The 137549-nt window shown below is 48.0% G+C and overlaps 8 protein-coding genes across 37 annotated transcripts in view; 4 read left to right on the forward strand and 4 right to left on the reverse strand.

Moving 5' to 3' along the window:
* Positions 1-2096: 2096 nt before the first annotated feature.
* Positions 2097-16249, forward strand: Plxnb3 (plexin B3). Of its 8 annotated transcripts, XM_013125899.3 has the most exons (35): positions 2110-2341; positions 3522-4553; positions 4959-5138; positions 5852-5980; positions 6071-6171; positions 6859-6988; positions 7164-7320; positions 7411-7519; positions 7603-7717; positions 7910-8035; positions 8122-8238; positions 8490-8583; positions 8669-8838; positions 9048-9199; positions 9385-9490; positions 9903-10033; positions 10223-10399; positions 10493-10688; positions 10803-11042; positions 11149-11310; positions 11379-11530; positions 11627-11727; positions 11804-12027; positions 12183-12361; positions 12526-12592; positions 12976-13303; positions 13420-13523; positions 13622-13718; positions 14045-14223; positions 14364-14524; positions 14851-14998; positions 15167-15231; positions 15299-15374; positions 15503-15577; positions 15905-16249. In XM_013125899.3, exons 2-35 carry the CDS (start codon positions 3531-3533, stop codon positions 16007-16009), a joined length of 5676 nt encoding a protein of 1891 aa, XP_012981353.1. In that variant the 5' UTR covers positions 2110-2341; positions 3522-3530; the 3' UTR covers positions 16010-16249. The 8 variants fall into 8 exon arrangements, 6 of the variants coding, with proteins under 6 accessions (XP_040600700.1, XP_012981355.1, XP_040600699.1 ...); XM_040744765.1 differs by having other exon boundaries at positions 2106-2341; positions 10493-11042; positions 15503-15564; XM_040744764.1 differs by having other exon boundaries at positions 2108-2341; positions 10493-11042; positions 11385-11530.
* Positions 16250-18303: 2054 nt separating this feature from the next.
* Positions 18304-22951, forward strand: Srpk3 (SRSF protein kinase 3). Its single transcript, XM_005086946.4, has 15 exons — positions 18304-18488; positions 18566-18696; positions 18877-18985; positions 19086-19173; positions 19454-19541; positions 20002-20108; positions 20179-20344; positions 20442-20467; positions 20948-21077; positions 21166-21405; positions 21490-21590; positions 21954-22061; positions 22135-22204; positions 22285-22377; positions 22509-22951. The coding sequence occupies exons 1-15, from the start codon at positions 18361-18363 to the stop codon at positions 22691-22693; spliced, it is 1770 nt and encodes a 589-aa protein (XP_005087003.2). The 5' UTR covers positions 18304-18360; the 3' UTR covers positions 22694-22951.
* A 37-nt stretch (positions 22952-22988) lies between these two features.
* On the reverse strand, positions 22989-31381 carry Idh3g (isocitrate dehydrogenase (NAD(+)) 3 non-catalytic subunit gamma). 2 transcript variants are annotated; one of them, XM_005086944.4, is made up of 13 exons: positions 31226-31381; positions 28075-28116; positions 27743-27754; positions 27423-27520; positions 26908-27020; positions 25159-25219; positions 24905-25037; positions 24576-24709; positions 24165-24267; positions 23933-24079; positions 23568-23662; positions 23420-23480; positions 22989-23196 (listed from the first exon to the last, which is right to left on the reverse strand). In XM_005086944.4, exons 1-13 carry the CDS (start codon positions 31304-31306, stop codon positions 23095-23097), a joined length of 1182 nt encoding a protein of 393 aa, XP_005087001.1. In that variant the 5' UTR covers positions 31307-31381; the 3' UTR covers positions 22989-23094. The 2 variants fall into 2 exon arrangements, with proteins under 2 accessions (XP_005087001.1, XP_021079161.1); XM_021223502.2 differs by lacking the exon at positions 27743-27754.
* A 41-nt stretch (positions 31382-31422) lies between these two features.
* On the forward strand, positions 31423-35231 carry Ssr4 (signal sequence receptor subunit 4). Of its 5 annotated transcripts, none has more exons than XM_040744769.1 (7): positions 31423-31564; positions 31675-31751; positions 33366-33484; positions 34321-34395; positions 34553-34642; positions 34818-34883; positions 35069-35231. In XM_040744769.1, exons 2-7 carry the CDS (start codon positions 31685-31687, stop codon positions 35171-35173), a joined length of 522 nt encoding a protein of 173 aa, XP_040600703.1. In that variant the 5' UTR covers positions 31423-31564; positions 31675-31684; the 3' UTR covers positions 35174-35231. The 5 variants fall into 5 exon arrangements, with proteins under 5 accessions (XP_040600703.1, XP_040600705.1, XP_040600706.1 ...); XM_040744771.1 differs by having other exon boundaries at positions 33369-33484; XM_040744772.1 differs by lacking the exon at positions 31423-31564 and having other exon boundaries at positions 31592-31751; positions 34804-34883.
* Positions 35232-37303: 2072 nt separating this feature from the next.
* Positions 37304-72739, reverse strand: Pdzd4 (PDZ domain containing 4). Of its 7 annotated transcripts, none has more exons than XM_013125894.3 (9): positions 72065-72739; positions 62877-62903; positions 44069-44304; positions 42818-42908; positions 42263-42361; positions 40978-41040; positions 40411-40512; positions 40135-40245; positions 37304-39945 (listed from the first exon to the last, which is right to left on the reverse strand). In XM_013125894.3, the coding sequence occupies exons 1-9, from the start codon at positions 72122-72124 to the stop codon at positions 38416-38418; spliced, it is 2319 nt and encodes a 772-aa protein (XP_012981348.1). In that variant the 5' UTR covers positions 72125-72739; the 3' UTR covers positions 37304-38415. The 7 variants fall into 7 exon arrangements, with proteins under 7 accessions (XP_012981348.1, XP_012981347.1, XP_012981350.1 ...); XM_013125893.3 differs by having other exon boundaries at positions 44051-44304; XM_013125896.3 differs by lacking the exon at positions 40978-41040 and having other exon boundaries at positions 44051-44304.
* A 20665-nt stretch (positions 72740-93404) lies between these two features.
* Positions 93405-119635, reverse strand: L1cam (L1 cell adhesion molecule). Of its 8 annotated transcripts, none has more exons than XM_013125877.3 (29): positions 119455-119634; positions 108908-109040; positions 106052-106066; positions 105233-105338; positions 104803-105002; positions 103528-103650; positions 103251-103421; positions 102567-102678; positions 102263-102447; positions 101979-102110; positions 101706-101849; positions 101027-101138; positions 100752-100918; positions 100494-100650; positions 100161-100285; positions 99884-99994; positions 99503-99700; positions 99198-99268; positions 98815-99037; positions 97596-97711; positions 97208-97409; positions 96995-97117; positions 96736-96909; positions 96470-96589; positions 96197-96358; positions 95756-95881; positions 95356-95428; positions 95248-95259; positions 93405-94886 (listed from the first exon to the last, which is right to left on the reverse strand). In XM_013125877.3, exons 2-29 carry the CDS (start codon positions 108981-108983, stop codon positions 94655-94657), a joined length of 3768 nt encoding a protein of 1255 aa, XP_012981331.1. In that variant the 5' UTR covers positions 108984-109040; positions 119455-119634; the 3' UTR covers positions 93405-94654. The 8 variants fall into 8 exon arrangements, with proteins under 8 accessions (XP_012981331.1, XP_005086992.1, XP_040600707.1 ...); XM_005086935.4 differs by having other exon boundaries at positions 95744-95881; positions 119455-119632; XM_040744773.1 differs by lacking the exon at positions 95248-95259 and having other exon boundaries at positions 119455-119635.
* A 13006-nt stretch (positions 119636-132641) lies between these two features.
* Avpr2 (arginine vasopressin receptor 2) lies at positions 132642-135677 on the forward strand. 5 transcript variants are annotated; one of them, XM_021223512.2, is made up of 4 exons: positions 132642-132854; positions 133538-133717; positions 134055-134836; positions 135121-135677. In XM_021223512.2, the coding sequence occupies exons 2-4, from the start codon at positions 133693-133695 to the stop codon at positions 135304-135306; spliced, it is 993 nt and encodes a 330-aa protein (XP_021079171.1). In that variant the 5' UTR covers positions 132642-132854; positions 133538-133692; the 3' UTR covers positions 135307-135677. The 5 variants fall into 5 exon arrangements, with proteins under 5 accessions (XP_021079171.1, XP_021079169.1, XP_021079168.1 ...); XM_021223510.2 differs by having other exon boundaries at positions 132645-132854; positions 134055-134851; XM_021223509.2 differs by having other exon boundaries at positions 132658-132854; positions 134055-134939.
* Positions 135678-135983: 306 nt separating this feature from the next.
* Arhgap4 (Rho GTPase activating protein 4) overlaps positions 135984-137549 on the reverse strand; it is a 16871-nt gene continuing 15305 nt past the window's right edge. Inside the window, exons 20-21 of the mRNA XM_013125905.3 lie at positions 137347-137446; positions 135984-136413 (exon numbers count right to left, since the gene is read on the reverse strand). Coding sequence (XP_012981359.1) covers positions 136192-136413; positions 137347-137446 — 322 coding nt within the window. The 3' untranslated portion in view covers positions 135984-136191. The remainder of the gene's footprint in view (positions 136414-137346; positions 137447-137549) is intronic.

A 137549-nucleotide genomic window follows, 5' to 3' on the forward strand; every position in this document is an offset into this window, starting at 1 on the left:
TTAGTCATGTTTCCCTGCTTGTGGACTCCTCCATCTTTCTTATGTCTACACACCCTTTCTCTGATGATCAGGCTGTAGAGAAAGGACATTTCAGGGTAGAGTTCCTGAATTCTCCTATCTTTGCCACATGTACCTATTCAGTACCACCAGGCTTTCAAGATCCTATGTCTATACCACCAAACACATTTGCAATGTATTTGTTTCTTTCCATGGTTATAGCATCCTTGATCCAGACCTCCCCACATTCTCCATCCTAGGGCTCTAGGTTTGCATTGACCAATTGCAAAGCTGTTGAGAAAGCATGGGAAGGCAAGCTCAAGTTCTGGAGCTTAGAATATGTGACCATGATTTACTGACCTTAGCACCCTTGCAGTCACCTCCACCAATCTCATGCTTTAGTCAGGAAACAAAGACTACTTGTTTCCTCAACAGAACAGGGGCATGTCAGCCATTTCCTTTGTTGCTTTATGCCTACCAAGATTTACGGTTCAAGACCACATGACCAGATGGATATAGGTGGGAACCCTGCAGGTAACTCTTGTTCTTGCCACTTAGTAGCCATGAAACTTCCCTTGCCTTTGTTTCCCCATCTGTTGCCTGGAGGAAATGACCAAAGCTCTTTCTGGAATCATTGGAAGGACAAAATGATATTAACATTTTCTTTTTCTCTAGATGGTCAATGGTCACTTTGAGTGAGGCTAGGAAATGCCCACCTTGGGCAGTAGCCTGTTCTAAGCAGCTCCAGTCAGGTACTTATGGCCAGTCCTCTACTACACCTGCTGAAGTCAGCAAAGGGGAACAAAAGCCTGCCTTCTGCTGTTAGACAAAGGGGCAGGCCAGGATGGGTTGGGCTCCCAACCTGGGCTTGCTGGGATGTGTTGGGCTGGGCACAATTACGTTGTGGGACAGGTGACTGGAGATCCACTGGGACCGCTCCTCGCTAACCAGCTGCTCCTCAGACCATTGGTTGGCCCACCAGGTAGGTAAGAGCTGAGCTGGTTTGGATACCATGTGCAGGGACCACTGGGCCTAGAGACACTGTTTCTGGGCTGCTAAGGTCAGGGAGAAGCTCGGGGCTAGAGTTAAGCAAAGGCTTCAGACACTAATCTGGCTCCACAGTGACACCTGTGTGATACCTGCAGGCATGGTGTCCCCTAGGGGGGATTGGCTAGAAGAGTGAGAACCGGGACTTCTGACCCAAAATGAGAGAGCTGGCACAAGCCTGGAATGGGGTGCAATGTAAGGAGGCTGCCTGCTTGACTCCCCACCCCCACAGCCAACCAACCAGCTCAGCCAGATGGCAACAGCTACCTGCCACTCCACCCTGGAGCTTGCTGCTACTGTGAACTATAGAAGTAGGAAAAACCCTGAGCAGACAAAACATGTCCCTGTACTGTGGGCCTTAAGGTTACGTGACCCCAAAGTTGCCTTAAGAGAGCAGCAGGGGAGCCAGCTGCTACTGCCACTCCCTTCTCTCCTATGGTGGAAGGATCCAGGCCCACCCTGAGGGTCCTTCCTATCCCATGTCTGAAGCTGAAGCCCAGGGCTCAATTCTGGCAAAGTCCCCTGTGGTCTTTCTGCTGGCTTTCCCCACTACCACACTGTAACTGGCACAACTTTGCCAGTCTTGGGGGTAGGGCTGGGTGGGGACAATCTTCTTTCAGGCCAGGAAGTGGGGGAGAAGGTCTTCTTCATGGGCTGTCTTTGTCAGCGCCTTCTCTGCCTTAGCCTGAACAAAGGCAGGCATTGACAGCTGGGATTGGCACTTTAGCCAGGACTAAGGCTACTGAGGCCAAGGCTGGCATTTCAGAGGCTCAGCGCCTTTGGCCCTGTGATGGGGGCTTAAGGGTTATCCTGTGCTCTTTACAGGGACCCAGGGAAACTCAGGGAGGGAGCACTGTGCATTTGGACTAGAGTTGTGGGCCACATGGGGAGAATTGGCTCAATAAAACCCTGTCCCTTTGTTTCTACATCCCAGTGGGTGTCTCCTTGGGGAGTGGCAGGGAACCCCCTAGCTAGAACAGCCCTGATGGGCGTAAGAGCACCAGATAGCGGGTCCCTGGCCTGGGCCTCTGGACAGAGGGGACATTGTTGGGGTGGAGGCAGGGCTGCCTTGGCCAGGCCACTATTGACAAAGCTGCCAGCTGTGGTGGAGCCTGGTCGCCAGGCCCTTGCCCCCTCCTCTGTCTCCTTTCTCCCCCAGGGCCAGCATGAATGGGCTGAGCCTCCACTGTCTCCCTCCCACTCAGAACAATACCCCCCCACAGCCATTTTGTGCCCGTCGCCACTGCCCTGAGGCAGCTGATGCGAGGAGATCCCATTTCTGCCCTCCGTAGTGGTGGTAAGTGTCTGGGCCCTATGTCCCCAAAGATGTCACTGAGAGATGCAGAGAGGGATAAATTTGCCCAGGCTAGGCAAAAGGCAACCTTTCAGGGAGCTTCTATATTCTCTGCCTTTTTGAGCAACAACCTCATCTCCCCCATTACACACATGCAACTCGTCACAGAGACACATGGCAGTAGAGGAAATTGTCTTTCCTGTCTGTGTTCTCAAGATAAGGGAATCTGGGGTCTTTATGAGTGGCAGGCAGTAGGTGGCTTCTGGCTGGCACACACCCGCATGACTAGCTGTACAGATCCCAGTTCAGCTCAGGATCTGTCACCAGCTCCTTTCCTCTTTCTCTTTCTAGAGCTCTATTCCCTGTCCCCTGCTTCAATCAAGCTCCCTCTGACCTTTCTCTCATGTCTCTCTTCATCAGGACCCTTCTGGAGCTAGGGCTCCACAGGCTCTACTTGCTGGGCTCCATCATTCTGGCACCCTGAGCTGTCTCCTGGTGCCCCGGAGTTCCCCAGCACCTTACAGGCTAGCTTGAAGCTCTCCTGCCACCCCTATGCTGGCTACCCAGTGGTGGACTAAGGCCCTGGCCACCTGTTCATTACTGTTTTGGGGGTCAGTGTGCCTGTGTATGGTTGCATCTTGGCCAGAAGCCAAAGCTTTCTTTGGCTGTCTCATTGAGGTAGTGAAGGTTCCTCTATGCAGCTGGCTTTGACACATTGTGGCCTGGCTCCTCTTTTACCCTCTGTTGTCTTTCTTTGTCTGGGTGACCATACTCAGTTGCCCTGTAGATATAGCTTTCTACTCTCATGTCTGTCCCCTCTCCTGCCCCTCTGTCACTCAGAGTCCCTCTGTTATGCCCATGTGGCTTCTCAGGATCTGTCCTCTTTATAGTTCACATGTATATAAGGCAGAAGACAAAAGAATTCTTTCGTTGTGTGTACCGTCATCCCCATCCTGTCTCTTTCTCGAGATCTAGGACACTTTCTTTGTCTTCTCTGTTCTCTCCCTAACTGCTTCCCTCTGAGTCCCCTCTATATCGTACCCCTCAACTTTTTGGCCTTCCTCTCGTCCTGTCTCTTTGCTAGTTTCGTTCTCAATCTCTCCCTCACCCGTTTCTGCCTATTGGGGAATGGAGTACCTTCCGCATTCTCCCACCAGGTCTCATACTGACTCACTTCCTTTAGGTTCCTGTGATGGCTCCCTGGCCTCTCTTCAGCCTCCACCTTCTGCTGCTGTTCTTGATGCTGCCCTTGACCAGAACTCATCGCTTCTCTGTACCCAACACCAGCTTCAACCACCTGGTACTGGCACCAGACCAGGGTACACTCTACGTGGGTGCAGTTAATCACCTCTTCCAGCTCAGCCCTGAGTTGAAGATGGAAGCTGTGGCGGTTACTGGGCCTGTCATCGACAGTCCTGACTGTGTGCCTTTCCATGACTTGGCTGAGTGCCCACAAGCCCAACTCACTGATAATGCCAACCAGCTCTTGCTGGTGAGCAGTAGGGCTCAGGAGCTGGTGGCTTGTGGGCAAGTGAGGCAGGGTGTGTGTGAGAAGCGGAGCCTTGGGGATGTGGCTCAGGTGCTGTACCAGGCCGAGGACCCTGGCGATGGACAGTTTGTGGCTGCTAATACCCCAGGAGTAACCACAGTGGGCCTAGTGGTACCCTTGCCAGGCCGAGACCTCCTGTTAGTGGCCAGAGGCCTGGCAGGCAAGCTGTCAGCAGGGGTACCGCCCCTAACTGTGCGCCAGCTGACTGGACCACAGCCTTTCTCCAGTGAAGGTTTGGGACGACTTGTGGTGGGAGACTTCTCAGACTATAACAATAGTTATGTGGGGGCTTTTGCTGATGCTCACTCTGCCTACTTTGTCTTCCGTCGCCGTGGAGCCCAGGCCCAGGCTGAGTATCGCTCCTACGTAGCTCGTGTCTGCCTTGGAGATGTCAACCTTTACTCCTATGTGGAAGTGCCCCTTGCCTGCCATGGCCAGGGCCTTATTCAAGCTGCCTTCCTTGCTCCGGATACATTGTTAGGCGCATTTGCAGCAGGCACAAGTCAGGCCCAGGCAGCCCTATGTGCCTTTCCCTTAGAAGACCTGGACAAGAGTATGGAACAAGCCAGACGACTTTGCTATACTACTGGTGGTCAGGGTTCCAGTGGCATGGAAGAAGCCACTGTGGAGTATGGTGTCACATCCCGTTGCGTCACCCTGCCTCCTGTGAGTGATGAGAGCCTGGCTCCCAAATTTTGACCAAGGGTTCTGTCTTCACTTTCTGTGCCTTGCCCTGCCCTGCCAGCCTTCTCTCTGTAATATGGAACAGGGTATTCTCGAGGAATAGCTACTAGTTAACCCCTTGGCTAGGTATATCAATAGGTAGCAGATGGCTCTGTCTCCGAGCTTTGACCTGCTCTCAGTCTGTTTCCTGCTATCTCTCTTCCTCTCTGGGACAAGTTGTGATGTTGTAAGGCTTGGGAAACAGCCTTCCAGACCCTCCTGGCCAGCATGCTCTGATTCCTGATTCCTCCCAACTCCTTTCTCACTGGCTGTGGGGTATCCTCTGCTCTCAGGGGAGGCCCTGCTCACCCCTCCTAGGTATTGATTCTCTACACCTTGTCTATCTAGGACTCTCCTGAGTCATATCCCTGTGGTGATGAACACACCCCCAGCCCCATCGCAGGCCGCCAACCTCTGGAGGCCCAGCCTCTGCTGCAGCTGGGACAGTCCATCAGTGCAGTGGCTGCTCTCCAGGCAGATGGGCACACGATAGCCTTCCTGGGAGACACCCTGGGCCAGCTACACAAGGTGAGACCCTGACCAATGAGGGTGTTCTTGAATGCCCTCCACACTTTCAGGCTGGGCCTGGTTTTGCTGCTTGTCCAGGTGGCCCTGCCACCTGTGGCTCAGGAAAACCTCAGGACACTCCACCTCTCAGCTGTGACCCACTGGTGAGTCAGAAGGCTTCATTGCACCTGGACATCTGGTAGGATTCACCTTCTGCTCTAGTCCCCAAATGAGATATTACCCAGGAACCTCTGGAGGCATCTGTGCCATCTCTAACTATTGGGGGTGGTGGTGAAGGTCGGTGGGGATGTTATGTAGACAGGCCCAGAGGATCTGATGTCAGAAGTAGCCTGGACTCAGGATTCTCTCTAAAAACAAACCCTGACTTGCAGTGAACTTTTGGTTTCTATGGCTGCCTTTCTTCTCATGTGGCAGAAAGGCCTGATATTCAAGAGCCTCATCCAGAGTGCTTCTGCTGTGTCAGCCTTGTTCCTTCCTGGGGAGTGGTTTAATCTTGAGGGTCCTGCATGAGAGAAAGTGGTTTGTCTCTATTTTGGTGATCTAATAGGAAAGGCATCTGACTCTGGGGAAGAAGGCTGCTTCCTGAGAGTCTTTATGTTCCTGTAAAGGAGCCAAGAAATAATGTCCTTCAATGGCCAATATTAAGGCATCAAGAGAGCTGGCCTTGGCTTGACAGAATGGCCCAGGCCTATCTTTGTGTTCCTCCTGTCCAGGTCTTCCTAAACAGCTCCCAAGGCCAGATATACCATTCCCAGCAAGTGGGGCCGCCAGGCTCAGCCATCATCCCAGACCTGCTGATAGACAGTAGTGGGGACCATGTCTATGTTCTCACTGCCCAGCAGGTAAGGCCTATCTCTGGGACTGGGCGGAATGTGTCTAAGTGACATGAGTCTTTGTAACCCGCCTTTATCTCTACATCACTGCTCATCCAGGTAGACCGGATTCTCGTGGCAGCCTGTCCTCAGTTCCCCAACTGCACCACCTGCCTCCAGGCAAGGGACCCACTGTGTGGCTGGTGCATCCTTCAGGGCAGGTGAGCGTGGGCCCAGGCTTGAACCAACAGACACTGGGGGCCAGGAAGCTGTCCACAGAAGCAACTGTAGCTGTGCCAAGAGGCCAACTTGGCTCAGTGTTGCTGACCTCCTTAATCCCATCTCAGCTCATTGGGTCACCTCTCATTCCAGTAATCCCTACTTCAAGTCAGGCCTCTGACACCTCTCACAGGACCCATGACTTGCTGCTTGTGTTCCTTGATTCATTCTAGTTTTCTTCCATCCGGGGCTGTCAGCCCAGGACTCATTTATGTATGAAATGAGGGCTAGGAATGTAGATCAGTTATTGGACTGCTTGCCTAGCATGCACAAAACTCTGGGTTCAATTCATAGTACATATAAGCTAGGCATGGTGGTACATACCTATAATCCCAGCACTTGGGAGGTAGAGGCAGGAAGATTAGAATTTCAAGATCATCTTCAGCTATACAGTATAGTTTGAGAACAGCCTGGGAGACATGGGCTCTTGTTTGATAAGAGGTAAAGAGGGAGAAAGTAAGGAAGAGTTCCTCTTAGTCATAGTTAAGGTTAAAACCTGCACGCTGGCCATGAAGCCCTATGTTCCCTTCACTCCTCTTCCTTACTGAGCTTCAGCCAGGCAATCCTCCTAACCCCATGCCAGGAAGCCTGAGACTCACATGGTGAATCAATGGGCTCCTGCCTGGCAGGTGTACTCGGAGGGGCGAGTGTGAACGGGCAGCCCAGCCAAACCAGTGGCTGTGGAGCTATGAAGACAACTACTGCCTTCACATCCAGAGCCTGCTACCAGCCCAGCATCCCCGCCAGGAACAGGGCCAGGTGAGGCACTGACACTGCTGGTCTTTCAGGCAGTGTGGCCATTGTCTGTATGAACACAGTCTTAGCCAGCTTCCTGTCCATTTCTTCCCTAGCTGCCTCTGCCCACAGCCCCTGCATGACCCTTACAACACTCTGCTATAAATCCATCTCCCTGTTTCCGTTTCATGTGTCATAGATCACGCTGTCTGTTCCCTGGCTGCCCACCCTGGCCATGGATGAATACTTTCATTGTGCTTTTGGGGACTATGACACTTTGGCTCAGGTGGAAGGACCCCATGTGGTCTGTGTCACCCCTCCTGGAGATCAGGTACCACCTAACCCTCCAGGCTCAGGTGAGTGGACCTTTGAGTAGGGATCCTGAGGTGGAACTGGAGTGGGCCAGGAGCTACAAGAGCTTCTCTGCCACCACTGCTCCCTTCCAGATCATGTCACCTTGCCCCTGGCCCTGATGTTTGAGGATGTGGTCATGGCTGCCACTACATTCTCCTTCTATGACTGCAGTGCTGTCCAGGCCTTGGAAGTGGCTGCCCCGTGAGTTCCTGGACCTGGCTCCTGATGCGTAAGGGCGGGAATCTCACATGGTACCCAGCCTGAGAACACCTCTGCCCCTCCAGGTGTCGCACTTGTGTGGGCAGCCTGTGGCGGTGCCACTGGTGTCCTCAGAGTAGCCATTGCGTGTATGGAGAGCACTGCCCAGAGGGTGAGAAGACTGTCTACAGTGCCCAGGAGGTGGGTATGACCAATATACAAACTCCTTGCACCTGATCAACCCAGAAGGTCACCCCAGCAGAATAGGACCAGACGCACCCAGGAGCAGTCACATGCAAATTTAAAGGATAAATTTACTGCCCCCAGCCTGCTCTCCAATGAGATCATGTAGCTTCCTTATCGAACAAAGCAGCAGTCTTATCCTTTCCCTAGGTGGACATCCAGGTTCGTGGCCCAGGGGCTTGTCCCCAGGTTGAGGGCCTAGCAAGTCCCCAATTGGTGCCTGTGGGTTGGGAAAGTCGTTTGACCCTGCACATTCAGAACCTTCACTATTTCCAAGTAAGTAGTCAGGTGGATGGGGGAATGCATGAGGGGAGAGGAGACAGTGTCCATAAGACTGACATTATGGCATCTGCACCTTCCAGGGTCTGCCTGCTTTATACTACTGCTGGCTAGAGCTGCCTGGAAAACTGCAGAAGCTACCTGCTTCCCTAGAGGAAACATCCAGGGACTCTGGTCTCATTCACTGTCAGGCCCAGCAGGTGAAAGGCTGCCTGGTGTCTTAAGTAGCACCAGTCCACTCAAATACACACACACACACACACACACACACACACACACCCTATGCAGAGCTCACTGGGCATATATCAGGAGCAAGGTGCCTGTAACCTCTGTCCCTCTGCTTAGAGATACAGAGGACAATCACACCCATTCTAAGGAGGTGTTCTTGAGGAAGTACGAGGAAGAATTGTCCCAAGTGGGGGTCACGCCTGACCCTACCCTCTGCCCACAGTTCCGCCCCTCTATGTCCCAGCGGGAGCTCCCAGTGCCCATCTATGTAACCAGAGGTGACATCCAGCGGCTGGACAATGCCCATGATCTTCACGGTGAGCCCTTAGATGACAAGGCAGGTGGGGGGCAGGATATGTGACTCATGGGCAGTGGCTCAACATGTTGCCCCACCTTCCTCAGTGACTCTATATGACTGTGCCATGGGTCATCCTGACTGCAGCCATTGCCAGGCAGCCAATGGAAACCTGAGCTGTCTGTGGTGTGGCGATGGACAGCCTTCTTGCCGCTATGGGCCATTGTGCCCATCAGATGCTGTGGAACAGCTATGCCCTACACCCACCATTGATATGGTGAGGACTCTTCCCCTGTAGCACCCGGCTTCCCCACTCCCCAAGGTTCCTGCCTCCACTACCAATACTTCCCCCAGATGCTTGTCTTAGACTCTCAGTCTGGAGAAGTTTGGTCCAGGCATTTTCTAGTGGTTGGCTGACTGGGCACCACTACTGCAGAGTGGGCTGGGGTTTTGGGGGACACTATCTGCCCTCCTTCTCTGCTGCAGATTGAACCCCTGACTGGTCCCCCAGAAGGTGGCTTGGCTGTCACCATCCTGGGTTCCAACCTGGGCCAGGCCTTTAATGATGTGCAAAATGCTGTGACTGTGGCGGGTCGGCCCTGCAACCCTGACCCTTCTCTCTACCGCATCTCTGCTCGGTGAGGCACCTCAGCAGGCTGGGGAGGGTAGGGATACTATCCAAAGTAGACCTTCAGAGGGGAGGCTTGCAGCCAAGAATTGTGAGGTCTTGAGTCAGGGAAACAAAAGGGAAACAAGTAACCGAGGAGGAGCAGGCTCCAGGCTCCCCCAGGGCTTGAGCAGCTACTGAACCTTGATTCACCAGGATTGTGTGTTTGACATCTCCTGCTCCCAATGGCACTGCTGGGCCTGTCCAAGTGGCCATTAAGAGTCGTCCTCCCAGCATTTCAATTCAGCACTTCATCTACCAGGTCAGTAACCCCCCTAAGGTGGTCCTAATGCAGGGTATGGTGGGAAGAAGGACAATGTAAAGATGTCAAACGATCCAAGAGCAGCAGGAAAGACTGCTGCTTTGTTCGATAAGGAAGCTACATGATCTCATTGGAGAGCAGGCTGGGGGCAGTATTGTGATAACAAGGACACTGTCGCTGGCAGCCGTCCAGGAGGCAGGCAAGCAGGGCAGAAGCAAGAACAGCAGACAGCTAGGGTTAAGCGCATACAAAACTTGTAGCTCTGGCAGAAAAGGTGGAAGAAAGGCATGACACTTCAAGAAGTAGAGTGTAGTTGACTGAAGCCCCTGACTCAAGAAACCAGTAAGTAAGTGGTCCTTCCCCTCAAAGCTGGAGGGGCCCTATGTCTACTCCAGCCTACTCTGTTCCCTAGGACCCTGTCTTACTGAGCCTGAGTCCTCAGTGGGGCCCCCAGTCAGGGGGCACCCAGCTCACCATCCATGGGCAACACCTCCAGACGGGAGGCAACGTCACTGCCTTTGTGGGTGACCAACCTTGCCTCATGTAAGTATCCAGCTCAGCTCACCTACTCCAGGCCTGTCCACTGTCAATGGGGCAGTGGATTCAAGGCTTCCTTGAAATTCTAAAAGAAGTGGTACTATGCCTGTTCCTAATAACTTCTGCCTCTGCTGAGGGAAGGACTGAGCTAGGTCTAGGGCTGAACCCAAAATGAGAATATCCTTTCCCCTGCAGCCAGGAGCCTGTGTGTCCTGAAGCCATCATATGCCACACCATGCCCCAAGCAGAGCCAGGAGAAGCTGTGGTCTTTTTACTCTTTGGCCATGTTGAGCGCAAACTGCTCACCACCCCATTTCGATATACTGCCAATCCCCAGCTGGTGGCAGCAGAGCCTAGTGTCAGCTTCCGGGGGTGAGTACTTGGCCAGCCCCTAGTGAACCACTGGAAAGATAGGGTTGAGCTACCCAAGATCATCTCAATTCTCTGACTTCCATCCTGGCACAGGGGTGGACGACTGATTCGAGTCAGGGGTATAGGCCTAGATGTCGTGTGGCAGCCCTTGCTGTCTGTGTGGCTGGAGGATGAGGATCAGGTAAAGGCTTTGGGAGTCCAAGGCCAGGTTGTGAACCCAAGGAGGAGCTGCAGTGCCCCTGCTGCAGATCCCCAGGCTTGTATCCAGCTTGAGAGTGGCTTGCTACAGGTGAGTCCCCTACCACCACTAGCAGAGAATAGGGTCATTCCCAGAGAATGCTTAGTGAGGGGTCAGGGAGGGTCACCAAGACCACTCACTGATCTGCATCCCTGCCCCCTCCAGTGCTCCACCTTGTGCTCTGTCAACTCATCTAGCCTTCTCCTGTGCCACAGTCCAGCGGTGCCGGATGGGGCCCTCCCAAAGCGGGTTTTCTTTGCCCTAGACAACATGCAAGTAGACTTTGCCAGCGCTAGTGGGGGCCAGGGATTTCTGTATCAGCCTAATCCTCGCCTGGTTCCACTGAGTCATGAAGGACTTGCTCACCCCTACCGCCTCAAGCCAGGGCACGTCCTGGATGTGGAGGTAGGTGTGCCACCAATGTGTCACTGCTCGGGCACTCAACCATCCTGAGGAGGATGACGGTGGGGATGAGGGTTCCACAAGCTCAGGCTTCTACTATGTGTCCCAGGGCGAGGGCCTCAACCTGGGGATCAGTAAGGAGGAGGTGCGGGTGCACATTGGGGATGGAGAGTGCCTGGTGAAGACGCTGACGCTTACTCACTTGTATTGCGAGCCACCCCTACAAGCCCCTCAGCCAGCCAATGGTTCAGGCACCCTGCTGCAGTTCGTGGTGAGTGTGCGTCCCTGGGGGACGGGCTGCGTGCTGCAGTCCCATGCTCAGGAGCCATGCTCCCCTAGGTGCAGATGGGCAATGTGCGCCTGGCTCTGGGACCTGTTCAGTACGAAGCAGAGGCCATGATGTCCACCTTTCCAGTGGAGGCCCAAGTGGGCCTGGGCCTGGGTGCTACTGTGCTGATTGCTGCGGTGCTCCTCCTTACCCTCATGTACAGGTGAGGATGCTCCCTCTTCAGCACACATGGGCAAATTTCCCACGGCAGGGCCATCCTAGTCTGGGCCTGTGGTTGATGCCTGGCCTCTGGCTCCAGGCACAAGAGCAAGCAGGCACTGAGAGACTATCAGAAGGTGCTGGTGCAACTGGAGAACCTGGAGACTGGTGTGGGTGACCAGTGTCGTAAGGAGTTCACAGGTGTGTGGGGGTACAGGAGGGAGGACAGGGCATTCACCAGGCCTGAACCCACATCTTGGTGGGTTCTGGCCTGCAGACCTGATGACTGAGATGACAGACCTCTCCAGTGACCTAGAGGCCAGTGGTATACCCTTCCTGGATTACCGAACATACGCTGAGCGTGCCTTCTTCCCTGGCCATGGTGGCTGCCCACTGAAGCCAGGGCTTGAAGGGCCTGGGGAAGAGGGTCACCGTGCCACTGTGTGCCAGGGCCTCACACAACTCTCCAATTTGCTCAACAGCAAGCTCTTCCTTCTCACAGTGAGAGCCACATGGATGGTGGGGACAGGCAGGGCAGGGGAATCTCAGCTGGTAGGGAGGTGGGGCTGTGGACTGGCCAGACCCTTGTAGAAACATGGCCACAGAAATATGGAGGGGATGGGGCTTTGTGGAGTAAATGCCAACTCCCTGTCTAGCTCATTCACACTCTCGAAGAGCAGCCAAGCTTCTCTCAGAGGGACCGTTGCCATGTGGCTTCACTGCTTTCCCTGGCTCTGCACAGCAAGCTTGAGTACTTGACTGACATCATGAGAACTCTGCTTGGTGACCTAGCAGCCCATTATGTACACAAGAACCCCAAACTCATGTTACGAAGGTTGGCCTTGACCTGGGTGTGGGGGCAGGGGCAGGGGCTCACCTCTGACCAATATATACTGAGTGAGATCTAGCCCTGAGATCTGGAGTCAGGAACTTGGGGAATGGGGCCACAGAGAATTGTAGGATTATCTTCACCAGGGCCCTGGGGCTTCCTTCACACAGGACAGAGACCATGGTAGAGAAGCTGCTTACCAACTGGCTGTCCATTTGTCTCTATGCCTTCTTAAAGGTGAGGGCACTTTCTAACATGCCTCCCTAGCACTTAGGAACTTCTGCCTGCTTGTGGTATCCATAACTGCTACCCAAATCCCCCAGGACCCCTGGCTGAGCTTAGGGTGGGCCATCAAACGAAGGTCATGAGTGGATCCATGAGAGGCCCAGGACAAGAGTGCTGGATAAGGGAAGGCATTGTGCTCCTTCTCCAGCTGACTGTTAAGCAGGGACAAAAAGGGTTTGAGGCCCAGCACAGGGGCCTGTGTTAGCTGACTGGCCTTTGCTCATCCTTGTTGTAGGCTGCTAACTGCCCCCTCCCAGTCCCACTATGCACTCTGCTGAGCTTTGTTGGGTCCACTAGCCCCGTGGTCAATGGCTGACACATCTTAATGGTTGTAGGAAGTAGCTGGTGAGCCACTGTACATGCTCTTCCGGGCCATCAAGTACCAGGTGGACAAGGGCCCTGTGGATGCTGTGACAGGCAAAGCAAAACGAACTCTGAATGATAGCCACCTGCTGCGAGAAGATGTGGAGTTCCGGCCCTTGACCTTGATGACACTAGTGGGACCTGGGACTTGTGGGGCAACAGAGAGCACTGAGGTGCAGCGAATGCCAGTCCGGGTGCTTGACACAGACACCATCACCCAAGTCAAGGAGAAGGTGTTAGATCAAGTCTACAAGGGAACTCCCTTCTCCCAGAGGCCTTCAGTGCACTCCCTAGACCTTGGTGAGAAAGCCAGCCTTACTCCCTGCTCAGCCCACTGGTCCTCCCACATCTACAGTTGCTAATGAGGAAATCAGAAAGCAGGCTGTGGGCTTATGGACTTCTCTGAGTCCCTCTAGAGTGGCGCTCAGGCCTAGCTGGTCACCTAACCCTGTCAGATGAGGACTTGACCTCCGTGACTCAAAACCACTGGAAGAGACTCAACACCCTGCAACACTACAAGGTGCTAGTGGGCAGCAATAGGACAAGGTGGATGGGCAGGGGCTGCCTCCAGAATTAACATGTGAAGGATGCCCCTTTGCTCTCATTACTCACCTGCAGGTCCCAGATGGAGCTACAGTGGTGCTCATTCCTCAACTGCACAATGGTGGCACTGTCTCCCAGAGACTGGGCCAGACTGGCTGCCCCTCTGGAGAGAGTGAGTCCCTTGGTTCAGACATGCCAGCAGTGGTGTGGTGGCGCAGAGTTAGATTCACTAGAACCCCAGGCTAGGCCAGCAGAAGTCCTGTCCATGCTATCTACCTCATCTGAGTTTCCCACCCCTCCTTGCCAGTGGGATAGCCACATCTCTAGGTTGAACCAAGGTGTGGTAATTCTTGATGTATGGGATGAGCAAGTTCCTGAGCCACCTTTCCCTTGTGTCCCACCTTCTCACTCTTCCCCAAGAGAAGTACAGGCTACATATCTTAGGTTGCATGTTGAGGGCAGGAGTATGGGACTGAGGCTAAGCTTCTGTGGTCTTAGACACCCCCATGCTGGAAGATGGTGAGGAGGGTGGATTTCGGTTTTGGCACCTGGTGAAGGCCACTGAGGAGCCAGAAGGGGCCAAAGTTCGTCGCAGTAGCCTCCGGGAGCGAGAACGAGAGCGGGCACGAGCCAAGGCTATTCCTGAAATTTATCTTACCCGTTTACTTTCAATGAAGGTTGGTGCTGCCAGGGGAGCCAGGAATGGAGCAGGGTTGTCAAGGAATTGTGAGTGAGTTGAGGAGGTGTGGTTCTGATGAAGCAGGGGTTAGCCCCCTTCACACCTTGCCTTCACATGATCTTCATGACCTGCCTGCAGGGAACCTTGCAGAAGTTTGTGGATGACACCTTCCAGGCCATTCTTAGTGTGAATCGGCCTGTGCCTATTGCTGTTAAGTACCTATTTGACTTCCTGGATGAGCTAGCAGAGAAACATGGCATAGAGGATCCAGAGACCCTGCACATTTGGAAGACAAACAGGTATCTTTCCTGTTGACCCCTCTCCTTCCCACTTTGTCTACTGAATTTCAGAGAAATATGTCCGAGATAGGAAGTAAGACTTTACAACATTATCCTGAGTTTCTGCCCTCACTCCCAAGCCTAGACTAATAATAGGAGGGTCCAAGCTCAGGTCACTTGGGCCATGAGGATAGCTCCCCATGAAAAATGAAGCCTGAGTTCCCTGCTGCCTAGGTCCCCAAATCCAGGACAGACATCTATGTGGAGGAGTGGGGAGATGAAGTACAAGGCGAGGAAGCCACAATGGCAGGCCAGGCCTCATCTCCATACCTGACCTGTACCTCCAGCCTACTTCTGCGATTCTGGGTGAATGCCTTGAAGAACCCACAGCTCATTTTTGATGTGCGGGTATCAGACAACGAGGATGCCATCTTGGCTGTCATTGCACAAACCTTCATCGACTCCTGTGTGATCTCGGAGCATAAAGTGGGCCGGGTGAGGGCATGAGCAGGGCACCAGAGGCAAACAGAAGAAAAGTTTGTGGGGAAACCCAGTGCAGAGCCCGGATGCTGAGAGGGATGGCATCATGGAGGTATAAGATGGTGGTGTAGGTGGTTCTCCTACCTCCCCGTTTACACCTCTCACTTCCTCTACCCGGAGCAGGATTCCCCCGTGAACAAACTGCTCTACGCCCGGGAGATCCCTTGCTACAAGCAGATGGTGGAGAAGTAGGTATCAGAGCCTTTGGGCCTGGGGATAAGGGATATAGGCTTTTAACCCTGCTGACTTTTCCAGGTATTATTCGGACATTCACCAGAGCTTTCCAGCGAGCTATCAGGAGATGAACTCGACTCTGGCTGAACTCTCTGGGGTGAGGCCTGGCCCAGGGGACCCAGTCCTCCACATTTAGGGGGAGAATAACTAGCAGAGTAAGAATGGAGAGCCTTGGGTCTTGAGATCTGGGATAAGAGACTCACTGTCTCCACATGCTACCTATAGAACTACACCTCTGCTCCCCACTGTCTGGAGGCTCTTCAAGACCTTTACAAACACATCCACAGGTATTATGACCAGGTGAGGCCATAGCACTCTTGAGGGGAGAGGGCAGGCACTTAGAGTAATTGTAGCTAAAACAATGACCCACAGAACCTCCCTGATGGGAGGATAGGGTTGAGGGGGGCCCAATCTAGATAAAGGGAATGAAGGAAGGGAGCCAACTTGTGTTGGAAGGGCCCAAACTAGGAAGTGGTCTTAATCACCAGGGCCAACCTGGGCAGGTCTCCAGAAGAGTTCCTACTCTCCACCCCATGCCCTTGTTGAGATGGAGAAAGGACTGGATGGCCCTGGGCTGATGGGCAGAGGAGTGGGATTTCAGGTAGGTACACTCTACTTCCCTGACAGATTATCAGTGCCCTGGAGGAGGACCCCGTGGCCCAGAAGATGCAGCTGGCTTGCCGCCTGCAGCAGATCGCTGCCCTGGTGGAGAACAAAGTGACTGATTTGTGAATGAGAGCCAGAGTGGTCACCTGAGACCTGCCAGATTGTAGAACAGTGAGCAGGACCCAAAGTGCTGTATGACCCTGACCAAGCAGTGACTGAGGAGGGGTCAGCAAGACCGTCTACCGACACCCACCTGGCTTGTTTTTAATTTATAATGATCCCTACCCTCTTTATCACTGTATTTATTTGCTTGCTGGAAAATCACATCTGGAAATAAAGTAGAAACACATCTTTTAAAAAAAAACAGTCCCAATCCACCATCCCTGCCTTTCCCTGCCAAGTGTGAGTTCTCAGTACTCCATAGGACTGAGGTGAGAAGCATGAGTGAGGGTTGAGGGGGAACCACGTGCATCCCCACCTTCTAGATCTAGGATGCCACTTTTCCCAGTACCACAGTTTACTCCCCAGACATACCCAGGCTCTACACAGGGCTTCTCTACAAGGCTTTCTTTCATTCACCTTTGCCCTTGATCCAATGGCTAAAATCTGCCATCCTTGGGGAAAGAAATATTAAGCCTTCCACACTTTGCCCTGTCCCTTCTTTCCTGACCTCTCAGGCCCTGCAGAGAGGCTGTCCTCTCCATCTATGCCAGCCCCACCCATACCAGTTCTTTCTTATCATGGGACACTAGGCAAAGTGTCTCCTACCTTGGGATAAGTACTGTCACTGCCAAGCCCCCTCCACTTCCTTCACAAGTTCCTGGCTGGCCTCCTGGTTCCACTTTTGCCCCCTTTATTCTCATCTAGACGCCATTAGAGTGGGTTCTCTCCCTTTTGCACTCTTTTTTTTTGTAATTTTAGTGTTATGTATATAGATGCTTTGCCTGTATATGTCTGTGCCTCCCTTGTATGCATGGTGTCCAGGAAGGCCAGAAGAGGGTGTCAGATCCTCTGAGAGCTGGAGTTACACACATGTTAGCTATCATGTGGATACTGGGAATTGAACTTGGACAATAGTAGCCAGTATTCTTTTTTTTTTTCTTTTTGGTTTTTCGAGACAGGGTTTCTCTGTATTGTTTTGGAGGCTATCCTGGAACTAGCTCTTGTAGACCAGGCTGGCCTCGAACTCACAGAGATCCACCTGCCTCTGCCTCCCCGAGTGCTGGGATTAAAGGCATGCGCCACCAACGCCTGGTTAGTAGCCAGTATTCTTAACCACTAAGCCATCTCTCCAATCCATTTTTGTTTTTAAAGATAAGGTCTCATGCATCCCAGGCTGGCCTTAAACTTGCTATGTGTCTAGGGATGACTTTGAATTTCTGATCCTCCCGAGTATTGAGATCACAGGCACATTCCACCACAACTGGTTTATGAAGGGATGGGGATCAATACATGTGGTTTAATACATACTGGGCACCACTCTACCAACTGAATAGATTCTTCCAAGTTCCAGAGTGAGGTTTCTAAAGAGCAAAAGTACTTGTCCACTTTGCTGGAACCCCCAGTGTCACCCATAGACTCCAGATGAGATTCTCAGTTGTTTCCGCAGATCCTAGCCTTGTGTAGCATGCCAGTATATGACAGTCTCCAGTATGCTCTGGGGACTTATTGCTCCCTGGTCTCTCAGGATACACAGGATCCCTCAGTTACCACCCAGTTTATGGTCAACAACTGTAGGGCTTCTGTTCTGGCCCACAGCAGGTACCTGCAAATGTTGGTGGAGACAGTCATCAAGGTAGAGGTGACCAGCTCCGGAGCTAGGTGTAGGAGACTATACAAGCCAATAGTGATCTCAAGGGCCTGTTGCTTCTGATGGGATGAATGAGCTGCCTTAAGCTCTTGACCTTGATTCCCCTTGCTCAGCCACATTTAGGGAAAATCTGGGCTCCCAGCTGTATGGGGAGGGGTCCTGTGAATTACAAAAAAAGCTGGAAGCCGGCCTCATAATAAGCAAAGAATGGGATTCAGATGGATTTGGAAGGGGTCACCTCCAGAAGGATACTCACATGGGTTAAGTGGGAAGTTCAAAAATACATCAAGTGACAGGCAGCATTTGGAGAGCGCTCAGCCTAAGGATCTGGTCACCATGTCAACTACATTCTTTCATAGGAGCCTCCTCTCCCCACAGTCCTAGGGTGTAGGAGCTCCAGACTGCTCCATCTCCACATAGATGTCTTCCTTGGTTGGTCTTGGACTGTGGCGAATCGATCTAGAGGCTGAGTCACTACTATAACCCCAGCTTGTGATCCCCTCTGTCTCTAGAGAGTGGGTGAAACAGAGGGGTTCAGCCTAGGGGCTGGGCTCTTCCGGGCTGCCATCATTGCACTGCCCCCTCCCTATGCTGCATACCTTGCCCACAGCTGAGCAGCTGGGAGGCTATTTATAAAGACGGGTGAGATCAGCGGCAGAGGCTATAAATGTACTGGCCACAGCTAGGCCCCACAGGAACAGTAGTCCAGTGCACCAGAGCCTTGGGCTGCGACACCAGGATGAGTGCCAGTGCTGGTGGTAGTGGTGGTGTGGACTGTGGTGGCAGTAGCACCAGGTATGACCAGGCTGGGGAGACTGAGGTCCCTTGCACCTTGTGAGCTCACTGCCTGCACCTTCCCTCTTCATCCACAGCTCTCAGACTTCCTGTGGACCCGAGTCCTCAGGCTCTGAATTAGCTCCAGCCACACCAGCACCTCGGTTGCTGCAGGGGTTCCTGGGCTCTGATGAGGAGGAACAGGAAGACCCCAAGGACTATTGCAGGGGTAAGGCCTGACCTTGGCTGCCTGTGGTCCACCAGATTGACACAGGGGTTCAGGACAGCCTGGGAGGAAGAAGGTGCCCAGAGACTAGGCCCCTCATGGAACAGATGATCAGAAGGACTGGGCTATCTTGAGGAATAACAGAAAGATGTCCTACTCTTATCTATTGACTCCCTTCTGCAGGTGGCTACTACCCAGTGAAGATAGGTGATTTGTTCAACGGACGGTACCATGTGGTGCGCAAGCTAGGCTGGGGCCACTTCTCTACAGTCTGGCTCTGCTGGGATATTCAGTGAGTAGCTGGGATCTGTCTGTGGGTTTGGTTGAGGCCACCACCATGACCATGTGAGTCTGGCAAAGACTGGCAGCCTATAAGGGTCTCCAAATTACAGGCGCAAGCGCTTCGTGGCCCTGAAAGTGGTGAAGAGTGCAGGACATTACACAGAGACAGCTGTGGATGAGATCAAGCTCCTGAAATGTGTGAGGCGCCTCCCCTACTGTTCCCAGCTTCTCAAACTGCTTTGGGCCTGGCAATGTGGGCGCAGGGCCTGCTGGGGCCCTGCAGAGTGGGGCGGGGCATCTCCAGCTGGTTCTGTCAAGTAAGAGGACCTGGAGGGCAGAGATCTGAAAAAGGCAGCTGCCTCTCTTTAACTGGGCCCCAGCTGGACTGGGAAAGGGGGCCAGAAGTGCTTAAGAGGAACCGAGCAGCTGGTGAGGAACAGGTTGGAGCCATCTGTGGCTCCTTGCCTTTTTGTTTCAGGTCCGGGACAGTGACCCTAGTGACCCCAAAAGAGAGACCATTGTTCAGCTCATTGATGACTTCAGGATCTCAGGAGTTAATGGAGTCCGTATCCTTCAAAGGATGCGCAATATGACAAAGGACCCTAGACTTCTGGTCTGCACCATGGGACTCAGCCCTTGCAGGGACATCCCATGAAGCAACCCCACAATGCCCTTTGAGCATTTGTGTTTCTGAGTAGGGTGTACACAGGGGGGACACTACTGAATGACCTCCAAATATGAAAGGCTGCTTTTGAGGCCTTTTGAACAATTGGGGAGACAGAAGAGTAAGGCTGGTCTGAGAGGCATCTCTAAGATGATAAAAGGTACCATCCCAACTGGCACTTCTTTGCTGGTGACAGAAACACTATAAATAAACTGAGACAGTGGTGGCCACCAAGATGGTCCAGGGAAAGTCCTGCTTTCCTAACCCTCTGCACCAACGGAGCCTAGGCAGTCCTCTGTGGTGGGCGGTAGGTAAGCCTGTGCATTAGCTGTGTTGCTGGCTGCCCTTCACTCCAAGTCCAGATGTGTGCATGGTGCTAGAGGTCTTGGGCCACCAGCTCCTCAAGTGGATCATCAAGTCCAACTACCAGGGCCTGCCTGTACCCTGTGTTAAGAGCATTGTTAGGCAGGTAGGTGCTGCTTCAGACTGCCCAGCTTGGCTGGGTGTGGCTGCTGGGGTTCAGCTATAGCTTTCACCAGGTGCTACATGGTTTGGATTACCTCCATACTAAGTGCAAGATCATCCATACGGACATCAAGCCTGAGAACATCCTACTGTGTGTTGGAGATGCCTACATCAGGCGCCTGGCTGCTGAAGCCACAGAGTGGCAGCAGTCAGGGGCCCAGCCCCCATCCCGCTCCACAGGTACCAAGAGCATATGTGGGGACTGACACCAGGACTCAGGCCACAATCTCTACCTGAATTACTATTCTTTTTCTCTCCCTAACCATACCCCCCCCAGTCAGCACTGCCCCGCAGGAGGTCTTGGTAAGTTGTGGCACCCCCTCTTTCCCTGTTTCCTTTTCCAATCCAAGCCAGAGCTTGGCTCCTCAGTCACACCTGTTCCACCTTTTGAACTTCTGCAGAGGCACCTCTAAAAAGCTGGGACATGAGAAAAGAATGATTACACAAGAGTGGGCTATGTGCTTCAAACTGCCTCTGGTGACTACTGGGCTCACTATCACTTCAACGGAAGGATACTGTGCCTTCCCCAAATGGCTACTTCAGGCCGCTTCATCTAAGCTAGGAGTGGACAAGGAGCAATTTAGGGCGGGCCCACTAGGTTCTCCCCAAATGACAAAGCTTTAGGGAGTAAGAAGATAGGAGAGGCAGAGAAATGGATGAGGGGCTGGGACTAAGGATGAGACAAAAGGTAGTAGTACCATTTTTCTGACACCCATAGGAGTTAGTTCTGGGGTCCAGGGCTAGGCAGGGAAACTAGGGAGGTGACCCTGTCTCTGGTGGCAGACTGGTAAGCTGTCCAAAAACAAGAGGAAGAAGATGAGGCGTAAAAGGAAGCAACAGAAGCGGTTGCTGGAGGAGCGGCTGCGGGACTTGCAGAGGCTGGAGGCCATGGAAGCCGCAGTACAGGCTGAGGGTGAGGGACCAGAGAGGGCACTGGGCTACTAAGCATGCACATGGAATGCAGGTCTCTGCTCATGTGCCCTTCTGCCTCTTCTCCCCAGACTCCGGCTCAAGATTAGAGCGGGGCAGCGGCTCCACCTCTTCTTCAGGCTGCCACCCAGAGGGCACCAGGGCTGGCCCCTCTCCAGCCTCTTCTTCCCCTGCACCTATGGGTGACCGCAGCTTTAGTCCCAGCTCACAGACTTCAGGTTTCTCGGGGTCTCTATTATCCACGGCTTCCTGCTCCATGCTCTCAGGTTCATCTAATCAGCGTGAGACTGGGGGTCTTCTGTCTCCTAGCAGTAAGTTTGGGGAACAGTGGGTAGTGGATAGGCAGGACCAAGAAGAGCAGGGCCAGATCATCTCTCTTCCTCTTCTTTCCCCAGCACCATTTGGTGCTTCCAACCTCCTGGTGAATCCCCTGGAGCCCCAAAATGCAGACAAGATCAAGATCAAGATTGCAGACCTGGGCAACGCCTGCTGGGTGGTATGCTGACCATTTTGGGATAACAGGGTGCTTCATCTTGGGGAGCCCTACCCTAGGCCTCTGGCATGGCCTAGACTCATGGAGCCAGCAGTCTCCTTGAGTATAGCTGAGAGAGCTACTTCTTGCTGCTCAAGCAGAAGAGACCTGTCAGGCCAGAACTATGCCCATGGCAAGGGATAGGAACCACTAGGAAGGGACTACCCCCAGGTCACCTAGATAATCCCTCCTGTAACATCTGAGGATTTCTAAAAATCACAGCGAGCTCCATGGAACTCAGGTGATTGGACCACAGGCAGGAGTGGGCTGTGGGGGCAGGCTAGCCTGGGCCCAGGCTCCTGTTCCCAGGGTTCCCTTTTCCTCCAGCACAAACACTTCACCGAGGACATTCAGACTCGGCAGTACAGGGCAGTGGAGGTGCTGATTGGTGCTGAGTATGGCCCCCCAGCTGACATCTGGAGCACAGCATGCATGGTATGATAGTCCAGCTGTTTCCATGCCTAGGACCAGCCATCTGCCATAGCCTCACTTCTCCCTTCCCTTCCAGGCCTTCGAGCTTGCCACTGGTGACTACCTGTTTGAGCCTCACTCTGGAGAAGATTACAGTCGTGATGAGGGTAGGGGAGGCAAACCCTGGCCTTGGCTTTAGGATCTACAGCTGCCCCACCCTGACTCCCAACCTTCTTTTGGCCTACAGACCACATTGCTCATATTGTGGAACTTCTGGGAGACATCCCGCCAGCTTTTGCCCTCTCAGGCCGCTATTCACGGGAGTTCTTCAACCGCAGAGGTAGGGACCTAGTAGGTACACTTAGGCCACAGGGCTAGAGCACAGAGGAGGTCAGGGACCTTGATTCTGACAGAGAGAACACTAGGTGCCAGCCTACCTGGGGACACAGCCTAATGTTGTTCACCCTCCAGGTCAGCTGCGGCACATCCACAACCTTAAGCATTGGGGCCTATATGAGGTACTCATGGAGAAGTATGAGTGGCCCCTGGAGCAAGCCACACAGTTCAGCGCCTTCCTGTTGCCTATGATGGAGTACATCCCTGAGAAGCGGGCCAGTGCTGCTGACTGTCTCCAGCACCCCTGGCTTAATCCCTAGATCTTGCTGAAGCTGTGGTCAGCAGGGGCTGTGCTGGCTTTGCCCTAGCTCTCAGTGCTTTGAGGGAAAGCAGGCAACTTCTACCACCCTGTGGGAACTGCTCTCCCATCCTGCTGGGTGCTATTGTGCTCATTCCTGCCCCATGACAGGACAGAAATGCTGGGGCAAGTTCCACATCTCAGCCTGTCTACTTGTGATCCTCCCAGAGGGTCCTGAGTGGGAAAGACTGCCTGTTTCTTAATAAAGTGGGAACCCAAACACTAGTGTCTTGGCATGAGGGAAGCACGTGGCCAAGTTCTGGGGCAGAAGTGGCTTTATTCTGGAGCTTGTCCACCAAGCTAGCTGGAGTGCTAGAGTGAGAAGGGGGTCCTATGGACAGGTTGAGATAACTGTAAGGATAGTTAAACTTCCACAGCCCGGCCGTTAATGATGCGAATGTGACGAATGATGTCCTGGATGGCTTCGGATGTGGTACCTTGGCCTCCAATGTCTGGAGTATGCATCTAGAAGAAAACAGGAAGCTTGAACATATCAGGTCAAAGTCTGCCACAACTCCTGTTTCCAATAGTTGGATTGGCAAGGAGGTGGCACCAAGAGGCCAGTACCACCCTTGACAGCCAGTGCTGGTCACTGGCTGAAGCATATAGGACTGGTTAGACCAGTATAACATGGGCTAGAGGAGAGGAAACTAGAGGTGGGACAAAGAGGAGACAAGAAGAGCCTTACATTTTCATTGTCCATGGATGCTAAGACAGCTTTGCGGATGGAGGTGGCATAGGAGTGGAGCCTAGGAGATGAAGAGAACAAGCTTTTGGTTCTCAGGGTCTAGAGGCTGGCCACAGGACTCATGACCAGACATTAAGAAGCCACTTACTTGAGGTGGTCTAGCATCATGCAACTTGCTAGCAGTGTGGCAGTGGGGTTAGCAATGTTCTTATTGGCAATACTTTTGCCTGTGTTCCTTGTAGCCTAGAAAAGGAAAGAAGAAGGGGGTAGGTGGGAAAATGTAAGAATACACAGCAGATGATTCTACTTGTATAGAGGCATATCCTAGACACAGAAAATGAAGGCATATCAGGGCTTGGGAGAGGGAAAGGGGATGCTCATGGGTCTGTTTCCTTTAAAAACCTTTAGTCTTAAGCAGTACCAATGGCTGCATACCATTGTGGGATACCAACTATGATACAAGGCCACTATAAGAGAAAGAGAAAGATGACAGAGTTGTGCCTGGCTACTCACTGTCTCAAATACTGCATACACATGGCCATAGTTGGCCCCAGCCACAAGGCCTGGGCCTCCAACTAGCCCTGCGCAGACATTGTTGACGATGTTACCATAGAGATTAGGCATTACCATGACATCAAACTGCTGAGGTCTGGATACCAGCTGTGGGCAAAGAAGTGAGTTGAGTTGTATAAGCCATGAGAACCAAGGGTGGGCAGAAGGCTATGGAGCCAGCTGGGCTGATTACCTGCATTGTTGTGTTGTCCACAATCATGCTGTCAAAGGTGATCTGCGGGTAGCGTGCTGCCACCTCCCTGCAGCACTGGAGGAAGAGCCCATCACCCAGTTTCCTAGATGATAGGAGGGGGGTGGGAATACAAGACACCAGCTTGGCCTCTCAAAAACAGTCAGCTGGAGAGTCAGGGTATACAGAGAACCAAGGAACTCTGAGGATTAACTTGTAACCTGTCCTCCATATGGAAAAATAAGCATAATCCCATCTATCTCACTATAGTAAGGACACAGAGCCTTAGAAACAACACGATACAGTCCTAAGTGTGGTCCCTGATACCCTAGATCCTGCAGGTGGAACTGAGCAGGTTCTTCCAGCTACTTTGGAGCTGTTCAAAGTAGGCAGAAAGGTATGAAGTAGACATACATAATGTTGGCCTTGTGCACAGCCGTCACTTTCTTACGCCCACTCTCCTGGGCCAGCTTGAAAGCATATTCAGCAATGCGCAGGGACTTGGCCTTGGTAATAATCTTCAAGCTCTCCACCACTCCTGCTACGCTCTGAGAAGAGACCAGGGAATAACAAAGGGTTTAATGGGAGCACAACATGATGCATCCAGCCTTATCACTGAGTATATCTGGCTTTTCCAACCCCTTGCGTGGGGGCACCTTTTCCTTGTTTCTGAAGCTCTATCAACTCTGACCCTGGCCATAATCACTACTACCTACCAAAGAGGATCAAATAGCTTTGCCTACCTCATGCTCCAGGCTGCTGTACTCTCCCTCTGTGTTTTCCCGAACAATGAGGATGTCTATGTCTTTGTGCCGGGTCACCACTCCTGGCAGGCTCTTACAGTGGATAACATTGGCATAGAGGTCTAGGCTGGTACTGGGAGGGTGACAGGGAGAAAGTCAAACCAGGCCCAACTAGCAACTAGCCAAGATCATGAATGCCAGCACAGCCCACCCTGGCCTTCACTGAGCCACTGCTCTGTGTACATGGCTCTCACCGAAGGATGTTGTTTCGGGATTTGTGGGATGGTGGCAGGTTATGATTTGTTTCGATGTTTCCTACAAGACATAAGCAAACAAGATAGGCAAGCTAGAGAGGGATCTTCTTGGCTCAGCTGCATTACCATAGCCCCCCTACGTGGCCCAGGGAATGTTCACCAAAGGTTGATCAAACTGAAGATCATTTTCAGCAGCAAAATACTTCCTCAAACTGTAGGATGTAGCTGCTATTGTGAGCTCCATGAGGTTCAAAGGTGTGTGTGTGTGAGAGAGAGAGGAGAGAGAGAGAGAGAGAGAGAGAGAGAGAGAGAGAGAGAGAGAGAGAGAGAGAGAGAGAGAGAGAGAGAGAGAGAGAGAGAGAGAGAGAGAGAGAGAGAGAGAGAGAGAGAGAGGCAGGCAGACAGAGAGAGACAGAGAGAGGGAAACCCACCCATGAGGACCATGATGAGTTTCAAGAATTTTGAAAAGCACCTGGTACATAGTAGGCACTCAATAAATATTCACTAAATAAATTAACAAATATGCTTGATATCTAGCCAGGACACCCTGCCACTTACTACCCAGGCTTGTTTATGAATAACCTGTCTGGCCATGCTGGGGTGAACAATGTGACCTTGGTCTGGGTCACTGCTAGGCCCCAAACTGAGGTGTTATCCATGCCCAGCTCAGAGGCATAGCATGCCTGGACCAGAGTGGCCCAGATATCTACAGGAAGGAAAACAGAGGCTGAGTGAGGCCAGTGAGGTAGTATCTGCTAGAAGGTGATTAGACAGTGCCAAGTAGAAAAGCTTTTTTTGGCAGCCAACCAGGATCACTTCTCCCACCCCACACTTCCAAGCTGTTCTCTGCCCAGACTGACTTGACTCAAAGAGCTTATGGTATCCTGTGGTTCATATAAGGCCTATTAAATGCTAACATATTCTTCACAAAGAACAGTGGATGGGTTAACCTTCATAGAATGATTAATTAAAGGCTGTGCCCCCAACCAAGGGAAACCCCAGGAAAGGTTGTTAGAATCCTTATGTATAATGTCTTAACTATGCCACTTGGAGCCAAGGCAGTAGGCTGATAGAATATAAGGGTAGAGTACTGAATCTACTCTGAAAAGAAAAAAAAAGGGGGGATATAGAGAAATGTGACCTCTTTATACTCTAAGAAATAAAGCTTGCCTGAAGATCGGAGGGCAGAGCTAGCCACCAGCTAACCATAGAAGTCTGGAGGTCTGTAAAGACAGATAGGAAGTGAGATGGCAGGGTGAAGAGAGGAAGTGATTAGGCAGGAGGAGACAGGAGCTTGGTCTCTTTCCAGTCTGAGGATTTTGTAGAGGTAAGAGCTCTAATGGCTTGGCTTCTCTGCTTCTATGATCTTTCAGCTTTCACTTCCCAATATCTGACTCCAGTTTTTTACTATTAAGACCAAATAGAACTCATGCTATAGCAGGCAGGAAGGCAAACTACATATCTGATATTTAGTTTGTGAAGAAAAGCTATGGGTCACAGCAGATCCCAGCAGAAGCATGCCTCAGTGATGGAAGAGGTGGGAGGAAGGCACTGAGCAAGCTCACATAGGCCATTGAAATAACAGAACCATGCTGTCAACAAGCCCACAGAAGCCTCTATCCAGATGCCAGGAATAAGTCATCAGTAACCACAAAAATCCCTGAAATTGGAACCATGAGGACACACAAAAGTCAGTAATATAGGCAAAAGGAATTATGTATAGCACCCCAACATGACCCCTGAGCTCACCCTTCAGGGCCACACGGTTCCGGCGGATGGCCATGATGGCATTTCGGATATCCTCCTCATCAGCGTTGGAGCTCACATGTACCTCTTCAAAGTCCACTGGCACACATGCATGCCTGCAGTAAAGCCATGCTAAAGAGGCTGACCTTTCACACCCCTTCCTGAAGCCTATATCAGTGTTTCTCCTGCTGGCTTCCCACATTGACCTGGCTCCAGCTAAGAGGGAACTGGACCCACCCATGCCAAACATGAGGGGGGTCACAGTGGACTTCCACAGGATTGGTGTCACTTTCCTTGTGCCCAGGTCAGCTTAGCAGGATGAGAAACATTGGGAAACAAGGCCTGGGTTTACAGGCTGGCTTTTATGCCACCACCCCAATAGGTTCTTGGGTAAAGCTGGTGGGCTTCTGAGTTCCCTGTGCATCTTGACACAAGGTCCTTGAGGGCTTCCAGCTTGGCCTAGAGTACAACCCTCCCTGGGAGAGAAGTTAAGGGAGAAAGATCCAGGCCCTCCATACCTGAATACTGATTTAACATGCAACATGAGCTCCGGACCAATGCCATCCCCTGGGATCATAGTCACTGTATGTCGCCCACCATACTTAGCAGATGGAGGCTAGAAGAAGGGAGAGGGCGAAAGTGAGCCCTTGGGTACACCAATGTGCACCCTGACTTGAGTTCCCTCCTTCCCGCCAGTACCAATCCCACAGGCCAGCCAAGGCAAGCTTGCTGTTCTGGGGCTCCTGATCAGCAACTACCACAACCCCAAGCCCACCTGGACTTGGAATAACCCCAAAGCAACTAAAAGCCCCTCAAATCTAATATAGAGAATACTCACAATTGTTTGTTGCTAGAAGGAAGACAGAAAAGAAGAAGACACGGATCAGCTAAGGTTGTAGGAACAAGGGTGTGGCCAGGGAACTGGGTTCTTTTCACTGGGGATTCTGTCTAGCACAACTCAGAGGCAAGGTGTGAGTGAGTGACCTCTAGAGACTATGCCTCAGGGGGAGGGCCAGGGAGCAACATATAGTCATGTGTGCATGGGCACATATACACATAGTACACACAGTCTCATACACATTATGTGCCCACACGGAAATACATGAGCACAGTTCTCCCCCTCACATGTATATGTGCATGTGCAAACACACATCCAAGACAGGTACTTACTGAGGAAATGCTCCTCCAGGGAGTCTCATTGGCACCTAGAACCTGTCAAAGAGAACCCATATGCCAATGTTAGCTATTCAATCCCAAAAGTCAAGTTCAAAAGAGCTAACTTAAGCTCTTGGCAGAGAGGAAACGATAACCAGTAAACAACAGTTCATCATATGCCTAGGCCATTCCAAAGCCTCCATTCCCAACAACTGTTCCACAAATGGAACAGGGGCTCTGAGCAATAATTTCATTATGTCTTTCCTTATTAGAAAGCCAGTACATAGTCACTATAATAAACACAAATAGGGAGGTAAGCAGGATATAGCACTCCACTGCCCTGGGATAGCACTGTCACCCTAGGGAATGACCCTTCAAAACAGATAAAAAAAATGCCTAGAAAAACACAGCCATTTCTGGAGGACTGATAACAGATAGAAATTTCTAGGATGACTTTCACAAGGGACTGCAAGCTGCTTTGTGGTGTATCCTGGATGGATGATAAATGTTCCCAATCCCATGACTGGGAAGCAGTCATGTTTGGCCATGCTGGTGACACTTTGACAGTTTCAGATAAAAAGTTATTTGGGACAAATGGGCTAGGTGCTAAGAAGTAATCCACTGTCCTCAGCTCTATAGGAAAGCTTTCCTCCCCTTCCTGCAATGCCCCACTCACTTAGGAATACCAGAGGAGGCACTGGCACAACACAGCTAAGTTCTTCCTTGTAACTTAGAGATTCTCTGCCATTCACCCACCAGTTGGAATATTCTATTCAATAATAGAGACACCACAACCATTTTCTAAAAGACCCTGTCTTCTTTATGTCTTCGTTACAGAAGACCAGAAGGTTGATCTTTTCTCTCTGGGTTCATCTAGCCCACAGTTACAAGAGACCCAGTTACCCTGGCACTAGCAATGCAGGAATGCCACTCAATGGCCCAAGCCGAAAACTAGGAAGGCTGACTACTAGGACCAGAGCCCCAAGGGTCCCTTACTACATATGTACATGCATACTTGGAATTTCTTTTTCTTTTTAGTACTTGCCAACATCAGATTCATCTTATCTGCATGGTTTCCATACCTTATATCACAAGGTAGCATAGATAGCCCTTCCTCCTGGCAGCCTTCCTTGAACTGTTAAATTCTACTTATACCGTACCCCTACCCATCTAAGAGACATAACTCTACCTGATTATCACCTCTCTGCTCTCTTCCTAGCCTGAGAACAGAACACACGTATGTCTCACTCCCCACTGTCACTCCAAGACCAAGCACAGTGCCTGGCCCAGTGCTGGAAACATAAGGAACATTTCCTAAGTGAATAATAAGCACATTAGAAACCAAAGAAACAGATGGAGTCCTAGGATATTTGAGTCCAAATTCACCATCTGCTACTCTTGAAATGGCTTTGTGTCTACATCAAAATCCATGGAATAGAAGCCCGGCATGACAGCATACATTTGTAGTCCTAGCACCTAGGAGGATCAAAAATTCAAGATCATCCTCATCTACATAGCAATTTCAAGGCTAGCCTGGGCTACATGAAACTCTGCTTGAAAAAAAAACAAGGAGGGGGGGATAATTAGTCAATCCATGGAATGAAGGCACCAACTTCATTTAACTACTGGAAAGCTTAATCATGCAAGTTGTTCACAAGCCCCAGCAGGATGGAGCTGAGCTAAAGTATACCACCTCTCACTCTACCAGCTTCTCAGAGATGTCAGTTCAAAGCTAGTGTCCTTGAGAGATGCAAGGCTGACCCCTGTAACTCCCAGCAGTTAATTCTTCCTGAACTTCAGCTGTGACAATGTGCCAGCCTTCTAAGGGCTTGCACCAGGTGTGGCTCACAATCTATGCAACCCTGCTCACAGAAGGCAACATCACTGCCAGGGCTGAACCTGTCCTACAGATTCCTCCTGTGCCAGATGTTACAATGGACTCTGACCTAGTCTCAGAAAACTCCCCAAACACAGACCCCTCATCTTGCTCTATACAAATGTGGGTTGTTTCTTTTAGAGGGTTACAAAGCTCTCCCTCATGAACCCAGGTTGTCCAATCAAAGAAGCCCAGTATGTGGCAGGTTGAGGAGTTGAAGTCCATATTTTAAATAGAATTTCATAAAGCATATGCAGCTCCCTCCCCCAGAGAACAGAGGAGAGAAACATAGTAAGTAGAAAAGGCTGTAGGCAACATGGAGTTCTAGAAGGTCAGAGTTGGCAAATGTTTTGAGAACATGAAATCCTCTCTCCTCACTGGACAGAGGGAAACTGGAGCCTAGAGAGAGAGAGAAGAGAATTGGCCTAACGCCATGTTCTGGGTCAGTGGGAGAGAAAAGCCTGGAGGTCATAGCTCTTATTCCCTAGAGCTAGTTGTTGGCTTGCTGGTGCTAAGTCGTGCTAACCAGGACCCCAAAAAGAAAACCGAAAAAGCAAAGCCCCAGTGGCTTCTAGTCGCAGAACCCTTGTTAAGTCTCATTACAGGGCGTTTAGGCTTGTTTGTTGGCTTTTTGGCTAGAATCAGGTGTCAAGCCGCTTGGGAGGTAGGGGATCTGGAGCTGTAAGAATGTAAGAGAGGGATCAAGAGTCACTGAAGCCGGGCGTTGGTGGCACACATGTTTAATCCCAGCACTCAGGAGGCAGAGGCAGGTGGATCTCTGTGAGTTTGAGGCCAGCCTGATCTACAGAGCGAGTTCCAGGACAGCCTCCAAAACAATACGAAAACATTGGTAAAGGCTGATTCTCCACCTCCACTAGGCCAGGTGACAAAGCAGGAACTGAGTCTGGGAACCAGACACCAACCTAGGTGGGAAGGGCAAGACAGGCCAGGACACGTGACCTCTTCAAAAGGGCTTTCACAAGGACGCCAGGAAGAGGACACCCAGCCACTGCGGTCCACCTTTTCAGTTCTTCCAGAGCCCCTGTCACCAGTCGCAGACCCCCTCCCCCTTCGTAGAGCCAGAGCAGAGTCAACTTCAGCCAACCTCAATGACAACAAAAGCAACCAATGAACCCCAGAGTGCAGCCCTCTCCCCGCCCCTCCTAAGGCCCGTACAGCCAATTGAACTCCAGGTTGCTCAAAGAGCAATTACCCCACTCCGGGTCTCAATGGGGGTGTGAAGTCCCCCAGAGACCCCTGCAGCTATCCCACCGCCCATTCACCGCTCACCTCCCAAGGACGGCAGAGGAGAGCTGGCCTGAACACTGCCTTTGCAGCACCTCCAGCTGCTATCGCCACCTTCAGCGCCATGACGAAAAGTGAGAACCTCTACAGGTCAAAACGTTAAGACACCGGTCTCGCGAGAATTCGGCACAGCGAGAGGTCCGGGATACAGAGTAAGAAAAGGGAGCACTACGCACGCGCAAGGTTTCACGGGTTCCTACGCCCCCTTCCGGTGCTTTGAGCACTGTTGCCGCCATCTTGTTGGAGAAAGAAGGAGGGAAGTACGACCAGTTGGGACCGTGGCTGGGGAAGCGGACACGTCAGTGCCTCCAGCGACGTCACCAGGTTCGGCCCAGCCCGCCGGCGCACGATTGGGTGCTGAGGCCGCTTACGCGTCGCGCTTCCTCGTCTGCTCCGCATGTTCAGGGCGGCTTGCTCTCTTTTCCTTTCGGCAGAGAAGAGGCGATGGCGGCGATGGCATCTTTCGGCGCCCTGGCACTACTCCTGCTGTTCGGCCTATCTTGCTGCTCAGGTAGCGGCCTGGCCGTAGATTTTTTCGGGCGAGCCTCTGTCCCATGGCAGGTGGTGCTGGGGGAGGAAGGGTGCGCGCGAGTCGGGGGTCTGGCCCTTCCCGGGGATCGTCGCTACTGGGATCTTCCTCCGCTGGGTGGCGTGGCGTGGCGACCGAAGCACTACATACACGTTTATCCGGCAGCCAGACTGCTGGAAGAAACAGCCAAATCCTTCCTTGCCTGCTTTTGGGAGAGCCCCAAAGCCGCACCATGCTAGGGGCATCAGATCCAGGCGGGGTTCCTGTGTCAGAAGGTAGTCGCACAAGAGCAGTGTTTATCAGCACCTGGCAGTCCCTGTGTGAGAAATAGTGTTGCCAGAGAGTAACCAATGCTGCATAGGCCAGGTTTCCTCAAAAGAAAGCTAAGAGGAAGCATGGACTCTCCAGACAGAGAAGCACAGTAAGCGCCTGAGGCAAGTTAGACAGGAGGCCAAAGAAGCCAACAAGGGCTTTCACTGCCCAGAACCTTTATTTTCCATGAGGCCCTGATATATCTATCCTAAGGTTTATAGTAGAATTGAGCTGTGCACAGATCCATTGATATTTGTGAGCCGTTTGTAACACCTGGTGATTGGGTTGAGCTCCATCTGGAGTCCAGACGTTTGTTTTGGAAGTTTTTAGAGTGCCTGAGACCTGAGAGCCGAGATTGAGTAGGACTTGGCTTCTATACATACAAGGTAGCCTTCCTCTATCCTTCCTACTCATATCTCAGGGAGTCACCCAGTCTTGCTAACAATACCTTAAAAGACACACCTGGCTGTAAAACCTATTTAGAGGTTCCACAGGAAAAAGGCCCAGCCTAGCAGGGCACAGAAGGGTTCGAACACATCACATTTAGAAAATAGTTGGATGAGGACTTTGTCATTTAGTGTTTACTTAATACTCTGTGACCATGTTTCCTCAGAGGTGCTTAGTATACAGGGGCAGTTTGGTTGTTGGGGTCCAGAGTTAACTTCTCTCATGAAACACTAGGACCTTTTTTCTTTCTTTTTTTTTTGGTTTTTCGAGACAGGGTTTCTCTGTGTAGCTTTGGAGGCTGTCCTGGAACTAGCTCTGTAGACTAGGCTGGTCTTGAACTCACAGAGATCCGCCTGTCTCTGCCTCCCAAGTGCTGGGATTAAAGGCATACGCCACCAATGCCTGGCAGGACCATTCTTGATATTGGCAGCTGGCTGGGTCTAAAGACCCTTATTTTGAAAGCCTTGTGTGTTGTCAGCACCCCACTTAGTGGCTGAAGAATGTTTTCATTAAGCTATTGAGGCAGTACATGTCTCTGAATTGGGTGTCTTGGTCCACTGCACTTCTGCAGTGCTCCAGGCCCCTTCAGTCCTCATGTTTTTGCTTCAAGGTTCACCTCTGCACAACCTTCCCTATCCCACCTTGGCCTGTCTCAACATCACTGGCCTCTTCCATTATACTAGAGACTGAGTACTAGGATCCACCTCCCAGACCCCACCTGTCAGGACCAGAAGGACTTGTGTGTCCTCAGCTCACCAAATCTGAGAGGCAGATCCTGGGTAAGCCCTTTTGCTTTTTCCCTGGAACACACAAATTGGCTTTGCCTCCTCCCCACAGCAGAGACCTGCCTGGAGCCCCAGATCAACCCTTCTTACTATACAACCTCAGATGCCGTCATTTCTACAGAGACTGTATTCATCGTGGAGATCTCACTGACTTGCAAGAACAGGGTTCAGGTGAGACAGTAGGGACTAAGCAGAGAGGGTGTAGGGGAATAGCTGAGGGTGGTAGTGCTCTTCACTGGCACTTGACAGTGACCTGAGGATCCTATCAACAGGGACAATAAGGATTCCAATTCACAGGGTGAAGGGGAGATGAGGGCACAGTGAGGCCAGATCCTACCAAGTACTTCAAGAGCATTTTCCTGACCTGCTTGGTATTCTCTGCCTCTGTGCAGTAATGTGGGTAGATACCCCACTATTTCTTGGATGAATGTCTGGAACCGGAGAAAGAACTAGGGTCAGGCCCCATGCTCCTCCACCTTCTTTCTGGTTGCAATTTACCTGAGTGTGTGTCTGTATGAATGTTCTGTAAATTTAAAATTGAGAATTCCAAACTCAACCCCTGACCTGCTCTTCCACAAATCTAAAAGAAATTGGACCTTTTGAGGGACAATACTGCTAGGGTTAAACACCTCATTTGGCACCTCTCAATCAAAATTCAAGAAAAAAAAACAAGGCCGTTTTTATCATCCTACCCCTGTGTACAGCTAATGGACTTGCTATGTGTTACGTTAAGCTGGTCATAGGGGAGATCTAGCTCTAGTCACATCTACAGAAACAGTTGAAGGAAGATTGTGACAGTATCCATGGGTGTGGCCTGTCATGGCTCTGGGCAGTGGCAGGCCTTTTTTCTTGGGTCTTCCATAGCAACCCCTACCAAAAAATATAGCCCTCAACTGGCCTACTCTTCCTAGTCATGATACTGCTTTGGGCAACAATAGGGGTTCTGTGTATGCCTAGTGAAGGGAGGAAAATGTTACTCTTGATTTGTTGTCCTCACCCCCATCCAGAACATGGCTCTTTATGCTGACGTTGGTGGCAAACAGTTTCCTGTAACCAGGGGCCAGGATGTGGGCCGATATCAGGTAAGGGATACTGAATCCAGCGTTGTTGGGGAAATGGCTCAAAGCAGGGTCATAGACCAAACACTCAGGCACTGCTCATAGTAGTGCTGTGCCAGCAGTAGCACAGTAGTCCCTCATGTGTCTTGTTAAGCTCACCCTTTACCAAATACCCAACCAGGTTTCATGGAGCCTGGAGCACAAGAGCGCCCACGCAGGCACCTATGAGGTCAGATTCTTTGATGAAGAGTCCTATAGCCTCCTAAGGAAGGCAAGTATCATCTGGGAACTCTGAGGCCCCCAAGGAGGGAGGGCACTCTAGGGGCCTAGTTTAGATGGAGCAGGAGTGGGTGCCTTCTTGCCCCTCCTTCATTTGTCTCTTGCTTATTTCTGCCTTATCTGGACAACCTATCCAGCACCTTTTGACCCCAGCACCTCCCTTACAGGCTCAGAGAAATAATGAGGACGTTTCTGTCATTACACCCCTGTTTACGGTCAGTGTGGACCATCGGGTAAGTGGCCTTGTCTTAGGAGCAGAGAACATAGGGCACACCTCATCTTTTTGGACTAGGTCTAAGGGAAAGCTCTCATTCTCTGCAGACCAACTTTTGGGCTATCACTGATCTCTGTCCTGAGGACAAGTAATTAAGATTGTCTGGTCTATTCTCCTGAGCTGTCTTTTGGTCTTTTCTTGTAGGGCACCTGGAATGGGCCTTGGGTCTCCACGGAAGTGCTGGCTGCAATAATCGGCATAGTGATCTACTACCTAGCCTTCAATGCAAAGAGCCACATCCAGGCCTGAGGGCAGCATCCTCAGAGCTCTATTGCTTCTTTCAATAAACAGTTGCTATTTGCCATGAGTAGATTTAAGACATGGGGTCCTATGTCCATAGGGAGAGCTGGGGATCCAACTACCCTTATCCACCTGGACAGTAGAGATGCTGAGTGGAGAACTGTACTTTCCCCAGTGTTCTGTTTTCTGTCATTACCCTGATTGCCAAAATGGCTTGGACTTTGGCCTTATCTTTTCTAGTGTTTGACCTCTTTGTAAAAGAACATCTTTTTAACAAGACAGTGGTGATACACACCTTTAATCCTAGCACTTAGGAGATAAAGGCAGGTGGATCTCTGAATTTGAGGCCAGCCTGTTCTATAGTGAGTTCCAGGACAGCGAGAGCCATACAGAGAAGCCCTGTCAAAAACAAAGAAAAGAACAAAAGACTCTTCCTTGTCCTCACCAGTTCCCCAGAGCAAAGCTGGGTCTCCATCTGGCTCCTTGTCAGGAAGTCTTCCCATGGCTAGCCTAGGGTAAGCAGGACCCTGTTATTCTTTAGGACTACTTTGGGCTGGAGGCCTCCTTTACTACACCTGTGGTTGGGAATGGCATCTTTCCATAGAGAGAAGGCAGGGGCCTTTGCTAGTCCTCTCCCCCAAGTTCATCAGTCAGAACCATCAAAACCAGCCTTATCTTTGTGGTGGGGACAGTCATAAGCTACATGCAAATGCTTTTGTGCTTTGCTTGCTTAGCACTGATGCCCTGTCTTGCTGATGCAGTTGAAGTCGTCACATGTACCAGCTGCCCTAAACATCAGGAACACTCCTGGACTCCTAACACTAACTACCCCATGTTGCTTCCTGTCCCGCTGCTGCTCACAACATCTAGTTTAGTGCTGGATCTTTGAAGATCAGCCTCCCAGACCTCCAGGATTATGTTCCTTCCCTAGTGAGGTCTCTGCTATGAGCGTGTAAGGGCCTGTCAGGAAGCCTTGCTTGTACTCTGCTCAGGTTTTAGCACAAGCTGGGCACCAGCCACTTGAATAGTGCTTAGTACTGTGGAAGACTAGTTGGGGGAAAGAGGCTGGATGCCAAGTCCCAAGTAAACCCATCTCACTGTATGCTTAATGTCATGTTTCTAATGCTATCTAGTCTCCAGGATAGAACATTAGAACAGCTGGCCACACGCTAGTACCTAGGCTTAGGAAGTATTAGAGGCTCCTTAACTTCTGTGGCAAACAGTGGAAGGGTTGTGTGTTGACTGGGGATGTTGGAGGTGTCATAGAGCACATAAAAGCAGCTTATATGACCCAGGTTCATTCAAGCAAGGGGTCTGCCATCTCCAATTCTTGGGATGAATCTGGGATGCACTATAGAGTGGTGCTGAGGGTCTGAGAATTGGATAACTGGAGAGCTGCAAATTCAGGTAAGGCCAGAGATGGGAAGAGTAGCTCCTCTCCTTACCTGCTGAAGTACAAATGACTGTTCTGACATGAGCCTTTATAGTCAGCCAGACAACAGCTATTGGCCAACCAGTTGCTCTTTCTGGTTCTGGCACCACCTGGCCAGATAGAAATGATAGCTAAATGTGAAGTTGGTATTCCAGGGTTATCAGTAACTCAGTGCTGCCAGCCCTCGTTGATGCCACCTCTCCCAGAGCCAGTCAAGGCAGCATAAGCTTCAGAACAGTATCAGCCTATATCCTGGTCCTGAGACCCTGCCACCATACAACAATGGGATTACTCCAGAGCTCTCAGTAGCTGGAGGAATACTTGGCCTTGGTCTCCTTCACTGGGAAGGGGTAGGGAACTGGAGATGTCCCTACAAGCATCTGGAGCCAGTACCTAGCCCTCTGCTCTCCTCTTACCACCACTCCCTACAAGTCTCTTTCCCCTCCCTATTCACCAGCAGGGCTACAATGTGCATTTCCACCCAGAGCTATTTGAGTGGCAGGGAGATGAGACAGTGTCCTTGTGACCCAGCCTTCCCAGCAACAGGACTCAAGCTTCTGGGAATGGGCCCCGAATTTCCGACTCACATCCATCTTGGCATCTTGCCCACCACCAACTTGCTCAGAAATCTGGGCATTTAGGAACTAATGAATTGCCGTCTCCCAGCACAAGCAGCATGATGGCAATGAACACGGAGTCCAACAGAGTAAAAAGGCAGCTTGCTTTATTCTTGGGGTGTAGGTGGGGAACAGGGGTATCCAGTAGCCTCCAATACAAATTTCACCAAGCTTGAGAGGCACCCAACAAGTGGCACATTGGAAAGTTGCATCACTGAAAGAGGTTCTAGGCTTCTCTCATTCAGCCCACTTTCCTTTCACTGGGTCCAGGCCTCCCAACTCCTACCAGATCTTCTCTAGGCTAGGTGAGGTCTTCTGTGGTGCCCATTAGGTTTAGCTTCTTAAACCCCTGGACATCTAAGCTCCTTGGCTCAGGCCACTAAGAGTGGCTCTGCTCTAGATGGCATAGGCCAGGGGTCAGCAAATTCTTTTTGGGTGGATATTGTACCCACAATCCCTGTGATTTTCATTTTCTTACAGTCACTAGGGAAGGAGGTGGGTCCCATGGGTGTGCCTTGAGAGCCAACTCAGATGCTCCCTGCCACCCCTCAGAGTAGAGACCACCAGAACAGCTGCTTCCTATTCTTCCCCAACCCCTTCCTTTCCCTCCCACCCAACCCTCCCTCCTTTCCTCCCCCCCAACCTCCTTCCCAGCCAGCATTCAGTGGGATCCACCTTTGTCAGGCTGCCTGAAGGATCTGCCAACCCCCAAAGCAGGTCCACAAAACATAAAACTATTGGCAAGCACAGAAAAGGGGAAAAAACATAAAATTCAGGGTTGCCTTTGTCTACAAATAACTGCGGCTTCCAGGGGGGTGGGGAGAGGCCATGCTCAGCAAGAAGCTGGTCATTCTCTTGTGCTTAGGATAGTCCACCTCACCTCTCTCTGTACTGACTTCCCTGTCTCCAAGAACAAACCAAGAGCACTGTGTGCACACACAAACATGCATGCACACACAGGCGCCCTTTATGGGTCTACCCTCTATGCTGGCTGTTGGCATAGCCTCTTGGGGAGAAGGAAATAGGTGGTGAGAGAGAAGCATCCCTTTTAGGGGCTTCCTATTACCAAAGTCCTGTGCACAAATACAGATACATGAGTGTGCATGAGCACAGCGTGCAAGCACACACAGACACACACTAGATTCTAAGGGAGGGTGAAGGTCAGGCTCTCTAGGCCTGGGCTGGGCTCCTGCTGGGGCAGCTCAGACAGTGGTAACAGAGAGCAGAGGGTTGTAGATCCTTTTTCCATCAGCCGAGCGGGCACCGTGGGCCAGCATCTCTTGGATGGTGATCCAGTTGTCCAGGATCTTCTTGTTGCGCTTCTTCATGGTCTTACGGTGACTCAGTGCAATGATGTTGAGCTCAGGCTTGCTGTCACCGTTCTGCTGCTCCCTTAGACACTCCAGGCGGCTCTGCATCATGAACTCACGCCGCTTCCTTTGCTCCCGTGCTCGGATCAGGTGTTGCTTTCTCTCTTCCTTGCTCCAATAGCGACCCATCTTCATCTCACTTACTGCATCATCATCAGTGGTCATGCCGCTGCGTTCCTCACGGATCTTCAGGGCCCTAGCCTTCAGCAACCGATCTCGCACAGGCCGCTTTGCCACGTATCGGGTTCCATCACTTCGCACCTTCACCTTCCATTCCATGCGGGGTGCTTCGACAGCTGCAGCCACCACCCCACTCACCCGAGGACCACTAGCCAAGCTCAAGGAGCCATGGCCCAGATCCTCCAGTGTGCGTGGTGGGGCCAACTGCACACAACTGTGGTAGTGCTCACTCTCCTGGGCATGATGACGCCTGGAGAGGTAAGGGCTGCCTTCAGGGCCTACACGCTCCAGTGTAACCCCTGTCTTGGCACTGCGGCGGACACGCTCCTCCGTGTGCGGTCTCCGGCCCACCTCAGGATCCCGAGAGAGTGATCGGAACTTGGCTGGTGAAGGAACCCCCTTAGGGTGGGTGGTGACAGGAGGGCCAGAAGGGGTTCGGTTCAAGTTGCAATTGCCAGCAGTAGATCGCTTCAGGGGGCTCTCAGGCAGAGGCTCCATAAGCAGTGGAGTGCTACGGCAGCTCTCCCCAGTGTTGTAGGCGCTGGTGCTATCTTTGTCTGATTTCTCTGGCAGTTCCGAGATATCAGACAGCTCGTGCTTTTTGGGCTCACTGGCTGCCAGGTCATAGAGGCTCTCCTCCTCCAGCAGCCAGGCCTTCATACAGCGCTCCCGCAACTGCTGCATCTTCTGTGCCCGCAAGATGTTGCGGCACTTGAACTCTAGGTGCCGAAGCTCCTCCTCCAGCATAGCCATCTCATGGCCTAGGCTCTCATTGCGGTTGACATCCAGGGCACTGTTCCCACTGGAAGCCCGGGAGAAGAAGATGCCTAGCTGGTTGCCATTCTCTAGGTGGCACTTGATCTCCAGCAGTTCCCGGTAGCGTTCATACTCCTCATCAGTGAGCCCAGGCAGGTCAGCCCCTCCCAGTCCTGCCCCCTCAGCCAGCAGAGAGTCCATGCTGAAATGGAAGTCCCTGCTTTGCAGGGCATCCCCTTGCAGGCCAAACTTGCGTAGGCTTCCAGGGGTGTTGGTGGTACTGGGAGGCTCATCCCCCAGCAGGTCATGTTCAGAACTTTCTTCATTGCGGGTACTCTCATCAGTCCGGCCCACCCCGCTGTCTAGCTCCTGGCTGTTGCTCAGTCCTGGGCCCCTATCAGGAGCCCCCTTCTCATCATTTCCAGTCTGGAACAGAAATGACAAACACAGTGAGTTAGGTTTCTACAGACAAGTGTCATGCAGTAGGAGTAGAAAGAAGTTCATGGCTTGTTCCTCTCCAGGCCCAGGCCAGGAGCCCATGTACACCTACAGTCCCTTTCTCTTTCCTTCCTCTCTCTTGCCCTCCCCACTTATCAGGCCTTTGTCCTTCCTAACCTGCTGGGTAGGGGGTGACTTCTGCTTCCGGGCACGGAGGTCCCCTTCATTCTCGGACCCAAAGTCATCTAGGAAGTCATCTCTGTCACTGTCTTTCCACCGCTTTGCTAGCTGCAGAGGCAGACATGAGTTAGCCAACAATTTAAAAACTTCCCCAATGCCCCTCCACATTGCCCAAGGCCCCATGCTCTCAGTGAACTCAAACAGACCAGTAGCTTTCAAGACAGAAAACCTGTGAGGGGACCTATGTCACCCTAATCAGGTGGACACACTCACCTGGCTCTCAGGACGGGCCACCAGCAGGGAGATGTTGGTGTTCTCCTCCTGGCTCAAGATGGCCACTGCCTCCTCTCGGTTCTGGACATCCATCCCGTTAATCTGCAGAGGTTCAGGGGACAATCAACAAGAATGCTAATGGAGTTGTCTACAGGGAAAGTTCCAGGACAGCCTCCAAAACAATACAGAGAAACCCTGTCTCGGAAAACAAAACAAAACAAAAACCAAAAAAGAATGCTAATGGAGGACTCTGCTAAGGACAGGCTCTTGAACTGTGGGAAGGCATAAATAAGCAATATGCATCAGGGGAAAGGATGGCCTGGCCTCTGCAAGAGCATGTATGCTCAGAGAATGGGAAGCAGAAATAAAGGGAAAAGTAGGCGGGGGTAGGGGGTGCTGGCAGGGATACATGTGAGCCACTTAGGGCAGTTAAGTGGAACACAGATTTGGTCCAGGTTCGAGTGCATAAGATTAGGTTCTCAGCAGAAAAGATCTAGGAATGGACCATGGAGAGAGAGGACAGGGCTGCCACAGGGTAGGCATGGCAACCTGATCTTGAATGCTCACCTGGATGATTCGGTCTCCCTCACGGATCCGGCCGTCTTTGGCTGCAATGCTGTTGGGATTTACCTGCAGGACACATGCATCTTGGGGACTTGGGCACCTATGGTGTCCTTTTCAGCACAAGTGAGTGTGTATGGGTAGTCGTACCTTGGTGTACTCCCAAGGCAAATGCCAGACTTGCCCAATTTCCCACCTCACCTCAGAGTAACAGCTTCCAAGTTCTAGGAAGCAGGGTCAGGACAGTGGGCCCAGGCAGTCTGCTTCCTCAGCTTGGAAGATATAGAATCACCAGAAGTAGCTCCCTAGCCCCTACCCAACACTTCTGTACTGCTATGCTCTTGCATTAAAATATTTTCAGTGCTAAGAAACCTAGAGCCTTGTGTATGCTAGGGAAGTACTTAACACTGAACTATACCAACTTTTTTGAAGAAACCTTTATTTTATTTTCCTTTTTTATGTATGTCAACACCTGAGTATAGGTATTGGTACTCCAGAAGAAGGTATTGGGTGCTCTGGAGTTAGAGGTGGTGGTGAGATATCTTATGTGGGTTTTGGGAATTGAACTCAGGTCCTCTGGAAGACCAGTAAGAACCATATTTCCAGATTACTCCCCCAGACCCCCACATACCCTTTTTTAAAATAGTCTGTGTAGCTCTACCTAACCTCAAGCTCAAAGAAATCTACATGCCTTAGCCTCTATGAGCGCTGGGTTTGAAAACACACATTACCCATATCTGAGTTGCTGTGTTTTTGAAATACGGTCTCATACAACTCAGGTTGACCTCAAACTCACTATGTAGGCCAAGGGTGACCTTGAACTGACCCGCCAAAGTTCTGGGATTATAGAGGCGTGACCACATTCAATTCAGAGGCTTTTTAAAATTTTTATTTTTTGGTTAGGAGCTAGGTACTGGCATGTGGCTGGACACTTCTTCATACATTGGAGTCTTGGTGTTCTGGGCAATGGTACTTTTTCCATTTGGAAGGGTAGCTTTAGTAGAATAGCACTACTGGAGGGGCTGCTGTGGGACACATAGACATATGCCAAAGGGAAGGAAGGGGGGACAGAAGAGGTGGGGTGTTTAAGTCCTTGATGTCTGCACAGACAGGACTGTCTCTCTGGATATAATGAAATCATGGCCACCCTGGCCTTGACACCCACAATCTACTGTAACCCATTGTTAGGCCTCTGGGCAGCTCTAAATTTTGAACAGACTATGTGGACAGACCATAGAGCTCAGTTAGAACAGCTCTGTGTGCCACAGCCTACTACAGCATCTCTCCATACCTCTCCAACGTAGATGCCCAGGTCCTCCTCATCATCAGTGCGGTAGCATACCATCAGGCCCAGCTTGTCTTGGTGGCTGTTTTTACATAGCTCCACCTCCTGCCACAGGGGTAGGGGAGGAAGTAGAGTTATATAGAACTAAAGTGTATGAGCAGGGACGCCTGAGACTGGACCTAGACCCTACCCACTAACACCCTCAGCACACCTGGGTCTTCTGCTTCAGTTACCTGAATTGAGTATGCAGCCCTGGGCTTTGAGGGCTCCCTTCTCTTACTGTCCTAAATGTCGCAAGTGTTCAGTGGTTTCCCTACCAGGAAACACCCAAGACACAGGATGTACACACAAGACACCGACATGCATGGGACAGATAGTCACCAACACAGACAGAAGGAACACACCACCTCACCCACACCCTCCCTGACTCAGGCTGCTCTCTACTGGGAAAGGTCATGCGGCCCAGCCACCAGGGGGCAGCAGGAGCCAAGCCTGGGCAGAGCTGCAGAAAGTGAGCCTGCTCAGGCTAGCCAGACTGGTCAGGCCAGCCACTAGGCTCACCTCATACTCCAGCTCGTCCATTCGCTCTGCCTCCTGTGGGCCGCCCTCCATGAACTCCGCTGGGTCATAATACTCATGGCTGATGGGGGGGCTGCCCAGGAGAAGGGGGGGTCAGATGGGCCATCTGCTTCTTTGGCACCCTAGCCCCAGCTGCAAGTTGGCCAGTCCCAGTGTAGTAAGCAGAGAACCCTGTTCTAGATGTAATCTCTAGGGAAGGTGGTCAAGCTGCTGCCTCTAGAATCCCTTTTTTCCCCAAAACAGGGTTTCTCTGTGTAGTTTTGGAGCCTGTCCTGGATCTGGCTTTGTAGACCAGGCTGGCCTCAAACTCACAGAGATCCACCTGTCTCTGCCTCCCAAGTATAAAGGCATGTACCACCACCACCTGGTGAACCCTCTTTTCTGATCTACACAAATGCTGTGGAAGGATCAGGAATGTTCCTCAAGTAAGAAGAGCTCTTAGGGGTCCATCCTTAGGACCTACGCAGGCACACCTAGTTCTCCCATCCCAGACTAGGGGCTGAATTCTCCAAAGCACTAAGTGCCCAGGCTGTCTCTGGCACTGTTCCCACTCATGCAGAACCCTCAGGAGTTATCCAGGCCTCCTGCAGAGCAGACAAGCACTCCTCTGCCTCCAGGTAGGGGTTGCCCTCCTTGCCCCAAAATTAAGACTGACTGCTCACTGCCTTATGGCCTACCTTTCTGAACAAAAGGGTTCCCAGGGCCACCTCCCTGAATCCCCCAGTGGGATTAGCAGAATGAATCAGTGCTGTTCACATGGTCACAGTCACCAGACCAGGATGAAAGGCCCTTCTTTTGAGAGGACCAAAGAAAGAAGCCGAAGAGATGGAGGAAATTCAAAGCAGGTGGAAGAATGGGACAGATAAGGGATGCAAGAAGATTGAAGGAGAAATGCTTGTGAGGAGGCAGAGAAGATGGGGCAGAAGAAAGAGGATGGAGGAGCAGCCAGGTCCTGAGCACATAGGCTCCCCCTTAATCTGTCTGCTGGCTGGTGTCAAACCTGAGGCCAGAAGCCTGAAGGTTTCTGAGTCCAAGTGCCTTTGTCAGCCATGGAGGTCAAGGAACCTGTTTCCTGTTCAAAACTGGCAGCTGAGTTGGGTTTTCCCACTATGGCTAGAGCTGCAGCAAGCCACCTGTGGGGCACACAGGGACAACTGCCCCAGATAGCATGTCCTCTCTGGAGGCAGGGCCCAGGCCCTCCTGAGGGCAACTCACAGCTCAGAAAGGACGTACGGCTCCAAGATGCCCATGGGTGGAGTGGGTGGGCGCAGCTTGCCCAGTGCCATGATATGCTCGAAGGTGATGTCGGTCTGAGTGCCACTGTCCACCAGCTGAAGGTCATGGCAGGAGCTGTCCCCCCGCAGACGGGGGCTGCGTCTCAGCACCTGGATCACCAGGGGCTCCTTGGAGGCACGCAGGGCCTCTAGGGTTTGCTCCTGAGACAGCTTGGAGAGCTCCTTCCCGTTCACCTGTGGCAGAGATATGCCTCTGTGAGAACTCTCATGAGCCGGCTTCTCCCCTCTGGAGGTGAAGGCAAGCAGGACCCTGAGCTGCTAACCAGCACCCAGACCTGTTCATCCAAGGAATATGTTCTCCACCCACAGCCCTGGCTACCCTTGGTGCCCTCCTTCCCAGGCAGACCCCATTCAACAGCCTCCAACCCAGAGCCTGAGTATTGTGACTTTTTAAAAGTCAGGTGACTAAGCATCTGTACAGGGTCTGAAGTTCTGCCATCACCTACAAACATGTGCAGTCCCTCCTCCACTAGGAACCATCCAAAGCTTTCTGCTCTTTTGTTCAGGATCTGCCTCTCCTCTGGCAGCACTGAGGCCAGAGCTAGCATCTAGAAGATCCAGAGTTCCTTGACTGAGACAAAGTAGCCATCCTCAGTGAGTGTCAATTTGTGCCCACTCAACACCAGGGCCAGAGGATGACCAAGTATAGCAAAGCAATGAATACAGGAAACGGGGAGCGAAGAAAACAGTAAAATGTACAAGGAAATAGGCTGTTCCTGCTGATGACCACTGTCTTGCTGAAGACAGAGAACCTCATAACATTAAAAAAAGGTCTAGAATTGCAAGGTGTCCTAAAAGAGATGCCAAATGGTGGCTCTTAAAAGGCCAGTACAATTTCCTGGACACTTGCTATGTACCAGGCTGCAGGCCAAGCAACTAACATGAGTCCTCAAGAAATCCAAAGCCCTGACAACTTTAAGGGAGACACAAGTATTGCCTCTGTTGAGTAGATGAGGAAAGTGAGGTTCAGCCAGGTGAACAAATTGAGTCAAGAAGAGCCTTACAGTAGCCAGAATGAGGGGCAAAGGAGGATGCCTGAGGCAGAAGAGGACTGGGAACAGCTAGGTAGAAAGAGCAGAGTGTGGGGTAGGGGTTGGGGGTAGAGAGAGTGGTCTTTCAGACAGAAGCAGACCAAGACCCTGGCTGGGAAAGGAAGGAAGCACATCAAAAATAGATGCCACAAATCAGGACACTTGTCAAAGGCCAGCAAGGAAAGCAGGATGCAGTTTCTAGAGATGGCAATTGCTGAAAAACCTTTCTGGACTGAACAAGACAATACCCATTGGTCCTCACTGGGATGAGCTTACTGGTATGGAGTCAGCTATCACCTCCACATAGAAGAGAGACAGGTAGGCAGCACCCTTGAGTAGGTGCAAAGAAAGTGATGAGCCAAAAATAGGCATGACACTTGGAAGGCTGGAGAGGATTGCTGTGAGTTTGAGGCCAGCCTGACATACATAGCAAAACCCTAAGTCCTCCCTACCCCACAAAAAAGAAGAGCTGGGTATGGTGGCTTGTGCCTTTTAATACAAGACCTTGGAAAAAGGAGGCAAGAGGCAGGAAGATCAGAAGTTCAAAGTCACCCTTAGCTATATAACAAACCATTACAATAGATCCTGTCAGACATAGAGAAAAGGAAGGAGGGGGGGAACAGGAAGAAAGAAAAGCAGGTGAGGAGGCTAGTTTTCTTAGGGACAGAACAAGGTGAGAAGCACTTACAAGGAATTAGAAGTTCCCTAGCTGTGGCTGTGGCTACATGCAGTTATAGAAAATACAGTTGTAAGCCCTCTTCTTCGATTAGTTACCCCAACATTTGTAAATCCGCAAAGATCCTGTGTCATGCATTCACAGCATAAGCACCTGCCTGTGTCTCACAGAGATGCCAAGTCAGAGTGCACATCTGTGCTGGTGAATGCATCATGACAGCTTGGCTCTACAACATGAGCCATCTGAAAGAAGAAGTCCAAGCTGTCTTTTTTTGTTTGTTTGTTTTACGAGACAGGGTTTCTCTGTATTGTTTTGGAGGCTGTCGGTCCAGCCCAGCCTCGAACTCACAGAGATCCGCCTGCCTCTGCCTCCTGAGTGCTGGCATTAAAGGCATGCGCCACCACCGCCCGGCCCAAGCTGTCTTTAGGGATCCCTCTCACTCAGAAACATCTCCAAATTTCTCTGAATCCATGTAGCCCAAACAGCCCTATGCTATTTCATTATGTGCTTATAGATAGGTTTGTTTCCTGTCTCCTTTCTCCCCTACACTTTTTTTAAAATTTTGTTTTTGTTGTTTCCAAGACAGGGTTTCTCTGTATCCCTGACTGTCCTGGAACTCGCTCTGTAGCCCAGTGTGGCCTTGAACTCACAGAGATCCACCTGCCTCTGTCTCCCAGTGCTGGGATTAAAGGCGTGCACCACCTCTGCACAGATTTTTTTTGTTGTTTTTTTCCCCTGTATTTTCATGTTCTAAAAAGTGTTTTATGAAAACCTTCATTTTTTTGTTGTGGGTTATGCCTGTAATCCTATCATTTGGGAGGTGAAAGGAAGATCTAGAGTTTGATGTCACCAGGGGTTGGTGGTGCACACCTTTAATAAGCAGCACTTGGGAGGCAAAGGCAGGTAGACCTCTGTGAGTTTGATGCCAGCCTGGTCTACAGAGTGAGTTCCAGGACAGCCAGGACTACACAGATAAATGCTGCCTTAAAAAACCAGAGCTTAGCCGGGCGTTGGTGGCGCATGCCTTTAATCCCAGCACTCGGGAGGCAGAGGCAGGCGGATCTCTGTGAGTTCGAGGCCAGGCTAGACCGACAGCCTCCAAAACAGAGAAACCCTGTCTCGTAAAACCAAAAAAAAAAAAAAAAACCAGAGGTTGATGTCACAACCAGGCTACATGAGGCCGCCTCAAAAAAAAAAAACCTCAAACAACAACAATTCCATTTTGTCTGAATTTAAGAGAAATACCAGTCCATTGTAGAACATTTAAAAACTACAGAAAACCAAAATTGCTTGTGATTTCAGGGATGTATATAATGTTGTGGTCCTGTGGACATACTTCCTGCCAGTCTTCTCTGTATGTATATTATAAGGTAGGGACAGATCCTTCAATTCCTAGTGGCTTTGTTCCATTTCCAATTTTTTAATATAAAGAATATAGCAGCTGGGTAATGATGGTACATGACTTTAATCCCAGCACTCAGGAGGCAGAGGTAGGCGGATCTCTGTGAGTTTGAGGCCAGCCTGGTCTACAGAGTGAGTTCCAGGACAGCCAGGGCTACACAGAGAAACCCTGTCTCGAAAAATCAAAACCGGACAAACAACAACAAAAAAAGAATTGGTGTATTTTTCATGTATCTTTGTGTAATCTGTGGTTATCACAGTAGATAAATCTTTCTTGAAGTGGAATTACTGGAACATTTTCAAGGGAAACAGTTTCTCTTAAGCAAGACATTTTCTAGAATAGTATTTCTAAAATATTAGATGGAGCTGGGTGTGGTGGCACACTCAGCATTCAGGAGGCAGAGGAATCAGGAGTTCAAGGTCATTCTCCTCTATATGGGGAATTAGAGATCTTCCTGAGCTACATGGAATTCTACCTCAAAACAGCACAAAGGGGAAAAAAAGGAAAGAAAGGGGGAGGAGAAAGGAAGGAGGGTGGTAGGAAGATAGAGAGGGAGAAAGGGAAGGGGAGAGTCAGAAAAGTATTCTACTATAAAGGCAGGGTGTGTGTGTGTGTGTGTGTGTGTGTGTGTGTGTGTGTGTGTGTGTGTGTGTGTGTGTGTAAAGGCTTTTAACAAGGATGTGAGGAATGGCCTCCCCAGCTATGGCTAGAGTCAGCTGTTAAAAACAGACACATAGCAGCATTGTGACTGAGAAACTTGCAACTGAATGAATGGAACTAGAAACAAAGGCAATAAAGACTAAGCCTTCTGGCTCTCTAATTGCTTTACTACACTTCACTGTCATCTGTGTGCTTGGCATTATTTCCATTCTGTGTGTCTGGAAATAAACACTTGATGGTGTGTGGCTGCACATTTCTTTACTCTGCTCATTGTTGTCTCATACTAGTGGGTTAAAAGGGGCAATAGTTGAGTGTTTACATCTCAGAAATCAGCCAATGCTGTAGCTCACTACTTAGTTTTGTTTTGTTTTGTAACATCTGCTAACTCATCACTACTACTAAGTGGAAACAAAGAGGCAGAAGAAGTCAGAGATGATCTGGGGGTTTCTGTGTGGGAGGAGTTACCCTGAAAAATCCCAGGGCAGGAAGACAAGCACAAGCACAGGGTGGGATGTTCAGGTGACACAGAACCACAGGAATGCCTTTCTCCCTGGAATCATTAAGTTACCCAGCAGCCATGTTACCATGGAAACCAGGCCCAGGCACTGCGGAAGAGCTTGCAGGGCAGGCAGGTGGGGGCTGGGAATAGTCTTAGCACCTCAGAAAAGGAGCAAGAGAGACTGCCTATAACAAGCCAGAGAGCTCTCCTGGCCTAAGTGGTGGTGGTCACACCCCTTGGACTCCTCTCCTTCTTCAAATCATGGTGATCATCAAGAACTAGTGAAGGTAGCTAGTAAAGAATCTGTTACAACGAAGAAGTAAGATAAAATCTCCCAACAAGATAGAAATACACAAGGCACTGCACAAAGCCAGGTGGGGCCAGGCACATGGCCAGAGACAACAGCATCTCTTATCCTATATGGAACCCTGCCTGCATGGTCCCCACCTGCTATGAGGCATTTCTGACCTCAGACTGTTATTCTGTAAAAGGTATTCAGGGCTAGGGATGTAGCTCAGTGGTAAAGTATCTGCTTAGCATGCACAAGGCTCTGGATTCTATGTCTAGGACTAGAACAAAAAATGGCATAGGAATCCAGTCGTGCTTCCACCAGCCTCCCCTTCATTCACACAAGCAGCAGTGTCCAAATGCTGGGACTCAGCTGTAAGACACTCAGGATGCCCTCTGCACTCACATATTCCTTGCTGTCACCTGTTACAAGATCCAAACAAATCCAAATAGACCAGTAATGCAATTGAAGTAAGGCAAACACCCTGCCTTGGGGATGAATGAACAGTGTGTATGGGGTGTAGGAACAACAATAGAAAAAAAATTGGAAGCATCTGGAACAAGAAGCTGTATAAGTACTAGCCCAAAGAAAACCATCACACAGCACAAATAAAACAAAACTCAGTAGCTAGGACATCAATGGGCAGCAAGGCCATCCAGGGGAAAGGTGGCCCAAACTAGTCTAGTGCTGGATGAAAAGGATGCCTGTTAGGATCATTGCGACTGGAGACCCCAAACCACTAAGAGTGTGTATGGGTTGTGACATATTGTATTACACTGTGCAAAGATATGTCACTGTGATTGGTTTAATAAAAAGCTGGCCGGCCATTGGTGACGCATGTCTTTAATCCCAGCACTCGGGAGGCAGAGGCAGGTGGATCTCTGTGAGTTTGAGGGCAACCTGGTCTCCAGAGCTAGTTCCAGGACAGCCTCCAAAACAATACAGAGAAACCCTGTCTCTAAAAACCAAAAAAAAAAAAGAACAAGTGTGGAGTCTGCCATGGCCCAAAGCGAAGCTGGGGCAAGTACTTATACCTTGTTCACAAGTACTTATGCATGTGTAAAGTCAAGTCAAGAAGGTCTCAAGTCACTCAGGCCAGAGTTCAATATCCACTGTCAGAAGGAGGTTTCAACTACAAGCCAGAGCCAAGGCACCAACCACATCATCTCAGTACTGGGCTGCCAGAAAACAGGAAGGGCCATTTGAGGGGGGGGGGGGGGAGAGACGGTTTCTTAGCCTTGGTCATCTTGGAAGTCTCTCTGAAGACCAGGCTGGCCTCAAACTCACTCTGCCTCCTGAGTGCTGGGATTAAAGGCATACGCCACCAATGCCTGGCCTAAGGCCAAGCATTTATAATTAATAAGCCTCTGTGTGGTAGTGACTGCCAGAACATAGAAAAACTCTACCTACACTCTTCAACACCTGTTTGTCACTTATTGTCCTTCAATTCTGCCACACCATGGAAGCTCAGGAAGTAATGTCCCATTGTTAACAGCTAACCTGTCACCCAAACAACTATAGATTTGGACAGGAGGTGGTATCACCCCTGGGCTGGTGGTTCTGGTGGCTACAAGAAAGTAGGTTAAGAGCTAAATGGTGGTGGCACACGCCTTTAATCCCAGCACTTGGGAGGCAGAGGCAGGCAGACATCTGAGTTTGAGGTCAGTCTGGTCTACAGCGCAAGTTCCAGGGCAGTCAAGACTACACAGAGAAACCTTGTTTTGAAAAACCAAAAAAAGAAAGAAAAGAAAGATGGACTGTGATGTAAAAGTGTACAATGAAATAAAGCATTTTCCTTTTTTTAAAATTTATTATGTATACAGCCTTTTGCCTGCCCATACACCAGAAGAGGGCACCAGATCTCATTATAGATGGTTGTAAACCACCATGCAGTAGCTGGGAATTGAACTCAGTGCTCTTAGCCTCTGAGTCATCTCTCCAGCCCCAAAGCATTTTCCTTTTTATCATAGCAATAAAAATCTAAGGAAAGCACATTGTTACGAAAAATACCGGGGCTCAATGGTGATAGCATATATCTTTGATCCCAGGACTTGGGAGGGAAACATAAGACCCACCCTGAGTTTGAGGCCAGCCTGGTCTACAGAGTGAGTTCTGAGACTTCTAGGACTACACACTGTCTTGAAAAACTGGGGGGAGGGGGGAGAAAAAGAAAAATGCTGGGTACCAGGCATAGTAGTGTACACCTTTTGCTATAAGTTCAATGCCATTCTGGTTTATATATATCTCAAGTGCCACAGCTGTATAGTAAGGTTCCGATTTGGGGTGTAGAAGTGCATGAGTGAGTGAGTGAGAAAGCCAGTGAGCAAGAGAGAAATGCTGAATGATGGAGGGGGCACACTTGTAATCCCAGAGCTGAGGAGGTGAGATAGGAGGATATCTAGGGCTTACTAGCATAGCTGAATTAATCAGTTAAGTATCAAGCCAGATGAAACCCTGTCTCAAAAACTAATGCTTTTCCAGAGGGCCTGGGTTCAATTCCTAGCACCCACATGGCCACTCACAACTATCTGAAACTCCAGTCCCAGAGGATCCACAACCCCCTTTTGGCCTCCACAGATACTGCATACATGTGGTGCACAAAAATATATAATATATGATAAAATCCATGAAATGGGGGGAAAAATTCAAGAAATAAACAAATCTCTCAAAGAATCTAAAGAGCACCAAGAAAAAACAACCAAGAAAATTAAGGAAACAGCTCAAACAGTTGAAGGATTGAAAGCTGAAATAGAAACGATAAAGAAAACACAGAATGAAGGGATGCTGGAAATAGAAAAGCTCGGTAAACGGTCTGGAATCACAGATGCAAGCATCACCAATAGAATACAAGAGATAGAAGAGAGAATCTCAGGTGTTGAAGACTCATTAGAGGACATAGCATCGTCAACCAAAGAAAATCTCAAAACCAACAAATCCTTAACACAAAATATCCAGGAAATATGGGACACCGTGAAGAAGCCAAACCTGAGAATAATAGGTATAGAAGAAGGTGAAGAACTTCAACTTAAAGGTACAGAAAACATATTCAACAAAATCATAGAAGAAAACTTCCCTAACCTAAAGAAAGATATGCCTATGAAAGTACAAGAATCTTACAGAACACCAAATAGGCTTGACCAGAAGAAGAAGTCACCTCGCCATATAATAATCAAAACATCAAACCTACAGAGCAAAGAGAAAATATTAAGAGCAGCTAAAGAAAAAGGCCAAGTAACATACAAAGGCAGACCTATCCGAATTACACCTGACTTCTCAATGGAAACGATGAAAGCCAGAAGATCCTGGTCAGATGTCCTACAAACGCTAAGGGAACAAGGATGCCAGCCCAGACTACTATATCCAGCAAAGCTCTCAATTACCATAGATGGAGAAAACAAAATATTCCATGACAAAGCCAGATTTAAACAATACGTATCCATGAATCCAGCTCTACAGAAAATGCTAGAAGGAAAACCTAGAGCCAAGGAAGATAACTACATTCACAAAGACACAGGCAATATAGAATCATACTTTACAAAACACTAAAAGAAAAAGGGAGGAGAAACTACACAAAATAACTTCACTAACAATAAATCAAGCGCAAACAAGGATCACCAATCAATGGTCATTAATATCCCTCAATGTCAATGGCCTCAACTTACCTATAAAAAGACACAGACTAGCAGAATGGATACGAAGACAGAACCCTTCCTTCTGCTGCATACAAGAAACACATCTCAACACCAAAGACAGACGTTATCTCAGAGTAAAGGGCTGGGAAAAGATCTTCCAATCAAACGGCCCCAAGAAACAAGCGGGCGTAGCAATCCTAATATCTAACAAATTAGACTTCAAATTAAAATCAATCAAAAGAGATGAAGAAGGGCACTTCATATTCATCAAAGGAAAAATACATCAAGACGAAGTCTCGATTTTAAATATCTACGCCCCAAATACAAAGGCACCTACATTCGTGAAAGAAACATTACTAAAGCTCAAAATGCACATAAAATCTCACACACTAATAGTAGGAGACTTCAACACTCCGCTCTCACCGCTAGATAGGACCTCCAGACAGAAACTTAACAAAGAAACAAAAGAATTAATAGAAGTTATGACCCAACTGGGTTTAACAGACATCTATAGAACATTCCACCCAAATACAAAGGGATATACCTTCTTCTCGGCACCACATGGAACCTTCTCTAAAATTGACCACATAATAGGAAACATAGCAAATCTCCACAGATACAAAAAAATTGGAATAACCCCCTGCATCTTATCAGACCACCATGCATTAACATTAGAATTCAACAATAACACAAATCGCAGAAACCCTACAAACTCATGGAGATTGAACAATGCACAATTGCACCATCCCTGGGTAAAGGAACAAATAAAAAAAGAAATTAAAGACTTCCTCGATTTCAATGAGAATGAAGACACAACATACACAAACTTATGGGACACTTTGAAAGCAGTGCTGAGAGGAAAGTTTATAGCACTAAGTGCCCACATGAAAAAACTGGAGAACAGTCATACTAGAGAATTAATAGCACAGCTGAATGTTCTAGAACAAAAAGAAGCAAACTCCCCCAGGAGGAGCAGACGCCAGGAAATAATCAAATTGAGGGCTGAAATCAATCAAGTAGAAACCAGGAAAACATTGAGAAGAATCAATGAAACAAAGAGTTGGTTCTTTGAGAAAATCAACAAAATAGACAAACCTCTGTCCAAACTAACCAAAAGACAGAGAGAGAACATGCTAATTAACAAAATCAGGGATGAGAAAGGGGACATAACAACGGACTCTGAGGAAATCAAGAGAATCATCAGGGCATACTTTGAAAATCTGTACTCCACAAAATTTGAAAATTTAAAGGAAATGGACAATTTCCTGGATAGATATCACTTGCCAAAACTAAATCAAGAACAGATAAATAATCTAAACAGACCTATAACCCCTAATGAAATAGAAGCAGTCATCAAAAGTCTCCCAAACAAAAAAAGCCCAGGCCCAGATGGCTTCAGTGCAGAATTCTACCAGAAATTCAAAGAAGAGCTCATTCCAATACTCGTCAAAGTATTCCACACTATAGAAGCAGGAGGCTCACTGCCAAACTCTTTCTACGAGGCTACAATTACCTTGATACCCAAGCCACACAAAGACACAACTAAGAAAGAGAACTATAGACCAATTTCCCTCATGAACATTGATGCAAAAATACTCAATAAAATACTTGCAAACCGGATTCAAGAACACATCAGAAAAATCATCCACCATGATCAAGTAGGCTTCATTCCAGGAATGCAGGGATGGTTCAACATTAGAAAATCTATCAATGTAATCCACCATATTAACAATCTGCGAAAGAAAAACCACATGATCATCTCACTAGATGCTGAAAAAGCCTTTGACAAAATCCAGCACCCCTTCATGATAAAGGTCCTAGAGAGATCAGGGATAACAGGAACGTACCTGAACATAATAAAAGCAATATACAGTAAACCAACAGCTAACATCAAACTAAATGGAGAGAAACTCAAAGCAATTCCTCTAAAATCAGGAACAAGACAAGGCTGTCCACTCTCTCCATATCTCTTCAATATTGTACTTGAAGTTCTAGCTACAGCAATAAGACAACAAAAGGAGATAAAGGGGATACAAATAGGAAAAGAAGAAGTCAAACTTTCATTATTTGCAGATGATATGATAGTTTACATAAGTGACCCAAAAAACTCCGCAAGGTTACTCCTAGAGCTGATAAACAGCTTCAGCAAAGTGGCAGGATACAAGGTAAACTCAAAAAAATCAGTGGCCCTATTATATACAGATGATAAAGTGACTGAGAAAGAAATCAGAGAAACATCACCTTTTACAATAGCCAAAAACAGCATCAAATATCTGGGGATAATGTTAACCAAGGAAGTGAAAGACCTGTATATCAAAAACTTTGTGTCTTTGAAGAAAGAAATCAAAGAAGATACCAGAAAATGGAAAGATCTCCCATGCTCTTGGATTGGTAGGATCAACATAATAAAAATGGCAATCTTGCCAAAAGCAGTCTATAGATTCAATGCAATCCCTATCAAAATTCCATCACAATTCTTCAAGGACCTGGAAAGATCATTAATCAACTTTATATGGAAAAACAAAAGGCCCAGGATAGCCAAAACATCCCTATACAATAAAGGAACTTCAGGAGGCATCACCATACCTGATTTCAAGCTCTATTATAGAGCTATAGTCCTGAAAACAGCTTGGTATTGGCACAAAAATAGGCAGGTAGACCAATGGAACCGAATCGAAAGCCCTAATTTTAACCCACACACCTATGAACACCTGATTTTTGACAAAGAAGCTAAAACTGTACAGTGGAAAAAAGAAAGCATCTTCAACAAATGGTGCTGGCATAACTGGGTAATGGTATGCAGAAGACTGCAGATAGATCCATGTTTATCGCCTTGTACAAAACTTAAGTCCAAATGGATCAAAGATCTCAACATACATCCAGCCACACTGAAACTTTTAGAAGAGAAAGTGGGAGATACTCTTCAACGAGTTGGTACAGGAGACCACTTCCTAAACATAACACCAGTGGCACAGGCACTGAGATCAACAATTAACAAATGGGACCTTCTGAAACTAAAAAGCTTTTGTAAGGCAAAGGACACAATCAAAAAGACAAAAAGGCAGGCCACAGAATGGGAAAAGATATTCACTAACCCTACATCTGACAGAGGGCTAATCTCCAAAATTTACAAAGAACTCAAGAAACAAGTCTCCAAAACACCAAAGGATCCACTTGAAAGGTGGGGTACAGAGCTAAATAGAGAATTCTCAGTAGAGGAGGCTAAAATGGCCAAGAGACACTTAAGAAAGTGCTCAACATCCTTAGCCATCAGGGAAATGCAAATCAAAACAACTCTGAGATACCATCTTACTCCTGTCAGAATGGCTAGAATCAAAAACACCGAAGACAATTTATGCTGGAGAGGATGTGGAGAGAGAGGATCACTCCTCCATTGCTGGTGGGAATGCCGACTCATACAGCCTCTTTGGAAATCAGTATGGAGATTCCTCAGGAAAATGGGAATTAATCTACCACTAGACCCAGCAATTCCACTCTTAGGCATTTATCCAAATGAGGCAGGTTCATACAACAAGGGCATCTGCTCCACTATGTTCATAGCAGCATTGTTTGTAATAGCCAGAACCTGGAAGCAACCTAGATGCCCCTCAACTGAAGAGTGGATAGAGAAAATGTGGTACATTTACACAATGGAGTATTACTCAGCAGAAAAAAACAATGGAATCTTGAAATTCGCAGGGAAATGGATAGCACTGGAAGAAACCATCCTGAGTGAGGTAACCCAGTCGCAAAAAGACAAACATGGTATGTACTCACTCATATATGGATTTTAAATATGGATCAGGATAGTGCCAGTCTGCACTTCCACAGATAGAGAGTCTGGGAAACAGGAAAGAACCTAAAAGATATGCATATATGCATAGTACCCAAGAGAAGAGGATGGAGACAAGATCCTCTGAATGGATGGGGAACAGGGCGAGGGGGGTAGTGGGACCTGGGAAGAGTAGAGGGGGTAAAGAGGAAGGGAGTTGGTCATGGGGGAACAGGAAGTTGAGGGGGTGGGGGTAAAATAGGGGGAAGAGGGAATCATAGGATCGAAGACAGATCAGGCACCAGAGTGACCTCGAGTGATCTAAAGGTATAACATCAATTGGCAAGCTAAGCAATAGTGGAAGGACCACCTCGAATGCCCATTCCTGATAATGAACTTGATGTCTATAACTATCCGGGAGCCTTCATCCTGGGACTGATGGAAGCAGAGGCAAACACACAACTAAGCACTGAACTGAACCCAAGGAACCCAGTGACAGAGAGAGAGGAGTGATGAGCAAATTGGCAAGGAATGGGCTGGCAAAACCAGCAGAGACAGCTGATCTGAACAGGGGAGTGCTCTTGGACCCCAGACCGACAGTGGGGAGGCCAGAATGGGACTGATCTGGACCCCCCAAATGTGAGTGTCAGTGAGAAGGCCTGGGCAACCTATGGGGCTCTGAGCTGTGGATCAGTGTCTATCCCTGGTATACAATCTGTCTTCATGTGCCTATGGCACAAAGAGAGATGCTCTCTCAGCCTGGACTCTTAGGGGAGTGCCTTGACCCTACCAAGAGTGAAATGATAGACTTTAGACATCCCCTATGTGGAGGGATTTGGCAATAGGATGGGAGGGAGGGTGGAAGGGGAGTGCGGGAGGAGGGGAGGGAGAGGGAACTGGGATTGACATGTGAAACAAGCTATTTAAAATTAAAATAAAAAATGATTAAAAAAAAATATATAATATATGATAATGGCAAAACACACAAATTAAAAAAAATGAAACAAAACAAAAAACAAGGTGCAAGGCCAGATACAGTGGCACACTCCTATAATCTCAGCAATGGGAGGTGGAGGCAAGAGAGTCAAGAGTTATAAGGTTATCCTCAGTCAAATAAAGAGTTAAGGCCAAGCTGGCAGGGATTGGTGGCGCACGCCTTTAATCCCAGCACTTGGGAGGCAGAGGCAGGTGGATCTCTGTGAGTTTGAGGGCAACCTGGTCTACAGAGTGAGTTCCAGGACAGCCAAGACAGTACAGAGAAACAATGCTTGAAAAAGAACAAAGAAAAAGAAAATATCCAAGTGAAAGAAAGCTGGGGAAATGACTCTGAAAGTATGAAGTTGTAAAATCGACTTACCAGTACCCATGTAAGAGCATGTGTCTATAGTCTCAGAATTCAGGACTGAGGAAGGTCTGAGGGGTGGTGGAGCACGCCGTTAATCCCAGCACTCGGGAGGCAGAGGCAGGTGGATCTCTGTGAGTTGTAGGTCAGCCTGGTCTACAAAGTGAGTTCCAGGACAGCCTCCAAAACAATACAGAGAAACCTTGTCTCAAAAATAATTATTTTTGAAATAAAAAGAATAAAGGTGGAGGTTGGGAGATGGTTCAGTAGGTGTAACAGTGGATAGTCTCACTTGTTAGCTTGACTACATCTGGATGGATACTTAAAGTAGAAAGACCCACCCTAAACCTGGGCCACACCTTCTGGTGGCAGCCCACATAACAGACAAGAACAAAGGAATTTTTTTTCCTTGTCACCTGATTTCTCTCACACCCTTGGCAAGTTGTTGAGAGAAGTAGAATCTACTTCTTCACAATTCCAGCTCCTCTCTAGGACTTCCCTGGGAACACACACACACACACACACACACCCCACAAAACAAACCCAGCAGCTTTAGGATGGAGCCTGAGAAGTGACCCAAGCAGTCCTTTGGAGGTGTCCAGAAGGTTGTGAGTGAATCCCCATCATTGGAAACTGAATTACTTACACTTAGAAGTTTGGTTTTGCTTTGTTCAGATATTTTAGAGAAACTTTGAAAGAGACTGAACTTTTATTTTAGTGTGTGTGTGGGGTGTTTTGAGTCAGGATTTCTTGGTGTAGCCCTGGTATCCCCTCTGTAGACCAGACTGGCATCAAACTCACAAGAGACCTGCCTGCTTCTGACTCCAAGGTGCTGAAATTAAAGGATTAAAGTACATTATCACAACCAACAAAACTGAACTTTCTAAGTGCTTGAATTTCAAAGACTGTGGGACTTTTTTATAATGGTTATTTTTTTAAGTTTTATGTGCATTTGTGTTTTGCCTGCAAGTATGTCTGTGTAAAGATGTCAGATGCCCTGTAACTGGAGTTGCAGACAGTTGTGATCTGCTTTTTGGGTGCTGGGAATTGCACCCAGGTTCCTGGGAAGAGAGGCCAATGCTCATAACCACTGAGTCATCTCTCCAGTCCCAACTGTGAGACTTTTAAAGGTTTTTTGTTTGTTTGTTTGTTTTCAGAGACAGAGTTTCTCTGTATTGATTTGGAGCCTGTCCTGGAACTGACTCTGTAGACCAGGCTGGCTTCGAACTCACAAAAATCTGTCAGCCTCTGCCTCTGAAGTGCTGGGATGAAAGGCATGCACCACCAATGCCCAGCTCGACTTTTAATGTTTTATGTTGAGGTGTTGATACTAATATGAGATCTTGGAGATAAACAAGAAAGGAAAGGTTATGGCTTAATAATTGATGTATTTGTGTATCAAGTTGACAAGGGGTCAATTGTAATGGTTGTTTTTTGATTTTTGTTGTTTTTTCAACTTGACACAAAGCTAGACACATCTGGGAAAAAGTATCTTTATTAACAAAATGCCTCAATAAGATTTCTCTGTAAGCAAATCTGTGGGATATTATCTTGATTAATGATTGATGTTAGAGGGGCCCAGACCATTAATGGGTGGTACCACCCCTGGGCACATAGTCCTGGGTTGTATAAGAGAGCAGAGCTGGGCGTTGGTGGCGCACGCCTTTAATCCCAACACTTGGGAGGCAGAGGCAGGCGGATCTCTGTGAGTTCGAGGCCAGCCTGGTCTACAAATCTACACAGAGAAACGCTGTCTCATAAAACAAACAAAAAACATAAAGAAAGCAGGCAGCTGGACGGAGGTAGCCTAAGCCTTTAGTCCTAGCACTCTGGAGGCAGAGGCCAGCCTGAAATACATGAAATCCTGTCTCGAAGAAAAAAAATTCAATAAAAAGGTTTCTGAACTGAGAGTATAGTTTAGCAACAGATCAATTGCCTAGTAGCATCTCCATTACAGGGGGTGGGGGTGGGGGTGGGGTTAAAAATCATTTCCTTCAAATACAAGCCTGTACCTCCTTTAGAACAATCTGACAGGAATTTACTTTGTTTTTACTATTAAAATAATGTCACCTACTGAGAAAGACCATTGGCAGAAAACAAAAATGTTTCCTTTATCAAGTGCAAACTACCTACTTCATAACAATCCAGAAGAATACTTTATACAAGATTTCCTATACCTCCAAATCACTCCAGATGCCAATGACTCATCTTCGATGGCAATCCCCAAGGTCTGTGTTGTAGTCAAATACAAGCCTCAAGGTTGTTCACATCAGCTGCTCCTTCATTCTGCACTAGCACCACATCTTTTTTTGATGTACTCCAAGCACAAAAGATACAGAACATCTCAAAGATCTATACTGAAGACTCCAGCAATTGCCACCCAGGGGCACTACCCCTTGGCCTGGGACTTTGTTTCCTCTGGATGATGGATTTCTCAGCACCCAGGTCTGCTCACTTCTAGATTTGTTGTTGAGTTTGGAACCCTTGGGACAGGAGTCCCAAGACCAGTGGTCATCTCCAGATATCACAGCACTGGACACTCCTCATTCCAGCCTGACTCAGTATCCCCTCCAGACAAACAGCCAACAGAATTTTACCTCAAAGTATAAAATAGTCAGCCTTCTATAAAGTAATAAGAAATGCCTTTAAGAAAAAGCAACTATTATTCAAATTTAATTATAAGGATATTTGAGGCAGTGTTATTATTGTGGTAGAATACACCTACCACATAGTTAACCACTTTTTAAATATACAGCCAAGCTGAACATAGTGATACACGCATTAAGTTTCAGCATTTGGAAGGCAGAAGCAGGTACATCTCTTAAAGTTTGAACACAGCCTGATCCACATAATAAGTTCCTGGCCAGCCAGAAGTACACAGTAAAACTGTCTTAAAAAATGGAAAAAAAGGCTGGGCAGTGGTGGTGGTGCACACCTTTAGTTCCAGCACTCATAGGCAGAGACAAGCAGATCTCTATGAGTTCAAGACCAGCCTAGTCTACAAGAGTGAGTGCCAGGACAGTCAGGGCTACACAGAGAAGTCCTGTCTCTAAAACTCAAAAAAGAAAGAAAGAAGAAAAAAAATCTAAAAAAATTTAAATACACAACCAAGAAATGCTTAGTGCATCTATAATGGTACACAGGTACCTACATAACCCAATACTATTATTTTATTTCAGGTTAAATTACCGAAAGCAAATTGTTTTTATTCTAAGGCAGTGTCTTGGTAGTTCAGGCTGGCATTGAACTATTGAACTTCTTGTCCTCCTGTCTCTACCTTCCCAATGCTGAGATTAGGGTGTGAATGAATGGAGTATACATGAGGAAAATAGGGCCCCAGGTGTGCCATCTCCAGTGTCCTGTCAGAGGCGCCCAGATTGGGCATCTTGTGATGAGAGTAGCCCATAGTCCCAGGGGCAAAGCACCGCTGATTACTGGTAAAAGCCTGGGAAGATGGGGAGGAGCTCTGTTTCAACTCTGAGCTAAAAAGAAAAAAGTTGAAAGGACCAGTGGTAGCTGCTTCTTTGTTTGGGTAGAGGACTTGTAACACAGCCTCCCTGCATGCTCAAGGACATAATTGTATAATTGGGCCTTTTTATCTCAGCACTTGGGAGGCAGAGACAGACGATCGAGTTTGAGACCAGCCTGGTCTACAGAGCGAGTTCCAGGACAGCCAGAGTAGGTTGGGTTCTCTTGCATACATGGGACCAACCACTAAATATGTTGAGATCCATGCAAAGTGGATTATTGTTCTATCACAGAATGGAAAGATGAATGTGCTGAGATGCCCAAACATGGATGGACCTTAAAAATGGCTTATATTAAGCAATAGAAAGCAGACACAAAAGGCACATATTATATGGCATTCCATTTAAATGGGAGGTTTCCATCAGGCAAATCCATGGGGACAGAAAACAGTATAATGGTTGCCAGGAGCTAAAGGAAGGTGAGTGGGGAGTGGCAGTTTAATGGGTCTCAGTTCTCTTTGGAGGCAATGAATGCACTCTGGAACGACAGTGCTAATGGTTGAACATTGTGAATAGATGAAATGTCACTAATAGCACATTTTACATTATGTGTATTTTACCACAATAAAGATGAAAGCTGTTGCTGATGTCCACCGCACCTAGGAATGTCCTTATAAAAGAGAGGAGGGACAACTCCAGGGTTGGGGCTTAGCTAGAAATGGAAATGCTTACTTCCTTGTTTTCAGAAAGGATCTTACCTATAATGGACTCTCTGTAGCAGACATTATCTTTAAACTCCTGTTCCTATTTCCTTTCCCTTCTAAACAGAGATTATAGGCTGGGTCCTCCCATGTTTCCTTAGTTGCAGCTTGAAGGTCCTGAGACCCATAAACATCTCCAGTACTATCTACACTTAGCATGAGCCACCAATTTGAGTATCCTGTAACCACTGTTGCTGGATTTTGTGTTTTGGTTTCTGTTTTGTTTTGTTTCGTTTCAGACAAGGCTTTTCTGTGTAGCACTTGCTGTCCTGGAACTCACTCTGTAAACCAGACTGGCCTCAAACTCACAGAGATCCACCTGCCTCCTGAGTGCTGGAATTGAAGGCATGTACCACTAAGCTCAACTGTTGCTGAATTTAATTACAAATGCTTCTTGATTTGAGATCATGAGGGAGGAGGTCATGAAGTGGAAAAATCAGTGGAAAGTTTTGGGGCACCCTGACACTAACAGGTTGGAAAATAAACTCATCAAGAGAGAGAAGCAAGGGCAAGAAACCAGATTTGGGAGGGGAACAAGATAGATGGAGAAGGAACTGGGGGGGCAGGGCAGACAGACCATAAAGCTCAGTCTGAGTAGACGTAGTCTTCCTTGGAAGCTTTTGCAAAGATTGATGGGAGCAACTCAGGACACCTGCTCGCTTTTTTGGGGGTGGGGTGGGGGCGCTTCGTCAGGAATGGAATGGATAAATTCTGATGAAAATTAGTGGAGGAAAATAATTCTTAAAAGCCAGAGATGGAAAAGGGGTCGGGAACAAGAAGACCTTGTGACTGTGTGGCTACGAGGTGGTAGCAGATAAGCAGGGGCCCCAGGAGCGCTGGCCCCGCCTTCTGGATCTGAAGCTGCAGACAAAGGGAGCATGGCAGCTGCTGCAGCGGCAGCCAGGGCAGGCAGGCGCATTGAGGCATCAACAGGATCCCCAGAACCGATCTCCCCACCCCAGCATTGTGTTGTTCGGCCTGATCTCATCCCAGCTCCGGGATGGGATGCCTTCCTAGCAGTAGTCCCAGGTCTCCAGAAGTGCAATGGGGAGGTGGGGCCAAGAGAAGAGCCCTACCTCGGGATATCCTACAAGGTTTGAGATTTCCTATATGGCTTGAGAAAAGGTCCTTTGCACTTTCATGGACAACCAAAGGGATAGCTGGTGAAACTACATCATTTCTACGGAACCCGGGTGCCACAATCAGTTAGCTTACCCCATTCTTCAGATGAGGAGTCTGAGGCTGGGGAGAAAAGAAACCGGAAATTAGCCTCCAGTTCCCACCGACCAGCTGGCTGTTAGTTCTGCTCTTTGGAATGTACAGGAGATATGCTGGAAGCAGATTCCTATGCCCAGACGAATATTATTGGGATGCCGAGGTGACTCAACAAAGTAAAAAGAAATCCCAAAGAAATACAGCAGGTTCTCAAAATTCTGGGTTTATTCCTTTCCCCCACCTCAGTAGCCCAACAAGTCTCCATTTATGATTTCCCAACTCAGGGTTTCAAAAACTGTCAACTTTCAAGAAGAATAAACACCTACATGTTCGCTTTACCCAGATCTTCCCATAATGAACACCTGTTTTCACTTACTCATATTTGCAGAAGCATTAGGAAACCCCAAACCATCACTCCATTCACCATATCATCTAATTTATCACAATTTCCACCTGGCACTTCCGAAACTCTCCAATTGTACCATGACACCCTGTAGTGATATATTGTTTGTAATATAACAAATAAAGCTTGCCTGAAGATCAGAATGCACAGCTAAGGCACTAGTTAGCCACACACCTACTTAAGAGTTCAGACACTAGTTAGCCACACACCTAGTTAAGACTTAAGAGACTAGTTACACACACACACACACACACACACACACACACACACACACACACACACAACCACTAGTTAGCCATAGAGGCAGTGGTGGCCACATCTTTAATCCCCACACTGGGGAGACAGAGGCAGATGGATCTCTGTGAGTTCAAGGCCACACTGGGCTACATGAACATGAATCAGTGTAAAAGAGAAACAGAGCTCACACCTTTGATCCAGCACTTGGGATGACATGCCTTTAATCCCAACACTAGAGAGGAATACAAGGCAGGAGCTCAGTGCAGTCTCATTGTAGTCTGAGATTTGGTGGAGAGCAGTGCAGTCTGGAGATGCAATCTGAGGATAGCATCGGTCCTTTGGTCTAAGCCTTGGTAAAGGTAAGAACTCTCTAGTGGTTTGGCACTTTGCTTTTCTGATATTCAGACAAGCTTTATTTGTATGATTGCAAACAAAATATCACAACACCATTATAATTTCTTCTAATCCTGGATCAAATCAAGGAGCACACATCACTTTTGCCCCTTGTCTACTTTAGTCTAAACAACCTATCCACTTTTTCTTTTTCACCTTTAATGACATGGCCTCTTGGCAGAGTCCTTACAGAAGGATATTCCAAAATCTACAGTTGCTGACTTGTCCTCTGTGATGAGACTCAGATGAATTATTTTAGCGAGAATACTGGACACGTGATGACACAGTGAAACACAGTGTTCTTACTTCTGCCCCACTGTATTCCAAGGTTGAGGATGGCCAGCTTCATCACATAGTCAAGGTAATGGATGCAAATAAGGCTCCCTTTATAAATTATACTTTGTTTGTGACAGGTTCTTGTCATAAAGCTCAGGCTACCCAGCCTCCCCAATCTTGGGATTACATGTGTATCACCATGCCTAGCATAAGGTACACTTTTTCTTTTTCACAGTAATGGGGGTGACCCTTGCCTAAGTGAATTCCACTGATGGTAATGAAATGCCTTAACTTCTAGCATGGCAACAGCACACATTCCACTCACATCTACCAACCGGGGAAAGGGTGTGGCTGCTCAATCATCACTCCCAATCTCTCTGTATCCATTCCGAATCCACCTGTCCAGGGCTGGAAAGCAGAGAAGGACAAGGGAATTGAATCTGCAAAATCTTTTTAAGTATTGGAGGAAGTGGGTATGTTCCAACTGCACTTGGTAAAGAATAGACTGTGCCCCTAAGGCCTAATTCAGACAATGTCCTCTGGAAGTCTGGGATTTGTAATTTAATAGGTCTGTGGTGAGGTCTTACTATTTATTTGTAAAAATACTACACTTCCCCACTGATACTAAAGTAACCTGAGGCTTTCACAGACCTTTTCCAGCTTCCTATCTGAAGCCCTCACATCATCAGGAAAACAACTGCATTCCCAGCTTGTGAGAAGGAAATGCAGACTCCAAAAACAAGCAAACAACCACCCCCCACCCCATTGCTCTTAATCTGGATTTACATTTGAACAAGGATCTCCCTCTGGTGGGGGTGAAGTCTGGCGGGGGGGGGGTTGGGGGGGATGGAGATAAACCTGGGGTGGAGGAGGAGCTCATGAATTCAGAGAGGGGGCATACTAGAGTCTTCTACAAAAACTCCTTTAGAAACCAGATCATGCTCCAGCATTCCCCTTTTCCAAAGCTGCTGCTGTGTGGGTAATGCTGGCTTACAGTTGGCTGAGGCTTCACTGCCTTTCCAGAGACCAGCTGACAGCAAAAAGGAATGCCCTGTAAGGTCAACAGCCAACTTCCTTAAACCATGTGCTTTGGGTGTTTGTTCAGTTTTCCCAAGCACAATAAATATAAGCTGCCAGGAGCCAAAGCTCCCACCGCCTCCAGGTAACCTGGAGAAGCAAGGGCAAGGTCTACAGTTTGCCATGATCAGAATGATAAAATAATGTTACCTGTTCCAAGCAATAGTGAAGATAAGAGAGAATGCATTATGAAAAGGAAGGCATCTTGGCACCTGGGTCTGCAACTTCTCAGCCTGTTCCGTCTGTGCAAATTATGCCTCTACTGTTGTCCCTGTCCCTCTCCTAACTCACCCAGCCTGCTATTACTTCCTGACAATTTGAGCCCTTTCCTCTGTTTTTTCTTCCCTTTTCTTTCATATTAGAGAAACTCTCAGAATAAGATTAGACAGTCTTCAGTCACTGAATGATGCTTGGATGTATCTGCCAGAAGTGGAAACCTGTTGAGACAAGTTCAAACTAGGAACTTTTAGGCCCATAGTCTTAGTAATTGGGAAGGGCAAGGGTCCTAAGACCAGGAGAGAGAAAATACCATCCTCAGGAATAGACAGCTGGGAAAAACTTAAGCTGTACTTATCTGGAATCCTTTTGACCTGTGAAAAGTGGATCCAAGTTTTATGACTTTTGATCCTCTGAAGCCTATATGAACTTTTATTTTTAAAAAAGGACATAAAATTTTGAGATGTATTAGTATTACCAACCAGTCTAGCATTCACATCAGCAGCAACTGATGCTTGGAAGTGTCCAATCTATACCTGGTTTTCTGCACTGAAGAAAATATATATGCTTCTAACCCAAATCTGTAGTTTTTGCTAGGACTCAAAGGTATGAGTCTATTCCTGCTGTTTTACAGATACCCAATACCTGCTTTTTCTATAATATGGATTTCAGTACAGATTGGTAATACAACATTGACCACAAAGAAGATACATTCAAGCTGCTTTCATCAGCTCTTTCACTATTACTTAACAAGTGGGAAAATTGAGGCACAGAGCCATTCGAGGACTTGCCTACAGGTAAGGGTTGGGGGCAGAACTACTCTTACCTACTACCACATCAACCTGTTCGAGGAAAAGGATAGAGTAGACCATGGAGATACCCCACAGGGCTGAAAAGAAACATTTACTATGGGGTGTACTTGTGTAAACATGAAGTTCTGAGTTTAAGTTAACTGAGGTATGATTACCATATGATAACTGCATGCCTTTGGAATGTGAAGTGAAACAGGTTTTGTATATTGTCTACATACCTGCAAAACCATTGTAACAGACAGTAGTGATTGGTGTCATACCCGAGGATCTGGATAGCCCTACTGCAGTGCCCATCCCTGCAACTGCTAATGTTCTGTCACAATTTATTTCAATGGATCAGACAGCCCTCAAAACTCAGAGGTAAAGAGTTAGGGATGCAGTTCAGAGGTAGAGCATTTGCCTAGCATATACAAGACCCTGTGTTCAGTCCCCAGAACCACATAATAATAACAATTTGCTACTTGACACCAAAGGCTGAAGTGTGAGTCTCACCTACACATTTGAGGCAAGCGTGTGCTAGACCTATCTCAAAAACAGGGAAAGGAGAAATCCAGAGTTCAAGGTCATCTCAACTACAGAGTTCAAGGCCAGTCTGGGCTACATGAGGATAAGGGAGAGAGGAGAGACCTAAAAGATGATCTGTACCTGCATTCTATCCCAGGAACCTACATGGTAAAAAACTGATTCCTAGCTGGACAGTGGTGGTGCACACTTTTAATCCCAGCACTGGGGGTGGGGGGTGCGTGTAGAGCAGAGGCAGATGGATCTTGGTGAGTTTGAGGTCAGCCTGGTCTACAGATCAAGTTTCAGGACAGCTAGGGCTACACAGAGAAACCCTGTCTGAAAAATGGCGGGGTGTGTGGGGGGCTAGCTGGCTATGTTTCTTAGCCTTGTCCTAAACTTACCCTTCTCTAATGTCATAGGTGGGCATAATGCTCCCTGGAAGAAATGAGTGGCTTCCAGTGGAGAGAGCAGGTACCTTTGTGGAGGCTGATTTACTAAGCACCAACACAGAAGGAATGACAAGTTTAGGATAACAGGGAAGACAAAGATAAGGTCTTTAGAATGTGGGACCTTATTAGATATATGAAAGACAAGAGGGTCTGCTGGTGAAGGATGGAGATGACAAGCAGAAGCATCAGTAAGACTCTGGGAAGGTGTATTCCAGCATGGTAGCATATGCATGCTGCTTCCAATTTTCCACTCTTCCTTTCTACCTCAACATGCAGTCACCCTTTTAATCAAGGGAGGTGGCACACTCCTTTTTTTCCAGAGGGAGGTCTGGAAAGCATATTCCAACCTGCTTAATAAGCTAGAAGGGCACAACTGAAATAACAGACATGGGCATGAAGTTCTGACATGCTAAAGGGACTATAACAGATCTTAACTGTCAAATAGATAACAAATCCACAGAAAAAGCACTTGACAAAATAATCTCTCATTATAAAATTTTTTAACAAACCAGGGCCAGAAAGGAGCTTCTTTAACAGCTTCTCTCCTCCTTACTTGTAGAAAATTGAACACTTTTCTTTCTCAGATTATGAACAAGGCAAAGATGTCTGCTCTCACCACATCCTCAACAGTGTAGTAGAGGTTTTTGTCACAACAGATTGTCAAGAAAAACAAAATGCAACCAGATTGGGAATAAGTAAATTTGTTTCTATTTATCAAAACATAATCACAGTATATAGAAATTTCTGAAGAATCCACTAAAAAGGGTTTAAAATAAACTAAGCAAGACTGCAGAATACAACATCAGTGTGTGAAAATCAGGGGCCTAGAGAGATGGCTCGGCGGTTAAGAACCATTGGCTGCTCTTCCAGAGTACCCAGGTTCAATTCCCAGCACCCACATGGCAGCTCAGAGCTGTCTATAACTCCTGTTCCAGGGGATTCGATGCCCTCATACAGACAAAACACAAAAATAAATAATTTATTATTTAAAAAAGAAAGTAAACCAGTGGGAGAGGTTGTTAATTCACTGGTAGGGGGCTGGTCTAGCTTGTAAAAAGTAGTAGGCTTCACCTCCACAGCTTTAAAAAAAATGTATTTCGGGCTAGAGAGATGGCTCAGAGGTTAAGAGCACCGACTGCTCTTCCAGAGGTTCTAAGTTCAATTCCCAGCAACCATATGGTGGTTCACAACCATCCATAAGGAGATCTAGTGCCCTCTTCTGGCGTGCAATGGAGGCAGGATGTTGTATTCATAATAAATAAATCTTTAAAAAAAATGTATTTCTAGCTGGGCGGTGGTGGTCCATGCCTTTAATCTCAGCACTCAGGAGACAGAGGCAGGTAGATCTCTGTGAGTTTGAGGCTAGCCTGGTTTACAGAGCCAGTTCCAGAGGACAGGTTCCAAAGCTACACAGAGAAATCCTGTCTTGAAAAACCAAAAAAAAAACTTATTTTATGCTTTGGCAATTAGAAAGACAAAATGAAATTTAGAAAACAATTCCAAGTCAGCCATAATGGCTCATGTACTTGAAAAGTTGAGGCAAGAGAGCTTTTATAAATTCAAGCCCAGCCTGCTACATAGTAAATTCTAGAGTAACCTGGGATGTAGTTAGGCTGTTTTAAATAGAAATTCCACTTACAATAGTATAAAAACAATAAAATACTTGGCCTAGAGAGATGGCTTATCAGTTAAGAGCACTGGCTTCTCTTGCAGAGGACCCAGGTTCAGTTCCCAGCATCCACACGGCTTACAAATGCCCATAATGCCATTCCAGGGGTACCTCCAGTCCCAGGTGTTCTGATGCCCTTTGTGGCCTCTGAAGGCATCAGGCCACCCAATCCATACGCAATTAAAAATGATGATGATGATGATAATAATAAATCCTGACATAAATTTAACAAATTAAACAAGCCATATTTGAAATAAAAATGTGGCCCAAATAAACAAGCAATACTCTACCATCTGATATATGGATTCAATTCTGCCTAATCAAAATCCCAGTAAATTTTCATAAAAACAAGCTGATCCCAAAATTCACAAGGAAACAAGGGACCCAATAGAGTCAAAACAATCTTTAAAAGATAAAAGTTGGAGGACCAACTACTTCAGAACTTCAATACTACCTAGAATGCTCCATTATAATGAACAGATTGTTCTGCAAAGTGAATATGTAAATGGATAATAAGCACAAGAAAAAAGGCTCTACAGCATTTAGCCAATAGATATGCAAATTATCAAATCCCCAGTACTTCATCTGAGCAAACAAAAAACTCACGAAAAGCTGCCACTATATACCCACCCGTAAACTAGCTATAAGAGATCACCAGTAAAGTGCAAATGTTAATAAGCATGTGGAGAAATTGGAACTCATACATTTCTGGTGTTAGTGTTAAATGGTACCATCACTTGGAAGAAATGGGTGGGAATTACTATATGATGCAGCAACTCCATTTTTAGGTATTACTCAAAAGAATTGAAAGCAGGGATTCAGACATTTGTATACCAGTATTCGTTGTAGCATTATCCACAATAGCCAAAAGCACTAAATTGTACTCTTTGAAAAGATATATTGTGCCGGGAGTTGGTGGCACATGCCTTTAATCCCAGCACTTGGGAGGCAGAGGCAGGCGGATCTCTGTGAGTTCGAGGCCAGCCTGGTCTACAGATCGAGTTCCAGGACAGCCTCCTAAATAATAGAGAAACCCTGTCTCCGAAAAAAAACAACAAAACACAAACAAACAAAAAGATACATTGTATGGCCTTTGAGTTTGATGTCAATAAAGCTATGATTTTCTTTTAAGTTCTAGTGTGACATGGTGAGAAAGTCTCTACCCGGCAAGTTGCAGAGGCCATGAGTTGATATGAATGAAGTCACTTTGAAAGAGACCAGGAGAAGGGCAGTCAATATGGGGGAAGTGCGCATGTTTAAGGAATCTCTCCTGAGGCCTTTCTCAAATGCTCCTCACCTGGGCTACTGAATAGCTTTCACTGTTTTCCATATACCTTCTACATTCATTCCTTTTGTCTTAATTTGAAAGGAGATCTCTGCTTTTAAAAACCAGCTGGTCTGCCAAGAAGCAAGAAAATGAAAGTTGTGACCGAATTTTAAAGAAGTAGCATCCTTTGAGAGCTGAGCACAGAGGATGAAGGCTGCTCTGCAGTGGCCTCCCTTCTAGCCAGCCATCTAACTGAAGGCAAGTCCTTTCTGTGAGAGGTGGGGTTCTCTTTTAAGAAGTGCAGCAGGGACTCCCCCATCTAGGGTCACCTCAGCCTTCAAGCCCACTGAAACCCCAATAGAGGTAGCCCTAGTTCTGAAATCCAACGGGTTTTACTGAACCCCTTTTGTCGGTTCCAAACTAGGTCATTCCAGATTCTTATCCCACTAGGAAGGGTGGAAACGGACAGATGAGGGAGGTGAGGGCTCCAAACAGTGGGAACAAGAGAGGAGAAACAGCAATGGGGAGGGTTTGGCTGAGAGAATAATTAGGGAGGACAGAAAAAGGGAGACCAGAGCCAAGCAGAAGAGACCAGAAGCCCCAACAGGCTGGAACAAGAACATCCCCAACCTCGGGCTCCATGCCTACCATCTTTTGCCCATTATTTACTATTCCTGCTAGTAATGCAGATAAGATCACAGCAAAAATGATGGACTCCCGAAGCCACCTCAATACCACCCCACTATTATGATTGACACCATCTCCTCTGCTACTCCCGCCGAGTTCCTGAAAGGAGTTTCTTTTATTCGTCCAGGAGCCTACAGGTTCTCTCAGAGCCAACACCTCCTGCGCGCACTTGTTCCCTGGTTCTGATTAACAAACTCAATAGCTGAGGCACAAGTCACTAAACTCACCTGTGTGCGCCCACATCTGCTCCTGGTCCTAACTCCCTGTGATCTCTACCTCTCTACACTTAGCCCTTGTACATCTCAGTGAACATCATCTGGGACACATTTCTCTAAACAACTCGCAGGGTGCACACAAAAAGTACACACGCGCGGGGCTGGAGAGCCTCCGCACACAGAGACGGGGCACAAGCACGCACTCACGTAGTTACTGCACGCACAGGCAAGGAAACCCCACTCGTGGCTAAGGGGCTGGGCTCAAGGAGCAGAGATGCAGCAGGGTGTCTCCTCCCGCCCTGCACGTGTCGCTGGCATCGCCCTTCTTGTCCCCAAGGCCCAGCAGGCCAAAGCGGATGCTAACAGACAGAGCGCATACTGGGCATCACCGATCCAGGCGTTACCCACTCACCCAAGATGCCGGAGGCCGGGGAGTCGACAGTCATGACTGGGTCAGGCCAGAGTTGGGTGCGAGAATGGGTACCCAAACCCAGCTCGGTTGTCTACGTATTGAGTCTGGCCTGCCAGTACATGATTTACCCTCTGGCCCGCAGGAACTCTACAATTTCTTTGGTTCTGGGTCCAACCAGGGTAGCATGTGCCCAGAACCAAGCCCGTTACTATGAAACCTCCATTCCGCGCGGGCCACAGAGCACTTCTCAGTCCTAAGACAGAATTCCCTAACTTCCCACCCGGGCTGATCTGGACATACGGTCCGTTGTCCTTGTGTACTTCGTTGGGGTGCCTGGTGATGTGCCTCGAACACCTATCTCCACCCGTTCATTCCATCCCTGGCTGGTTCCTACAGGACATGAGCAGCCAGCAAACCATCATATGAGGGTGAGATCGACTCCCTACCTTTTCCTGTCTGAGCGCTCTCTCCCTCCCACACCTGCTCTCTTCCTCCACGTGGCCCTCCCCTGGGGTTTACAGTTTTCCTTGGCCGGCCTGCGCCCCTCGCCCCAGCAGCTCAGGCGCCCTACCTGAAGCATTACTTTGTACTGCTCCTCCGGTTTCTGGACTACGCACATATTACATCCCATGGTGCTGGCCGGTGAGGGAAAGAAGAGGGCGGGAAGAGGAAGGCGTCCTTCACTGACCGGTGCGTGGGACCACGGGGCCCGGGAGCGGGCCCAGGGCCATACCCTACCGCGGGGGGCCGAGCAGCCTAGCGGGGAAGGGGGGCACGCCCCCAAGAGGAAGGCAGCTCCACGCCCCTCGACTTAACTCTTTGCTGGCCAAAGCCAGACACAGGCATGCTCCCTCGTACCCAGGCAGAAAAAAAAGGGCAGCGGGGGATGGGCGGGCGCGCCGGGCGTTGCCTGGCTACGGCACCCCCCCAGGAGGCGGGGGGAGCACGCCTGGCCGCTGGGGCCGTCAGGGGCCGTGGGCCACGCGCCTCCCCGCCCGCCGGGCCCGCCGCTGTCGCTGCCGTTGCCTCTGTCGTTCCCGGCTCCCGCCCATGGCCTTCAGCCGCCCCGGAGCCCAGCCTCCACGAAAGGCGCGGCGGCCCGGCCCGCCGACAGAGGGGCGGCCAGGCCCGCGCCAACTGCAGCCTCGCAGGGTCCCACTTCTCGAGCTCGCGGCGCCCTTTCAGAGCCTGGCCCGCAGCCGGTCGCTGGTCTCCAGCTCCTGCCTGGGACGCCGGGAACGCGCGCGCCGCAGCGGCGACAGGGGAGGTGTGCGGGAACGGGGCGCACGCGCGCGGGAGAAGGCGAGGGGCTGGGTGCGGGAGGGAGCGGCGGGGTGGGGGGCGCGAGAGTCGGCGCGGGAAGCTGGGGGCGGGGTCTGGGTGGTAGCGGGCAGTGGAGCCCCTGGCACCTGGTGGTGACGCCTGTGTCCGATGGCGAGGTGTTTAGCGGACCTGTCTGCTGGGTGTAGTTCTGAGAAAGAGGGTCCTGTTTGAAGAAGCCTCCCTGGACTCCTGGAGAGAGTTCAGGGCCTTGGTAAGGAGAGGCTATTTCACAGGTTCTGGACATATCACCCCTAATGTCTCCACTCTTCTCTCTGTCTCTCTTTAATGACTGGTTCCCTGCCTTAACTGATCCATTCCCTTGCTGTCTTTGAAATGGATACCTTTGTTTAAAGAAAAGAAAAGCACGGAGTGCTGTAGGTGGTGAAAGGAGAAACCTCATGCTTTGAGGCCTTCATGGGCACCCACCTTGCTTGCCCTGGAACTGCTGCCTACCTGTTTCTCAGTTTCAGCCTTCACTCCTCACACTTGTCTTTTAACCCCACTTCTCTTCCTCTTCCCTCCCACAGCCTGCTCCTTTTCTCTGATATGACAGGACTCCCAGCACTTGGGAGGCAGAAGCAGGTGGATCTCTGAGTTCAAGGCCAGTCTGGTCTAGAGAGTGAGGGCTACACAGAAACCCTGTCTCAAGAAAGGAAAGAAGGAGGGAAGGAAGGAAGGAAGGAAGGAAGGAAACCCTAACAAACAGAGCGACTTTGGGGGAGGAAGGTAGGTAGCCAGTCGAAGCATGCATTCATAACCTTGTTCACTGGCTTCCTTAAAAGGGAACTTTCAGGGAAGTTGACAGTAGCCTACCACCCAGCCTCTTTCAGGGACCTGAACCCTGCAGAACAGCTAGCTCTTCCTCAGCTTAATGATGGGGTGGTCCTTTCTTCACTCAGCCAGAAACTGTTTGCTGCTCTCTGTTTCTCATAGGCTGTTGTGTTCAATTGATTTATTAGAGGTAATGTTCATAAAGAATGTGGGGTCAGGCAGGAGAGATGGCTCAGAGGTTAAGAGCACTGGCTATCTTCCAGAGGACCCGGGTTCAAGTCCCAACATCCACATGGCAGCTAACAACTCTTTATAACCCCAGTTTCAAGGGATCTGACACTTTCTATACCAATACAAATAAAATAAAGATAGATAATTTTGAAAAAGAATGTGGGCTCTGTGTCCTTCAGTCCCAGCTGCTGTGACAGAATACCTTATTGGATAATTTACAAATCACGGGAATGTATTGCTCTCTACTCTGGAGGGTAGAAAGCCCTAACATCACAGCAGAGCCATGTTGTCTCCTCACATGGTGGAAAAAGCAGAAAAAAACAGGCAGTGCTCTGGAGCCTCTTTCTTTTTTATGTTTTATGGGACTTTATTCTACTCCCAACCCTGAGGCACTGCCCTCATTCATGACCCACAGGGCATCACAGCCTCCTACAGGCCCTCCTCTTACCACCATCACCTGGGTAGTCAGGATTCAATACAAAAATTTTGGAGATACATACACTCAAACCACAACAGTCTGTACCTACATTATTTTTGTGTTATTTCCTTTTGAACATCCAGAAGTTTTTATAAAGACCATGGAATGCTGCGATTAAAGGTGTATACTACTACCTCCCAGCTAATTTTTTTTACATAAGTAAGATAAAGTAGTGAGCAATTGAGGCAAACATCTGACATTGATATTTTACCTCAACATAAATGCATATACACCATGCACACATAAACAGGCACACATACATGCACCACATAGTTGAACAGAATAGAATAGAACATGCGTATAATATTATTTGACAGGTAGAGGCAAGAGTTCAAGGTGGTCCTTAGCTACATAGTGACTTTGAGGCAATTCTGCTTCAAAAAAAAATAGTTTAAAATACCTCAATGAGGGTCTAGCACAGGGTTCAGTTCACAGTATACATGTGGCAGCTCACAACCAATTTGTTATCTGTAACTTCAGTTTCAGAGGATCTGACATCCTCTTCTGGCTACTATGGGCACTATATGATATGCGCACACACATATATAACTTACAAATCCCCTCTCTCCTCTCTCTGAGATCCTCCTACTTCTGCCTCCCAAGTGCTGAGATTAAAGGTGTGGCTAGTCTGTTAGTACCCAGGCACACCTGGCCTCACCCCTTTAGTCCTTTAAAAGGCAGAACTTTGTCTACTCCCTTCTTTCTCTTTGTCTTTCTACCCACTCCCACACCTCATCTCTTGCTCTCTCTACACCTCTGTCTTTCCCTCCCTCTTCCCATGAGGCTCTCCCTCTCACCCTTCCCTTCCCTCACTCCTTTCCCTTCCCCCATAAGACTTCCCATGTAAGCTCTGTCTGCATGACAAATTTGTCCCTCAAACTGCCATGATTTGGACTCACCTAGGTCTTTTGTGCGCAAAATCATAACAACCACCACACTGACTTGAGACAGGATCCTTAAGCAACCTTGGCTGTCCAAGAACTTGCTTTGTAGACCAGGCTGACCTTGAACTCTGATTCCTGAGTGCTAGGATTAAGGACATTCACCAGGACACCTGGCTATTAAAAAAATAACTCTTAAAAGAAATAAACCGGGCTGGGCGGTGGTGGCGCACGCCTTTAATCCCAGCACTCGGGAGGCAGAGGCAGGCGGATCTCTGTGAGTTCGAGGCCAGCCTGGTCTACAGAGTGAGTTCCAGGACAGTCTCCAAAACAATACAGAGAAACCCTGTCTCAAAAAACCAAAAAAAAAAAAAAAAAAAAAAGAAATAAACCGGACAGTGGTGGTGGTGCACGCCTTTGATCCCAGCCTCCGGAGGCAGAGGCAGTTGGATCTATGTGAGTTCGAGGCCAACCTGGTCTACAGAGCAAGTTCCAGGACAGCCTTCAAAGCAATACAGAGAAACCCTGTCTTGAAAAAAAAAGAGTAATAGTCTGGGGAATGGAGAGAAACATACAGGAAGTAAGGGATATGCAGTTTGAGGTCTTATTTGAGATGGACAAAGAAGTTGCTGGGATGTAAGTAGAAGAGAAAAGTCAGCTTTCCGTGCATTAGTAGTATTTTGTAGTCAGACCACCACCAGCCCAGAAATAATGACATGGAGATTTATTTATTATTAATTATGAAAGCTCAGCCTTAGCTTAGGCTTGTTCCTAACTAGTTCTGATCATTTAAATTAATCCATTTTTGGCTTGTTTTGTCATGACAGGGTTTCTTTGTACCTTAGGAAGCTGTCCTGGAACTCATTCTGTTCACCAGGCTGGCCTCTGCCTCCCAAATGCTGGGATTAAAGGCATGTAACCCATATTTTTTAATCTACGTTCTTCCATATAGCTCATTACCTCATCTCTGTACTGCCCATCCTGCTTCCTTCACATCTGACTGGCGACCCTGTCTTTCTTCTTCCCAGAGTTCTCTCTCTGCCCAGAAGTCCTGTCTATACCATCCTGCCTAGCTATCGACCTGTTCAGCTTTTTATTACACTAAGTACAGCAATATATTCTCACACATTGTACAAATATCCCACAATGTTCTGACTCTCTGGGCTAGCAGACTTCCACTCTAACATCAGACCCCTGAGTCTTCATTGGTAAAATAGAATTATTGAGATTTTGTTAAAAACAACAGAAAGTTTTTTCTACTTTTCAATGTTCTGGATGTTGAATTAATTGTCTGATGGGGATGTCCTATATATGTTTCTCTTATTGATTGATGAATAAAACACTGTTCTGCCAATGAGGCAGGAAGATAGGCAGGGCTAGGAGACGAGGAGAATTCTGGAAAAGGTAGGCAGGCCCTCGCCAGAGTCACCATGCTTCCGAACGAGTAACAACATGCCAGGACATTACTGGGTAAGCCACAGCCTGGTGGCAATACATACATTGATAGAAATGGGTTAATAATTAAGACAGAGCTAGCCAATAAGCCCTAGTCAAGCTGGGCGTTGGTGTCACATACCTTTAAACCCAGTACTTGGGAGGCAGAGGCAGGCAGATCTCTGTGAGTTTGAGGTCAGCCTGGTCTACAGAGCTACACAGAGAAACTCTGTCTCAAGAAAAAAAAAGGTTATTTCTTAGGCTGGGCGTTGGTGGCACACGCCTTTAATTCCAGAACTTGGGAGACAGAGGCAGATGGATCTCTATGAGTTTGAAGCCAGCCTGGTCTACAGTGGGAGTTCCAGGACAGCCTCCAAAGCTACACAGAGAACCACTGTCTCAAAAAACCAAAGGAGGAGGAGGAAAAGAAAAAATGGAAGCCCTAGGCATTGGCCAACAGATTTGTAATTATAGCATCTGTGTGTGTTTCTTTGGGGCTCAAGGGCCGTGGGACCAGGTGGGACAGAAAGCTCCAGCAACAATTGTTCTCCTCCATAGGGTCTCATTATATAGGCCTGGCTGTCCTGAAATTTACTGTGTAGACCAGGGCTGGCCTGGAACTCAAGAGCTACGATTAAAGGTGTGTGTCACCACAGTCACATTGCATTTTTATTATATTTTTATTTAGTGTGGGGCGGGTGTGTGTGTTAAGTAGAGAAAACAATTGCTAACTGTGCACAGTTGGAAATCAAAGGACAACTTGAGGGAGTCCATTCTTTTCTTCCACTATGTTGGTCCTAAGGATCAAACTCAGGTATTCTGGTCCTTCATTTTGCTTGTCAGAAAACACCTTTACACATTGAGCCATTTTGCTAGCTGGCCTCTCATTTCTTTTATTTCAGAATGTTTTGAGGGATTATACAGAATGTATTTTTAGCTGGGCGGTTGGGGTACACACCTTTAATCCCAGCACTTGGGAAGGCAGGTGAATTTCTGTGAGTTCAAGACCAGCCTGGTCTACATGAGCTAGTTCCAGGACAGCCTCCAAAGCCACAAAGAAACCCTGTCTCCAACACCCCCCCCAGCAAAAAAAGAATGTATTTTTATGTAGGCTGTAGTGGTGCATATGGTGATATTTATGATTTACTAAAGCTTGCCTGAGGATTCAGAAAGCAAAGTCAGCCTCAAGCTATAGAAGCCAGGCACAACCTGTAGTTGAAGTGTCTGTTCCTGATACCATAGCCATTTAGGCCCAAATAAGCACAGAGACTTATATTAATTATTGAACTATTTGGCTGATGACTCAGGTTTCTTTTTTTTTTTTTTTTTTTTTTTTTGGTTTTTACGAGACAGGGTTTCTCTGTATTGTTTCAGAGGCTATCAGTCCAGCCCGGCCTCGAACTCACAGAGATCCGCCTGCCTCTGCCTCCCGAGTGCTGGGATTAAAGGCGTGCGCCACCACCGCCCGGCGAGGGTACCAGATCTCATTCAAGGTGGTTGTGAGCCACCATGTGGTTGCGGGGAATTGAACTCAGGACCTCTGGAAGAACAGTCAGTGCTCTTAACCGCTGAGCCATCTCTCCAGCCCGACTCAGGTTTCTTATTGGCAAGCTCTCTCTTAATTATTAATCCATTTCTAATAATCTAAGTAGTTCCATATGGTCTTATCTTACCGGAGAAGGGTCCAGACCTCTTACTCCTTCCTCAGCTACATGGAGTCTCCTGGCAGCCTCTCTCTGCTTCCTCTCCCCAGCATTCTCATCTGGTAGCCCTGCCTGTATTTGCTGCCTGGCTACTGACCAATCTGTGTTTTATTCGTCAACCAATAAGAGAAACATATATACAGAAAACATCCCCCATCACATACCTTTAATCCTAGCAGCCAGAAACTAGGAGGTGGTAGCACACACTTTTAATCCTAGGACTCAGGATTAAGAGGTAGACTGATATCTCTGAGTTCAAAGCCACTCAGGGATACATGAAATAGAATCAGTCTAAAAGAGTAGCAGATCACATTCCTTTAATCCCAGCACTAAAAAGGTATAAAAGATAGGAACAGAGTCTTCAGTATTCAATATGAGGCATTCATTTTTCAGCCACGCTGAGGAGACATTACATTGTAGTCTGAGGCTTGGTGAGAGCCCCTGGCAACAGGATCACCCTTTCAGTCTAAGGTAGAGGTAAGAAGCTAGTGGCTGGATGCTTTGCTGTTTTGTTGTTCACCTTGAAGTTTGAACCCCAATATCAGTCTCAGGGTCTGTGATTTATTCATGTAACAGGTGTACATCCTTAATCCCAGCACTCAGGAGGCAGAAGCAGATGGATCTCTGTGAGTTAGAGGCCAGCCTGGTCTACAGAGTGAATTCTAAGACAGCCTCCAAAGCTACAGAGAGAAATCCTACCTTGAAAAACAAAACAAAAATTTATGTATTTCTACAGAAACACTTTCTAATATTTTTAATTTGTTTGTTCATTTGTTTATGTATTGTGAAGCATCCATTCACCAATATTAGAACCAACTTCTAAGAAAGACTGAAGACCAGCAGCTTTCCAGTAATCCTTCAGGTCTTCTTAGTAGGTTATGACCACTGAGATATCCAGCCTTCCAGACTGAGCAAATACCAGGATTCTCTGTGTAACAGTCCTGACTGTCTTGGAACTTTCTCTGTAGACCAGGCTGGACTCCACCTCACAGAGATTCACCTGCCTCTGTCTGGCAAGTGCTCAGATTAAAGGCATGTGCCACCACTGCCTGGCCACTTTCTAATTTTTTTGTGAATGGTCTATAGGCTTTCTATTGTTCGTTATGTACAATCAACTTCCTAATCTCATTCTTTCTAGTAAATTGTCTGTATATCTGTGATAGCTAATCTTGGTTGTTAACTTGACTGCATCTGGGATTGACTAAAATCCATGCTACTGGGTACTTTTGTGAAGAATTTTCTTGATCAGATTATTTGATGCAAGAAGGTCTACCTCAAATCTGGGTCCCATCTTCTGATGGCAGTCCACATAAATGGACATGGAAGGAGAAAGCTTTTGCTTTTGTCTGCTTGCCTTCTATATTGCTGGAAAGTTATCTATCCTGTAGCTGAAGCATCCATTCACAATATTAGAACCAACTTCTTCAGAATTCTAAGAAAGACTGAAGACCAGCAGCTTTCCAGTAATCCTTCAGGCCTTCTTAGTAGGTTATGACCACTCAGATATCCAGCATTGCAGACTGAGCAAATACCAGACTATTAGCCTCTCCAGTGTAAGACACATTGTTGCACTACTGGGACCACATCCTGTAAACCAAGCTAACAAATCCTCTTTTAGTATATATTCATCCTATCAGTTCTGTTCATTTAGAAAACCCTGATTGGTACATTATCCTTTTGGATTTCCTCTCATTTCATGTAAAATAATGTCAGACTTGTCTTTATTTTTCTAGTCCTTTGTCTCCTCTTTTTATGCCACACTGCTGTGGCTACAAGTTTTAAGACAATGTTAAACAGAAACATAGTGCACAAGCATCAATGTTTTGTCCTTGATTAAAAAAAAAAGGTCTGCACTGGGTGGTGGTGGTTCTTGCCTTTAATCCCAACACCAGGGAGGCAGAGGTAGGGGGATCTCTGTGAGTTTGAATCCAGCCTGGTCTACAGAGAGAGTTCCAGGACAGCTTCCAAAAGCTACAGTGAAACCCTGTCTTGAAAAGCAAAACAAAAAACAAAAAACAAAAAAAAGAAAGAAAGAAAGAAAGAAAGAAAGAAAGAAAGAAAGAAAGAAAGAAAGAAAGAAAGAAAGAAAGAAAAGGAGCCAGGTGATGGTGGCACAAGCCTTTAATAGCAGTACTCGGGAAGTAGAGGCAGGCAGATCTCTGTGAGTTCGAGGCCAGCCTGGTCTATACAGCGAGTTCCAGGACAGCCTCCAAAACAATACAGAGAAACCCTGTCTCGAAAAACCAAAAAGAGAAAGAGGAGAGAGAGAGAGAGAGAGAGAGAGAGAGAGAGAGAGAGAGAGAGAGAGAGAGAGAGATATGAAAAAAAGGCCTGCTGGTTGTGGCATACACCTTAATCCCAGAGAGGCAGGGGTAGGAAAACCTCTGAGTTTGAGGTTAACCTACTTAACAGAGAAAGCTCCAGGACAGCCAGGACTACTCAGAGAAATCCTGTCTCAAAACAAAACAACACAAAAAAGTGCCTTATTCTGGGTCTGGTGGCACACAAATGAAATTCTAGCATGTGGGAAGAAGAGGCAGGAGGAGTCAAGGTGAGCTCCACTAAAAATGAATGGTGGTCCATAGCTGCAACCTAAGCATTTTGGAATTGGAACCAGAACGACCGTGAGTTTGAAGCCAGCCTGAACTATTTAGAAAAATACTATATCAAAATAATAACAGTACACTTTCTTTTATCTGTATTTTAAATTTTTTTATTAGATTTTTTTTCATTTTATGTGTGTTTTGTCTATATATATATGTATACCACTTACATGTCTGGTGCCTAGAGAGGTTAGAAGAAGGCATTGGATCCCCAGGAAATGGGGTGGTTTCAACATGTGGAGTTGTGAACCGCCATATCCATACTGGGAATTCAACCTGGGTCCTCTGGAAGAGGAACAAATTCTCGTAGCCATTGAGCCATCTGTCTTTCCAACTCCTTTGAATGTATTTTATACAACTCTATCACTTTCTTGTTTGTTGCTTTATGTTTTTTTTTATTTTTCCAGAGTTTCTCTGTAGCTTTGGAGGCTGTCCTAGAACTTGGGCTAGCCTGGAACTCACAGAGCTCTGCCTGCCTCTGCCTCTGCCTCCTGAGTGCTGGAATTAAAGGAGTGTGCCATCTCCCTGGCTGAGGCTGTTTTTTTTAAAAACCTGGTGGGAGCCGGGCATTGGTGGTGCATGCCTTTAATCCCAGCACTTGGGAGGCAGAGGCAGGTGGATCTCTGTGAGTTCAAGACCAGCCTGGTCTACAGAGCAAGTTCCAGGACAGGCTCCAAAGATACACAGAGACACCCTTTCTTGGGAAAAAAAAACCAAACTAACAAAAAACCTTGTTTTGTCAAGTGGACCACACCTTTAATCCCAGTACTCTGGAGGCAGAGACAATTAGATCTCCGAGAATTTGAGGCCAGCCTGGTCTACACAGTAGTTCTAGAAAAGCCAAAGCTATGTAGAGAGACCTTGCCTCAAATAAATAAACAAAAAACCAATTAATTAAAAGCATGTGTTGCTCTAGCAGAAGACCTGGGTTCAATTCCCGGCATGGACATGTTGGTTCACAACCATTTGTAACTCCAGTTCCAGGGGAATGTAACACTCACTGACTACCATGAGCACCAGGTTATGTACATGGTACACAGACAAACATGCAGGCAAACATCTATAATCATAAATAAAATTTTAAATATATTTTTAAAACTGCTTTCTTTTCACAAATCTCTTGAATTTGTTGTCTTTTGTTTAGGTTTTTTTGTTGTTTGGTTGATTAGTTGGTTGGTTTTTTTGAGACAGGGTTTCTCTGTGTAGCCCTGGCTATCCTGGAACTCACACTGTAGACCAGGCTGGCCTCGAACTCACAGAGATCCGCCTGCCTCTGCCTCCTGAGTGCTGGGATTAAAGACGTGAACCCCAATGCAGGGCAAGATCAGTTTTGAGAGATTTGTTTTTATTTTTGCATGTATGTTTTTTTCTGCTTGCATGTCTGCACACCAGAAGAGGGCACCAGATCCTGTGGAACTACGGTTATACACAGTTGTGAGCTACCATGTGGTTGCTGGGAATTGAACAAGGGTCCTCTGGAAGAGCAGCCAGTGCTCTTAGCTGCTGAGCCATCTCTCTATCCTAAGATCAGGAATTTCGTTTACTCTAACAGTATCAGAATAACTTCATGACACTGTATTGAGACACACAGGCTGAAAGATGGTTTTTCATTTCTGGGACTAACTGAGAATATGGTTGTCAGTTAATACCACCAGAGGTGTGGCTAAAGACAGCTAGGATCTGTCAGCTTTTCTCCATGAACTCTGTGGACTCTAGCTGCTGCTGCCTTTTCTGAGCAGTGTTTACAGCCCTATTATAGATCAAGTCTAACTCTCTCTGCTTTCTAATACATCATTCCTTAGTTATGGTCTCCTGCTAGATGCTTAAGATTGTGAGTTCAAGGCTAGCCAACACTACATGAGACACTGCTTTATTTATTTATTTTTTTAAAAACTTTTTAAAGACTTATTTATTATGTGTACAGAGTTCTGCCTGCATGTATGTCTGCAGGCCAGAAGACGGCACCAGATCTCATTATGGATAGCTGTGAGCCACCATGTGGTTGCTGGGAATTGAACTCAGGACCTCTGGAAGATCAATTAGTGCTCTTAACCTCTGAGCCATCTCTCCAGCCCAAGACATTGTTATAAACAAATAAAAAGAAATAGGAGTGGGAGTTTGTCCCTATAGCCCTAGCACATGGGAAGTGAGACTGTCCCAACCAAAAGACAGAAAAATAACAAAAAGTATTCATCTATTTATTGATTGGGTTATTTGCTCTTTTGTTGCTTAGTTTTTGAAAAAAGAATTATTTTTAGTGTGTGTGTGTGTGTGTGTGTGTGTACATGGTCTTGAAAAAACCATAAATAAATAAAGAAAAAGAAAAAGAACGTTAAAAACCTAAGCACCAGTGGGGCTAGAGCATGCTACCCTCAAACTCACAGAGATCCTCCTGCCTCTGCCTCCTGAGTGCTGGAACTAAAGGTGTGTGACATCATGCCTGGCTGGTCATAACAAACTTTAGAAACAAAGGTATGTTTGCCATTTTCTGGAACAAGCAGTACAGAACCATTTGTAGTTAAGGTTACAGGTAGGGGCATGGCCCAATCCTTGAGAAACAGATGTAATCATAAACAGGAATGAACCTAGTTTGTCTTTCCTATAAAATGGCTTTCGAGACTAAGACAAAGGCAGGCTGGTTCATCACCACCCACAGTGAACCAAATGGAAATTATTTCCTAAGGTGAACCCCATGGCATCAAGTCAGTCTCCTGCAGTTCTATGTGAAAATGCCTACTTTGTAGGTTTGTGGGGGGGTGAGACAGGGTTTCTTTGTGGCTTTAGGGACTGTCCTGGAACTCGCTCTGTAGACCAGGCAGACTTTGAACTCACAGAGATCCACCTGCCTCTCCCTCCCTAGTGCTGGGATTAAAGGTGTGAGCCACCACCGCCCGGCTTTCTAGTTGTTTAGTAACAGAGAGTCTCCCTATGTAGTAGCCCAGGCTGGTCTCTAACCTGGGGTAATCTTTCCTGCCTCACCCAGTTTTGCTGTGCTTTTCTCTGCCACTCTTCATCTTGTTAGTTGTGATTCCAATAGGTCTATAATGCTGGAGTAATGATGACACAAAGAGATAAGGAATGCTATAGAAAAGCAAAGCAAAGCAAGAGCCAGGGACAGTGATGCTTGATTGCAATCCTAGCACTTGCAGCACTTGAGAGGTGGATCCAGGAGTTTAAGGTCACCTTTGGCTACCTAGGAAGATAAAGACCACCGTGGGTTAGAGAAACACATCAGAGAGACAGAGAGAGAGAGAGAGAGAGAGAGAGAGAGAGAGAGAGAGAGAGAGAGAGAGAGAGAGAGATATGAATGTGGTATACAGGTGTGATTCCAGCATTTGGGAGGGGCTGGGGCAGAAGGATCACCTATACATGGGTCTCTGATACGTATGTATGTATGTATGTATGTATGTATGTATGTATGTATGTATATGTATGTATGTATCAGGCTATCTGGAAAGTCACCCAAAGTTCCTCTGAAACGTTGGGACATCCAACTCTGGCCTACAGAACTAGCATATCTGACAAACTTCTGAGAAGCAGGGAAATTTTTATTTGTTCCGTTTTTTTTCTTTTGTTTTGGGTTTTGTTTTTTGTTTCTTTTGAGACGGGGTTTCTCTGTACCTTGAAGCCTATCCTGGAACTCACTTTGTAGATCAGGCTGATCTCAAACTCACAGAGATCCACCTGCCTCTGCCTCCCAAGTGCTGGGATTAAAGGTGTGCGCCATCACCACCTGGCAGAGTCTGCATTCTTTACAATTCCAACATAGACTAAAAGCCACATGTTTCTAAGAACTCTCTGGAACTCCAGCACCAGATTGGGACTGCAGAGACAGTCATCTCTGTGGACTGAAGAATCAACTGATTCTTGGCCTATTCTATTGTGGGACAGCCATATATGTCCTTGTTATTATTCAGGCATCTGTACTGTCTTTGGGGTTCTGACAGTATATTCCCTCAGCTGCAGCCACAAAGAGCACCACCTGTGCACATTCACTATGTTCCCTTTTAAAAGGGTCATGCCCACCTCCCATATTCCTGTCTGTCTCTCTGTCTCTCTCTTTTCTCTCTCTGTTTCTCTTTCTCTGTCTCTCTGCCTCTCTTTTCTGCCAATCCTGTCCCCAGAGGCAGGTCTCCCCACTCCCCTCCCCCCTTTTCCCATTCATTTTCCCCTAATAAAAACCTCTCCATCCAAGCTCTGTCACATGGTGTCATTCTCTCATGCCCTGTTTTTTAAAATTACAACAGTCCTCACTGGATACCTCCTGTAAATCAGTCTAGTAAATTCCCTTTTAGTACATATTCATTTTATCAGATCTGTTCCTTTAGAGAACCCTGACTAATACACCCAGCTCTTGGGAGGCTGAGGCAGGGGAGTCTTGAGTTCAACCTCAGTCACAACTACAGTATGACAACTTGTCTTACAAAACAACAAAATTCTGTTACTGCTTTGTTGTGTAAGCTATTTCCTCCTGGGCTTTAGTGTGTACTTGACCCTTTGGAGTATGTTGAGATCAGACCCAAATTATGGGTCAATGACAACAAGAGGATGGTCACAGTGAGACTCAAGGAGAATAAATGTCTTCTTATAGGGCACCACAGGGCTTGTAGGATATTCTGTAATATTTTCTGACTGAACTCTCAAGGCTGATAGTGCTAAATCAAACACAAAATTGTGTCATTCTGGTCAATGAATCACACTGTCAGTTGAACCATGCAATGGGTGGGGGCAGGAGTATCTTTTTAAATTTCTATTTCTGTTATAAAATATTCTGACAGAAAAACAACTTAAGGAAAAGGGGGTTTGTTCAGATCACAATTTTCATGTTATAGTCCATCATTTCAGAGACGTCAACACAGGAACTTGAAATAGCTGGTAAAGAGCATAAATAGAATGAATAGCTTGCGCCGGGCGTTGGTGGTGCACGCCTTTAATCCCAGCACTCGGGAGGCAGAGGCAGACGGATCTCTGTGAGTTCGAGGCCAGCCTGGTCTACAAAGTGAGTTCCAGGACAGCCTCCAAAGCCACAGAGAAACCCTGTCTCGAAAAACCAAAAAAAAAAGAAAAAAAAAGAAAAAAGAATGAATAGCTTGCTCTCTACACATATGAAGTCTAGGACCACTGCCCATAATGAATTGGTCTTTCCATCTTGACAAAATCAAGAGAATCCTTCCCATGCAGGTCCTAACATTCTGGAAGTGCAGAGGCAGGCAGATCTCTGTGAGTTCAAGGCCAGTCTGATCTACAGAGTTCCAGGATAGTCAGGGCTACACAGAGAAACCCTGTCTCAAAAAACCAAAGCAAAACAAAAAGGCCAAAACAAAAACAAACAGAAACAACAACATAAAAAGAATCCCTCCCCCAAGACATCCCACAGGCCAACATGATCTAGCAATCCTTCCTTTAGACTCTTATGTAATTTTATCCAGTGCCAAGTTAATCATGACCCTGTAAGGCGGCTCGGTAGGAAAAGGGACCTACTGCCAAGCCTAATCACTTGAGTTTGACCACCCCCCAAGATCCACATGGTAGAGAGAATCAACTTCTGCAGGTTGTCCTTGCACTTGTACACACACACAACTTGTACACACACACACACACACACACACACACACACAAAGTCAACAGGAGCCTACATCTCCTGTATACCTCTTCATAGAGAAAATTGACAGGTTTTTTTGTCAAGAAAAGATAAGATTTGGTGAATGCTTTTTTTGTCTCTTTGAAGGCAGTTGTAAATTTAACTTCTATTCCTCTGTGATAGTTCTTTGTTTTTGTTTGTTTTTCAAGACAGGGGCTCTTTGTGTAGCTCTGGCTGTCCTGAAACTCACTTTACAGACCAAGAATTCAGAGGTAGATATGCCTCTGCTTCCCAAATGCTGGGATTTAAGGCATCTGCCACCATGCCCTATTGGGTCCCAGCCCCCACAGATCTCTGTGCATTGCTTGTCAGCTGATAGCCACAGGTGCATCCTGTTCTCTAGTCCTGGTTTACAGCCCCAGCCTTGCCCCACTGACATCAATATCTAGCACGAAGAAAACATGAGCGCTTATACCTGGGGTTTCTCCACTGTGCTGTAAGCCTGTATATAAGGCTGCTCACTCCTTATAGCACACATACACAGGCAGATGCACACGCACGCTTTCTCCCTCCTTGCAATAAAGGCATGTACATGCGTTCTCTTAGCCTAATACATTGGACTTGCTACAATGCTCAGCTTCCAGTTCTTTTTTATTTTATTAATTTATGTTTTACATTCCAATCCCAGTTTCCCATCCCACCTCCCATCTGCTCAGAGAGGGTAAGGATCCCCATGTATTCTAAGCATGTACTCTAACACTAAGCAGCGCCCTCAGATGCCTCCATCTCAGAATTCTGGCCTCTAGAACTAAGAAAGAATCCAGTTCTGCTGTCAAAGGTACTAGTGGAAGTTATTTTGGGGCCCAGGATACGAGTATTGCCTTTAGAACTGGCACTCAGAGGGAAAGAGGTAGAATTCTTCAAAGCTACATTTTTATTTTGTTTACTTCTTTCTTTTTCTTATTATTCATGTGTGTATAATACAGTGGGGGTACAGGTGTCACAATGCATGTGTGGAAGTCAGAAGACAATTTTAATGGTTTCAGTTCTCTCCTTCAATCTTTATGTGAGGCCTGGGAACCAAATTCAAGTCTTCAGGCTTGCATCATCTGGCAGCAAGCCTTCCGATTTGCCTGTAACTCCTCAAACTTAGAAACTAAGTGTGGGGCCAGACATTATAGAGCATACCTTTATTCTTATCACTTGGGAGGCAGAAGTAGGTAGATCTCTGTGTGAGTTTAAGGCCAACCTGGTCTATATCCAGGACAGCCAGGGTTACATAGGGAGAACGTATCTTCAAAATAAACAAACAAGAAAAAACTAAGTGTGGGGCCTACTTACTCTGTAGACCAGGCTGGCCTTGAACTCACAGAGATCTACCTGCCTCTGCTTCCAGAATGCTGGGATTAAAGGCGTGTGCCATCACCATCCAGCTATCTCAGTGTCTTAAGTAGTAGTAGTTGTAGCAAGCCTTGTTGTGGGCCATCAACTCACAAAGTAATGACACAGAGACTTTTGGGGGGCAGGTTGAGGCAACGCTTCTCTGTGTAGCCCTAGCTGTCCTAGAACTTGCTCTGTAGACCAGGCTGGGCCTTGCCTAGGCCTCCCAAGTGCTGGGACTAAAGGTGTATGCCAACATTGTCCCGAGATTCTTCTTCTTCTTCATCTTCATCTTCATCTTCTTCTTCTTCTTCTTCTTCTTCTTCTTCTTCTTCTTCTTCTTCTTCTTCTTCTTCTTCTTCTCCTCCTCCTCCTCCTCCTCCTCCTCCTCCTCCTCCTCCTTCTCCTCCTCCTCCTCTTTTGAGACAGAGTTTCTCTGTATTGCTTTGGAGGCTGTCCTGGAACTCGCTGTGTAGACCAGGCTGGCCTCGAACTCACAGAGATCTGCCTGCCTCTGCCTCCTGAGTGCTGGGATTAAAGGCATGCTCCACCAACACCTGGCTTAACTTGAGTTTTTACTTATGGGTTTTTACCTTTATTTCTTTCATTCTGTTTGTCCGACTCCCTCCATGTCTCATCAGCATCTGATGCACACCTCAATTATTTCTCTCTACCTGGAAGTCCCGCCTATGTCTCATGCCTAGCTATTGGTCTTTCAGCTTTTTATTATATGAATCACAGCAACACATCTTCACACACTGTACAAATATTCTGCAACAGGTAGTGCCTAGCTAGTGCTAGGGTTATTGAGTTTGGAAGTGGAACCCGTGGCTGAGCATGGTAGTATGGATCAGTAATCTCAGCATTCAGGAGGCTATAGCAGAAGGATTGCCATAAGTTTGAGGCCTGCCTGAGATGCATAGTGAATTAGTGGTAAGACTGAGCTCCAGAATAAGATCCTGCCTCAAAAGGTCAGACATGAGATCATCTTTGACTACGTGATTAATGATTTGAGGTCAACCTAGGCTATATAATACCTTGTCTCAAAACAAAGAAGTGGTATCCTTAGGACTAGGATCCAGACCTGTGAGAGTAAAGGTGATGGTTGGCTGCCATGTCTGAGCTTCAAGGAACTAAGAGTTCTAGACTGCAGTGTCAACACCTCTTCCCAGGTGTGTCAGAGATTCGTGCAATGTTGTCAGGTTGTCAAGTGCTGGAGCAAGCACCTTCTCCCCCTAGCCTTGTGGTCTCTTTGGAACACTCCCTACTAGAAGAAACTAAGAGAGCTTCAGATGGCAAAGCATATACATTTCTGGCCAGAGACACAAACTGATTTGCATGGTCACAAGTCATCAGTTCACCTTCTAGGATACCCAGAGAAAGACTCACATGTTCCTGCTATATTCATAATGGTGGAAACATGAACAACTTGTGTATACTGATGGGAGGATGGTTGAGTAAAGTATGGTGTATCCATACAATGGCTGCTGATCAGCAATACAAAGAAGAGACACAGTAATATGGATGGGCCTCATAGACATGACAAGAATGAATGATGCATAATTTTATTGGTAAACATGCCAAAAAATCAGTGAGAAACCCACCTACAGCTTAAGGTGATAGAAAGGGGTCAAGTTCTATAATGAGGGTGGCCTCACAAAATGTTTTCAAATGTTCAATAGTTTGATCAAATGATGGTTGCATGATGGATATACATGGGTTAAAAACCTCAGGTGTATATTTTATTTGCTCTAGCCCTCAACAAGGATGTGTTTAGTGAACAGGCATGATGGGACACAGCCATAATGCTAGCACTCATGAGTTCAGTGTCATCTCTAGATAAACAAAATTAAAGACCAATCTAGTCTATTTAAGACCCTGTTTCAAAAGAAGCCAAAAATGTGGTCTGTTAGTGGGTGTTCAGGTTATCTGTTCTATATAATCTCTGCAATGGTGACTGGATGTCATGAACCCTAATTAATATCTAGTATGTACTTTAGTTAGCAAGAGAATCTTAATGTGAGCTCATCAACTGTGAAAGATGCAAGATGATAGGGAAAATTTTGAAGATGAATAGGGGCAAATAGGCACTCTGCATGTTCCCTTCAAGTTTGTTTCCTTCCTTCCTTTCTTTCTTTTTTTTGGGGGGGGCACTTTGAGACAGGGTTTCTCTGTGGCTCTGGAGGCTGTTCTGGAACTCGCTCTTGTAGACCAGGCTGGCCTCAAACTCACAGAGATCTGCCTGCCTCTGCCTCCTGAGTGCTGGGATTAAAGGTATGTACCATCACCTCCTGGCTCCCCTCAAGTTTTCTGTAAAGCTAAAATTTCTCTAAAAGTCACCTGAATGAACACGCACAAGGATCTGAGTTCCATATCCAGCACTTGAAAAATAAAAAAAAACAGGTGCGATGGTAGTGTACACCTTTAATACCAGCACAAAGGAATCTGAGGCAGGTGAAACTCTATGGGCTACATAGTGAGACCTTGGTCTCAAAACCCCCCAAATGATGATAATAAAATTATAGACATACACACAAAGTGGCAGAGTGCCTTCTTAGCAAGTACAAAGTCATAGATCTGATTCCTAGCATGGGGGGGAGGGGGAACAGGGGAGATATGAGGATGAGGAGATGGTCCAGTCTGTAAAGTATTTGGTGCTCAAACATGAGCACTTGAATTTGAATCTCCAACACATGTAAAAAAAATAGCCAGACAGTGGTGATACACAACTTTGACTTTTACACACTTTTACTACTGGGGAGGCAGAGGCAGGCAAATCTCTGAGTTTGAGGCCAGCCTGGTCCACAAGAGAAAGTTTTAGGATGATCAGAGTTTTTATGCAGAGAAACTATGTCTTGAAAAACCGTAGTTCAGATCTCTAGTACCTACATAAAATGGTCACACACTCCTATAACCCTAGCACTGTACAATTGGTGGGGCTTGCTGACTGCCAGTCTAGATTCAGTGAGAAACACTGTCTGTCAAGGAAATAAGGGGGAGAGTGGTAGAGTAGAATACCAGATCTGTTCCTCTAGCCTCTGCCTGTGCACATAAGCTCTTGTAATGTCATATGCACATTGGTGTACACCACACACTCACACTAAATAAATACAATTTTAAGGTGGAGAGTGTTTGAGGAAGATTGATACTCTATACTTGGTGTAATTTCACATGCATGAACATGTATGTACACATACAAAAAGAGTGTAACATTTTTTAAAAATATCCTAGGAGGCAGCCAGACCTAGAAGCTCTCTGAATAGAGATATAGGTGTATTATCCTGAACGTGTGGCTTCTATTTTGTACTCCCTGCAGTTCTTTCTGACCTGACTATTACATCTGTGTTTTGCTTCTGTAAGCAGCCAGGGACTACTCTCACATTCCCATGCCATAACTTATCTCTGGCTCCCTCCCATCTACCTGGCAAGTACAGAGGTTGGGAAATGTATCTTTAGCTGAGTTGCCTTGTGCCTGAGTCAAAATACTGTTATTATGGGAGAGCCAGAAAACAGGTTGGGAGTGGCACACAGCAGGCTGATATCGTTATAGGTAGAAATAGTGGGAACAAGGAGAACAGTTGAATCTGAGGGGGTTCTCTGTGTATAGGAGCCAAGAATTGGGAAGCACACAGCATTAGGAGTGGGGGCTTTTGCAAGAGGCTTATAGCAAGCAGGTTTGTCTGCTGACAGGATTGGTACAATGGGGATAGCAAAACAAGAACTACAGGAAAGCAAAGGCAAGACTTAGTAGTAAACCACAGGGTATGAAGTGGGTTGGGTTGGTGGTCAGAACCATAAGGAAGACATTGTGGGTTTTTTTGTTTTGGGTTTTTTTTTGGGGGGAGGGGTTCTAGACAAGGTTGTCTGTGTAGCCCTGGCTGTCCTGGAACTCAGTTTATAGACCAGGCTGGCCTTTAACTCAGAGATGGGAGGACTGCATCAAGGCTGCTTGGGCTATAGAGTAAGGTCCTATTTCAGAGAGGGAGGGATGGAGCACACCCTGTTAGTACAGGCCTGTAATCCCAGCTACTTGGAAGGCCAACGTAGAAGAATCACAAGTTTAAGGGTGGCCTTGATTACAAAGTGACCTGAGGACCAGTCTGGGTGATTTAGTGAGACTTTATATCAAATAGAAAGTGGAAAGATGGCTGGGAGGTAACTCAGTGGTAACACATTTGTCTAGTGTGGTGGTTTGAAAGAGAATGGCCCCCAAAGGGAGTGGCACTATTACATGTGGCCTTGTGGAGGAAGTGTGTCACTATGGGAGTGAGCTTTGAGCTCTCTTTCTCAAGCTTCCCTCAGTGTGACAGTTCACTTCCTGTTGCCTGCAAGATGTAGCACTCTCAGCTCTAAGTCCATCTGCTATGCTCCTCTTCATGATCATAATGAACTGAACCTCTGAAACTGTAAGTGAGCCACCTCAATTAATGTTTTCTTTATAAGAGTTGTCATGGGGGCTGGAGAGATGGCTCAGAGGTTAAGAGTACTGAGTGATTGCTCTTCCAGGGGTCCTGAGTTCAATTCTCAGCAACCACATGGTGGCTCACAACCATCTACAATTCAATCTGGTGCCCTATTCTGGCAGGTAGGCAGAACACTGTGTATGTAATAAATAAATAAATCTTTAAAAAAAAGCCGTCATGATCACCGGGCATGCCTTTAATGCCAGCACTCAGGAGGCAGAGGCAGGCGGATCTCTGTGAGTTTGAGACCATTCTGGTCTACAGAGCGAATTCCAGGACAGGCTCCAAAACTATACAGAGAAACCCTGTCTCGAAAAACCAAAAAAAAAAAAAAAATAGAGTCTTCATGGTCATGGTGTCTTTTCACAGCAATAGAAACCCTAAGACATCTATCAAGGCTCTAATTCCCAGCACTGGGTGGGGGGGGGAGTGAATGCCTGTAATCCCAACACTCAGTAGGTAGAGTCAAAAGGATCAGGAGTTCAAGGGCAGCCTTGATTACATAGTGAGTTCCAGGACAGTCTGAACTAAATAAAATTCTATGTGTGGGGGTGAGCTTTATGTTGGCTATCCATTGGTTTAGGTGGGTGGACACTCCAAGGATGGGATGACAATACAGGGTACAACATATTGGTTTGCTTGAACACTAGGTGGCAAGTGGATACTTGCTGGTACGATTATTGGTTGTGTTCCCAGATACAGGACAGGAGGTTGCAGATTGAGGGCTCCAAGACTTCAAGACCCTCAGCCACATTTCGCTCATGTTTACCTCCTTTAGGAATCGGGTAGGGGGGTCCTAACAATGAGAGCTAAAACTTGATATCAAGAGGCCATCAGCAGAAAGTGGCCCTAAGGCCCCCAGTATGATAGTAACACCCAAGGGGGGCAGATAACAAGGCCTGGCAATGGGGTGGAATACACAAACCCTGGAAAGAAACATGGGAGGTGGGATTGGGGCTAAGCACAGACCTCAGGGTATCCCCTGCCCAAGGATGGAGCTTCCACATCATGGAACAGGTATAGAGTGATAAGTTCTTACTCAGTAAAATGATGAAAGGGTCTCTTCATTTCCAGGTTTTTATTTGCCTGTTATAATTCTGATATTATGTACATATATATATATATATATACTTTTGTTTTTTGTAGAGGGCTCATTAACAGACCAAGCAAAGGCATACAGGAAGGCCACAGCTGCTGGACAGGAGCACAGCAGTGCTGGGAGAACCAATCTTTGCTTTTTTCCCCCCTTTTTGTCTGCTTTATTTTTCCTGGAGTGGGATCACCAAAGCTACTGCTATAAAACAGAGAAACCACCTAGAGACTCAGACATCTGCCTACACACTAGCAGCATATGGGGAAAGGGCAAGGGCACAAACTTTCAAAGTCACGGTGTATTTACATTCCCAATGGGGGGGGAAGGGGCTCAGGACAAGAACTGGGGGCAGGCAGGGCTGCAAAAGGGTTGGGGTGTGGTGGCAGCAGGGAGAAGCCCAACCAGTGCCAGAGGGAAGAGGTGTGCCTATCTCTGGCAGTGACAGAGGCCACTTTGATGTTGTCTGGTGGGTACCAAAGGCAGAGAGAGAGAGAGAGAGAGAGAGAGAGAGAGAGAGAGAGAGAGAGAGAGAGAGAGAGAGAGAGAGAGAGAGAGAGAGAGAGAGAGTCCCTTAAAAGGTGGAATAGCAATTGGAGGAGGGTGTGAACCCAGTGTGCTAAGGTGGGGGAGGGACTCTGGTTTTCCAGATGGCCTCTTCTATGCAGGTGGCCAGCTTGCCCAGGTCCCCATCCTGATTGGAACAAAAATGGCAATGAAAAAAGAGCAGATGGTGGACACAGAGTTCTGTCCCCAGTCAGGCTAGCCAAGGAGTGGCTGAAGTAAGAAGAGGTGCCAATCTAATCCTGAGGACACCCCACCATGCCTGTTCCCAGTCAGAGATGCTTCAGAGGATACTCCCTTGTCCTCTCCCCCAAACTGTGGTCTCTCTGCCTAAATGGGTTGGCAAGGCATCGCCTGAAGATCCCTGATATGGGAGTGAACTGCCCCAAGCTGGGGCAAAGCAGCGTATGCCCAGGAAAGGGTGCAGCTGGGTTTTGGCAATAAAGAGGGTAGCGGGTGATAAGAAGGAGACTCAAAGCCACAGTTTCTCGCCTCTGCTCCAGTCAAGTTTTCCATGGGCTGTGGAAAGAGGAAGGGGCCTCAATCCCAAGCTCAGCAGGTCAGTGCCATGGTGTATTGGACAGGTGTCTTGGCCCCTGGGCTCTCCTGCACCTCTTGCCCTGGGCCCAGCTTGGCCTGCCTCACCTAGCTGGACCTAACTATTCTAGGGCTACTGCTGGGTTGATAGGAGAGGTAGCCCCTGAGCTGTCATTGCCTCCTGCTGCCTCCTTCTCTTTCTTGCCACTGTACTGGCCGATGAAGGAGCCATCCTCATTGAACTGGACATCCACACTGCCCCCATAATCGGCCAGGCTGTCATCACTGCCTAGGGGTTTGATGTCTCCATTGAGAGATGGCTGGCTGCTGCCAAAGGCCTTTTCTTCATTGTCACTGCAGGGATAAGAGGGTGGAGAGTAAGTAGATGTATTGCATGGCCCTGGTAGGAGACCCCCACAGGTAACCTGAGTAGGTTCTTGTCCTCTTTTATTTACCTGACCCCACAGGAAATTCTGAGACTCATCTTGACATACTTCTGGGAGATCAGGCTGTATGCATGATGCCACAGGGCCTGTGCCTACTCCTGGGGCTTCTCTTGGGGTCAAAGGCAACCAAGAGGGTGACAGGCAGCCCAGCAAGTAGGGTCTTAGCATGAAAATAGCTGGGCATATTGGCTTCTCCCAAAAAGGATAAAAGTGGAGGGTCCCTCCCAGTTCCTGACCTCTAACTGGACATCCCCACTGTCCCACCTTACCTTTCCAGGGACCTGAAGTCACCCCGAAGCACAGGAAAGAGAAAGGAGTCGGGTAAGAAGCAAAGATCAAGCAGAGCTAGGCCACCCCCTGCTCCTTTTCCTGCTCACCTGTACTCGCCAAAGGTCTCGTCTTTCATGGGCCGGGCCTCAGAATCCACCTGAGTGTCCTCCTTGTCTTTCACTACAGACATACCGGGAGTCAACTTCTGCCCACTGTCAGATCCTGGGTCCCTTTATTCTGAGAGCCCCCAGCACTGTCTTGACAGAACTTAGAAGCCTTCAGAGTGACCCACCCAACCCATGTGGATCAGCTGCTACTAGCATAGGCCCCTGTGGCCCCAGGATGGGAAGAAGGCACCCTTGGCCTCTGGCCTATAACCCACCTCTATGACTATGTTTGTCCTTCCACTCCCAAGCTTGGTCCTTGGGGCAAGGTGGTTTTTCCCTACCCTCGGCTGTAGCACCCTACCCAAACCTGTATATTTTCCAGAGTTACCTGAGTACTTGCCTCCCTTGCTGCGTTTGATGAAGCAGAGGATGAGCAGGATAAGGAGCAAGAGAATGAGAGCGCTGACAAAGGCGATGAACCAGCCCTCAGAGGCGAAGCTACCTGTAGTAGAAACTCGCACGGGGCCTGAAAGCACAGCATGAGAAAAAGACAAAGCCCAGACCCTGGGATGAGCTATGATGCCAAGTTTGAGCAGCAGCCTCTGAGTTAGGGCCTGATGCTCAGACTCACTTGAAGCTACAGGGAGCCCTGTGGGGCCAGAAGGTGCCACAGTAGCAGAAGAGAAGCAGAGAGGGAAGACAGCCTTCTGTAGATGGTATAGGGAAAGACACACTGACCCAGATGTTGGGGAAGCAAAAGAGCTGCTAAGGGCTGCATGCAACAAACCCTGCAGTGGTACCCAAGGCTTCCTAGCAGAAGATAATGGCCCCAGTGCCTCACCAGTGCCATTAGTCTTCACAGCCAGACGGTGCAGGACCACCTTTTCCCTCATCAGTTGGATGTCATACTTGGTGTCAGGCTGTAGGTCCCACTGTGTGTAGGAGCTTTGATTGTAGCTTACATACTGAGGCTGAGGTTGACGATCAGGGCTCACTTTCCCTTCTGTAAAGTTTAGGCACAATGGCAGAGGGACTTAGCAGGAAATTGGGGACACCTTGGGGTCAGGGGACAAAGCCTTGGTTCCCTGCCTCAGAGATATCTCTCTACACTCACCTGGCAAGGCTTTGAACCAGATGTGGAACCTGAAATTGCACTGGCCCTCCCGAGGGACCCAGGACACCACGCTGTAGTTTTCACCTGCTGTGGCAGAGATGTTGCCAAAATCTGGCTTGCCTGCAGAATGTAGGAGCAGAGGTGGATCGCAAGTCCCTTCAAAGGCCCACTCTCCTGAGCCTAAACCTCCTAGTCAGCCTCCTCCCCAGGTTAAGCACAGGGAAAATCTCAAGACTAGCATCCCCAAAACCCTTGTTCCAGCTCACCAAATAGGGCCATGGTGCCTCCTTCACGCACAATGGCCTCACCAGGGCCCTGTTGGGTAGTGGCCTGAAGCTGGAAGCGGTACTGCAGATCAGGGTTGAGGTTGGTGAGATTATGAGTCCGGAGCTCTGGGTCCGAAAGGTTGAAGAACAACTGCTCCTTGCTTTCCCCATCCACTGTGAAGAGAAATGATGGGCTGACTTTGCAGCTCAGGGGCCTTTCTGAGTCTCCCAGCCTCCACTCCAGGCACAGTACACGTACAGGGGTGATAAGAGAGCAGGTAACCAGTGAGCACTCCATTGTGGCTGAGTGGTGGCTGCCAGTGCAGTAGCAGGCTAGTATCCGACTGGCACTCTAGGTGTAATGCCTCAGGGTGGCCAGGCACTGTGGAAGCACAGAAGGGTAGCAGGTCTTCACCTGAGTCCAAGGAGAAGTAGCAGGGAATATAGGTATAGAGTGAGGTGTCAGACTCACCTCCCTCTGGGGTATTGAAGGTCCATTCACTTGCAGGGCCCAAACCCCGCCCATTAAAAGCCTGAACCTCCACATGATAAGAGCTGTAAGGACGCAAGCCACTGAGGATGGCACTGGTGGTGTTGGCAGGTACAACCATGTGGCTTTTGTGGACATGCCTCTTGCTGTGCTTTCTCTGACTGCCTTTCCACCAGAATGTTACCTGTACAGATGACCAACACACCTCATAAGGACAAAAGTCATCCAACAGAACCTCTAATATACAATCCTCACCACTGTTGTCATAGATCCTTTCCCCCCAAACAAAGAACTTTCAGGAGAGCTGCTCACAGATGACACCCTTAATCTTATATCCCTCTTTAGATTTCCCCATATCCTAAGATCTTACATTGTATCCCCTGAGGTGGCCCTTAACCTGGGCCAAGTCCACAGGCCTCCACCTGACCAGCACAGTGCTTGAGTTGAAGATTGTGATGTCTTCCAGTTCAGGGCTCACCTGCGGGTCTGAAAACAGGCAGTTATTTGGAGAAGACACAGGCCCTCACCTGAGTCAGGAATGTGGGCTGTATTCTGCACAAGGGACTATTCAGTGAGGAATGGGGCTCTTCAGAAAGAAAGCAGTTATTTATACAGAGAAATCACACAAAAAAACCTAAGTGGGTGCTCAAAAGTACTGTTTCGTGATGCTCGAGACTCAAGAAAACCCACAAGGCATGGGAACTTGCTCTGGTAACTAGCTCTTAGCTGGCATGCTTGGACTGAAGTGAGTTGGATTTGTTTATATTTTAGAGTATTTGCATATACATATTGAGATATCTTGACGATAGGTTCTAAGTCTTAATCCACAGGATTTCTCTCTGTAGTTAGGGCTGTCCTGGAACATACTATGTCTCCCAGGGTATTATCTAATTCCTGCCTCAGCTTTCCAAATTCTGGGATGACACATTTATGGTCTCCTGGAGCCCAGGCTGACATCAAATTCTATGTGTAGGTAAGGATGGTCTTGAACTTCCAGTCCTCCTGCCACTACCCGTGTACTGGGATTACAGGTATGCACTTCCATGCTTGCTTTATATGGTGCTAGGGATCCTATCCAGTTTTTATGTATGCTAGGCAAACACTCTACCAAATGAACTGCATCGCAGCCCTATATATACTACAGTATTTTTAGCAAGCCTGTGCTTTCACTGATCCAACACAAGAAGTCAAGTGTAGAATTTCCCATTTAGGGTGCCATATTTCAGTTCCAATCTCATAGTTGGTATTTTCTGATGAGGGATGCTCAATCTATATCAAATATTCCCTGGACCAGAGAGAGGACATGCTATCAAAGATAGTGCTGTTTCAGTCAACTAGAATAGTGGCTGCTATTTCTGCTAATGGCAGAAATGCAGCAATTTGAGTAGTGCGGGATTTCCTAACATTGCAATAGCTATGAGAATGCATGCCCTTGCTCTAAGGAATTGTACACTGAAGCACTGATAGGTGGGGACTGGCAATGGCAAGTGAGGAGTGAAATACAGATGTGCACTGGTTGACATGCATGAGAATTCTGGCCACCAGCCTCCACGCCCCCGGGTGTGGGCCAGCCCCACTCTAGTACTCACAGTCTTCTCCCGAGTATCCAATGGTGACCTGGGGCTCAGGGCCCTTGCCCTGGTTGTTCACTGCCTGGACTTTGATCTCATAAGGCACAAAGGTGGAAGTGTTAGACACCACCAGAAAGGGGTCGCTCACGGTTTGTTCCTTCCAGGTTTCCTGCTTGCCCTGTGGGCGCCACTGCACACGGTACTGAACCTGGGGAGCATTCCAATCCATCCACCGGAGGGGCTGGAGGAGGCCAGCAGAAAAGAAACCCATTGGCCAAGAGCTCCCATCTTCTGTGCCTTGTCCCCCAGGCATTTACTTTCTCTTTAGGACAGTCAAGGGTCAGCAAAGAGCTGGGTCCTGCCTTCATGTCCATAATGTAAATCAGGGTAGGGACCCTCACCTTCCATGTGATGACCATATTGTTGGTCTCATTCCCTTCCCCTCTCACATCCACAGGGTTCTTCTCTGGAGCTGGAAAGTAATGTGTTAACCTATCAGTGCTGCAGCAAGGACAAAGAACAAATGGCCCACTCTGACCTATGAAGCAATAAGACAGCAGCCCCAAGACTCCTGCTGTTGTCCCTGAAACTCTGGAAGCAGAGGGCATGGACACAGCACCTCTTCAGACCCTCCCCCATAGAACCTGCAGCCCAGTGACTGGTAACCCTTCCAGGTAATCTGGAAGAGGGTTCTGCCTTAGCTTACCTGCCTCAGGTGTGACCACAGTCTCAGAGACAGGACTGGGTTCCCCAGGGCCATATTTGTTGATGGCAGTAACCCGAAAGGTATAGTGGACATAGGGAGACAGCTTAAGGGTAGTAGAGGTCTGATTTCCTGGCACCTTGCCCAGACTGTACCATTTCTCAGGAGCCATTTCTTTGTCTTCAAATTCAATGTCATACTCTGCCAAGAAACAAACCCACAGTGGATTAATAATGAACATATAGTGTAGCTTAGTGAGGAGGGCAATAGAAAGGAACAGGAGACTCCTGGAAAGCAAGCTTATGTTTCAGTGAAACAGGCCATCCTGTGGCTATGGTTCTAGAAGAGAGGAGGGTCCCAGGAAGAGGGAGAGCTATTTCTTACTCTCAATGGGAGAGTTGTGGTCTTCAGCAGGGCTCCAAGATAAGTGCACCTGGCTCTGCTTCAGCAGGTAGCGGTCAGACAACTCTAGGTGAGACACCGGTCCAGGGCTCCCTAAGGGCCATAGAAAGTGGATTCTCATGGAGGGCAGATTCTCTGGTCTCCTCAAGAACCATCCACATGCCACCACCCCCAACTCAGAATGTCCAGCAACAGAAACCTGGCCATGGTAGGCTAAAAGGTATGTACCCTTTGTACCTAACACTCTATTAGGACTTACCCACCACTAAGAGCTGTGCCCTGCTTTCCACCTCATCCAGTTCAGTGCTGGCCACACAGCTGTAGTTGCCCTGGTCACTATAGTCCAGACTCTGGATGACAAGTTGTCCATCTTCTATGAAATACCTGTGTAGGGGGCACACATACCACTTGGCTAGTGGCAGATGTACTACCTTTCCTGCCTTTCCTGGCCCTTTTCCTTGTCCCATCATGTCCCACCATGGTCCCCCTCTGAGCAGGAGTGCCTTCTGCCTGGATGCAGCTAGGAGGTCCAACTCCATTTTTTCCACTTTGCTCCCTTCTACCTCGCCCAGTTTGGGAGTGGGGCCCTCACTTGTCACTGTCCCCACGCTCCTGGAGGTCTCTCCCATCTCCACGCCAAGTGATGCTGGCCTGCAAAGAGGGGTCAAAAGACGCCTGACACGTGAACATCACCCTTGCACCTTTCTTCTCAATTGCATTCCTGGGCCCCTGTGTGATCTGGGTTGCTTCTGAGGGGAACAAAAGGGAGGGGAGGTCACTGTGATGATCTCCACAGACTTTGACCTTACCTCCCAGGAGGTCTAACAGTCATGTGTGGGCATCATCTAACCTTTAACTTGAAGATTAGCCAAAATGGTCACATTGTTCTGGTCATTGGCAGCCTGGCAGAAATAGCGTCCAGTGTCATTGGCCTGGAGGTCTCTGATACCCAGGGTTCCGTTGGCATAGGGGAAAAAACGTTCATCTTGAAGCACTGTGGTTCCTTCCTCATCCAGCCTAGAACAAGCAGAGGGCCTATCTTGAGCTAACTATCCTGGCTCCCTGCCCTCCTTGGATCCTTAGATGAGAAAATAGCTCAGAAACCTCCATAGGATGGGTTCTCACCACTGGACACTGGGAACAGGTGCTCCAAAGGCCTTGCACAGCAAGTAAGCAGTGCTGCCCTCAACTGCCATGTATGTCTGGTTGTCTTTCGTTAGGATCCTGGCTGGCAGCTCTAGGAGAAGAACAGTCTCAGGAGACAGAGTAGATATACGGGTCCCAAGTATGGGAGAAGCCAGTGATTCCCCAGATGGCACACACAGACCCTTGAGAACTATGCTCATTGGCCTCCCCATTCTAGGCTGTTCCTCTCAGCCTTGGTTACATGATCTCCTTATCCAGCCACCTGGATTCTACCAATTATTGGACACTGAAAAAGCAGTCAGTGTCCTACCCAATGCCTTCCCTGCCCAGTCCACAGTTTCTCTGAGTCTCTGTGACAGAAGTCATCAGACTATCCTGGATTACATCTTGTCCAGGGTACACCTCTGTTCAGACATGATGACAAGACTCTGTCCATACTACAACTCCTACTCACAACTATTGTGAGGATGGAGAAGAAATGGGGTGAAGGCCTTAGCAAGGAACAAGGCAGCCTCAAGAAGCTATGTTCCCACCAGTTGCTAGCTGAGTAGTTTGGGTGAACTGGAGAGACAGACTAGGAGCTATAAGGCAAGGATAGGCATGTGGGTAGAAGGGAAGAAGGGACAGAGGGAGGGAAGGCAACCAGCACTGCACTTACGGACAACATAGATGTAGGCATTGGCTAGCAGGAGCCCATGCTGGTTGCGGGCCTCACACTGGGTCACCATTGTGTCACTTGGTTGCACGTTACTCAGGATCAGAGACCCCTGCTCAATCCGGTACTTCTGGTCCTTGTTCACCTCTGTGTGCATTAGGCAGGGCCCAAAGGCCCAGGTCAGAACATTGAGCTGTGCTGAGACATTTCATCACCCTCCCCTTAATGTTTTCCTATATCCCACACACACCAGACCACTGCTGAGACCCTGCTTACTCTCTATAGACATTCCGTTGATACTCCAGGTGACCTCTGGCTGGGGCCTACCCTGGACTTGGCAGTCTAGGCGGGCAGTCTCTCCTGGCCCATACAAATGGCTCTGGGGCTTCTGCAGCCAGTATGGAGCAGCTGAGCAGAAGGAGAGAGATGCTTGAGCCTGAAGCCTGCTATGGCCCTAAGTGCAGGGCCTGCTCTTTCCCGTGATAGTGGACATTGCAGGCCATCTGAAAGCCATTCTTAGGAGCCCATGGTGGCTGGGAAAGGGTGTACCAAGCCCATACCTTCCACAGTGACATAGTAGGCATGCCGTGCACTGCCCAGTGAGTTCTCAGCAAGGCAGGTATACTCGCCATCATCCTCCTCACCCACATTGAGTAGCTGTAGGGTCTTGTTGTGGTTTTGGTAGATAACACGGTGTGCTGGCATAGGGTCACTGGGGTGCAGCCACTTGATGGTAGGTGTAGGGCTGCCCAGGGTCACAGTGCCAAGGGAGAAAAGAAGGGAGAGATGAGTCACTCAGTCTTAAGGTCTAAGCCTGCTGAGGCCTCCCAGCCCCAGCCCTCCACCCTAGAAGCCCACACTCACAATCCCTCAGCAATGCACTCCAGGATCAATGGCTGCCCCTGCAAGGCTACCAGGTGACTGCTGGAGTTTGTGGGGAACAGCAGGCGTGGCTTCCGGTCAATCATGCTATTGGCTAACAGGAGAAAGGGAATGAGTCAGCATACTTGGAGGACTCAGACATCCCAGTGGTCCCCTAGGCCTTTGATTGCTCCTATGTTAAAAAGAATGGTTGTAATATGGCTCAGCGGTAAAAAATTTGCCTAACTTTCAAGAGGCCCTGGGTTCCAGAAAAAAAAAGATGCCCGATGGGTGTGGTGGCCATACCTGTAACATCAGCATTCATTCATGAATTTGAGGTAGAAGAAACATGAGTTCAAGGCCAGCTTGGGCTATAGAGTGAAATTAATTTTTAAGGTGTGTCTTAGCACATGGGATGTGGAAGTAGGCAGATTTCCATGAGTTTGAGGCCATTCTGATCTACATAGCAAGTTCCAGGCCAGTCAAGGGTACAGAGTAAGACTCTGTTTCAAAAAAAAAGCATGTCCATCTCTGCCTTCACCATCTAGGAAGGGGGGGTTTCAGTGCCTAAAGTTGAGACCCATGCTGCCTTGGAGGATGTTTGGGGTTGTGTGACCCTTTTCTTGGAGGTCAGGCTGGAAGTCAAGAAAAGAGTAGGATAGGGTTGTCAAAGCTTCTGGGACTCACTAGGCTTGACCCGGAGGTCAATAGGTTCCTTCTGAATGATGGTCCGGGTCCCAGGGAAGTGGGCATTGCAGATGTAGTCTGAGTGATTGTCTGAGGTAAGCACATTGGCAAAATACAGATCTCCATTCTGGCCCATGGACACCCTCTCATCTTGTTTGATGTGCAAAATCTCTGCAGAAGAAAGGATAAGGAGATGGAGATGAGAATCTGTCTGAGAAGATCCCCCCCCTTGTCTCCAACCCCTGTATCCTAGGCAGCAGATCCTTCTGACACCCACTGCTGTTCATCCAGTAGATCCTAAGTGGGGCTGCACTGGGTGGAGGATTGCAAGGCAGAACTACCGACTCCCCTTCTTCTACTTCCACAGGTTTTACAGTCTCCTTCGGCCACTTGGGGGCACCTAGAAAGGACAGAAGTTGGCACTTTCATCCTGGTAAAAAACAGTTGAAGACAGGAAGAAGAAGGGAGAACTGTCTTGATGATTCGCAAGGATGTGAAAGGGCCAGGTGGAAGTTCACATAAAGAATTCTGCCTCTGGGCAGGCGGATCTCTGTGAGTTCGAGGCCAGTCTGATCTACAAGAGCTAGTTCCAGGACAGCCTCCAAAGCTACAGAGAAACCCTGTCTCGAAAAACCAAAAAAAAAAAAAATAGAATTCTGCCTCTGAAGCTCACAGTGGAGATGGGGCCCCATGGCAAAGAGATGGCGAGCAGGAGGCCAAGTGGCCAAGAAGGGTTAATCCACCACAATTCTCAGCTCTCCCACCCACCCTGAGGAAAGGACAAGAACAGTAGGGGGAGGCTGAGGTGCAGCAGTGGGGGAGGGGAGCTGTGAAGGGATGCGAGAGTCACAGACCCTTCCATCATCCTGACATAGGAAACCATGGCAACGGTTCCCAAGGTAACTAAAGGGGCAGGGAAGGGAGGGGAAAGTGCTCAGGAGGCAGAAAGCTCAGGGAGGATGAAATGTAGAGGGAAAACCCCAGGGAAAGGGCAACACAGATACAGAGCCCTGGAGCAGGAACTAGGAACTAGACGGATGGAGAAGCCAAGTTAGAGATGCACAAGGAGTAGAAGGCAGCAGAGACCAAAGTGGGAAAGCCAAGGGAAGATGAATGACACAAATGAACAGAGATGACTTAAGAAGTAGAAGGGGAACCCAGGCAGAAACAACAGCCATAAAGCCGAAGCCAAGAACTGATTCAGACAGAGACAGGTGGGCAGACAGAAGGGCAAACGAGACCCACATATTCAACCAATCCACAGCCCCCAGCCCACCAGCATCAATCACACTGAGAAAGACTGAGAGAAGGAAGGGGAAAAGTTCAGTGGAGACAGGATGAGAATATGGAGTAGAGTAATAGAGAAAAGAAGAAGGGACAATGGAAACAGCTGGGGTGGGATGAGAGCTGCCAGGGTACCCAGGCAATTCAGTCACCACACAACCAGCTGAGATGACAGTGATTGCCAGCTTGGCCCCCACCCAGCCCCAGGGATCTAAGGGACTTCCTCTCAGGTATTCCAAACTCTCCCTGGCCCTGCAGCGCCTCATACCCTCAGCCACAAGCTGGATCTCGTGAGACATGGCAGTTCCTAGCTTATTGCTGGCATAGCAGCGATAGATGCCCTGAAACCTCTGGGCAAAGCTGTTGTTGCCTTCAATGGTGAATGATCCAGAATAAGGTGCCTCATGCACCACCACACCCAGTTCTTCCTTCGGTTTGAAATGGATGCCATCTTTCGTCCAGCGGAACCTGTGGACAGAGCATGAATGAGAGGTCCTGGCAACCAAAACGTGCTGCAATAGGATAGGGCTGAAGGTTCATGAAGCCAGGGAGCCCCAAGAGATTGATCCAGAGTAGGCAAGGACTTAGGGTTACAACCCAGATCTGAGACTTCTAGACTTGGAAGTTAGGGACGCCTGTAGGCTAGAGGCTGAGGTCGGCAGTCAGCAATAGAGGCTCAGAAGGTGAGGATCACTTACTCCACTTGGGGTCTGCCTCTGGCCTCACATTTAAGGCTTATGTCATCTGTTGGGAAGACAACCAGGCGCCGTGGAGACTGTTCTGTGATGACAGGTGGCTCCATCACTGGAAACAAAATAGGAAAAATAGGAAATTTTATGTCTGGTTGGTACCATGACCTCAGCCCCTGTCTCATCCTGAGGATAGTGAGACTCTTAAAAACCCCATGGCCAGTGGGAATATAGAAAAGCTAAGAGACACAAGGAGTCACTGAGGAGTCAGTGAAGGACAGAGAAAAGACAGCAATAGAAGTTAGAAGAAGGCGTGGTGGTGCACACCTTTAATCCCAGCACTCAGGAGGCAGAAGCAGGTGGATCTCTGTGAGTTTGAGGTCAGCCTGGTCTACAGAGTGAGTTCCAGGACAGCCTCAAAAACAATACAGAGAAACCCTGTATTTAACCCTCCAAACACACACACACCCACACCCACACCCATACCCACAATCTCAAACCAAAGAGCAATTCCTAGTGGGAAGGCATGGCACCACAGACACAGTAATAGACAGAAGCAGTGTGAGAATGGCAGAAATTGTAGCAGAAACAGAGACAGAGCAAAGATGCTAAACTCAGGTGAGAAAAGAAACCAAGAGGAGCCTCTGGATTGAGTTAAGGGACAAGGGTTCTGAGCCAGAAAACGCCCCCAACCACATCGACTCACAACACTAAAAGAAAGCTAAGTATCCGCCAATATTCAGAACAGAGGTGTGCTGGCTCAACCCCAAGGCCCCTCCACCCTCTGTTTATGACCTTCAAGTACACACTCCCACTCCTCCAACTTACCATAGTGTCCTTTATCTGAGAATCCAGACAGCAAGGGAGAGAAGGGAGAGAAATGCTGAGAGCAGTCCCAATAGGGCCTGATGGCAGGAGGAGAAGCAAGCTGGAGCAGACTCCCATGGAGAAGAGAAGTAGAAGGGTTATCATGGTGATAATAAGAGGGCACATGCTGGGTTGAGCAATGGCAGGTCAAACTCATGAAGCACTGGGCAGAATCTCTGAATGGCACAATGTCCAAGGAGAGACTCAGGATTTGTAGGTCCATAAATACAGAACTTTTGTCTTTAGTGAAGAGTGCTCAGAGCTGGGTGGTGGTGAAGCACACCTTTAATATCAGCACTCGGCAGGCAAAGGTACGTGGATCTCTGTGAGTTCAAGGACAGCCTGGTCTGCAAATAGAGTTCCAGGACAGCCAGGGCTACACAGAGACACTGTGTCTCGAAAAACCAAAAACCAACCAACCAAACAAACAAAAGAGTGCTATTATAGTTCCTGACAAGGTTGGGTAATGCCCACAGAACCTCTTCTCCCAAGATGCCTTGGAAGGTTTGGAGGCAGACAGCCTGGCAACTAGCACCCCTCCCCTGTTCCAGCCTACTTCCCTCCTAATCCAATTAGTGCAGCTCAGTGTTTTCAATTAGGAAGGCCCAGCCTTCAGAGCTTGGTGCCCCTCCTCCTCAAGCCCTCCCCAAAGGCTCTGCCAGCATCTGAATCTCCATAGCTCAAAGGATCTGTGCCAGCACTTTCTCGCTTTCCTTCCTCCCAGAAGGCCACCAAGCTCACTTGGGCAGAGGAGGTGCCCTAACCCCAGGGCTCAACTGAGCAGAAGAGGGGTAGAGATGAGGGGAGAGGAAGGAACAGGTTCTGAAAGCTTTGTCTCCGCAAAAGACTTCAGCTTCAGCATAGGCCCCCAGAAGGGAAAAAGGGACTCCCTAAGAATACCACAGAGGTCTATGGGCTGGGGAAGAGCCAATTTGAGAGCAAGAGAGCAACAGCAGTGACAGGATGAGGGAAATCAACTAAGTGGAAGAAACAAGAAGACAGACAAAGGGGCCTGAAGAGGCTTGGGAAGGAGAGATGGAGGGCAGGTCTCAATACGAAAGCAGCACAGCTGCTTGCTGTGTCAATATCAGAGTCAGTCCAAGGGCTGGTCATTGCCTAGGACAGCCTCAGAGCTGCTGTGATCTCTGGCCTAGTTATCTATCCTCATTGCCACCTTTTTCTAAATTCGCCCTGCCACCACCACACAGAGACACACTCAGGAAAGATGGACTAGTCCATCTGGCAGCAGGACAGGTTGATACTCAGCATAAGGCCTTGTGTTTCAGATTAGTAGGCAAACCTTGAAAAGCAATTGAAAGGCAGAGAGGGAAGAAGGACCACTACATGTTTGTGAATGTGCAAAAGTTTGGGTCTGGCACAAGTGTGGATGTCCTGGAATGTTCATGTCCAGTGTCTGCTGGTGTATGTGTATATGCCTGGGCCTTAATAGAGCACAAATGCAGACTTGTCTATGCGTGCTTACATCTCAGTGCATGGTGTTGTGTTTACAGCTTCCATGTCTGTATAGATAACTGCTCCTTTATATCTATAGATAACTGATCCTTTAAGTGTAAAGTTTCACCTTGTGTGTTTCTATTGCCATTCACATCTCTGTGCCTAGTTGGAACAAGTGTCTGGCTCATATTTCCAATCACACTTGTAAGTCCCTAAGCAACTCTTGTGGATAAGGAATGGGTGTAGGGACCTCTGAGTGAGTGTCTAAGGGAGTAGCCTCAATCTTTGTGCCACCAATCTCTCTTTGCCTCCTCTAAAGCTCAGCTCTCTTGGCTCCTATTCCATTCTTGGCACCGTCTTTCCCACCTCTGCTCTGGAGCTTGTCTCTCTTTATGTCCAGACTCAGAGACAAAGATGACAAAGTGGACAGGGATTAAAGCCTGGCAACTCAATATGCATAAACACCACCATATTTGATATTTTTTGAAATGTTCTTTCCTACAGTATTACAATCACTTAGAATAGCGTTCCACAACTCTTACTAAAACTTGGGAGGAAATTCCATCACTGTAAAAATACCCCTCATATGCAAACATACTCTTCTCATCCATATACCCATTATAGGCAAACACCTCCACATTTCTACAAACTTGACCTCTAAATAAGTTAGACTGATGCACAAATGTACTCAAATAGGAAATTAAAATCATATCCAGCAACAGTCATCTAGTCAGTCAACATACACGCATTATAAACATACAAATACACAACCCAAATGAAAAGCTTAGTCCCACTCTACAGTTACATTCCACAATAGCCACACTTACCTGTGATATCCCCCAAGAATCACAGACACATGTTTCAGCCCTTCCCCATTGCCTCCAAATAATTACACACCAAAAAGAATCCAGAAGGCAGTTAAGACCTGGTGTTTTCAAGAAGTCTTTTCCTGTCTCAAGAGATAAGGTTACCCAGGGCCCAAGACGAGAAAGATCTGAGATCTTAGGACTGTCCATTCTCCTAGCTGACACATTCCTGGGGTGTGTTTGGAGAAAATGGAAGCTGAAAAGAGAGTAGGCTGAGAAGGGGTGTGCATGCTACAGAGCACGGTTAAGGTCCCAGGAAGTCTTTTGCTATGTCTGCTCTCCGTGGTGCTGGAAGCATGCATGTCCCTGTCCACGGTGCTGACACGCCCACACTTTCCTCCTGGTCCTTCTAAAAGTAAAGTATCCTGGGTGCCTCTTGCCCACCCAGTGCTAAAGGAGGGAAGGTTAAAAATGGGGAGGAAGTGAAGAGGCAGAAGATAAAGAAGGGCTCAGCACAGCAGTGGTGGGAGGTGCTGAACCCCCTCCAGGTACTCACATTCGTCAGGAATCTGTATGAGCAGGCAGGGGCTGCAGAAAAGGAGAGGCCACAGGTACCGAAGAGCCACGACCATCTTCCTGGTAGGGTAGAGGCTAGGTGCGGCCCAGCTGGCCAGATTCCACTCACCTTCCTGCCAGAGTGAAGGGGGTTAGTGGTTGTGTTACAGCAGTAGAGGCTGACAATGTGGGGGGAGGCACTTAAAGAAGGGAAGAGGGAAGGTGGAGGAGAAGACAGGAAGGGAGTGAATGGAAAGAGCCATTAGTGACTAACATCTTGGCCCCACCATCAGTCCTGCCCCCATCTGGTAACTGTCCCCCACCTTTCCTCCCTTCTGCCTCTCCCCCTCCTTTACACAAACAATTCCACCTTGGAAGGAGAGACCTGTAAGAGATCACCTTGGTTGGAACTCCAGATTCCCTTTCATTCCTTTTTCTTGGTCTGTGCTTTCCTGCCAGTTGCCTCTCCAACACCAACTTGTTGCTCCAATTTACCCCCCCCCCGTGGTTACCATAAGCCATGTGAGTCTTAATATACTTGTAAGCAGGTGTCCAAGGACATGTGTGTGGATTCAGATATGTATGTGGGGAATATTTATGTGGCTATGCATGTGCATGCACAAGCATATGTTGTTGGTGTATGTCAGGAGGAATCAGTGTGTACCTACTAGCTTTTTTGTGTGTGAAAGTGCCTGTTGAGGATGAATCCCCCCTATGACTCCTACATGTGTGTAAAGAACTTTTCTTGTAGTTTCATTTTTATCTTTCCAAGAGCTGACTAAGCTAGGTGTTGGTGGCGTATGACTTTAATCCCAGCACTCAGGAGGCAGGAGGATCTCTGTGAGTTCAAGGCCAGCCTGGTCTACAAATAGAGTTCCAGGATGGCCAGGGTTGTTACACAGAGAAACCGTATCTCAAAAAACCAACCAACCAAGCAAACAAAATAATAATAAAGTCAAGTCCTCATACTAAAAAATATTGTAAAGGATGATGTGCATACATTTGTATGTCTATGCCATTTTATACATAATAATAGCTGACTGACCCCTGAGAGCTGTTTGTACCTACAAGCTGGAGGCTTGGGGAACAGGATAGGAAAAGAGGAAATGGGCCAAAGATAGCTGTATTTCATAGAATAGGCTCAAGAAAAGGAAGAGAGAATGAGAAATGAAGCCTGCTCTCAAAAACTTGGAGAAAAAGAAAGCACTCATTTGCTACTCTTCAGCCTCCAGAAGGAAATAGTGGGAGCTACGGCCTCCTGCTACTACAAGTTCCAGGACAGGGTCAAGGCAGGGTCATGGAAAGCTTTGGAACATTTCTGAAACAGTAGTGTTTCTGACATCTGTCATGTCTGGTAGTCTCAGCACCTAGTTCTTTTTTTTTTTTTTTTGAGTCTTCAGAGTTCAACTGCTAGATGCATCCACTTATCCACTTTAAGACAAAGACAATCCAGGTGTGTTTCTCTGGATGCAGTGGGGCCCAGAGACTGGGGGTCCAAGGCAAGAATCAGGACACGAAATAGACTTCCATGAAAACAGGCCACTTTTATTGACATAATAAAAGGCATGAAAGAAGCAAGGGTATTGAACAAATGAACATGCAGACAAAGGAAGAGCTAGTACTGGGTGAATGAGCTAGAGGCTGTGAATTCCAATCTGGATGTCTTCAATAAATCCATCTAACTAGTATATTATCAAAGTAGAGGGCCTCATCTAGAACACCCAAATGTAAAAAACAAGTAACTGGGGCTGATAAGATGATTCTGTGAGTAAAGATGCTTGTCAAGTAAAGCCTGATGACATGAGTTTGATTCCTGGAACCCATATAATGGAAAGAGAGAATTGATTCCCACAAACTGTTCTCTGATTTTCAAGTAAGAATCATTGCATAAATACATAGAAATTTTTTTTGGTTTTTCGAGACAGGATTTCTCTGTATTGTTTTGGAGGCTCTCCTGGAACTTGCTTTGTAGACCAGGCTGGCCTCGAATTCACAGAGATCCGCCTGTCTCTGCCTCCCGAGTGCTGGGATTAAAGGCATGCGCCACCAATGTCTGGCAAACACATATAAATTAACAAATATAAAAGAAATTAGAACACCCAAAAGGTAGGTCAAGAGTCCTGGACTACTATGTTAAGGCATCTGAACTCCATCAGGACAGCCAAGAGTCATAAATCAAATTCACCCCAGGGGGTGATCTAAGAGTAGCATTCAGCTTGTAGCTTTGCCCTCCAAATCTGGTGAGGGTGGCAGAGAACCAGAGTGGGTCAACATGGCTGTCCTGGATGCCAAGGGAATGACTTAAACACTAGAAAGTGGAAAATGATCAGTCCAAACCTGCAAAATCTGAGCTGGGGCCCAGAATGGAACAGAACAGTGGTTTTGTTTTATCAACACCTCCCCCATCAAAGCCAGTGCTAGCAGGGGCAGGAAGCCCCAGGCAGCCTCAGTCTGGACTTCAAGGCCTGTAGGAAGCAATAGGAGACTCAGATCACAGAGCAAAGGATCAAACAACAGCCTTGGGAGCTATAAGCCCTGGTCTGAGGTATGTGGGGTGGGGGAGCTTGGGGACTGAAGCAAGGGAAACTCAAAGGATTGCCCTGTCTGGGAGGATGTTTTGATGCTCAGCGTGTTGACCTGGTGATTTCTACCAAGCCACTTCCTCATTTTTCTTCTAAACCTACAATCCCAGAATGAGATTTGGTATACATGCAAAGTGAGGAGAAAGGGGTGGGAATATTGTGTTACCCTTGTATGTGTTTCATCCAATATCCATCCTAATAATCACACATTCAATTTATTTTTATGTCTCCTAGTATTTTTCATCCCTGTTGCCACTGTTCTGGGCGCTCAGAGACTGGCAGGAAGGAGCCAGAAGATTGAAAAGCCTTTGACAGATGGAAGGGGACTCTCCGGTATCCCTTTCTACTGCTGCTGGGTGTCTGATCTCTCACCATTCCTTAGGCAATTATAGAGAGAGCTAAGGTTGTTAGCTCAGCAGGCCCTGACCCCCCATCAGCACAACCGAGGGCAAAGGAGGCAGTAAATGTTCCACAGATGGAGCCAAGGCCCAGCCTGAGAAGGGTGACAGACAGAGTGAGAAAGGCAGGAGGAAGCAGAAAAATCTGAGAAGCAGGGTTAGGGGTTGGGAACAGATGACAAAGACAGCTGTTACAAGACTAGATAGCCAAGAGATAAACAAGATGGAGAAATATAGAAGCACAGACCTGGCCAGTGAGGACAGGGGAAAAAAGAGGTAAAAGGAATACAAAGGGTGACAGACATATGCAAAAATCATTGCTGAGAAAAGGCAGAGAGAGAAGAGTGATAGGTATGTGCACCTTTGTGCAGACCACTGCTGCCTCCCTCTGCAGCAGTCCCAGTCCCTGGGGGGATGGCGGTGCCAGGCAAGGGGCAGGGAAGGAGGGACAATGAGTCTGGGTCAGTGGAGGAGGGCTTCTCTGCTTTAAGGTCAAGCTGGGTGTAGGAGCAGGGCCAGGAGATACTGAGCATGGGCCTGAGACACAACAAAGCACCACAGTGATAGTGGTAAGCCCCTGCCCACTTGTGGCACTGGGGCAGGAGAACAGTTGTAAGACAAGATAAATGATTCGTTGTTGGCTAACGCACATATGCCAGAGAACAGGTGGAGGTTCCAACAGGGAAGAAGGATATGAGAGGGAGAAGCCCCCAGAGGAGCTCAGCAGATCCTTCTAAGACTGCCCATGAGTGCATGCCAGTGCAGAACAGGCAGCTGCCCAGCTGGGGAAGGTACTCACAAAGTCATATACACAACAGTGTGTGTGTGTATGTGTGTGTGTGTGTGTGTGTGTGTGTGTGTACCAATCATGTATATCTATAATCGTGTATACCTACTACCGTGTTGTGGAGTGTAAGACAAAGGTAAGTATGCTGCTAAGTGAAGCCAACCTCCATGGAAAGGGCAAGCCCAGGAAACCAGGGTCAAGACCACAAGTGTATAGGGCAGGGCTCAGTAACAGCTCCTGAGGAGCCTCACCTTGGCTATTTTGTGCCCCGAGTCCCTTGTCTACAGAACACCATGTCATTGTGATCAGTACTGCATTGCTGGCAAAGTTAGTTTCCAGGAAGGAGCCTGTGAGGTCATGGCTGAAATCTGGGACCTAACCACTCTTGGATTGTCTTGGAAAGACTGCCAGTCTTTCCAAAAGTAGAAGAAACAAGAAGATCCTTCAAAGGTGGAGCAAATAATCTCCAAACTTCCTACTCAGTTTCTACAGGAATGGCAGCAGGCTAGAATGGGAGCAGTAGTGGAGGCTCAGTGTTCTGGATATATGACAGGGTCAGAATGGGTAGCAAGTCCCTGTCCCTCAGGCCTGGAAGGAAGTAGAAGAGTTTTGGTACTTTGTCTATATGGACATGAGGGTATAGGTGTCACCTAAGCCCTATACACTGTGCCCTATTAAGCATCCCTCCACCTCATAGGCTGTGGCTGTTGGATTTCTATGGTGATGGAGCCTGACAGCAAAGGTGGGGAAGCCTTGTTGTAGCCTTTTGGGTTATTTAGATAATACATAAAGAGGGCTGCTTGAGGGAGCCCCCCACAAGTTACCTGGAAGCCCAGAAGTCTTAGGGGACACTGGAGAGAGTGTACCCCATCCAGCCTCAGCCTCCTTTATTCCAGCCCCCTCATCCTGCCTGAGGCTCCTGTCTCCAAGGCAACTAAAGCTCACCTGTTAAGGACTGTTCTCCTTAAATGATGGGAAGGGAGCAGATGGAGGTTAACCCTTTGTGAGAAAGGGAGGAAGGATTCTCATCATTGACTGGCCCCACCCAACACTCCCTCAAACATGATCTCTATTAGTTCCTTTTTTTCCAAGACAGGGCTTTTCTGTGTAGCTTTGGAGTCTTTCCTGGAACTCACTCTGTAGACCAGGCTGGCCTTGAACTCACAGAGATCCACCTCCCTCTGCCTCCCAAGTGCTGGGATTAAAGGTGTATGCCACCACTGCCTGGGTAGCTTCATTTTGTTTTTTTGTGTGTGGTTATTTCTTTTTTATTGTTTCTTTGTGACTGTGCTTTTATGTTTTTAAAATGTAATTTTTATTATTAATTTATTTAGCTCCATTTTCTTAAGTAAACTCATAACACTTACCACCTACAAGATACTCTTCTAAGCACTTTTCTACAGACTCATTTCATCCTCATTAGCTCCATTTGACATGCAACAAAACTGAGACCCAGAGCTGAACTGTGTGCAGACCTGCCTTGGGTACTCATTAACATTAAGGGTGGGGTTTTAAACAGTGTAGAGTCTCCTGAAGCTGTCAAAAGCTCCTCTAGCAACCTAATTTGTTTCTGCTTGAATCCTAGCAAATCAGAGGCCTGGTCAAGGATAGCCTCCAATCCATTTTGTCTCATGGGAAAGGGCCTATTTGCCAGGCAAATGTAGGAGGTTGGGAGTAGAGTCCTGGGAGGGTGGACATGAGGAAGTACAATGTAAGCAACAGCATGTCTTCATGGAGCAAGCAGTTCTGGCCCCCAGACAACCTATCTGCCCCTCTACTTGCATTCCCCTCAACCTGAAGCCCCATGGGATTCATATGACACCCCTTTATCCAAGTACTGAGTTTAAGAGAAAGACAACTGCTTTTCTTGTTGAACTCAAGTGCGTTCTGGGTTTCCTTGTCCTCTCCCTAATAGCTGCAATCTCAGCCTGCTATTACCTGTCTTGTAACCAAAGGGCTCACAAAGGTCCCTTTCTCCAGCCAGAACTCAGGGGCAGCAATATCTCTGTTTCTGTACTGAGGGGTGGTAACAATCCAACCTTCTAGAGCCCTGAAGGCAGAGCTATGAAGCAGCAGGGAGTATCAGGGCCCTGGGTTTTATGGGTCAGATAGGATGGGACTCACTGGGGGGCTTCAGGAGCCAGGTTAGAGGAGACAATATAGATCCATTCCTTGGGTGAGGGGCCATCAAACAAGTAGGCAATCCATGTGAGGTAGAGGAGGTTGTGAGTAAATGTGGTGAGCAGAGCAGCAGACTTGTCTCCATTTCCAAAATGACTCCTGGAAATGGCTTAGACACTGCCGGGCCCCAGCAGACCCTTGGGGTTTCTATTCCCAAAGGGCTAAAGGACAGAAGAGACACAGGAAGCCTGGGAGTGGACAATGGTGCTTCTGTCCTCCTTATGGCCTGAGCATTCCTAAGGCATGAACGAAGCCATCTGGGAAGGGGACCAAGGGAATAGCCCCTTCCACTGAGACTAAAGCCTGGCCTGGTCAGAGGCTCTGCCCCCAACAAGAACCAGTGCTGCATCTGCCAGCCACCACCCTGTCCCACCCTCCCAATGTAGATCTTGTTAGGGCCACTGAGGGGGGCCCATGTAGACACAGGTGGATGTGCATGTATGCACACTGTCTCTCAAGAACATATATACAAATATACAAATGTGCACAGACAACCAAATAGGAGCCCCATGTAGGAAAGCAAGACTAATGGAAGTTACAGAAATACACCCATGTGATCAGATACATGAGCCTCACACATGCAAATAAAAATACTAGAACACATATACACTGGCTCAAAGCTTCCCAGCAATCCATCTCTCCCATGTAAACCTCCAGACTAGTGCTACCCTTCCCCCATTTCTGCCTGACACTGGATGCTTTAGATTGGAGTTCTGAGGATGGAGGAGCTCCTAAAGAGACAGTCCTCAACCTTCAAGCCCTATCTTCAGACCAAAATTGAGATGGACAGGCTCCAAAGTTCCCTATGGACAAGTGCATATTCTGTTACCTTCCTGCCCCACCCAATCCCTGACTAGCACAGCTGCCCCTGCTGGGTTTAGGGACCAGGGACTAGCACAGGCTACTGAATGAAGACTGAGTGGCTTTGCAGTTTTTTAACCTGGAAAGGCTGTGGCAAGCTCCTGGGGCCTTGGGTGGGGAGATAGTGGACAAAGAAAAGCTTCCAGAAAGGCCAGCAGAGCAGATCCTTCCCCCTGGTAAAAGAACTCCCCGCCCTCCTCTGACTCCTCCCTTTCTCTCCAACCACAGCCTTTAGGAAGCCACAAAGACCCTGTTGATATTAGAGAAGCAGGCAGGGTGGACACCAGATGCTCCTCTCTACCCTCCAGGTCAGACAAGGTCATATGGGGGATCTAGACCCAATTCAGGGGCATGGAGACAATTAAGATACACTAAAAGTCACCCCCATTACTGGGACTGGAAACTCAGTAACAAGTTCACAGCCATCAGGAGCTCCTGAGAGAGGGCAACACTTTAGGGGAAGTAGGGGGTGAAGCAAAGAAATATAAGATCAACAAAATGGCAATCAGATAGAGCAAGGGGAACCAACTGGAAAGGGAAGTGGGCAGGCAGATTCAGGGAGAAGGGAAGACAGGAGAGGAGGGCAGGAGAGGGCTGCCTCTGTACCCCCACCCCATGGAAAAATGAGGAAGAAAGAGAATGGCCTAGTGATAAGATGACATTGTGGCAGCAAGAAGCCTGGAAGAGCATAAAAATGACCAGATTAGAGCAAGTAACAGATGGAGAGGTTATAGTGTCTAAGGATGAGGCTACTGAGGGCCCATTCTAGTTGACCCCACACAGTGACCCAAGCCCTGTCTTCCCCATAATGGGAGCAGGTGACAGGGCAAAGATGCTGACAGCTTAGGACACTAGTCCTGGAATTCAGACCAACTCCCAGTGCCTGAACTACAGGGCACCCCCTCATACCTTGTCCACAAAGGAAGGCCTGGCAGATATCTACATGGGGCCTCAATTCTACTCTACAGCATGGACACGTGATCTTGGAGCTATTGATAGTAGCAGGATCACTGGACTAGGTCATTCTGAAAGATCATGCCATCCTCACAGTTCATAGGATCACCTAGTTTTGCCATTTTGGGTGATGCTAGGGGCCATTTGCCTTGAAAGAGTCCTTGAATATATCAGTGAACCACAACTCCTCATGTGATAGCCAGCAAGGCTGAAGCTCAAGTTCAGTGTAGTGGCACAGGTCTATCATCCCAGCATTCAGGAAGACTGAGGAATGAGGATTGCTTTGAGCTTGAGGTCAGCCTTAGCTACAGATTGAGTACACCATATCAGGCAGAGTTACAGAGTGAAACCTTGTCTCAAAAATCTGAAAGAAATCAGGAGACAGAGGCAGGTGGATCTCCATGAATTTGAGGCCAGCCTGGGTTACAGAGTGAGTTCTGGGACAACCAGAGTTATCCACAGAAGCCTTGTCTCAAAAAAAATTCAAAAACCAAACCAAACAAACAAGCAAACAAAAAAACACAAACAAAAGTTTAAAAATTGAAAAGAATGAAAGGGGATGGGGGCTGGAGCTTAAAATGGGTAAGGGCCTGACTGTCTCAAGTTGTTGGTCTGGGCAACAGCCAATTTAGCACGCTGTTCCTTTCACCCTTCTGAGCCAACCTTGGTCAAGCACTTTCCATGGAAAGTGTCTATTCCTCAGTGAGAGAAAGAATACAGACTTGGGGGGGAAGCAAAATGAGGGAGTATAGCAGGGCACCCCTGTCTGCTGGCCTTCCTTCACGCTATCTTCCTTTTTTCCTTCAGATTATCATGAGACAAAAAGAAAAGAGAAAGAAAGTAAATCTGTGTTTCATAGGGATGAGGATGGTATTGGTGGCTAGCTACTTACATGTGCACTCTGGCCCAAGCAGGCACTCAGGAGTGAGAATCTGCTAGCTGGCAAATGTTTACCCACCCAAGGCTGCTCAGTTCCTTGGCAGTAATTCTGTGAATAAACCCCATGCCTGGCTACCTTGTGCCATGGTGCTCTGCAGAAGGCTAGGGGTTGGGCACGGTGGGAGGGGGGTTTTCTTGGGAGTAGGTGGTAGCAATCCAGGAGGGCTATGCTGTCCTGAATAGCGAATGTGTTTCTCTCTCCTCAGTAATCAGATCACTAGCAATTCCTAATTTCTTTTGTTCTTCACTGTCTATTTCAAATGTATTTCAATAGGCTGTTCCTATATATTTCAAATGTGCTGTAACAAGATGTATTGCTTTGGTAATCGTACACACAAACAGAGAATGGGAGATTTTGAGATATGTCAAGGAAGCAGAGAAGTGGAAGTTCCCAATTGCAGCCCTAGCCCTAACTGGCCACAGACACTTGAGGGTTACTGAAGGCTTGGTATGTGACAGTAAGCATGTATATAGTGCTGCATAGATCTTGAACCAGGTTAGATGACAGGTTTGGCAAGTCCCACCACCTGCAGCAAGGAGTCCATCAGAAGTGAGAAGCCCTGGGCAGGCCCCACCCTAGCCACCCTACTAAAGGACCATAAAGGTGGGAAGAAAGACTGTTGGATTGTATTCACCATAAGGGCCATGTGAGTCAGCAGGGATAACATTGAGCTGCTAGCAAATCCTACCATTGGAGTTTCATTAACCAGGATCAAGGCATCTATCTGAAAGGGGTGTCAGGCCCCCAGACATAGTGGTCCTGACTCCCTGAGACAGGCAGTGATGGGTAGGCATTCTACATAGTAGGTCAGGTGTAGTTGGTTATACCTGCTGTTCTTTGAAATCCCTGTCAATCGACACCCTAAGACTCTGAACCAAACAGAAGGGAATAGGTTATGGAAAGCTCTCCCCTCCCATAATTAAACAGAGACTGTAAGACATTGCAATGGTCAAAATTGCTGCAGTGTCTACAGAAAGGGTCCCAGGTACCTTACTTCTAGAAGTCCCTGGTCCTGAGCCAATGAGGTCCTTCTTCCCTTATTCCTACCTTATGGACCCATGGTCAACACCCATGTGTACCCGGAGGCACATCTCTCCCAGCCTTTATTGACCAAATAACCTAAGGAAAGAGGTCCCCTGCTGTGCCTGAGAGGAGACTGGCTTTGCAGATTATTTGAGGGGAGCCCCGGCAGGAATTTGGAAAGGAGGGGGTGAAGAACAAAGCTCCCTCTCTACTTTGGGGCAGAGGGGCAGGAATTTGGAAAGGAGGAGGTGAAGAACAAAGCCCCCTCTCCACTTTGGGGCAGAGAAGCAGGCAGCGCCCAGCCCTGTTCCCTCTCCTCCCACTGCCAGAAGAGCTTCGCTCAATCTCTCTCACACCATGCTAGACATTGGGTTTTCCCAGCAAACAGGATCTTAGAATGGGGATGAGGAGCAGCCACGCCCAGAGCCACACCCCACGATGGACTCCTAGGTTAGAGAGACATTATGCTGGGTTCACATTTCTTTCCTCACACAGGCACACACCCATAGGGATATGCTAACTTCAGTCCCACCTGCCCACACAGAACCTGTCTAACCACCCCTGTACCCCTCCCTAAGCGTGCTTTTGGGGTGCCGCCCAGTTATCCGTCACCTGTCGGGCTTTGGCACCTAGCCACTTTCCCTTATCCCACTCCAGACCTCAATGCTCAGAGCCGGGTGCCTAGTATGGGTGGGGCTCCAGCCTCCCTGCCCTCTACCGAGGCCAGCATGAAACCTGCTCGTCCTTCTGCCCAAGGCAGGGTTGGGTCTGGAACACAGATGGTCGCTGCTGAAGCCAAGGGGGTAAACCAGCCTGCCTTACCTGCACCTCTCCGGTTGCCAGTCTAGCCTCTAATCACACGCCGGACTCGGACCCGACACCCAGCACCTCCGTGATGCCACTGCCGACGCGGATGCTGCTGCTGCTGCTGCTGTTGCTGCTGCTGCTGCGGAGGCAGCGGCGGGAGGGGCGGTGTGCGTGGAGAGGAGGGGACAGGGAGAGAAGCGCGTGGAGGGGAGGGAGGGGGAGGGTGAGATCACCTCCCCCGCAGCAGGCCCCGCCTCGCCACACCCTAGCTCCTTGTTTCGTCCGAACCCAGCCGCAGAGCTCTGCACGTGATAGGGACCCCTCGGGAGCAGTCTCCAGGAGCTCCGCTGGCCTGGGACCCCCGAATCCAGAGTGACCCCAACCTCACCATCGGGGATCCCCGCCGTCCTGGAGGCTTGGATACGGAATCGTTGGCAGGAGTATTCATGGGATCCAGGGGCTGGCCTGTGGGGAGAGGATCCAGGCTGTGAACCAGATTGCCCCGCCTCCATTTGGCCTTCGAGGGCGCTGGTCCGTGATGGTTACTCACACACAATTAGGGCCGTGCCGCGCCCTGGTCATGCGTTTGAACGTCTCCGTGCCCTCAGGGCAGAACCCCGTAACCTTGGGCTCCTCTTCGAATCCCTGCCCATCCAGGACGCTAAGCCAGGGTCCTTCAAAGATGTGCAAGTGAACCTGAGTCTCCAGCCAGTAAAGGAGGTGTGGCTCCTGCACGCCCCATAGTCCCTACCAAACGCTGGACCCCAGCCTATCCCAGAAGCAAAAGGTCACCGAGAGGGCATTCTTAAACTTGCAACCCCCTACTCCTACTTCCAGTCTTCTTGGTGCCCATTTTCTTTGTCCTCAGGATTTGGCATCTTCCTGCCCTTCCCTGCCCTTCCCATTCCTGCTTAAAGTCCTTTGGGGGAAAGCTTCTGGAAAAGAGCTGTTCCCAGTGGCTCCCCCTCCCAGGCTCAAGGCTGTGACCTCCCAAGCGAGGCGAAGTGGAGGGGGCTGGAATTCTAAACTAAATTCAGCTAGCCGAAGCCTCAGGGTAGGGAAGGCCTAGGGCTCAGATGGCAGATTGCAGCCCTGGTAGCTATGGTATTTTTATGGGCATGCCTGTTACTCAGTGAAGCATTCCCTAGGCCCTCTGCTCAGCCTGCCAACACTCCCCTAGTGGTACAGTGCCCTGTTCCCATTAAATCACTTTTGGCACTCTGGTCTGGTCTCCCTCCTCATAGGACCACCTCCTGCTAGTTTCATTTCTCATGAAAGAAAAATCTTGGGGGTGCCTGTCAGCCCTCTGTGAAGGTCTAGATGCCATGTTCTATGGAGTCTTTAGGAAGAGGCATCTGAGTGAAGGTGGAGGCCTAGGCACAAAGCTCAGAGGGTGCCACCCCCTCTACAGATCTACCACTTGGCTCAGATGGGATTCAGAGTGAAGCTGCCAACAGAACTCACAACCCCACCCCACCCCCAACCCCCCACCCCCCACCCCCCACCCCTATTCAAGTCTTCAGGAGACAGCAGAAGAGACTGGGCCTGCCTGGATTATGAAGCCAGAGACCTCTTGAGTTGGGCAGAGAAGGGATTTTCCATGAGGTACTGAGCTGAGATCAGCTTCCTGACCACACTGATGTAAGAGTGATAGGCCACAAAATTGGCCTCTCCTCTCCAGCTGCTTCCTCCACTGCCCTACTCCCAGCCTGCACCCAAGCCCCAGCTCAACCTAATCTAGGGTTGATGCTGTCCTGGAACTCACTCTATAGCCCAGGTTCATTTTAAACTTACATCACACTGTCTCAACCTGCTGGGGATTAGAGTTGGCAGTTCACCATACCCAGTGCTGTATGCAAAGCATAGGTACAGGTTTTGTTTTATCTCTCATAACGTCTTTGTCATTTAAATATCAGCACTTGGGAGGCAGAGACAGGCAGACATCTTATGAGTTTGAGGCTAGCCTGGTTTACATAGCAAGTTCCTGTTCAGCTAAGGCTATATAGTGAGAGCCTGTCTAAAAAAAATTGTCAATTAAAAAACTTTAAATCTGCTTGCTGGACATGATGGCATATGCCTATAATCCTGGCACCAAATTGGACTACTTAGTGAGTTCCAGGACAGTCTGGGAAGCATTGCAAGACCCTGCTTCAAAACACAAAAACAAAGCTGGGCGGTGGTGGCCCATGCCTTTAATCCCAGCACTCAGGAGGCAGAGGCAGGCGGATCTCTGTGAGTTCGAGGCCAGCCTGGTCTACAGAGCGAGTGCCAGGACAGCCTCCAAAGCCACAGAGAAACCCTGTCTCGAAAAACCAAAAAAAAAAAAATTTGAGGCCAGCCTAGGCTGACCCTGTCTGGAAAAACAAATAGAAGTGTTGATGGGGCTTAGTTAGAGTGCTTGCCTATTCTACACAAGACCCCAGGTTCTAGTCCCAGTACTTCATAAACCTAGTATTGTGGAGGCATGCCTATAATCCTAGCACTCAGGGTGTGAAGGCAAGAGGGTCAGAAGTTCTAGGTTAACCTTGGCTACATAGTAAGTTCAAGGCCAACTGGATACATGAGACTTTCAAAAGACAAAAGAAACCAAAGAAAGAAAAATTGTGTGTGTATGTGCACATGTGTGCATTAATGTGTATGTGTGTGCATGCATGCATTTGTACATACATAGTATCTTTAGAGATTTTTTTATATAGATGTGTGAGGAAGGCTTTCTAGGTTTTTAATTTGTTACACAATCAGAAAGCTAGGAGGATAATGAAGTGCTGGTCAACCCCTCTGCTATCCTAGAATCTCCCTTTGCACTTCAGAGGTGAAAGGCCCTGACCTCTCTTCAGAACTGACCTTGGTCACTGCCTTCCACATAGCCTCTGTCCTGCCTTCACACTGTGCAAGGTTTCCCAGCTCTTGGTCTCAAATACTACTGCTTTGACCATTGCAAACTTCTGCACAAAGCTCTTCTCCAGCCCCTGGCACACACTAGACAAATCCAATCTCTCCCTGGAATGTCAAGTGAAGCCTGAAGCCACTATCCTGAACACTTCTCCAGGGCCAGGGATTTTGTGAAATATTAGTTTAATGATGCAAAGATGTGTTGCATTCTTTCATGTTACATTTGTTTAACTCTGTAAGGCTGTGCTACTTTTCCTGCCTAAGACACCTGATTATTCTAATAAAGAGCTGAATGGCCAATAGCTAGGCAAGAGAAAGGATCGGTGGGGCTGGAGGCAGAGAGAATAAATAGGAGAAATCTAGGGAAGAGCTAGGAGTGAGAAAAGGAGGAGAGAGAATGCTAGGGTCCAGCCACCCAGTCACGCAACCAGCCACAGAGGAAGGAAAGAAAGATATGTAGAATTAAGAAAGATAAATCACTAAGAGGCAAAGCATAGGAAAAGACACATGGTATAATTTAAGTTAGAAAAGTTGGCGAGAAACAAGGCAAGCTAAGGTCAGGCATTCATCAAGTAAGAATAAGTCGAGCTGGGCAGTGGTGGCACACGCCCTTGATTTACTTATTTTATGTGTGTGAGTGTTTTGCCTGAATGTATATCTCTGCTGCATGTGTGTATAGTTCCTGAAGAAGTCAGAAAAGGATATCAGATTCCCTAGAACTGGAGTCAAAGATGGTTGTGAGTACTAGGAATTGAACCCGAGTCCTCTACAAGAACAGCTACTACTCTTAACCCCTGAGAAATATCTCTAGTCCCTTTCTTTGGGTTTTGTTTTGTTAAGACAGGGTCTCATTACATAGCCCTGACTAGCTTGAAACTCACTATGTAGACTAGGCTGACCTCCAACTCACAGAGATCTGCCTGCCTATGCCTCCTGTCTGAGCACAGCTCCTCTTGACCCTGTGTTTGTCTGTCACAGTCTTTCCTTTGTTTTATTATCTTTTATCTCTTGTTGTTTTGTTTTGAGGCAGGGTTTCATGTAACCCAGGCTAGGCTTGAACTCAGTCTTCTGACTCAGTCTCACAAGCATGGGGATTACAGATGTGCCCACCATGCCCAGTATCCCCAAGCTATGCTAATCTCACTCACCACATCTTCCTCCTCCTTCTGTCTCAATTGCTCTAACCTGTTCATCTCAATGCTTACCCTCTGTCCTCAGCCTCATGATGTTCCTTTCCATACACTGAAGCTCCCTTCTACTCCTGAGTCTGGACCAGTCCTTCAAGCACAATCTAAAGACTAAATGTATGCTATACTGAGTGTTGACCCATTTTAGTTCCTTGAGTGCTAGCAGCCAGCCTCAGGCATCAGCCTAAAGGTCTCCCTTGGTACTAATCCCAGGAAACGGGACCTGAAGATAGCACTGATGAAGCTTGCTATAGACCAGTCCCTCAAAAGTCCCTGTATTAAAAGCTTAGAAGCTTAGTTCCCAACATGGGGTTCTGGGAAGTGGTAGGACCCAGTGGGAAGTGTTCCATTCATTGAAAACACAGGGAGAGAGGCTGGGCATTGGTGGTGCACGCCTTTAATCTCAGCACTCAGGAGGCAGAAGCAGGCAGATCTCTGTGAGTTCGAGACCAGCCTGGTCTACAAGAGCTAGTTCCAGGACAGGCTCAAAAGTTACACAGAGAAACCCTGTCTGGAAAAGCAAAACAAAACAAAACAAAAAGTGGGGGAGGGACTGGAAAGACGGCTCAGCAGTTAAGATCACTAAGTGTTCTTCCAAAGGACTAAGGTTTGATTCTAAGTTCACACATTATTGCATGATGTCTTTCTTTACACTGTGAATATGTGTTGTTCTCATTGGTTGATAAATAAAGCTGCTTTGGCCGATGGCAAAACAGGGTAGAGACAGGTGGGAAATCCAAGCTGAGATACAGGAGAAGAGCAGAGTCTGAGAGACGCCAAAAGCTGCCCAAGGAGCAACATACCAAAGAACCCCCCCCCTTAAACCACAGCCCCACATGGTGATACACAGATTAATAGAAATGGGTTAGTTTACTGTAACAGCTAGTGAGTAATAAGCTTAAACCATCAGCCATACATTTATAATTAATATTAATTCTCTGAGTGACTATTTAGAAATGACTGTGGGGCTGGGCAGGACAGAAAAGCCTCTGGTTATACCACATGGTGGCTCATCCAGTCTCAGGGACCTGAAGCCTTCTTTTGGTCTTCATGTGTGTTGCATATACATAGCACACAGATATACATGCAGGTAAAACAGGAGCTGATCATAGAAAATGCTACTTACTGGCTTTTTCACCTCACAGCTCAACCTGCTTTGTTATTGGACCCAGGACTACAAGCCTAGGGGTGGGTCAACCCAAATGGGCTGTGCCTTTCCCTATTGTGGGGTCCCAGGCAGAGGAATGATCTGCATGAGGCAAGAAGGAAATCCTATTCAATACTAGTTATTCGGGTTGGTTCAAACTTCTATAGTCTAGCTGGGTCTGGTGGCCCACGCCTTTAAAATCAGCATTTGGGAGGCAGAGGCAGGCTGATCTCTGTGAGTTCAAGGCCAGCCTGGTCTACAGAGCAAGTTGCAGGACATCAAGGGCTGCTACACAGAGAAACACCATCTCAAAACAAAACAAAACAATAACAATAACAAAAAACAAAAATGAAAAAACCAACAACAACAAAAGGCTTCTAGAGTTTGACCCTGACATATTTAAGCACAGCATAACTTGGAAAAAACTTTCCTAGTGACAATTATCACAACAAAGATTAAGGCATAGCTACATTGAAACTCCTTTGCAAAGTACAAGTCTTGTAAAGTACTGCCAAGGTCATATGGGCCAGAAGTATGGTTTGTGAGCATCTTGTGCTGTCCCAATCATAGGGGAGGACTCTCAACACAACACCTCATCTCTAAAAATGTTGCAGACCCAGGTTTTCTTTTCTTTGTAAGTACATATTTAATTTTTAAAAATTTTAGCCGGGGTTGGAGAGGTGGCTCAGAGGATAAGAGCACTGACTGCTCTTCCAGAGGCCCTGAGTTCAATTCTCAGCAACCACATGATGGCTCACAACCACCTTGAATGAGATCTGGTGCCTTCTTGTGGCAGACTGGGCATATGCAGGCAGAACACTGTATACTTAATAAAATCTTTAAAAAAAAAGAATGGGTTCTCTTGCTAGGCATTGGTGGTACATGCCTTTAATCCCAACACTCAGGGAGCAAAGGCAAGAGGATCTCTTGTGATTTTGAGGTCATCCTGGTCTACACAGTGAGTTCCAGGACAGCCAAGTCTACACAAAGAAACCCTGTCTCAAAAAACCTAAAAAAATGGAGGGGGTCTATTGACTGAGAAGCAATGCTCAGGATAATGGGTTAAGAGAGGAAAGGTCTGGGGGGCTAGAGAGATGGTTCAGTGGTTAAGAGCACTAACTGCTCTTCAAGAGGACCTCAATTCCCAGCAACTACATGGTGGCTCAGAACTATCTGTAACTCCAGTTCCAGGGGATCCAACACCAATATACATAAAATAAGAATAAATAAATTTTAAAAAGAGAGGAAGGGTCTGGAATAAGCATAATAGTAGACAGTAGACTCTTTTGCAAATACATGCAACCTCTTTTTTAAGAACAGGTTCTATTGATGAGAAACAATGCTCACGAGTCTGAGATAAAAATAGTCTGGGGGAGTTGGATGAGGCCTGCTCTACAGATAGCAAAAGACATCAGATTATTAACTATATCCAATCCCAGTATTCCATGCAGAAAACAGGTGTTAATCCCTTGCATTAAAAAGCCTGTGAGAGCTGGGCAGTGGTGGCGCACGCCTTTAATCCCAGCACTCGGGAGGCAGAGGCAGGTGGATATCTGTGAGTTCGAGGCCGGGCTGGACCGACAGCCTCCAAAACAATACAGAGAAACCCTGTCTCGTAAACCAAAAAAAAAAAAAAACTTATATTAAAAAAAAAAAGCCTGTGAGTTTAACATTCCTGGTTTCCCTATCGGTGAGCACAAGGACCTTGTGCTCTTTATACCCACCTACATCAATCACTAATTAAGAAAATGCCCTACAGGTTTGCTACAGTGGGATCTTAATGGAGGCATTTTTTTCACAATTGAGGTGCCTTCCTCTCAGATAAATCTAGTCAGCACATTTTTAAAATTGTGCCTGGTCTATAATACCATCATTTAGGTAGCTAAAGCAGGAGGATGACCAAGAGTTCAAGGTCAGCTTGGACTACATAAAAATTCAAGGTCATCTTTTACTACATGTGTGAGACTTTGTCTTAAAATAAAACATCCGGGTGGTGGTGTCACACACTTTCAATCCCAGCACTCAGAAGGCAGAGGCAGGGGGATCTCTATGAGTTCCAGGCCAGCATGGTCTACAAGAGCTAGTTCCAGGACAGCCTCCAAAGCTACCGAGAAACCCTGTCTGGAAAACAGAAAAAAAAACCTGAAGCTGGGTTGTGGTGACACCTTTATTCTCAGCACTCAGAGTCAGAGGCAGGCAGATCTCTGAGAATAGAGGCCAGTCTGGTCTACAGAGTGAGTTCCAGGACAGCCAGGATTATGCACAGAAAACCTGTCTCAAAAACATGGAAAAAAAAGGGTCCTGGTGTGGCAGTATATGTCTGTAATCCTAGCACTTGAAATGTGGTTTGAATAAGAATGGCCTCTAGGGGGCTGGAAAGATGGCTCAGAGGTTAAGAGCACTGGCTGCTCTTCCAGAGGTCCTGAGTTCAATTCCCAGCAACCACATGGTGGCTCACAACCATCTGTAATGAGATCTGGTGCACAATTCTGACATGCAGACATACATGGAGGCAGAACACTGTATACATAATAAATAAATAAATCTTTAAAAAAAAAAGAATGGCCGGGCGGTGGTGGCACACGTCTTTAATCCCAGCACTCGGGAGGCAGAGGCAGGCGGATCTCTGTGAGTTCGAGGCCAGGTTGGACCGATAGCCTCCAAAACAATACAGAGAAACCCTGTCTCGTAAAAACCAAAAAAAAAAAAAAAGAAAGAAAGAAAGAAAAAAAAAAGAATGGCCTCTATAGGCCCATATATTTGAATGTTTGGTTGCCAGTTGGAGACTGTCTGAGAAGGACTAGATAGAGGTATGTGTCACTAGGGGCAGGCTTCAAGGTTCCAAAAGACTCGTGGGATTCCCATTGTGCTCCCTGTCTCCTGCTTGCAGATCAAGATGTGAGCTCTTAGCTATTGCTCCAGCCACATATGTATGTGACATAGCTCTGTCATCATAAATTTCTTTTAGAAATTTCCATAGTCATGGTATTTTTAGAAAAGTAACTAAAAGCCGGGCGTTGGTGGCACACGCCTTTAATCCCAGCACTTGGGAGGCAGAGGCAGGCGGATCTCTGTGAGTTCGAGGCCAGCCTGGTCTACAAGAGCTAGTTCCAGGATAGCCTCCAAAGCCACAGAGAAACCCTGTCTCGAAAAACCAAAAAAAAAAAAAAAAAAAAAGAAAAGTAACTAAAACATGAAGGCAAGCAGATAAGGTGTTCAAGGCTATCCTCTGCTATTTAGCAAGTCTGAGGCTAACCTGATATCTCAGTTTCTTTTCAATTGCTGTGACAAAACACTATGACCAAGGCAACTTATAGAAGAAAGTGTTTAATGAAGGCTTATAGTTTCAGAGAATGGGCTCATGACCATCACAGCAGAGAAGATGACAGTAGGCAGACAAGCAGCATAGCCCTGAAGCAGTAACTGAGAACATACATCTGATCCACAAGCACAAGACTGAGAAAGAGAGGTAGAGAAAGAGGCTAACTAGGAAATGGCACTAGCTTTTGAAACCTCAAAACACACCCCCTCCTCCAACATCTTCTAATCCTTCCCAAAAAATTCCACCCACTAGGGACCAAGCATGCAAATATATGAGCCTGTGGGGGGACAATGGCATTCAAACCACCGCACCAGTGCTATCTGAGACTGTTTCAAAAAAAAGAAAGAAAAGAAAAACATTTTTTCTTGTGTAAAAGTACTATAGCTCAATGATAAGACATTTTCATGGCATATTCAAATGATAACTAAAATGTCAATAGGGGCTGGGGATTTTGCTCAGATATAGAGCATTTGCCTACTGTGCAGGAACACCTGGGTTCAATCCTTAGCACTTCAAGATAAACAAATAAATGAATAAATAGTAAGTGAATAGTCAATAAAGAGAAAATACTCTTAAAGATTCAAATTGTCTTCCCAAAAGTCATAAAAGGAGAAAAAGATAAATAAAAATGGAGCAAACAGAGATCAGACTGTTTACTTTTTATGGGGGATGTAAACAAACATTTATTCACTACAGATAGGGTGCCAATGAGAAACCAAAGCAATGAATCCATTCAAGTCTAGCATAAAGAAGTCTAGTTCTTATAAGTTTGCTTACCTATAAGAGTTTGGGTGACTTCAAGGCATCTGAAAAGCCCACTCCAACTCCAACATGGATGAGACTAAGGTAAGCTGCAACCCTGAGGCTTCCTGCACAATTCCAAGGCAGCTCCAGAAAAGAAAAAAAATTCCCCTTACTTGATTACTGCTTCCTTAATCCTGGAGAAGGGTCTTTTGAATCTTGTCACTGTCTGAGCCTTCTGAATCTCCAAAAGTTTCTTAAGTTTACTTAGTTTGTCTTATGAACATTCCTCCTCCAGAAGGAATGCTTCAATGCAGAGGAACTTGCTATACAAAGCCAGCATCAGCTGGGTGGTGGTGGTGGTGGTGGTGGTGGTACACACCTTTAATCCATCACACAGCATCTATGTGAGTTCAAGGTCATCAGTTTCTGACAAGTATGATAGTAGTAATGGATGTAAGCACTGTGAATGCAGGCTAGAAAAATGGCTCAGCAGTTAAGAGCAGTCTCTTGTCAAAGACCCAGATTCAGTTACTACCACCCACACAGTGGCTCACAACCATATGCACCTCCAGTTCCAGGGGGATCAGATGCCCTCTTCAGTGTTCTGTAGGCACTAGACATGAACGTGCTGCAAATGCATGCATGCAGGCAACACACACACACACACACACACACAACCAAAAACTTGTGAATACAATTAATACAGTAGAACTGAACATTTTAAATGGTTAAGATGTCAAATTATCTGTAATTACCCACATTATACCATCTAAATAAATAGATAGACCACAATTTTTCCCCAGTTTTTCAAGACAGGGTTTCTGTGTAGCCCTCACTCTGTAGACCAGCTTGGCCTTGAACTCACAGAGATACACCTGCCCCTGTCTCCTGAGTGCTGGGATTAAGGTCATGAGCCACCACTGCCCAGCAGACCATAATATTTAAAAAAGAATTTGGGAGGAGTTTACACAAGTCATTCTGGCTCAGGGTTTTTCACAAACTCGTTGTCCAACCAGGGATGCAGATGGAGCAAACTAAAGCTGCCTGGGCCTGTCTCCTTCATGCTCCCTGTGAGCCCTTCTCTGAACTCTCTCCATGATGGTTGCTCAGGTCTTCTATGGGGTGATAGGGAAGATGGGCAGTTAACATGGTTGTGATAGGTAAGTACATCAGCTAGTAAGGCAGAAGCCCTACATGCCTTGACTTTTCTGACCCAGCCTTAGAAAGCAAGCAGCACTTTTAGCAGATTATCTTAATCACAAGCAACATGCAAACCTACTAGGATTGTAGGGGGAAGGTTAAATTCCACCTCTTGATGGTAGGTGGCAAGGCTCCTGGAGAACATTTGGGATGGATATATGTTGCGGCTACCTTGGAAAGCCACAATCTGACACACACCAGTTAAAAGGCAGAGACTGAGCCGGGTGTTGGTGGTGCACGCCTTTAATCCCAGCACTCGGGAGGCAGAGGTAGGCGGATCTCTGTGAGTTCGAGGCCAGCCTGGTCTACAGAGCGAGTTCCAGGACAGCCTCCAAAGCCACAGAGAAACCCTGTCTCGAAAGACCAAAAAAAAAAAAAAAAAAGGCAGAGACTGTAAACCTTAAACAAAGTAGCTATATAGTATTTACAAGAAGCACTTTCTTTTGTTTTTTCAAGACTAGGTTTCTTGGGACTGGAGAGATGGCTCAGAGGTTGAGATCACTGATGGCTCTTCCAGGGATCCTGACTTCAATTCCCAGCAACCACATGGTGGCTCACAACCATCTACAATTCAATCTGGTGCCCTCTTCTGGCCTGTAGGCAGAACACTATATATGTAATACATAAATAAATCTTTAAACACACACACACACAGGGTTTCTCTGTGTAACAGCCCTAGCTGTCCTGGAACTCTCCCTGTAGAGGGGATTGCCCTTGAACTCACAGAGATCCACCTGCCTCTGCCTCCGAAGTGCTGGGATTAAAGGCGTGCACCACCAACGCCCGGCTTTGGTATGGATTTATAAACACCAGGTAGAGTAGAATTCGGCATAAAGAAGTAGGAAGGACACTGAAAAGGGGACAAATAACAAGACCTAATATCAAATCTCTCAAATACATGTAGTAAAAATTGTTCCCTCTAAAGGGCTCTAGAAATAAATAAATCTCCCAACACATTTTTTGACACTATAACATTTTTTCAAGAATTGATCAAATAAGAAAGAAAAAAATCGCTGTGCGTTGGTGGTGCACGCCCTTAATCCCAGCACTCAGGAGGCAGAGGCAGGCAGATCTCTGTGAGTTCGAGGTCGGGCTGGACCGATAGCCTCCGAAACAATACAGAGAAACCCTGTCTCGAAAAACAAACAAACAAACAAACAAAAAAGACTAACAATGATGGGATGGTAAGATAGCTTAGTGGGTAAAAGTGCCTATTACCAAACCCGGTAACCCAAGCTTGATTTCTAGGACCCATGTGGTGGGAGGAAAAACGACTCCCAAAAGTTTTCCTCTGACCCCCCCCACACTGATGTACACCCCCACCCTCATATAAATAAATGTAATAAAAAATAAAACTAAAGAATCTGTAGTGAAGCATGGCATGTTAGTGCACATCTTTAATCCCTGCACTCAGAAGACAAACACAAATGAATCTCTGAGTTCTGGACAGTCAGGTCTATGTAGGGAGACTCTATCTCAAAAAACAAAAAAACAGCTGGATGGTGGTACACACCCTTACTTAATTCCAGTCCTTGTGAGGAAGACACAAGTAGATCTCTCTGAGTTTGAAGTCAGCCTGGTCTACAGAGTAAGTTCCAGGCCAGCCAGGACTGTTTCACAGAGAAACCCTGTCTTGAAAAATCAAAAACCAAACAAACAAATCAACAACAACCAAAACAAGTAAGGCATGATGGTGCATGCCTGTAATCCCAGCACTTGGGAGGCAGAGGCAAGTGATCTCTGTGAGTTCAAGGTGAGTCTGTTCTACAGAGTATCAGGACAGTTACAGCTACACAGAGACCCCGTTTCAAAAGAAACAAGTAAAGCATGGTGTTGCACGCCTGTAATCCACACTTGGGTAGCAGAGGAAAGTTTGAGGCCAGTCTAATTTACTTAGGGAGTTCCAGGCTTACCAGAAGACCCTATTTCAAAATAACAAAATCCAAAAGACCCAAAAAGCATGATAAAGGTTCGGGGTGTGTGTGTGTGTGTGTGTGTGTGTGTGTGTGTGTGTGTGTGTGTGTGTGTGTCTATATAGTGTCTATATGTGCAGTGTGGATTGGGTGATGTGTGTCCCTGAGTAGTATACATGGGATATGAAGGTCTGAGCTGTATAGTATGTGTGCACTAGGAATGGGGGTGGATACGCATCCATGTGTCTTAGGAAGGTATCTACCTCATTTCTCCTACCCCAAGAGGAAGGGAGACGCTGGAGCTCCACTAGACTCTCTTAGACAGGAAGAGGAGACTTTGACTGTTGACAAGGTCCTTGGGCCTGGTCCACACTAGTACTGTTGTGGTTGCTAGCTTTGCAGGTCAAGGGAAGAAAACAGAGAAACAGGAAAAAAAGGAGGTTGGCTTTAGGTGAGTAAGCATGCTAAAGTCTGAGAGTAGATCAAGCTAACTTGAACAGAGAGCCATAGAAAGCCTGGGAGCTGGTGAGTTACAGGTGGCAGGAGTCGGGTATGTGGGAGAGGGCTCTTTCCTCGGGTTCTTTCACATGAGAACTTGGATCCCTCAGCCTCCTGTTTGTGCACTAATGCATGAGTCTTCATGTTCTGTGAAGCATGTATTTGAGGGTATGTGTATGAAGAGTGAGAAAAACAGGTAAGTATACTGGAGATCACTTTGAAAGGTCTTCCTACTCTGGGGACAAGTGGTTGCAGGTGGGGCATGAGGAAGAGGGTGGGGATGCTCCTGATTCCTACAGGTCCCTGGGGAGGAAGCTGAATCAAATCAGGCACATTTGGCCCTGGCTTAGCCCCAGCCCCACCCCTTCCCTTCCCGTCCCTCTTCTCCGGGCAGCCAGCCCTAATTGAGGAGGAGGGGCTTGAATGGTCTTGAGAGGTTCTCTCATCCCCAGGCTTTTAGCCCTTTGTCACCCAGAAATGAAGACGAAAGGAGCCTGGCTTGGGTAAAGAAGGTAAAGATTTGGCATGAAAAAGTAGTGATTCTTGGTCAGGTCAAGCCATCTCCAGCCTCAGTTTCCCACTTGGGAGATAAGGTGCTGCACTAAATGGTTTCTCATAGCACTTCCATGCCATATGTGTTAGTAAGGTGGACCTGTGGAGTAGGGATAGATAGGATGGAGGTTGCTGCTGAACCAAGATGAGAACTGGGTTTAAGAGGGGTGGCCCTAGAGACTTACCTAGGAAGCCTGGGGCAGAAAGGGAAATTGGAGGCCAGGAACTAACTTCCTGGTTGATGGAGGAAGGAGACTAGGGGAGGAGGGAGGTTAGGGGAGGTGCATGAGGGAGAGGAGGGGGAAGTCTCCTGTGCAGGTCATTCCCTGAGGCTGGGTTGGGGCGGGGCCGACAATGGAAAGCAGATCTGAGCACTGGGCCACCTTCACGCTGCTGCCCAGAAGCCCAGGAGCTGAAGCAGGTAAGGGGCTGCAAAAGGGCTCTGAGAAGCACAGTTGGTCTTTTTTGTCCAGTCCTTACTTAGCCCTCCAATGGTGGTCTATCCAAGTTGCTGTCTGGGCAGGCAGAATCTTAGTGTTTACCTCTGATGTCTAATCACCAGTCTGGCTCTTGTGAGCTGCCTGAATGGAACCTGGGCTTTGTGAGTTATTCTCTCTGACTGTTCTTTATATTCCCTGCCCAGGCCTAAATACAGGCTGGGCCTCCATCCTGTGAACGTACCTTCGGAAAGGCACCTCTATCCTGTGCGGTGACCCTGGACAGTGGGGCTGGCCCCTGGAGTGGAGGCTGAGTTGGCCCCCATAACAGGTGTACAGGTCATCTGCAGCCACCCCCACCATGCTTCTTGTGTCCACCATATCCGGTAAGGTTCCAGCCACTGGGTTCCTGCTCCCTCTTGCTTGGATGAGCCAGGTGGGCTAGGTTGGTTTGATGAAGCTGAGAAGGCCCTTTTTCTAAAACTTCCTTCCCTTTCTTGTGAGCGGGTAAGCTGTTAGTAGGGGCTGAAGGGAAGGCACTGACTGCCTTCGAAACCACACACTTCCTTAGAAGTTCCTTCTGCTGGGGTCCAGGAAATGGGCAGTAAGACCAACAAGGGGTTCAGCTGCACAAGCCACTATCCCTGGCATTTGAACTTCCTCATTCTAGGGAGCCTACACAGCACTCCACTAACTTGTCCCTTATCCCTCACCCTTGCCTAGCTGTGCCTGGGCCTCTTTCACCTCCTAGCTCTTCCAGCAACAGCAGCCAGGAGGAGCTACTGGATGACCGAGATCCACTGCTAGTCCGGGCTGAACTGGCCTTGCTTTCTACCGTCTTTGTGGCTGTGGCCTTGAGCAACGGCTTGGTGCTGGGAGCCCTAATACGACGGAGCCGCCGTGGACGCTGGGCACCCATGCACGTCTTCATCAGTCATTTGTGCCTAGCTGACCTGGCTGTGGCTCTGTTTCAAGTGCTACCCCAGCTGGCTTGGGATGCCACTGACCGCTTCCATGGCCCTGATGCCCTGTGTCGAGCTGTCAAGTACCTGCAGATGGTAGGCATGTATGCCTCCTCCTATATGATCCTGGCCATGACGCTAGACCGCCACCGTGCCATCTGCCGTCCTATGCTGGCATACCGCCATGGAGGTGGGGCTCGCTGGAACCGGCCAGTGCTGATGGCCTGGGCCTTCTCACTCCTTCTCAGCCTGCCTCAGCTCTTCATTTTTGCTCAACGAGATGTGGGAAATGGCAGTGGAGTATTTGATTGCTGGGCCCGATTTGCAGAGCCCTGGGGCCTTCGTGCCTACGTCACCTGGATTGCCTTGATGGTATTTGTAGCACCTGCCCTGGGTATTGCTGCCTGCCAGGTTCTTATCTTCCGAGAGATTCATGCCAGTCTAGTGCCAGGGCCATCTGAGCGGGCAGGGAGACGCCGCAGAGGGCACCGGACAAGCAGTCCCACTGAAGGAGCCCATGTGTCAGCAGCCATGGCCAAGACTGTGAGGATGACACTGGTGATTGTGATTGTCTACGTACTGTGCTGGGCACCCTTCTTCCTTGTGCAGCTGTGGGCAGCGTGGGACCCAGAGGCTCCTCTGGAAAGTGGGTGTGGGTGTGGCTAAGGTTGGGGGTCGGGGAGGTAAGGGCTCGGCCATACAGATGCAAGTATTCCACTTGCTATCTGTATGCCCTACTAGTGGGTTCATGTGTGGTGTCCCTATGGCTTACTAGCATGAACAAGGCACACTCTGAGCTCCAACGTGACCTCTTCTCTCCTTTATAGGGCCTCCCTTTGTGCTGCTCATGCTGCTGGCTAGTCTTAACAGCTGTACCAACCCCTGGATCTATGCTTCCTTCAGTAGCAGCGTCTCTTCAGAGCTGCGCAGCCTGCTTTGCTGTGCTCAGAGGCACATCACACCCAGCCTGGGGCCTCAAGATGAGTCCTGTGCCACGGCCAGCTCCTCTCTGACCAAGGATACTCCTTCCTGAGCAGCCACTGGACTCTTTCAATCCAAAGGCTCCCTGTAGCCCAGCTGACTGAGGTTGGCCCTAGAAACACCAAGAGAGGGGTACCTTGGCCATCCTTGATGCTCCCTAGATCTCATTGTCCCCAGGTATGCAAGAAGGAATGTTCTAAGACTGTAAAGAAACCCCTAGGTTGACTCCTTTGTGCCAGACATGGGAAGCAACTGGAGCAGAGGCCTCATGGTCTGGCGTGTACCCTGAAGGTGAAGAAGAGTCCCAGGGAGCTGGAGGAAGGACCAGAATGGGGCTAGTAGAACTTCCTGTCATTCCTTCCTTCTGCCTATCTCCCTAATAAAAGTTGCAGTTCATTTTCCACATGGAAAAGGTTTCCTTGGACCAGGTAAATGGTGGATACAGAGGCTGGAATAAAGACAAAGACCCCCACACCTATAGATATACACACGGTCAGGGACCTGTGATATGAGCAACCAAGATTGCACTTTTGAGAGCAGGTCCCCAAATGATGACAGTTCTATGTCAGAGGCCTCTCTTTCCCAAGAGATGCTGTTAAAGCTATTCATCTGTCTTGGCATATGGCTTCTAGCAGTACAGGCTCTGGGAGCTGCCCTGCACCTGACCTGTTTAGCCCCCGAAAGCAGAGTGAAGGTTATTACAACAACAGCCAGTGCATGGATCTTTATGAATTGCTGCAACTTCCATCCTCCAGTCACAGCCAAGGCTTCCCAGCAAAGGTACACAGAGGCTTGTCTCTAGCCTCCTACTATTGCTAGTTCCCAAAGAGTCCTAGAGCAGGGATGTGGAGAGGCAATAGGCCTAGGAGGAATGGTGGACTTGTGACTGCTGGAGGTAAGCTGCCTCAGAGTGGCTTTCAAGTTGAGTCTGGACCCTGGGGGTGGGAGGCTGAGGGGGAAACTGGAGCCTCAGGTCCCGAGGAGAAGACTTTGTTTTTGCCGAAGTTGCTGCAGGCCAGGGGCTTCAGGTTTCGGGTTCCTAGACTTGGGGAAGCTGTAGATGCTAGCCCATGTCCCTGGCGGACAGCAGCCTTTCCCAAGAGCTCCTTAAACACAGAGTCCATGTTCTGCGCCACGGCCTAGCAGAAGGAAAAATGGAGGGCTCAGTGAGTTTCCTCCATTCCCCAAACTGAGGCCTTGGTTACCATGCCATGGCCAGGTTCTCTCTCCAGGGGCCATAGAAGAGACTGCCTGAACCTTCAGGCCACCTCCCCCACTCCATTCCAACTTCCTTCCTCTAGTCACTTTCAATGTTGCTTGCGGGATAGTAACTTCTTGGTCTGACTCTGAAGAGGGGCTCGCCTTCTTTTCACCCTTACTTTTTCTCTAGCTGATATCACAGCTTCCATCCATGGTCCCTGGGGCTGTCAACATGCTGGGGAGTCCCAGGTCAGTGTCTTCCCCTGGGTCTCTAAGCTGCCAGGCTTTAGTTCCTGTGTGTTTACCAACCTTCCCTAGGACCCCTAGGTCTAGAAGTGGGGACAGTCTTCCTAAGACTTAGCAATTGTCTTCAAGGATTCCCTGCTTAGTTCATAGGGGCTCCAAGAACCCACTGTAAAATGGGACTCCCCAAATTGTGCCACTCATCAGAGCCTTGTTCTGAGACTATTTTGCTTCCTCAGTCAGCTGCCCCTTCTACTTCCCTATTATCTGTCCTTTCACTCTCCTTGGCTGGCTAAGCACCTTGAAGTCTATCCTGGAGGCCCTAGCCCACATCAGTCTAAACAATCTGGCTTCTCTCTAGCTCAACAGTGTTGTGAGTCCCATACCACAGCTGGGCTGATGATCTTCTGCCCTCTCATCTCTGCCCTTGTGTCCCTACCCCTGTCCCTCCCACCCTGTCTCTTCCCCCTTGTCCTCATGCCCCTCCCTACATTGTGATTTGACTTGCTGGTTCCAGGTACCCCTGGACTGGGACCAAGGACAATAACAATGAGTCTCACCTTGGGGAAGGCAGAGACCATGTAGAAAAGTCGCCCCCTGCTGGCCCCATAGCCACTCCTGGCTCTTACCTTATCCATCTCCACATGTCGCTCAGGGGAGGTGGGTACCAAACAATATCGTCTGTGCCCAGAAGGGCCCACAACCTCAGGTGGGGTGCCTAGTTCCAGCCTACAAGGCACAGATAGGGAGATTAGTGATGGCACTGGGAAATCCTTGCCCTAACCTGGCACTGCCCATCTTAGGTATGTCCAAGGAAAGAGATGAGCCTCCA

This window comes from Mesocricetus auratus, unplaced genomic scaffold, assembly GCF_017639785.1.
Source record: "Mesocricetus auratus isolate SY011 unplaced genomic scaffold, BCM_Maur_2.0 Super-Scaffold_100003, whole genome shotgun sequence".
In the NCBI taxonomy this organism is placed as follows: domain Eukaryota; kingdom Metazoa; phylum Chordata; class Mammalia; order Rodentia; family Cricetidae; genus Mesocricetus; species Mesocricetus auratus.

What these genes read in the sequence shown, in the direction of transcription:
- Avpr2 (XM_021223509.2), top strand. Translation starts at nt 133,693, where the DNA reads ATGCTTCTTGTGTCCACCATATCCG. An exon ending in TCTTGTGTCCACCATATCCG is followed by an intron (nt 133,718 to 134,054) that starts GTAAGGTTCCAG and finishes ACCCTTGCCTAG; the next exon opens with CTGTGCCTGGGCCTCTTTCA. An exon ending in CCCAGAGGCTCCTCTGGAAA is followed by an intron (nt 134,940 to 135,120) that starts GTGGGTGTGGGT and finishes TCTCCTTTATAG; the next exon opens with GGCCTCCCTTTGTGCTGCTC.
- L1cam (XM_005086935.4), bottom strand. Translation starts at nt 108,983, where the DNA reads ATGGTCGTGGCTCTTCGGTACCTGTGGCCTCTCCTTTTCTGCAGCCCC. An exon ending in GATCCAGCTTGTGGCTGAGG is followed by an intron (nt 103,651 to 104,802) that starts GTATGAGGCGCT and finishes TGTCCTTTCTAG; the next exon opens with GTGCCCCCAAGTGGCCGAAG. An exon ending in CCTGTTCCCAGTGTCCAGTG is followed by an intron (nt 100,919 to 101,026) that starts GTGAGAACCCAT and finishes TGCTTGTTCTAG; the next exon opens with GCTGGATGAGGAAGGAACCA.
- Idh3g (XM_005086944.4), bottom strand. Translation starts at nt 31,306, where the DNA reads ATGGCGCTGAAGGTGGCGATAGCAGCTGGAGGTGCTGCAAAGGCAGTG. An exon ending in GTGCACAAGGCCAACATTAT is followed by an intron (nt 24,268 to 24,575) that starts GTATGTCTACTT and finishes CCTATCATCTAG; the next exon opens with GAAACTGGGTGATGGGCTCT. An exon ending in ATGATGCTAGACCACCTCAA is followed by an intron (nt 23,481 to 23,567) that starts GTAAGTGGCTTC and finishes TTCATCTCCTAG; the next exon opens with GCTCCACTCCTATGCCACCT.
- Ssr4 (XM_040744769.1), top strand. Translation starts at nt 31,685, where the DNA reads ATGGCGGCGATGGCATCTTTCGGCGCCCTGGCACTACTCCTGCTGTTC. An exon ending in CGGCCTATCTTGCTGCTCAG is followed by an intron (nt 31,752 to 33,365) that starts GTAGCGGCCTGG and finishes TCCTCCCCACAG; the next exon opens with CAGAGACCTGCCTGGAGCCC. An exon ending in AGGATGTGGGCCGATATCAG is followed by an intron (nt 34,396 to 34,552) that starts GTAAGGGATACT and finishes ATACCCAACCAG; the next exon opens with GTTTCATGGAGCCTGGAGCA.
- Plxnb3 (XM_013125897.3), top strand. Translation starts at nt 3,531, where the DNA reads ATGGCTCCCTGGCCTCTCTTCAGCCTCCACCTTCTGCTGCTGTTCTTG. An exon ending in GTCTCTATGCCTTCTTAAAG is followed by an intron (nt 12,593 to 12,975) that starts GTGAGGGCACTT and finishes TAATGGTTGTAG; the next exon opens with GAAGTAGCTGGTGAGCCACT. An exon ending in CCCGTTTACTTTCAATGAAG is followed by an intron (nt 14,224 to 14,363) that starts GTTGGTGCTGCC and finishes ACCTGCCTGCAG; the next exon opens with GGAACCTTGCAGAAGTTTGT.
- Pdzd4 (XM_013125893.3), bottom strand. Translation starts at nt 72,124, where the DNA reads ATGGGATGTAATATGTGCGTAGTCCAGAAACCGGAGGAGCAGTACAAA. An exon ending in TGGCCCGTCCTGAGAGCCAG is followed by an intron (nt 40,246 to 40,410) that starts GTGAGTGTGTCC and finishes CTGCCTCTGCAG; the next exon opens with CTAGCAAAGCGGTGGAAAGA. An exon ending in AGTCACCCCCTACCCAGCAG is followed by an intron (nt 39,946 to 40,134) that starts GTTAGGAAGGAC and finishes TTTCTGTTCCAG; the next exon opens with ACTGGAAATGATGAGAAGGG.
- Srpk3 (XM_005086946.4), top strand. Translation starts at nt 18,361, where the DNA reads ATGTACTGGCCACAGCTAGGCCCCACAGGAACAGTAGTCCAGTGCACC. An exon ending in AGATCAAGCTCCTGAAATGT is followed by an intron (nt 19,174 to 19,453) that starts GTGAGGCGCCTC and finishes TTTTTGTTTCAG; the next exon opens with GTCCGGGACAGTGACCCTAG. An exon ending in TCTGGAGCACAGCATGCATG is followed by an intron (nt 22,062 to 22,134) that starts GTATGATAGTCC and finishes CTTCCCTTCCAG; the next exon opens with GCCTTCGAGCTTGCCACTGG.